Below are 141,819 nucleotides of genomic sequence, written 5' to 3' on the forward strand. Positions count from 1 at the left end.
ACAAGCTGCTGTGCTGACAGAGCAGCCCACAGGAGCAGGGCAGAGCAAAGCTGACAGCTAATGGACTTGTCCTCTTTTGTTTCTTCTTTGGCTCTCCAGCATGACTCGCCTTGGCCCCAGGGATAAGCCTGGTACTTGGATGGGAGCCTGAGAAGCAGCCATGTCAGGGATGGCAGCTGGAGTTAAATTTGCCACTGCTCTGTTCAGGAACTTTGTTCAGCTCCAGGAATGGTTTCCTGGTGTGTCCTAACAAAAAGGCAGCGTGACTCTGCAGCCTGCTTACTGATTCCTTGGACATTTTGTGGTTGCTCAGCTTCTGCCTGTCACCTCTCCTCGTTCTGTTTTCAGTTATTCCTGTCTTCATGTTTGCTGCTTTGGGCACTGCCTTGCCCAAAGTGAGTAAATAAGTCTCTGTTGAGAGTGTCCTTTCTGTCTGAGAAGCATGACTGTGAGGGCCAGTGCCAGTTTAAAGGCAAGCAGTGTCTCTTCTCACCTGCATTGGATTAACATCTGTGCTACCGATCTAATGATGTCTTTTGTGATTATGGTTTCTCTGTTTGACTGGGGACCTTTTCCTTTTTCTTCTCCTTCTTTCCAGACCCAAGTTCTTCTTTTCTTTCCAGAAGCATCCTTTAAATTAGGTAACTGTGCACCATATCTCTGCCATAACATGAGAGCTCTGTAACTGCAGAGGTTAAGGTCATCACCTCTGAGCAAATTTTTGATATTTTCAATTCCTTTGGCTGATGTAATAGAAAACAAAGAAAATATATGCTGAAGCCAAATTTGCTACAAACATCCGTGGGGATAAAACATATTTGCGGGTTGGCGGAGGTGTGTCTGGGTACGGAAAACTGCAACTTTGGATTTCTTGATCTGAGGAATTTAATCTTGTCTATCAATACGTTCTGACACGTATATTTCTGCTGGAATAAATCAGGTAAGTGCAGCCCTTCAACATCTCAAGACTGTCATTAATTCCTTGAATGAATTTCTCCTGGGAAATGTTTGCTGCCCGTTTTGCCCTGCCAGGGCCAGTTCGCGGTTGTGCTGCCGTGTGCCGGCCCATCCCCGCATCCCCCTCCCCGCATCCCCCTCCCCGCATCCCCCTCCCCGCATCCCCCTCCCCGCATCCCCCTCCCCGCATCCCCCTCCCCGCATCCCCCTCCCCGCATCCTCCTCCCCGCATCCTCCCCGCATCCAGCTGTTGCCATCTGGCGGCCACGGGGCCGAGAGCCGGGCTTCCAGCGGGGCATGTGTGCTATAGGGGTATCCAGGGAACAAACACACGGCAAGTTCACACATACCTGTCCAGCCATCTGCCTTAGTCAGAGCTGCCATAATCTACTGTGGCAAACAATGCCCTTTTCCTGACACAAAATTGTGTTTAAAAAGGTATATACTGCATTTGAAAACTAAGGCTGCTGGACAGTGCTATTATTTTTAACCTTTAGTTCCTTTAGTTTCCCTGATGAACTATCTAACCTTTCTCTGTTCTTTTTATTAGTTTTGCTTCTGCTTCTCACCACCTCCACCCTCCCACGGCCCTGTGGTCCTGTGTGTCTGTGGAGCCTCTGGCACCTGCTCTCTTCCATCGAGCATTGCCTCTCTGCACGCAACCCTGTGACAAAAATTTCAGCTAAAACTTTGTATTCCTCACTCTGTCAAGAGCATTAGGTATTCTGCTCACCTTCACCGTGTCTGGACAGTATCACTCTGCCAAAGAGGCTTACCTGCAGGAGTATTTGTTCACGGCCCGCTTCCTCTGGGCAGGAGCCCTTGCAGAGCTTGTTCTCGTACATGGATGGAAGGAGCAATGCCCTAAATTCAGCAAGCAGTGAGTTTGCTGCTTTCCAGTCAATCTGAATGGAGCTGATCTGCCACTGACACAGTGAGTAGTGGGTTTGTCTGAGGGATGGGGAGGGGGCTCATAAAAAAAAAAAGCCAAAAAGGTTGGAGTCAAGATACATGTAAAAAGGTGTTTTTATGTGGTAGTGAAACATTTGTCAAAAACTTCTCTAAATACTCAGAAGGAAGAAAGAAAAATACCCATCCTAGCAATGGATCAGATTCAGGCATTCAGTGCAACTCAGCCCCTTCCCTTGCTTTTTCACCTCTGTCATGATGGGTCACATTCCCCAGTTTAACAACAAGCAGCATTCACTTCTCTGTCCATATTTAACTGCAGTAGCTCAGGTTGCCCTGGGTTTTTTGCAAGGTTAAAGGCTTTGTGCCTCTGCCAGGGAACATTTCTGGCAGCCAGGCTGCTGCTCCCCGAAGGCCTTCTCCAAATACCTGCTCCTTCCTCTTCCAACACGAGCGCTGACTCCCAGCCAGCGCGGGGAGGCTGGCCCGGGCCGGGGCTCGGCTCAGCTGCAGGAGCAGTAACGCCCTGCTGGGGCTGCAGACCCTCTGGGGCCCCACACACCCTGCACCCTACAGCTCCAAGAGCCAGACCGTGTCAGGGGGACAGACACTTGTGTTACCCGAGAGCTGTCACCTGCCAGGCTGTGGGAACGCTTCTCCATCCATCTGGGAGCGAACCTGGCAGGCCTGCCTGGGGTGGGCAGGAATGGTTTGAGACCCTGAGAGGATCTCAGGGCCATGGTCAGCATTCCCCAGTGCCTCCATGCAATTGTATCTGCAGGGCAGCTGCCTGCCTGGGATAAAGGCTGGAAGCAGTCAGACACGGGTTTGAAACAAGATCACTGCAACAATGGGAGCTGCCGGCCACAAATAGGCCAGGAACGAGGCCAGGGTGATGGAGATGGAGAGTTCTTACTGGAGGATAAATGTAAATGCAGAGGCTGAATGCTGAGTGGAGGGAGGTGGGTGAGGGAGAGTGATTAAAAAATAATTAAAATAATAACAAAGGCATCCAGCATGAAACACCAAGCCAGCTGGCAGACAGCACAAAGGCTATCCAGCAGAAATAGAAAATACATCTGCTGTCACCCAGAGGCAAAGCTAAGAAAGGTTTTTGCGGGGAATGTTTTCTGAAAAAGGGAATTTGGAACGCTGTGTGGGAGTGGTTGTGGCAGGTCACCCAGTGCCATGTCCTATCTTCACATGGCAATTGCCTGGGAAAAATGTAAGAACACCATTAGTATTAGGCAATATATCACCAGGACACCACCCCAGAGTCCTGAGACTTGTGGCTCTGGGACTTCAGTGACAGGCTTCTTAGGGGGAGTGTGTGTGAGTACATATAATAGAATGAAATTATTTAGCAGACTATTTTTTCTGAATACAGGAAAACCTCTGCAAACAGACTCCTGTGGCACCAAACTCCACTGCAGACATGCTCTGCGAAGAAGTGTCCTGGTTAAGCCTGACAACTCTAAGTTTACCTCAGTGCCCTCTACTTTTTTGCATGGGGACCTGAGGTGAATCCAAAACTGCCTTCTCCAGACCATTTGGGATTTTACAGATCCTACCAAAGCTCTCTCTCTTGTTTTTCTTCAAGACTGACAGTTCATACTCTCTGTCTGTTCCAGGTACAGAAGCCAAGTTGCACTGTGGATGTTGTTGTCACTTCCTCCTGGGCCTCTTCGAAGTCTTCTGAAACCAGATGAGCTGAACTGCAAAGAACATTCACGGATTTATAGTGGTATTTTTCCTTTTTGCTTCATCTCCTGTCCTAGAAACTTATAGACCTGCTTTTCTTATGCTGCTGAACACTTCACAGGACTATCTCTCTCAAGGTTTTGTTCCTGAGTGATGTTATTGGGCTCAGAGTAGATAATTGTGTATATATGAGGTAGATAGGTGTATTTATATATGTATGTATAGGTATATATATAATTCTCCACTGTTTGTTTTCTTTGCTAGCCTGAACAACCAAGTGTTATTACCAAACACATCACTTTTCACTCCTTTCCAGGTGATTAAAGCAATAAAGAGCACTTGCCTACCCTACAGAAATCCACTGGATCTGCCCTGCCATAGAAACAAACCAGTCATGTTTCTACCTTGGCTTTCTCAGGTCACTAAGTGTAGAGGTGGTGGCAGCCAGGAGGGTAGGCTGTCTTCTCTCACTTAGTTAATAGCTTTAAAGGTGGGCACTCTACCAGGAGGTCCTGGTAGACTCAAGATGGATCTCTCTTAAGAATATCTGTTCACTTCCTCAGAGATTCCCCATCCCTCTGAAGCCAAGGGAGCAGCCTCCTCCCAGCATGCTGTACATATGCTGGTGGGGGTGTATCAGAAATAAGTGACTGTGCTCTGTTCTGTCTCTGGGGAACAAAACCTTAAACCTGGCAAGTTGCTCTGCTCACAAAAAAGTTTCTGAGATCTCACCAAGATGTTCAGTTACTTACAGATGATTCTCTCTTAGTTTATTTGTGTGTGTATGTGTTTAGTAAGTCACAGATCACACTGATACCTAGGAAAATAATGACCTTCTGTAAACTGCAGAAGATATTTGCTGGGTGAAACACACTGTGCTCCATTTCCAGCCCGGTGGTGCAGTGGCCCTCAGCTGTCATCCCCAGAACAGGTGCTGTAAATCCATACCCTGCTGGGTATATTTTGGCAGCACCCTGGCGAGACAGCACAGCCCCCTCTGAAGAGACCTCAGAGGTGCTTTGTGTGTGCCTCCATCCGTATGACTGCAGCAAGAGATGATGAAGGTCCATGGCGTACTCCTCCTCCTCATCTCCACAGGTAATTCCAGCCATTGCCTTGAAGGGGGGTTTTCTCCTTCCAGAGCCTGTGGGACCAGGGCTTTGCATATACATCAGCATGAGCGAGTGTGTGTTCCAAGAGCAGCCTGTCCTACTGGTAAGGCTTTATGAACACACCATATCATTTAAAGGAAAGCTTTGGAGTGCATTAGTAGCAGCTCAGATATTTGTAATTTCAGGCAACAGGTATTCTGAACTGAGAAGTTTTTGTTTAATTGGTTTTCTGTCTGCAATCTTTTTTTCATGCTCCTGTTTGCCCTAGTGCTACATGTATTTCAAAATACATGAAAGGATCTAGTAAGCATGGCTTGGAATGTGAAAAATCATTACAAGAATTTTCATTAAGTTGTGGGGTGACTGACAAGGAGGAAGAATTTATTTGCAGCTGCATGCGTTGTACTAAGATAATTCTTTTTAAAATGTTCCTTCAAAGAATAAATATTTTGTGATCCTGAAAGCTGTTCAAAAAATTCAAGCAGTATATTAAATTCCTACCAAGCCACACCAGAGGGGAGCAATGTGAAAGGATTTTAATTGGATTAGTAAAGTATAGAGCTTCAATTAGATATGATGCTGGGATCATAACTTAAAAATTGAAAGATATCTCCTGCCCACCCTTGCTCAGCCTCCTGGCAGGGGAAGCAAACAGTGCCTGTCTACAACAGACAGCTTTTCTCACTGGCATCCAAGTATTTTAATATAATCTCATGGCAGAACAAGGCCAAGGCAGAATCCTTGGCAATCTCATCTCAGCTATATAAAAGGAGTTGATGAAATGTCAGTTAGGAAACCAGGGGAAATCCTAGCTTAGGTTGGAGTCAGCAGCAAAATTCTTGTTGACTTCTGTGGCCCAGGATTCCACAGAGAGGGGGAGACAAGGGTGCAGTCTGCCAAAAATGCTTGCAGTGAGGCTCAACTGTTCTGTTCCCTCTCACTATCTTTAAGAGGGGAGACATACAAAAACATCCCCAAGCATCCCTTCCATTTGCTTTCCTCCCCTGTAACAGTGAAGCAGCTACAGTCTGAGGGCATTGTGTGCCTGCTTCTTCTGCCAGAGGCTCTCTGAAAACAGGGCCCATCTGTTTTCCAGTGCCCTTGCTTCTTGGCAATGCAGTGCCATGCACAGGCACCGTGAAGGCCCCACTGGAACAGGGTTGCTCCCTGCCATTTTCACTTGTGAAATGTTCCTTTCAAGACTCTTTGGCACAGCATGGCCAAGCCATGCTGGGCAGTCCCTGGGCCTACCCCACACAGTGAGTGGTTTCCTTCTCTCACCTCCTGCACAACCTGAGCAACTCCCATTGTGGAGAAGAGCTCTTGTTCCACTTAGATAGTGGATGCAGGGAGTCTGGGTGGTGATGCCCTCTCAATGGTGTGCGTGGCTCTCTCCTTTAATGTTACTGTCACAGGAAGGTCTGTGGAATTGAAGGTGGAAAAGGCAACACTACAAATCCCTGAGACTGGATATTTTCTGTGTTTAACTGTCCATAAGTAGTGCATGTTAGCACAGGTTCAGGGTGGAAGACTCCTGATGTTCAGTCTGATGCTCACGATCCTGCCTGTTTGGATTTGTTCATCTCCTGGTTGTCACAGGGAGGGCTTGGTGTTATCCCCACGCCAGCAGCTTGCCCGGCAGCCTTTCCCCCATGCCAGCCTCAGACTGACGGTGCTGTAGCTGCCCCCTGCCCTCTCTGACTGGTGCTGTTCTGCAGCTGGGCTGGGCCTGTGCTACGAGGATGAGACTCGCCTGGTGGAGCACCTGTTCAGTAACTACAACAAGGTGGTGCGGCCCGTGGAGGACCACCGCGACGCCGTCATCGTCACCGTGGGGCTGCAGCTCATCCAGCTCATCAGCGTGGTACGGCGTGAATGCGGCTCCTGCTGAGCCACTGGCTCACGGGACTGTGCCAAATGGCATCCTTCTTCTAAGGAAACAATTTATCCTTTAATCCTGGTGCTTGGTGATACTGTCTTATTTTTTTCCTTTTTTTTTTTAAGGATGAAGTAAATCAGATAGTGACAACCAACGTACGCCTGAAACAGGTAACTCTAAATATTCTTAACCATTTCATCTAATTCAAATAAATGCACTGGATACAGTCAGGAATTAACTACACTATCATTAACTACATTGTCATATCTTTGGAGGCAACTTGGACAGGTGGGTTGGATTGAAGAGCATTTCCTCTTACTGAGATCTTAAGAATAAAGTGCTCTAGATGCTAAGAGTCTTAAGAAAAGCATTTGGGGTTGTATTTCCAACAGTAGGTTTCTGATATATTTGCCTTTGTATTATTTTCTTTGGGGTTTTTTTTTTTTTGTTTTTTTTTAATAAGTTCCTAAACCAAAATTTAAGCTAATGTAAAAAATGATCTGGGGGTCCCACTCCCATCTGTTTATGCTTACCTGCATGTCCCAAAGCGAGGGAGGAGCTGTTTCTGGGAAGTGCTCAAATTAACCCCAGTGCTGGGAGAGGCTCTCACGGGCTGAAATCTTCTCTCTTCAGCAATGGACAGACGTCAACCTCAGATGGAATCCAGATGACTACGGTGGTGTAAAAAAAATCCGCATCCCCTCCGATGATATCTGGCGGCCAGACCTCGTTCTTTACAACAAGTAAGGGGTGCCAGCTGCCGAGGGAGGGAGGGAGGAGGAGGAGGAGCTCTGCCTTGTGGCACCACTCTGGTGGGACAGTTTTCCCATGGCATCTCCAGTGGGTACAATTCCTCAGAGTTCCTTCCCCAGGAGCAGGCACTGGGGAGTCATTTGACCCACAGCCAGAGAAATCCTTCTGTGACTGTGTTGATTATGCTGCTCACATTGCTTCTCATGTCCTTGTTCCTTCTGCAGTGCAGACGGTGATTTTGCCATTGTGAAATACACCAAAGTCCTTCTGGAGTACACGGGTCTGATCACCTGGACACCACCAGCTATTTTTAAGAGTTACTGTGAAATTATAGTCACACACTTCCCATTTGACCAGCAGAACTGCAGTATGAAGCTAGGAACTTGGACATATGATGGCACAGTGGTTGTTATTAACCCGGTAAGCAAGGAGTTTGTAATTGGGAACAGCAGCAAAGACCTGGATATGCTTTTAGAAAAATCTCAGATTTAGAATGGACTATGACCCAGTTTTTACTGGAAAAACAAGCAGACCCTACCTGTGAAATAGAAAATTCTCATTTGTAGATTTAGCACAAGATTTCCTCGTTTGGCTCCTAAATTCTGCATACAGATTATCCCTGTGCCCTAACAGTCTCCTGTCTGTCCTCTGGCAGCTTTGCACCACTTTTTATGGTGCTGCCTGTTCTGCTTCTGTTTGTTTTCTGGGTTTGGGGCTTTTATAAGGGGGTACATTTTCTCTGATCATGACTTTCCAATGCCAAGGACTCTTTCCCTGTCCCCTCAGGTATATCTCTGATCTGTAATATTTTTTTCAGTCTACTATCCCTAACTGTTTCTGTAACATATTTAGTTGAATGCTGTGCAGAGGCTGACATTCTAAGGCACAATAACATAGACAAGAGCTGTTTACTCACAAAAAAAACCAAAGAAGTGCATGAGTTATTTGGAATCCTGTTCCTGAGCCAAACCTGCCAAGTTTTTTTGGTTCAGAATACCTGGTATTAAGAATTTGTTTGGGTGTTTTGCTGCCAGGAGAGTGATCGCCCAGACCTGAGTAACTTCATGGAGAGTGGGGAGTGGGTGATGAAGGATTACCGTGGCTGGAAGCACTGGGTTTACTACGCCTGCTGCCCTGACACCCCCTACCTGGACATCACCTACCACTTCCTCATGCAGCGCCTGCCTCTCTACTTCATCGTCAACGTCATCATCCCCTGCCTGCTCTTCTCCTTTTTAACAGGGTTAGTTTTTTACTTACCCACAGATTCAGGTATGTAAATTTACTCATTCTACTTCCATAGAAATTGCTCATCTAAGAAGTTCCTGAGAAATTCCCAGTATTTGAAATCATCAGCCGACTTGAAGGCTAATGCATACTAAAACTGGGAATTTCCACTGAAAGTAATGGCTTTAAATATTCTGCAAAGAAAGGATAAGTGCTGAAAACTGAAACTGTTGATATAAATAAATTGGGATGCTTTCCCACTGAAATACCTGACTATCTATCCAGTCAGCTTCTGCAAACTAAAGATCTAGGTGGATAATTTTTATGTTTTGCTGTTGGTAGTCAGTGTGTTAATACATCCCACAGTAAATGAGCACACAGGGGTGACAGAGGCCCTTCTGCATTGTGTCAGAGTAGAGAGCTCATTACCTGCTCTCACACACATCACCTCATGTGATAAAGAGTAATCCTGACCTGTTCTGGCCTCCTTTGTCTCTGCTGAGCCACTCATGCTCCCTGCAACCATTTCCTATGCTCCATTCTTTTTGGATTTTGTCAGCTTTTCATAGCACTTAATTTCAATGTAAGCCTCTTTTTATTAAATACTTGATTTTTTTTTTTTGAATGGAAAACTTTCTACAGAGTTGAACTGGATAAAAAAAAATGTGTGAATAATGTTTTATAATTCCTTTTTGACACCCTCCACATACAAGGAGATCTCTCACAGCAGCTGACCTGATGTCAGATGTGATTTTAGTCTGCTCTTTCAGCCCAGAGACAGAGTAAGGGAAGCAAACCCTCAGGAGGCTGTGGAGCAAGCACTAATCAGGTGCATATGCTGCATTGTTTAAGACACAGAGCCCATGAAATGCTCCTAGCAAATAAAAATATCCACCACCCACACCTCAGCCCAGTCATTCTGGTAATTCCCACATCAGTGCTGGAGCTGATGCTGTTAGGCTCTCAGGTTTGCCCAGCCTGCTGACTGCTGTGGATGCTGGCAGAGATGATAGCACTGCAAATGCACCACAGGTATTTGTGTGAACAGCTCTCACCTACATCCTGGTTCTCAAATAAATGCTCTCTGTACTGAATGACAGGAGCAGCAATGATTTTGGGGGGCTTTTTAATGACAGGTGAGAAAATGACTCTCAGCATCTCCGTGCTGCTGTCTCTGACTGTGTTCCTGCTGGTCATCGTGGAGCTGATTCCCTCCACGTCCAGCGCAGTGCCTCTGATCGGCAAGTACATGCTGTTCACCATGGTGTTTGTCATCGCGTCCATCATCATCACCGTCATCGTCATCAACACCCACCACCGCTCCCCCAGCACGCACACCATGCCCCACTGGGTCAGGAAGGTGAGCTCTCTGGCCTGGCACTCCTGCTGGTTCCCACCAAATGCTCCATATGTCATTGGCAGGTCTTCTAATAAAAGTCAGAAACAATTGGGGAAGTAAATGCATCATGGTAAAGGTCTCCAGGCACAAGAGCCAGTGTTTACTACTTAGCTGTGCATAAAGTCAGCAAGATTGCTAAACTGCCCCTTTGAGTAACAAAGTTGTTCACTGGGGTAGAGTCTTGCAGGGAACAGATGAGACAAAATATGGGCAGCTAAAGGTACGGAGCAGGGAAAAGAGAATGTCCATCTGGACTCGAATTACGTATCCTGGTCTAATTCTCCATCTGACTGCAAGGGACTGCTGCCTGCCAGTGACCAAGTCCACCAGGCTGCATGAGTGCATAGCACAAAGGCCACTGGGAATACCTGAGTTCAGCATCCTGTTTTGCAAAGCATGGTTTAGCAAAAGCTAAAAAATCTTCTCTGCACTTTCCCAGTATACAGTTGCTCTGTGGCCCTTGGGAGTAAAGGAGACCCTTGCACAGGAGTCCAATGGTAACCATAACTTGTAGAAAAAATGGTTGTCTGTCATTTCAAGTTCTTTGCAAAGGAGGCAGTATCAAAGATCATCTGTTTTATTTAGTAATCCTTGCTGTTTTGAAGCCTGCCTGGGTTCTTACTAAACCATGACATGAAAGAAGGTTTTTCTGTGTATTTCTAATGATACTTTTAAGGTTACAGCTTATATCGGATTCCCTCTACAGCACAAACAATCCCTGCAGAAGGGAAATTTCATCAGGAAGTGCTGCATGCGCTTAACATTGTTCTGGCAGCAGGTCTCTGTCACTCCACAGGAATTTACTGTAAATCTTATATGCCTGTATAGCAAACACTCATAGCAGTGAAACCAAAGCCAAGTAGCCAAAGTAGTTTCTTTGTAGTCCATTCCTCAAGTCAGATTTGTAGGCAGTATGTCTCACGTTAGATGGGATGGCTAGAGCTCTGTCAGCTCATGCCAGCTGAGGCTGTGCCCTGCGGCATCGCTGCCCGCTCTGTGTGTGGATGTTGGGTGTAGAGCAGGGAAATGGCTTTCAGAAAACCTGTGGCAGGCCTGAGGGTGACTCCCCTGCCCCGGGACACGAGGCTGACAAAAGCCCCAGTGTAACCAAGGCGTGGGCTGTGACACAGGCGGGGAGGGAATCTGTAAAGCCCAGCACGGGAGGCGATCTGGGAGGGGAGAGGTTTGTCTTTGTTCAGCACACAGCTGCAGCTGTAATGCAGCCCACAGATCAGCAACTGCCATCTTCTCCCTCTGTTTTCAGATCTTTATTGACACAATCCCAAACGTCATGTTTTTCTCTACAATGAAACGACCAGCAAGAGACAGACAAGACAAAAATATTTTTGCGGAAGATATTGATATTTCTGACATTTCTGGGAAGTCAGGTTCTGTGCCTGTCAACTTCTACTCCCCGCTTACCAAAAATCCAGATGTGAAAAATGCTATAGAGGGAATCAAATACATTGCAGAAACTATGAAATCGGATCAAGAAGCCAGTAATGTAAGGCACTTTTTTGTGTATGATTCATTTCTAGCTTTCAAGTTGCTACATCTTACTTTTTTGGCAAAATATCCCTGCCTTACAAAAACACTCCAAGCCTTGGTTTGGCCCTAGCAGTGGACAGTCTTCTCCCCTTAATGGAGTCAACAAGGAGCAACAAATAATTGTCACAGATGTTAATTGAATATTGGCTTCCCAAAGTAATAGAAAAGGAAAAAAGTGTCAGTGCTAAGGTTTTCTTATGTGATATGGGAAGCCATGGAGACGGAGTGTCTATGAAGAAAAAGCAGTTTCAAGAACTGTAAGCAAGTTCCAAAACACATTTCTTCTGTCTCCCACTCAGGCATCTTGCCCCTGTGGTAAGATCCTACTGCTTTTGAAAACCCAGGAAGCAAGCCAAACTCCAAAAGACTAGTAGTGTTCACTGAGAAGTGTTAAATGTAACTCACAAATTACATTTCCAATTTTGATAAGATTTTGTTTTATTCCTGAATACTACAAGTAGTCTCTCCAAATGAAATATGTCATGAGCTACTCTGATTACCAACTTTTTCCACTTTGCAGGCCAAAGGAAGGATAAAAGCATATAGAGTCACACATGGCAATGTTCCCTAGGAAAACCTAACCCTGCCTCCTCCTAGCACAGTCAGTACAATTAACCCCTCTTTTATTTCAGCTTTCACAGCTCACACAGCTTTTGCAGGAGTAATTCAGTCCTGGTATTTCACCTTCCTAAATGGTCATAGACCTCTCCTGTTGAGCTGCAGGCTAGTCTGAAGACAGGGGGGGTTTCTGAGAAAATAATTTGGCCCACACTCTTGAAAAGGAGGTGCGTCCTTCCCAGGGACAGGATTTACACCACGGTGTTTGTTCCTGTGACCAAATTCCTGGAGCATGTGAAATGGCTCTGGCTGTAGTCTCATGTTCCCCGTGACTCCTTTGCCTCTCTGCAGACAAGTTGTTGTCTTCAGCAGGGCTGGCATGGCTTCAACATCTCTGGGCTTCACTTCCTCCTTGGCTTACAAGGAGGCTCTTCAGGTTACCAGCAAATGCCCCCTTCGGAAGTGGAGCCCAGCTGTTTGTATCATCTGGGCACTATTGATATATCACTTCCAGGGCGTTTCAAAAGTCAGGTTCCCTAAATAAACTGAAGGCTGTGGCTTCTGAAGGCTGTCACTTCATTGCATTCACTTCTGAACCACCTCTAGATAAATTACAGCAGTCTCTTCTACTTCTGGGAGACCCAAGGCACAAGCAGAAGGTGCTTTAGGTCAGCACATGTCACTCCTCAAGGTGGAGTTACAGGGTGGAAATCATGGGCCCTGCTGTACCTGGTGCCTTGCACTCTGCATGTTCTTACTGTTCTGGGTTCCCACCAAGTGCATCCAGTGAAAAGGTACAGAGCAAGTTGTTCATGGTGTCCACAACTGGAAAAAAAAAGACTAATGGAGCTACCAAGAAGCTTTTACAAGAGATTAGAATGTATGGAAAGCAGAGATTGGGGTTAAATTAATAGGAATTGCTAGATTTCCCATGAGAAAAAAAAAGCAATGGAAAAACAGAAGTCAATTGGGTCAGACTAAGCATTTTGCTTTCAAGATTTTAAGCTCTCTTTCAGAAGCAACAATTGGCCTAAAAATGAAGCTTTTCAACATTTTTTAAATATTAAACTGTTCAGCAAATTGCCAGGGTTTCTGGTTAGTTTAGTGTTGAAATTGTATTTCTAGGTTGCTTAGGCTTTCTTAACCACTGACCTGCTTTTCAGAAGAAAATAAGCATTATTTGCATAGCAATAATGGCTCTTATAGAAGAGCCTTCCCCTTGTTCAAGGCAGTAAATTACAAGAATGCTGTAACAAACAGGGCTCTGCAGAGATTTTACCATCTCCTTTGTTTCTTTCCCAGGCTGCAGAAGAATGGAAGTTTGTTGCAATGGTGCTTGATCATCTCCTCCTTGGCATATTTATGCTAGTTTGTTTTATAGGAACATTAGCTGTATTTGCCGGTCGCCTTATTGAATTAAATCAGCAAGGATGAGCATCAGCTGGAAACTATTTGCTACCCCGAACATCTGAAAGCATCATGACCATCAAAATCTGGCCAGCCTCTGAAAAGTTCACTGACAGGAATCAGTAACTGCTAGGAAAAGGCAGGGATAATAAAATGTAAAGATCCATACTTAGCACTTCTGAGCTGCTGCTCAGTAGCATTTAATTACCAAAAAGAAGCATGTGCATAACTGGTAAACTTGAATGGCTGTCAGCCAGGTTTTGATCCATTATACCCTTTATTAAAAATGTTAATGTATTAATACGAGTGTCTGACTTTGTAAGCAACAGATATTATTCCAGTGAAGTCAATAACAGTGTAATGAGCTTTAGCTGAGCTGTAAATCTGTATCCAACTTTAGCATTCAAGCTGGTTTTAATGTCTGCTCTGTGGCTTTTGTATTAGCAGGGTCACTCCTCTGATAACAGTAGATATAACCATCAGAAATATCTCCATCTCCATGCTTAAGCACTTGATTTTCATACACAAATCTGAACTGTCATGCTTAACTGCCTGTAGAAGCTCTTGCTGCAGCAAAGAGGAGATTCTGACTTCTTCTTTACTGTGGGAAGGATCCAACCTATTCCTAGGACAATCTCCATATCCAGCCAGCTCTGGTCTTGGAAGGTTGATTTCCACTCTGCATTTGGAGTGCTGACTAAAGTGGGGCACCCTCAAACTTGAGGGTGTTTATTTAAACACAATTCTCTCTGTTTCCTGAAAACTGTGCCCTGCCCTGCAGAAACAGACACTCTGTGAGCATCAGAGTCATCCCCAGGGTCACACCGCTCATTCCCCGGGAGGGTGCGGCTCTCGGGTGTCCCTGTGCGAGACGCGGTGACAGGAGCGCTCCTCCCGCGAGCAGCAGCAGCAGAGCCGCCCCAGCTCTGCTCAAACGTGGAGCAGCAGCTCTCTCTGGTGGCTGCAGCAATGCAGTGCTGCCGGCTCGCTCTGGTGGCTGCAGCAATGCAGTGCTGCCGGCTCGCTCTGGTGGCTGCAGGAAAGCAGTGCTGCCGGCTCGCTCTGGTGGCTGCAGCAAGGCAGTGCTGCCGGCTCTCTCTGGTGGCTGCAGCACAGCAGTGCTGCCGGCTCTCTCTGGTGGCTGCAGCACAGCAATACTGCCGGCTCTCTCTGGTGGCTGCAGCACAGCAGTGCTGCCGGCTCTCTCTGGTGGCTGCAGCACAGCAGTGCTGCCGGCTCGCTCTGGTGGCTGCAGCACAGCAGTGCTGCCGGCTCGCTCTGGTGGCTGCAGCACAGCAGTGCTGCCGGCTCGCTCTGGTGGCTGCAGCAATGCAGTGCTGCCGGCTCACTCTGGTGGCTGCAGCACAGCAATGCTGCCGGCTCTCTCTGGTGGCTGCAGGAAAGCAGTGCTGCCGGCTCTCTCTGGTGGCTGCAGCACAGCAATGCTGCCGGCTCTGACCAAACAGCGCCGCACTCGGGCCGCTCCCGATCCCACAATCAAGAAGCCTCTCTGCGCTTCTGTAGTGCGGTGTGGCAATACCAGCAGCGCTGCCTCTTCCTCTCAGAAAGAAATTAGGGTAGGTGGGGCAACTGCGACAAGTTACTCATCTTCTCCAGCTGGTTGTCCAAGCCAGGAGCGCTACTTTGGTAACAGCTGTAAACAATTGCCTGTGAGTTTAGTAAAATAATTTGTATTATGTGAATGCTCCACAGAGATGTGTCCTGCCTGCAGAGGACAGGCATTTGAAGCACTACAGGGAAAATGAGGCACTTGAGCTACGCTCCCAGCATTGCGTGGTGTTTGCTGGACGATGTTTTGGTGAGCTGCAGTCCTAAGCAAACAGTTTGTCTGGGGTAATGAATCACTTGTAGCACCCTGGTAATCTTTGTCTCCCTGGATGATCATTAACCCCGTAAGCGAAGGCCAAAGATGAATTGTTGGGTGACACCTCTGCTGACAGAGGGAATGTTCACTGCAGCTGGGTTTATCTCTGGTGGGAGTTCCCAGCTCCCAGCCCCTGGGGAGAGGCAGCAGCTCCCTGCTCATGGTGAGCTAAGCTGCAGCGTAATGGTGCCTGGAACTTAATTTGAGAGCCCGTGATTGGCACTAAAATTGACAGAACAATCCTCTTAGAGCAGTATGTGGTTGAATCTTAGCATTGAAAATAAACATCAAGTAACAAGATTCATGGTGAGTATGTATCCATTGTTCAACTTCCCCAAGGCAGATCTGAGTCTTGGCCTCCAAATTCCCCCTATTTGTGTGCCAGAGTGAGTGTGTGCACATGTGTGCCTGCCTGCCTACTTCTCCAGCTCTCCTTATGGACACCTAGGTACCAGTGTTTTCCTTCCACTTCCTCAGGAAAAGGTTTGAAACTATTTATTCAAAATTTTTCATTTGTGATGGTTTGACCTGTCTTATAGGCACAGCAAATCTTCTGCCTTGTTGTCACTTTGACTCTCGATGAACAAGTTGTGTCACAAAAGATGTGACAGCAGGCAAAAAGAAATGCTAACAACTTCCTTTCTTAGGTTGCATATTCCTAGCATTGTACTCTGCCTCTCAGCAATCAAATAAGTGCATATTTTTCTTTCTTTTTTTTTTTTTTCTTTCGCTTTGCTTTGAGTACTTGGGACTGTACCAGCCTCTATTTTCTCTTCCTAGATCACCTTTATGGTACAATTTTCTTGCATATCGCTTGTATACTGCTAAGATCCCTGCTACCAGTATCCATCTACTGACAGAATATCCTTACCTACCTGCAGACTATCTCTTCTCAACTGCTACTGTCCTTTTAGCAGCCCCTGCTAAAATAGTAGCTGTGGAGGTTGTAAATGTTCTGTCACAGTCACAGATAATCTGCTGTCAATGTGTAAGTATGTGTAGTCTAATGATTTCTCATTTACAGCTCTGTAGCCCTCCCTTGCAACCTTAACACTAAATTCTCCTCTCTCCTACATGGGTTGAATCAGCAGCCCCAGATCAGATTACCCTGGATAATACTCTGCAACCCACACATGCATCTCTGCTGCCTCATTGCCTTAAACAGGCATATTTCAGCCCTGAGCTTCACCCAACAAATCTCATGATAAGCAAAGCAAGAAACAGCTGTCATACACTTGTTAAATTTCTCTAAGTGTAAAAATAATGACATGCAAACACCGTGGTGCTGAAGTAAGCAGACATCATTTAAATGAAGGCAGACCAGGGGCACCTGGGTGAGAAGGGGTTGCTTTTATAGTGATAGTACCTGGAGCAGTTAACTTTTCCCTCTTTTCATTGCCATCTTCTTGCTACTAAAACTGTTTTTGTTCACTTTGAGCTTGTTGATAACACCCTATTTATGTCTTTAATAGAAAAGGTTTCTGAAATGTCTCCATCTTTTTCAGTTTGATTCTCTTTCCAGTTTTCAAACCATTTGGCAGTTAACTTTCCCCTTCCCATCCCTTTAGCTGACTGTAGCTACTCTCTACTGTGCCATGGATATGTTGCTCTCAGAGATGCAGCTGCTTCCAAATCTCTTTCCTCTTGGCACTTGTGCTCTTCAGGAGACCTGACTCTTCTGAGAGGGTTATTTGAATTTTTAAAGTCCCTTATCTTGTACCAGCTCCAAGGGAGCAGTTTCACCTCTGCATGAGCCTGTAATCAGAACAGGCTGCTGTTCTCCATTGCCAGCAGACAGCTGAGCTGAACTCCGTGTCCTTATTCTGTCTCTGCAGCCAGTTGCATCTTGGCTTTGTAAAATGCCGTTGAGCTGATCAAGAGAGAGAACAGAAAAATGACACCCGCTGAACTTCAAGCACCTAAGAACTTGTGTACACCAGGTGTGATCATTCATCTGCCACCAGTGCTTGGATCCCACAGCCTCCTTCAGTCTGAGAGTTTTTTTAAAAGTCAGATTATTGTCTCAGGCAATTGTAAGACAGTTTAAGTACTCTTTTTTTTTTTTTCCCCTCCAGGACATAAGTTGCTGCCAGCCCCCTTGCTGTGGCAGTCTCCCCTGAGAAGTGTGAAAACAGTGTGAGTTTCATCAGTGTGCTGACTCAGCAGTTCCTGTTGCCACAGCTGAGGCAAACCACAGCGGGTAAGGACAGCAGGGCAAGAGAGAATGTGCAACACAGGACCCACATAAGTGCATAAACACTGTGCTGCTGGTGGAGAAAGGGAGTACGTTACCTCCCTGAAAGGTTTGTTTTCTGGTATGGTGACAGGTGAGATATCAGCTTTAAAGTCACTGATGGTTTAGCACATCAGAAATGCTTTTGACTATGGATACTTTCCTTGGCTGTCCTTGGCTCCAGCGAGCAGACCTCACATTTTCATATGTTTACTAGTGCTAGTTAAATTCCAGCATGGCCTCCAGGCCCCAAGGCATGCTGCTGGCTATAAATTACCTCTCTCTTTCTTTTCTTAAAAATTGTGCAACTGATACAAAATCTCCCAAGTTTCTATCACCCGAAGGTTGCACAGACATGGACTTCTAACAAAGCTCTGGTGAGCTTGTCTCTTTCTGGAATTCAAATCCCAAATACAGAAAAGGCAATTTTGCACTGCTTTGCAAAATATTCTCTAAAATGATCATACTTCAATCCCTGATAAAGTGCAAGAGACTGACACGGCTATGGAAAAGAGCCAATCTGTAGGCAAGTATTTCCATGCTCACTGTGAGAGCCATGCTGCAGGTGGGTTATCTACAGCAAGGACAGGACAATTTCACTTGTTACCATGCAACAGGCCAGCCTGACCAGCAGGCAGAAGTCCAAAGGAGTTTGTAGGCTACTGCAGCACAGTGATGATGGATCACTCAGTGGATTCCCTATAAAGGGACAATTCTTTCCTACCAAGGGTTGTAACCATTTCCCGTCATCCCAGCACAGATCTCCCATTGCAGCACATCTTCCCAGCTTCTGAAAGCCGAGCAGATCTGAATCAGTGTTTGCTGTTTATCCCATATGCAGCCTGGAATAAACACACCCCATGGTATTTCCCCAGCATGTAGACAAGAGGAAGCTGTTTGCCTCTACGTGACTTTTCAGCTAACCAATGACCCAAATGCAGTTTGCCGTGCTTAGGAACCTCATGTGGATTTGTGACCCTCTTTAGAGAGCTTTGGGACTGTAAAGACAGTAAACACCAAGTACCTGCAGTTTTACTGTTTGTGAGCATAGAAATTTTTGCTTGCAAGCTAACCTACATTGTGTGTACGGATCAGAAGAGGGTACACATAAAAAATTGTACCAATTTTTGTGTTTGTCTTGTAATGCTCCAAGCATACAATGACACAGAAACAGAGAAATGACCTACATAAAAGCCTGGCAAGGTTTCCAGCCATCCACTGAAGACAGCACATTAATGCCACTGCTCTTATGACAGCATGTCTCACCATAATGCTCTACCTTCAGGCAACTGCTCATCTCCTAGTGAAAAGATGAAAATAAGTTGCAGCAGGTTAACTTAGCACACAGGTTACTCAGTCTTTGACCTTGCTAGGACATGTTGCTACAAGTGAATCAAGAGCATATTTCAGTTCTTCAGGACACCTGTCCCTAACATTTTAATTTTAGATAACAGTGTTATATAGCTGCTGGGCTGGACCATGTCTACACATGGAGTAAACAAAAACCATCTGAACACCTCAAAAATGTGAAATCCTACGGAGACAAAAGCATGTGAGATCAATGTTTGCTCAGATAGACCCTCAGGACACAATTCTTGCACTTCAAACTTTGCTTCTATCTGCACAAGCTACTCCATTATGTATACTTGGGCATTTTTCCATCCAAAACTTCAGTGTTGGACATAAAAACATTAACAGAAATTTTGTTTCTAAAAAATTTAGTCAAGCTGAGGGGGAAAAGGGAATAGAATTTATTGCTTGCCTGGTAAGCAATCTCTGCATGAGTTAATTGAGGTATGAAACACAAATACCTCTGGGGCATCCTGCAGAGAGGGGTAATTGACCTTCCCGCATCCCGGTATACTGCAAACCTTAACCGGGAAAAGCAAGCACCTCTTTCCCACTGTTTAATTACGTTTGTGCTCTACCGTGTGTGTCTCTGCCCGGTGCCTTTCTATTCCCCAGGCGCCGCTGTCCTTCCCCGCTGGCTGCCATCAAGGCCATCGCAGGCAGGTAGGGAAAACGAAGCGTGTTGAGAGCTCAGTGCCCAAGGGAGCCCCGGGAGCGGGGCCGAGGGGAGCGGGGCCGTGCCGGGGCCGGGCGCTGCGGGGCGGCACGGAAAGCAGGGCTGCTTGGGAACCGGGGAGGCTGGAACGGGATGTGTCCTCGGCTGAGCCACCACAGCCACAGCTCAGGCCGTTGGCACTCGGGGACCTGCACCATCCCGCAGTGAGGGGACTCTCCGTAACTCTGACTGGTGCGAACTCTCCCTGGGCAGCGGGCACACAGGGATGGGGCACGGCCATCACCGGCACTCCGCGCCACCTGGCACGGGCCACCCCGGGGAGCCCCGCTCCCCGGCCGGGCCGAGGGGCACAGCCCCGGGAGGCGGGGGCAGGGGCGGGCACCCACCGGCGGCGGCGCGGCCCGGCCCGGCGGGCTCTGCGGGCCCGGGGTGTGCGGCGGCGCGGGCGGCGGGGGAGCGGCGCCCCAGAGCCGCGCCGCGCCGCTTCCTGCCGCTATAAATAGCCGCCCGGCCCAACATGTCCCGGCCGCCGCAGCGGCTGCAGCGCCGGCGGGACCCGCCGTGCCCTCCCGCCGCCTCGCCCGCCCGGAGCGCGGTAAGGGGGCTGCGGGGGCCGCACCGGGGTCTGTGGGGCGGGCGGGGTCCCGCTGGGGCGGCTCGGCACCCTGGCCCCGCGGGACGAGCGCCCTGCGGGTGCAAGGGTCGGCAGCCGACTCTAGCCCCGTGCCTGTCTGCTCTTTCTCTCTTTTCTTCCAGACTGCTCTGTCTTGGGCTGGACGTTCCTCCTGCCTCCCGAAGCCGTGCTGGCAGGCTGGATCCCTCCCTGCTTCCCCTCGCATTCCCGCTTCCCCCGGGGTTGGGCGTGTGCCCGCGGTGGCGGCCGGCGCTGGCCTCTGGGGGCAGCCCCCGGCCCCTCTCGGCAGCTCCGACCGCGCCTCTGCCCCGGCCCCTGCCAGGGGGGTGCCTGGTGGGTGCTTGTCCATCTCTGCTGCTGTGCAGCCACGGCTGTGAAATCCTGGCTGGCACGGCAGGGTGGCGAGAGCCACGCTGGGGCCGTGGCACACAGCGCTGCCTGCCCGTGTGGCACCCACGCAGGGCATCCTTATGTTGGTCACACCCTAAGGTGTTCGTGTTGCAGCCTCCCTCAAGTGCTTTCATCAGCAGTGAATGTTGAGGTGGACCGTGTAGTTAGACTTTATGGCTGAGTCAGCCAAGCAGGTTTGTGCCTTCTGAGCTGGCTCTTGGGGGCTTTTTGGAAGGAATCAACTTAGTGAACCTGAAGTAACCAGTCTTCAAGTTTTAGCTTGTCTTGCACTTTGTTTGCCTCTGCTGCTCTAATGGCTGTGCTTCATCTTCTAAAGAACACCTTCTGGAGTGCAGGGCTGTGTGCCCTCTCAGAGATCCTGTGTTCCTCAGCTACTGTATGTAATGTGGCCTGTTGGAGCGGCCTCTCTAGAACAAACGCGATAGCAGCACTCGTCTGGCACCAAGGTGTGCATGTTCAGGAACCCACCATGAGGTAGTTCGGAATTGCTCCTCTACTCCTGAAGTACGTTCTCAAAGACAGGGCTGTGATAAGCAGCTGCTCTCAGTTTTCACCTCCAGAGGGTGGGCAGTGTGTTTTGCTTCTCATTCACACCCTTTTTAACTCTGTCAACCTTCCCCTCTGTTTCTTCTGTCCACTAGCATATCCAAACTTGGGAGGACATGCAGAGACCCAGGAGGCCACGTAAAAAAGAAAAGGTCTTCTCAGAGCCTTGCCTTCAGTGAAGGGGGGAGGCATGGCAGTGCTGCTCTGGCAGTGCACTTTTTCAAGTGCCGTGAACACGAGGCAAGCTGAGCTGGCATGTACTTTCCCCTCTGCTGTGAGGGGAAGGAGCAGATGAGGAGGAAATACAGCTGTTCCAGAGCACTTCTGCCCTCTGTCCAGCGGGAACTCGGAGGGGGGAGGACAGACGCAGGAACAGAGTATGGGGGAGGGACGAGGGGAAGAGAGGAAAGCTACAAATGGAGAGGAAAAGCTCTTTATGTATGCACAAATGTTATTGAAAGATCTGTTTAGCGAGAGCATATAGCCTACAATTATGAGATTCTATCTCTTGAGTCCCTGTTACTGTTCCTCCAGAAAGCACTGCTTTTCATTCCTCAAGTATTATGTTGTGTCTTTTTGCCTCATTCTTCTGGGCTCTTCAGCTTTTTCTGACCTCAAGCTGAGCAGGATGTTGCCCTTAGCATCTGCCTGTCAAATGTGTCGGTCTCCGTGTTGTACATGAAACGATTATTTCCATAGTTGGTTAAGGCAAGTTTCTAAAGGAATGTGAAGCAAGAGGCACGCCAGTTCCTGTGGCTGGCCTTGACTGGAGTGCAGGCATTTTGGGACAGGGGCTGTGCCTGGAGGCTGTGGTTACTCTCTGTGTTATCCTCGGCAGCTCAGGGATTCCTGCCTGTGCTCCTGTCCCTCCCACCCTTCTCTCCTGTCTTATTGCTGCTCACCTGCTCCTCTGCCTGTGCTGCAGCTGCTTCAGCCTCTCCCAGTTATCTGTGGGCTGTGCTGAAAAGCACACAAGTCTGAGTAAGGAGACAAGAGAGAGCAGTAGCTCCCTTGTCTGTAGAGAAGTCCCCTTCACCCTGTGCTGACTGTCCCCTGCATCCTGCTTTGAGATCCCTCACCCCAACAACTGGGAATTAAAGCAGTTGAAGCTCTCTAGCTGTGTCCTAATTACTGCTGCTGCCTTGCTATTTCTTCTGAAATTACACTTTTAACTTTCTCCAGGTTTAGTTTACTTTCTGAGTGGCATCAGGTAGTTGGTACTGTCTTTGGGGCCTGCATGGCGACAAGACCACTAAACCTTTTCTTTTTTTAATGGAAAACTCAGTTACCTACGCCAGCAGAGTTTCACTGCTTTTACCTGTGTAGTACAGTCAGAACTGAAAGTGTGCATCTAAGAAAAGGTATTGGCAGGTATTGGAAGGGGCAATTTCCCACCTGTGATAACAGGCATGACCTTTACATCTGATGATCTCCAGACCCTGAAAAAGCCACTGAGAAGCATGAGCAATGTTAATCCCTTTGAGAAGGGAGCATGCTGCAGTATTTCTCTCCATTACCTATACTGCATGAAGTTCTAAGAGATATATAGTTTTCTAGCCTGCTTGTATAAACACCCATCTGCTTTATGGGGAGAAAAGAGTGTATGTTGGTGTTGTCTGACAATTATGACATGATAGGAAGGCATAGGCTTCCTTTGGAGCACATGTATTGTTGATGGTGTGTACAATTACATGTACCAGTCAGTAAAATGTATTTATGCAGTAGCTTTGAGAAATGTTCTGTGCTTTTAAGTATCTTGAATCTTCATCTGGTTAATGGGCCTATGTATAGAAAACATAGGAAATAATGATGCAGCAGAGGGGTGGGTTTCTTTAAAGTTTATGCCTTTGCCAAGGTAAACATATCTTAATTATGGCTTCTTCACAATAATGAAGTGTTATCAAAATTCAAATCTAATTAAATACTTTCGCGCTCTTTCTACTGACTTCTTTTATTCTTGACTCCAACACTTTCTCATTTTCTTCATGTGGTGCACTCTAACATTTGGTCTGTGGGATCCCTTACAAAAAGGGACTGTTTATTGTCTCGGTTCAAAATCCATGGAGCTGCCTGTTTTTGAGCAGGAATGTGGAGACGCAGTATATGGGGAGATAATTAAATTCTGGGGTGGTAGAACAGATTTTGGTAGTACTGAACAAGTGAATACTGTAAGTAGCCACAAATCTTCAAGGCAGCTGTCTGTCTTGTGTGCAGTTAACACCTACTTGTTTAGCTCCTTACTTCAAAGAGGTACATGAATACCTGTTACTAAATAATAACTGCTGAACTGTTAGTTGGCAAATAGCCCAGAAAAGGCATTATTAAAAAGTAAATTTAATAAAGATGTCTATAATCATGCTTTAGTAGGAGGCTTCATTTTAAAGTAATTTGTGTGCTTGTGGTGACCAGTAGGATAGCGTATGCTCTCATGAAGCTCCAGGTACATGTATGCATATGTTTGAGTGTCTGAAGAGGGGGAAGGAGAAGTAACAAACTATTTACTATATTAGTGCTCTGTTATGATCCTCTGTGAGGACTGTGTCACTGCTGCTGAGCTGAGAGTGAAATCTGAAGAGTAGAAAGGTTATTTTTTTCAGTGGCAGTAACCCTGAACATCAAGGCCCCGAAAGGTGCTGGATTTGTCTTCATCCCTGCAGGCACACAAGTCTGCAAGTGCAGCTGTCCTTGGGCCTCATCCAACACAGTTCACAAAGATCAGTCAAGAGTGTCTCTAAGGCTGGAGGTGCAAGTGGCAGGGGAGCAGCTCTGTCTAAATCAGAGAGATCAAAGGAGTTCAGAATAGGAAGTTTTTCCTAATTCCTGGAAGGAGATAAATGGGAAGAACAAGGAGTAGTTTGAGAGTCTGTTTTGTAACACTTAACTCAGCCATAATTTCATTAGTGTTCTTCATTTGGATCCAATTACACGTAAGTATGCTTTGGAGTTAAAATGTATAGTTTTGTAATATCTTGAACTACTAATATTGCAGAAGCAGAAGTTTCTAAGTTTTAATGTGTTCATGTGATACCTTTCATCTTTAATCTCCTCAGTGTGTGTATGTATGTAGCTCCCATCATTTCCTGCTTGGGATAAAGCCCATGAGAAGGGCCCTCCTGTCTCTCCGTGCATGCTTTCATGAGAACCCTCTTTCAGTTTGTGCTGAGCTTGAGCACATAACTCCTGCTGAAGAAACTACAGGATATTCTTTAACGGGAAGTAGTACAGATGTTAAAATAAATGCTCTTAGCAGCTTCAGCGGGCCCAAAATAGCTTCTGCGTGTTTCTCTTATGATAAGTTAAGGAAATGGGGTGATTCCCTCTTCCTCCCTCTCCGTAATACTTTGAGTGCTGAAATCCTCTGGCTATGAGGAGCAGGCAGTGTGGAGCAGGCTTCTCTGTATTTCTCTGGGCCCTGACTTCACAGGGCCAGAAGTGAGCCCTAAACAGAAATTGCATTCCTTGGCACAGTGTTCTGCTTGCTACAAAAATTTCTGGTAAGGTCCTTGGTGGTAAGGGGGGCTAACCACTACAGTGGTTGTCCAGAGAGATTGTGGAGTCTGTTGTTGGAGATGGTCTAAAAACTAGATAAGGCCTGAGCAATCTGCTGGAAGCCAGGTTAGCCCTGCACTGAACTAGATGAGATCCAGCAGTTCCTTCCAGCTGGCTGTATGCCATGTTTTTGCATTAGGGGGGAAGCATGGCTGCCTTTGTCTGTCCCCAAAACCAGTGGGAATAAATGCAGTCTGAAAATATCTGAAAATGCCCTTGAGAATTCTGAATAAAGACTTCAAAACTTGAAGTATGCAGAGAATCATAGCGTAAGGAGGTAATTTTGCCCAAAGTCTCATAGCAGCAGGTCAGTAATAGTGCTGGGAGAAGATCATAAATCTCCTGGCTGGCAGACTAGTGCCTGGGTAGCTAAAAGATTTTGTCCTCACACATGAAACTATCTCCTTTCCCTACTCAACTATTTTCAGATAACTTGGCAACAGAGACTACACTTACCTGCTGAGAGATATCGTATTCCTTTTTTCTTATTATTATTTTTTTTGCCTTATCTCTCATGTTCATAGGGAGTTTTAGTACTGAAGAAAAATGTGGTGCATTGATTTTTTCAGAAACCTAGAAAATTTGATCAGGAAAAGAATTTGGTGAAATAAAGACTAGAGCTGCAAAGGAAATTTTTAGAAAGTGATGTTATTCCCAGTTAGTTGCACAACAATTAATCTCGTGTTTTTTAAGAGCAGAAAATAGCAGACAAAGCTGCATACTGAATCCAGGTTTGAATCGCTCTTTATTTAAAAAAGAAAAACCACTTGAAAACTTTTAAATATCAGGAAGCTAAGAAGATCACAGATCAGCATTTTAGAGACTATCATGGAAGGAGTTAAGCTGTGAGTTAACTGCATCTGTGTTTCAAATCCAAGTGCTGCAAACAAGGCACCATTCAGATCTTCAGTTATAAGTTATGCTGAATTCGTTATGCTGCGTTTTTTTGAATTCTGTTCGGGGGAGAAAAAGAAAACCATGTCAGATGAAAAAAAATCATTACTTTTGTTTTGGTAGCTTGTTTTTTAAGTGATGAAGTAAGATTCCTTTTTTTTGTTGTTGCTTTTTTGTTGTTTTTTTTTTTTTTTTGTCTAGCACTTACGCAGGTCATCTGCTAAGTATTAGCAGCTGTGGAACTGTGGAGTTGCATAAGCATAACTAAAAGTCAGTGGAGCCTTGCATCATTCTGCAGATCTATCCATTGCTTATTCTCCACAACAACAGATCACTTTTGTAGTTCAGTTGACACAAATCCCTAAATGTTAAGAGGGCATCAGCAAGCATGACAAGTTGGGAAATCCTTTAAGTCGTAGAAATCAGATAGGATAATGCATTGTTTTATTGTTGCCACAACCTGCTGTCCAATTAGACATGTGCCTTAGTGTTCTGTGAAGAGAGCTGTGTCAGGGTAATGCCCTGGAACAGCTGAGCCTGCCAGCTACATAAACGTGATTTGTCTGGGCAGCTTTGCTTGGAAGATGGGTGTGGGTGCTGTGCCTGGCTGCTATGGGAGCAAGACAAGTGTGAGTGCTCACAAATGTATCCCAGATTAGCCATGCTTAGTGATATGGCTGAATACAACAGTGTCTTTTAAGCGTTAGAAAAGGCATCTTTACATGTATGGAGCTGAGAGCCTGGAATGTCCTGGAAGGGAGGCAGCTGCAGTGCACATGTGAGTGTGTTGGCAGCAGCCTGAGGCTGGCAGCTCCAGCCTCTGCCCCCAGGTTTATGATACTTGCTCAGCACGCTGCAGGATTTGGTTAGCAGGATGCGTTTCTTCCCACTGAACCTGAGGTTACAGAGAACTTAATCTCCTGTGGTTCTGACTTTTAAGTCATAGAATATGTAATGAATTTTCTGATCCAGACTCTGGCTTTGTTTCCAGGGTTTTTTTACATCATTTCTTTTGCTGGTTTAAAGATCTCCACAGGCAAGAAAGACTCTGAAAGGGTGAGTACAGTGTTACCAAAATATGATCCTTACAATACTTGTTCTTGGAAATTAAGAAGATAAAATGCCTTTCAGCAGATAGTGTCCCTCTAGACTAGTCTATGCACCTGGTGGTTCAGAGCTAAGCCCTGTCCCCTCTTTCAAGACTGCAAGGGGAGTTTGCCTGAGCTCCCATTTCTTCCCCAACCCTTCTATTTTTTCTCTTTTTCCCTTCCTCCCCCCCTTTTCTCCCTACCATTTTTAAAGCAGTGATATGAACAGTTAAGTGAGGCTTCCCCAGATAAGTGATGTCTCTGCTGTTTCTGCTGAGAACAACAGGCAGTGCTTCATTGGCTCACCTCACCAGCAGGCTCTGAAAATGGTGGGACCTTTAGCTTCCCTCCAATTCCCCTGGTCCCTGAGGAAGGCTGTAGGTGCTTGGAGGCAGACTGCAGCTCCAGTTGAAGTAGCACTCCAGAGCTGCAAGTGTGGCATGAATCAGGAACCTTCCTTTGTGAGCAGTCTGAACAGGATGGGAGCTGTTTGTAGCTAGCACCAGCTAGGTAGCTGTTGAGCAGAAAGACGTGGAGGACAAAAAGTATATGGTGGTGAGGAGAAGGGAGGATTGCTTCTTCCCCCCCCCTTGCCTCCTACCTGAGGAAAGATTCCTCAGCTAGTAATTAAAGGGTATTATACTTGGATGCTCTTTTGGTTCAATTTGATTTGCAGTTTGGCAAACATGGGCAGTATCAGCCGTGTAGTACTGAGCTCTACAGTCCTGTCTTCAATTTACTCCAACTCCTCAGTCCTCCCATGAGCAGCATGTCAGGCATTGCTCTCTTCACGTCCTGATTACCCAGCACTGACTGACCTGCTTTGCCCAATATATTCCCAAAACTCTTTTTTTGGGGTAGAAATGCAAAATAGAGAATTTTCACTGTTACTGTCACATTTGAAGTTACTGAAGACAGTTTTCAAAGGAAGTCTTAAATGTAAACCATAAGGGCTGCTGTGTTGTGTGTGTTGTAAGTAAAGAAGCCATTTGCTTGCTGTAAATGAGTTTGCATGACTCAGTGTAGTGGTCTTTTTGTATGGATGTGTGTTTGGTCAGATGCTCCTTCAGGTATTTCATGTGATCCTATGCCTTGTCTTTGATTTTAAGACCCCTGAGATAGGGAATGCATTTGAGCAGGCCCCTGTAGAATACAAGGGGATGAAATGAAAAATCGAATGACACCCATGTGGTGGTATCCATGTGTGATTATTTCAGTTTTTGAGACAATGCTATTCAGCTGAGGCACACAAACAACACTTACTAGTATATCATTGTTTATGGCTACAGGTTACATTTAAACCATTCCAGACCATTACTACTTTGAAACAGAAAAAGATATTCCTTGAAAGTACAGCTTTTCCAGTCAATAGTCCTGATGGTATCTTGGAATCTGAAACCCTCAAATGGCAGCAGGCAGCCCCAAACCTTTGTTTTAATACTAGGCAGAAACAAACCACAGATAATTATCACTTGGAACTTCCTACTTTATTTTCAAATAAAAGTTCCTCATTTGATCTTAATAGGTGACTTAGGGAGGGACAAAATAATTGCTTCATGGCACAATGTACTTGAAATAGATTATTCTTAATTGACTTGACCAGTGTCTCTTGGGTATAAATGAATAACTCATGTTCTTATCTCATTTGAAATTAAAACTAAAGCAGATAATGCATTTCAAAGAGAAACATCTTACTCTGAGGAGTTGCTGCATACTTACATTTACTTGTACCCTTAGGTGGAACTACAGCAATATTTATTTTCTCATTTAGTGGTTATCCTTTTCCAAGCAGCTCTCTGCAGGATCAGTGTCTCCAAGTTTTATTATAGCTTTTCCTTTTTCTTTTCATTTGTGTGTCCTTAAAAAAAGAGTGCATGCTGACTGATGTCAAGATGAAGGCAAATTAACTTGAGCTGCTATGGGGAACTAGAAAATGAAGTGTTCCCTAACTGACAAACAGCTTGAGACGACTGGACAAGTTCCCTCTTTATTCATGTAAAATGTGCCAGTTGTTTAGCAGGACATCCCTGATAATGCGAGTGAAATGCAGGGTAAAACCCAGTTGGATGGCATCATGTGCAGTACTTAAATGAGAACACTGAGGGATTTTGTGTTTCCAAGGGAAAGAATTGTCATTGTTGTCTTCTGTTTTGTGTTACTTGAAGTTCCCCAAGAAAGTTCCTCCTAGGAGGAATAATGTAGTTTATAGTAAGAATGGTTTATGACTGCTCTTTTTTATTTGAAAGCTTTTGTACTTCTCAAAAAATGTTTGTTCACCATCCGCTCACTAATTGACCAGAGTGAGGAGGCACTAAAGAAACCACAGTAATTATACCACATGATATCCAACACCACAGCATTTACAGCTGCCAGGGCCTTTGCTCCAGGCCATCCACTGTGAGATATGGAAGAAGCAAATGAGAATATAATGGAGAAACTTGCAAGAAGGGAAAGTAAAAAAAAAAAATAAACCAGAAAACAACCCGAAACTGTATTTTCACTTTTTTCCTTTTAAACAGAAATAAAGAAATGTCCTGCTGCCATTTCTTAATGAGGCAAGGCTTTATGCCCTAGGAAGTGAGAACAAAGATACACAAAAAAGATCACTCTGAAGTAGCAGAGGCACTGACAGGTGTAACCTGGGCCCAGTCCTACCCTTGATGTGTGGTTGCTGTGGAAGATCCGTGCTGAGATGACACCAGTGGAACAGGATTGCTCCAGACAAGGTCACGACAGCATTTTCCAGGACTTTCCTCCAAGCTGTTTTCTCTTGGGCTCTGGAGTTGCTCCCTCTTGTCTGGTAGACACTGCTGGTTGTTTTTGGAAAACACCATTCTGAAGGTAGGATGATTCTTTCTTCTGCTCTAAAGCTGCAGTGCCCTTTATAACTTTGCTTTAAAGTTTTGCAGGGTCACTGTTACGTGATTGTGCTGGGGAAGAAAAAACCCAGATTATCTGCAAGCTTGTTTGGTGCATGAACCTGAGTTCTGTCAAGTGACACTGTCAAAAATTGCAGTTTAAATTTCTGTATTAAGTCTGGCATGTGCAGGTTCTGGTTTCTTCATTTCTCAATGGAGCATGTGACCCCTGGTGTCATTGTCATTTCCTCCAAAATGCATTGGATCAGGATTTCAGACCCTGCCACTAGCGAGTAATGTCTGGTATAGGATAAGTGTAAAAGGACTTCTAAATAGTTCTTTAGGGAATAATTATGGAAATAGCCTTTGGGACAGCCAAGGGTCTTCAAAATCCAAATTTCTCAAAGTGATGCAAAGTGCTGGCTTTGGCATTTGAGGATGAGAGAATAGTCCATTTACCAGCAAAAAGCCCGAAGTTAAATATGTCACAAAGTTCACTTAAATCCAAACTAGTAACATCAAGTAGGTACGTACAGCCTGTATCACAGCTGGTGCAGCCGAGCCCCTGCTGGCAGCAGGTAGTGACAGGGAACAGGTGAGGAAACACCTTTAGACTCCCACAGCGCATGGGGATGCTTTGAGGCAGTGCTGAGAGAGAGCCAGGAGTATCAGCTCACAATTCATCCTCCATTAGGAACTGTGCTGGGTCTGCTGGGACTTGGCCCACAGCCCAACTGGAACCACTGGGCTCTACCAAAATGCCTGTGACTAATCTCTGCTACCCAAAGGGAGCCATGCTGTAGTGTCCCACTTACTCTGGGGCAGCTCTAAGTTTTCAGGCCAAGCAGGAGGGTTTTTAGGAGGTCTTTGCTGCTTTTCTCTGTGATGTTCTCTCAGGTCACTGCTGTGGTACAGCCTCTCAGGAAAGCCAGCCAGCTTTGCTGAATAGTCTAGGAACTGGACTGTAAGACATTTATGCTCTCTTAGCAGCATTCTTTCAGACAGCTATGCTTCAAACTACAGTCTGGGGTTTCTGTTAAGTATAGGTAATGCCTTAGAGCCATAAGTAATAAACCTAGCTGTAAATTTAGTTTTTCAGTTCTCTACTGTATACTTGGCCTTTTGCTAGTGGGAAAGGAAGGAAGAAACAAATCAGGGGATGCAGAGAGATGATTGCATATTCAGTTATAGTTCTGTGTTAAACTTTTGCTGGTGAGGGAGACCAGGTACCAAGCTGTCTTGAGCCAGAACATCATACTACTGCCTCTGCTTTCAAGCTTAACCTTCACATTTGGGCTATCCTGACTGTCGGTTCCCAAGTGTGTTAAGGGAATTTGCATCAGAAGTCCAGCTCCTTTTATTTGTCTGGCTGTGGCAACAATAGGATATTCACATACCCTCTTGAGGTAGAGGTGCTGGTTTGTCTTGTGAGTGCAGTCTCCTGATAACTGATTCAGTTTCAGCAGCTGATGAAAGCAGGTTTTGATAAGTGGCAATATAGGATGGTTTATTTGTGAATCAGCAGTTTTCTCTCTATGCCAGGTGATCTGTGAGTGAACATTTATGTCAGATTAAGCATAGACAAGTCGGTGTGCAATGATTTGGTAACCCCAGGTCTGCAAGACAAAAGTTCCTGCTCAAAATAGCATTGCATGACTTGCATGCAGAAAGCCATCATGAAGTAGTCAGATTGTCAACAAGGACTGAGGCTGTTCCCTGGTGGCTAATGAGTGATCCCCAGGGCCAGCACTGGGCATAGTGGTGTGAGCAGTTCCACCTGGATGTGTCCCTCACGGGCAGGTGAGATGTAGGATTTCACAACAGGACTGAGTGTTTTTTCACTGTATAAGGAAACAGAATGTTAGTCTTCAAGGCTGTTACCTGGATACTTTTCATGGTCTCTGCAATTTTCTGTCACCTTAACTACTGCTCTGTGAAATCACAGTGGCAAAGTCTCCTAATTCAAAATAATTGCACAGATAATAAATGATAATATGATATGCAATGTATTTAGGTATTCATATACTGAGCCTCCTTTTCTCCTGTTTGTTTTTTTTTTTTTGGGAGAATATAATTGTCAATAAATATCAATGAAACACAAAGATGTGGTCTGATCTTGTGCATGACCTGATCTTGCTCACCATACTTGGATATAGCTCAAATCAGTATGGGATTGCTAGTACTTGTAGCTAAGCAAAGAACAAAATCTCATCTGTTACACTGCAGAGAAACTGATTCTGTTTTATAATTACCCAGCAACTATGCATAGACTCCCATCTGTGGCTATATTTGGCATCCAGTTATTCCTGATGTGGAATATACCACCCATGGGAAGAATGCAAGAAATGGACTAAAGTTCCCAAAGATTGGGACTTGCTTTCCCTTAAAAAAAAAAAAATTAGGAGGGTGTGAGCTTTGGCTAGGAGATTCAGAATGTAAAGGGGAAATGAACTAAGCATCAGTAACAGCTTGAAATTGTATGGCCTGTGTCAAAGGAAAAATTGCTCATATCAATGAATATTGTTTGTGTGGCTTTAAAATGTGTGATGTTCTGGGTAGATCATGATTTGTAAGATGTAGATTTGTCTAGCTTTATTTGCATGTACATATATATATCCATGTATATATATACACAGATGTTGAGGGGAAGTTTCAGTATAAATTATTACTCAGATTCAAGTGTGATCTTTTAAAACCAGTTGATGTTTTCCACTGAAATAACCAAGTATATAAAAATTTGTCATCAAATATTCAGTTGAATACTTTGGAAACTTTCTGACTCATGTGAATAGCTGAAGACAAGTTGCTCAATAATAAATATATTTTAACTTTGCCATCCTAGCAATGCTTATGTAATGAGAAAAGGTACTTGAAGCCTAGTCATGCCATTGGAAAAGTATAGCAGATAATACTCTAGAAAAACAGCTAGGAAGGTTTTACTGGATAAAGAGTGTTGAAAATACCTTTTGGAAAGATAGCACAGATTGTTTCTCTCTTGGTTGACCTGCTGAGTAAGTCCATATTCTTTGGTATTGTCAAGGAGCTTGTGTCCCAGGCTTACTGTATAAAAAAGCTACAAACTAAGAAATTAGGTTGTATGTGAAAATAAGTATTGGAAGCCACAACCAGCACTCTTAATTTTATGAACACTTCCTTTTTGGTTCCTGAGAACATACTAAGGCTTTTAGAAATATCTACAGTGATATGAAGGGACTTCCACACAAAGAGTTCTCATTTTAGAAATATATTTAATTACATAGATATGTATAAATAATACATATGCACTGCAGAACTCTTCTTCAGGAGGCTGTTAATGTCTGTGTTAAAGGAGCAGGGAGGACAAGTAACTTTGAGAGCAAGGTTTGTCAGTTCAGCAGTTTTTATTCAAGTCAAGAAATATATAGCATTTCTAGGCAAAAGCATGTTTTCTTAGGAATGGCTCTTATTTATGTGACTGTTCTCTGAAAGGAGAGCCGGTGGCTAAACTCAGGGATGATAGCCGAAAATGTAATCTCATATGCACATAGCTGTGTAAAGGGCTTTGGCCCACAATTTGTTGAGTTTGGGAGGGAAGGGGTTTACTGTTTTCAGACAGGACTGGAACAGTGTAAAACCTCTTCATTTTCCATAGACATAACTAGAGAGTGGCAATCTGCAAGAATGTTTTTGATCATAAGATTTTGTTCACATCCTGGATGAGGGACAAAATAGATTCCCTGTTTTATCTGGTATGATTCTCCCTACCCCCAAGGAATGTGTTAATGTTTCATCATTTTGAAGAAGTGTAGTGGGCAGCATTAAATATTTACGTCTCTCCGAAGCCACACGGATGCCACCAGGATACCTAGCTCTACATCACACATGCTCTAATTCACCCCAAACACCCACTGCTTACTAATCTGCAGCCCCCGTCTGTGCCGATAATGAGAAAGAGGAAATGGAAACAGCAGGGATTATCTGCTACTGAGGAGTCCCAGTTTCTGGTTGTAATTCTTTCAACAAACTCTTGCCGACTGTGCTCCTGCTTTGAAGTTGGAACACCTCTGCATTAGTGCTTGGCTCTGGTGATTTGGCTGACAGATCTGGGCTTGGTTGGTTTATTTGCGGTTGCACATTCACAGTTCCACATGATGGTTTACTCTTGCACTCATCTGTGTTATGCCTGCTCAAAGTCTAGGCAGTAGAGATTGTTTTGTCCAAGCACTGAGATGTTAGTTGCTCAAATTTGCTGATGACAGGTTCCAGACAGAACAGTCCCCACCATATCCACTGTTCTGTGTGTATAGTCATAGCCATATTGGTGAGTGGGGTGAGTTTCCATATAGTGAATAAATAGGTCCCATTTTTATAAGGCAGAAAGTATGTGCTGGTTTTGAATGTTGGGCTTCAGCATGCTCTGTTAGTCTGGATCATCATGTCCAGTATACTCAGATGTGTGGATAATGCAAGTTTCTAATCTAAACCAAAAACCTCAGAGCCCATGATTGCATTCTTATCCCCATTGGACAGGACAAGCAAATCATTTGTGTTAATAGCTTTACATCAGTGTCTATTAACATCCTTCTGTAGCTTATCTGTCAGGCCACTGTGCAACTTGTCACTGCTGCTAGGGTGGTCCTTTATTCATAAATCAAACACTGTTTGATCTCATGGCAAGTGAGGGGAAGTCAATTTCTGGCTTTAAAAACAACTTGTGCCATCTGTAGGGTAACTAACACATGCCTCTGTTAAGTACCCATGTGTACATAAAGGAGAGTTTAGGTACGCTTTCCACTCAGAAGCTAAAGAGATGGTTTTGTCTTGTGTGTGTATATATATATATATATATATATATGTAAGGTGAGATATAGCATTAGGTGCAAGTGGTTGGCTTACCCAAGATGACTGCTAAAAATCCCTGTTGGAGCTTTGCTCCTCTGAAAGGTGCCAGCCAACAGATTCCTCATGTGTGACAAGGATGGAGAAATAAATGGTTAGTTTACAGGGGTGGAATTTATCAGGCTTCAGATGTTTCCCTTCTTGTCTTAGTGGTCCCCCGTCAGAGCTGACAAATGCTCTGGTGTCCGTGGTGACCCAGCAGACCCCGCTGTGCAGGAGCCCCGTGGACACGGTGGGTGCCGCGGTGTCCCCCAGCTGCCCTGGCTGTCCCCGCAGTGCTCTCCACGGCCCTGCTGGAGGGCATGCAGCGCTCTGGGCTTGGCTGCAGCAGCACCCTGGGAGGCTGTTTGCTTTGGGCATGGATTAGAGGGGCTGTGAGCCTGCTGCGGGTTACCTGCTGGGTGAGCAAATTCCTCCCATCTTGAACAACCCCAAATGTCTGGGGGGGATATAAAAGTATATTTGCCCCACTAGCAACTCCAAGCACAGCTCTGGAACAGTCCATTATGTGTGACTGGATTCTCACAGAGAGGTTGACACATTAAAAGTGACTTTGTAAACATAGCCCCTTCTTAAGATGGAGAGAAATAACCCATCTCTTGTGAGGGATCCAGGCTGTGTGAAAGCTCCTGGGGGAGCAGCTGGGTGAGGACAAAGAGGCAGTGTGCTGAGAGCAAGCATGGCCACTTCCTGAACTCTTCAACTTCCCCTCAGCGCCTCTGAAGCTCGGGGTCCGGCGGATCGTGTCTCTGCACGCTTACCGAGGGGAAAATGCCTAAGCTGCATGAGCCTCACAGTGCTCTCAAGTGTCTTCCAGGGTAAATAATACCTTGGCCATTTGGCCCAAAACCTTCAGTGGGGGCAGAACAGGTGCATCTGCAGACATATGTTTGCACATGCTTTCCTACTACAGCTGCAGGAGCTCAGAGGTGCATGCCCAAGAGGGGTGTGTGTGTGAGTCTCATGGAAAAGCATCCATTTTATGGGCTGGTTTATTGGGGGTTTTTCAGTCATGCACGTATTTCCTTTTGCAAGGGTGTCCTATGCATGTTTACACATAAAATACTTACATCTTTTATTAGCTGGAGGTAATTGGTTTAACACTTAGCTGCTGCTCTGTAAATCCTGTTGTTGCTGCCTCTTTGCCAGAGGTTACTACTCTCACATCTCTGTGGATGGGAGAGATTCTCAAAACCATTGTTACTCCATTTCCAATTATTTTAACCCACTGATATAAATTACTGGAGCAAGTTTGGCTCATTTGATAGTAATGAACTAGTGAGCAGTGGTAAGAAGCCCTGAGGCAGCAGATGGGAATGTAATCCCTGGCTGGTGGTTACCAGGAGGCTGCTCACAACATTGATGTCTTCATCTGGCACAGCTTAATTATAAAGTTGACATCTGAGTGGAAACCTCTTAATTTATGTAGAAATTGCACAGAATTCGTCTACCCATGGGCGAAGAAGCAGCTCTGATTGGCTTGCTCTGGGTCTCTCACTGTAGCCATGGTTTTGTGTGACAGCCTAGGTAGTGGCAGAGCCAGCTCCCTACCAGGACTTGTCTGGTTTTGCCTGAAAGTGAGAAAAGGGGGGGAAAAAAATCTAGTGAGCTTTGGACTACTAGATCAGCTCCTCAGTGTGGTCCATGGCACAGGTTGTGGAACCACGGTGCCAACACACTTGAGGCAGCTGTGGGGTGCAGTGGGAGAACTGAATGGTGGAGGCAGGACACCATGAATGAGTGTTGCTGCCAAAAGATTTGCATCCCAAATTTGCAGCATCACTGTCTGTTCACCCTCTTCCTACCTTCAAGGTTTTCACATTCACACTTAGGTACAGCTACAGCAAATCTGTGCTCCAGCCCAGATCTTTGCAGTCAGTCTGTAAAGGAACCCCTCTGGGTTTGTAACCCACCACTTTCACACAGGCTTTGGCAGTCACTGTCTGTTGTTATTTCAGCTCTCACTAAATAAAGGAATGGGACATTTATCTTCACCCTCTTCTTTAGCTTGTTTGACAAGTGTTTAGTGTTTTCCACAAGGAGCATCTTCCAGCAGAGCAGTATCTCCTTGCTGACTCTGGTGTGACCATTTGGCCTCTCCTGTGATGTGGTAGTCTTCAAACTTTATCTCCAGACTGTCAATTTTCTGCTGGTGGTGTACTTAGGGTTAGATTGCCTTTCCAAAATTCATGTGCCTTTAAAAAAAGATTCTGATAAAGCACCACCTATTGACTAGTCCTGTAAACATGGTACTCTAATCCAGGACTTTACTGTCCTTCCTTTTGTGTCATATGATCAGACCTCTTTGTCCAGCGCTAGATAACAAAATGTGGATGCACACTGCTTTAGCTGAGAAAATCTCTGCTCTTCTGAAGACATAAACTACTTTTCATAGCACTCAAACTTCTGTTTACTGTATTTGAATGAAAGTATTTCTGAAAATTGCTAATGACTGCATCTGTTTGAATTTATCAGTTCACTACCACTCTGAACATTTGATAAACAAATACCCTTGAACTGAAATTTCCCACGCCTGCAGTGTAATTACATTCTCCACTACTGCATTTGTTTCCCCTTTAAAATAAGGGGGGGGACAAAAAGCATACTGTAGCAGAATCACGTTCAGCATTTGGTATTAATATATAGTACAAAAAGGTCCATTGAATCATGGAGTGACTCAGAGAGCATTAGAGGAGGGCTTTCTGGCTATGCAGAAATGTCAGTGGTTCAACATTAGATCAGAAATTTCTTTAACATGTTGTGAGGGACAGCTAGTCATTTCATTTGATGTTAAAATGAGGGCAAAGAGATCTAGCAAGGTGCGGTGAGGAAGTGTGTGTGTCACATGCTCCTCTGCAGGAAACGAGACTGGAGCTGCTGGGGAAGTTCAGAACCGAGTGACCTCCAACGGATTCAAATAGCACAGGTTAGTTCTCTTAAAACGTCTCTTTAGCTGTCCCACAGGGGTTCTGCACATGTGTTTTCACTGATTTTTGGCAGCAGTGGCTAAGGAGTGGTCTGTATGGCAGTTGTGGCAGCAGGTAGTAAGGGGCATGTGATTTCAGAGCAGAACTCTACAGGGCAAAAAAAGGAAGCTCATGTGTGGGTTGGCTCGGTTTGTGCGGAGCTTGGAGTACATCCTGCCTTGCAGTGCAGCAGCAATGTGGACCTGAGTCACACTGGAAATGTGAATGAAATCTTCTGCATCTTGTTAAGACTTTCGTAAAATAAGTTAACGATCTGGATTTTTAATTGACGTGTTCAGTGTTCTAACAAAAAGCACTTTTCCAAGTAGAGATTAAAATCATTGACTGTAGTGGAAACTTCATTTAGTTTGTTTTGGCTGTACCAAGTATGTAGCTCCTCTCTTTGATTTTACTGCTGTCATTTCTTGTTAAGGTATTCTCGCATTCCTGGTGATTTCTGTTGAGAAATTGCATCGTGACTTTTCTGTGCTGGAGGGTTTTGACTTGGGAGCACATTGCATCTGGAATGAAATGAAGCTAAGTTTGTGCTGGAGAATTTGGGAGCTCTCAGGGGGAGACTCTTTCATGGGATGTTTGTTTTGTACTCCAGCATAAAGATTGCTTTGTTACTTTGAAATTACTAGGCAAGTCTGATTAATTACAAATCTTAAATGCAAAGTTGGAGTGAAAGTTACAAAGAAAACCTTCAGGATGATAAAATGTATAATCCAGTAGTAAGCGCACAGAATCCCAACTAAAACTAAATCCCAGTGTGGGGCCCACATGGTGCTGGGTGAGTGTGGGGAAGAGGAGGTGCTGGCCCCACAGCCAGCTCCAGGCTCTGCACAGAGATGCCCCTGCTCACCCAGGGTCACGGCTTGTGAGGCAGAGGGGCTGGGACAGCGGCAGCAGTCTCACACGAAATGCAGCTGCTGGGGATGGCAGTGCTGTAACAGGGCACGCCAGGCATTGGAATCGAAGATTGGAGTGTCAGGGAAGAAGGCCTAAAGCTGCCCTCACTTCTTCCCAAATGTTTTTAAAAATATTTCCCTGGTCGTGTAGAACGCCAGACTAAGTTGCTCAGCTCCTTCAGCTCCTCGTACCGAGTAGTGCATTCATCCTGATCTCAGTGTGGAAACGCCTGCGTAAGGTGAGCATAGCGGCTCCCGGCCGGCCAGGCTGCTGCTGCTGCTGTGCTGCTGCTGCTGCACCTGGCCCTGCTGCAGGGCGCAGGGGGTCTTGGCAGGCTGGGAATAGCAGGGCCCTGTTCCTGGGCACTCAGACAGCTCCGTGGCTCAGCCTGCAGAGCTTTGCTCTCATATTTCGAGCTCTGGGGCTTTATATGCAGAGAAGGCTTTGGCCTTAGCTGGGCTCCTCTGCTTCTGTAAAACCAGCAAGTTGTCAGAGAGCCGGAGTTCTGCCCCAAATCAGCCTTTCTGATGTATTAGGGTTTATAGCCTTCGCTGGAGCACTGTTTAACTAGGAATGTGATTTAAAAGCAATTTAGTAAAATCCCACTGCAGACATTTTCATTTCAGCCTAATCCTGTCTTATAGCGGCTCATCTCAAATAGATTAGGAGTTGTTTTAAGCTAAATATAATGGCTCGTAAATAATATATTTGAGCCTCCATGCAGTGGCTTGTGCCAGGTATTTGAAATGGAATTAAAAAATAAACTGGTACAGGTTCCTAAATAAATAAACCCTAATGGTTCTACTCTGCTACCAGGAGTGAGCACAGGCAACCAGGATTGAAAGAGCAGGAGAGTTGTTAAAGAGGGGGGATTTCTGAATGGGCCTTTCCCATTAGCTTGTGTTATGAAAACCAGGGAAAGAATGTTTCTTCCTCTAACAAATTAAAAAGGAAATCTGCAAAAAGAGGAAAGGGAATAAAGAGTACAGACTAAACAAAATGAATTAAATATGCATTGGAATGAGAGAGAAGGAAACCAGAAAGAGAAAATAAGAAAAAATGGAACCAGATGGGGACAAATTCTGTGCTCAGGAAAAAAGGCTACTCTTCTGCTGCACTTTAGAAGGAGGAGAGACTTTGTACATGTGTTTGTGCATATATCATCTATGGAAAAAAATTTTTTTTTCTGTATCCTTTTTTAAATTGTGTGTTCATTTCTTTCCCTTCAACACTGCTAATATAGAAGTTTGATTAGAGGGAGCTTCAAAGTTAGATGAAAGCATCATTAAAGAATCTTTAATTCTGCAAATAAATAGAATAAACCACTCAATATCACCTTAATCACCGGCCGGTTTTACTCCTCAAAACCTATACGGCTGCATTGCACTATTGGACTTGTGTCCACTGTGCACTTGGACCCATAGCACGGGGTTATTCCGCTCTCTGCAAGGGAAGAAGTGGGAGTGTAAGATATGCATCAGCAGCTAAAGCAAACGGGAACTGCGTGCGCCAGCTTCGGGGGGTTTGTGGTAGAATCTCTTGGCTTTCATTTCATGACATAGTGTGTGCAAGGGTTGCGTGGCTGTGAGGGACTGCGGTCTTGAGACTGATTTCTAAATAGAGGCAAATCTGTACAATGCTGAATGGCTACTGTTCAAACATTTCATTTTAGAACTACTGGATTTTTAAAGATCTGATTTTGTTGGTTCTAATACTAAATACATCAAATGGTCAAGTGTATTTTTTGTGGGGACATTGTTTGCAGCCCATCTGTCACATCTTCCAGGCTGTTGCCTCACCTTTTCTTCCCCACACACATTTGTTTCAGCTCTTGCATGTGTTTTTCTCTAGCCTAAACTAGGAAATCTCCTAATTACAGAGCTAGCTGTTGAACCATGTCTCTTATGAGGAGCAGCTGTTTTAGTGGATAACTCTGTTCTGTTTTACCATCACATACATGGCTTTTTATGCCTTTTTCTTTTCCTTCCACCATTTATATTGGCTTTTACTATGTATGCTATGCTGAATTTGGAAGAATTGTCCTAAAACTGAGAACAAATTGGGTCCTTTGGCCGCAGGAGTGGTATGGAGAACCCAGCCAGTGTGTTTTCCTGTTCTGATTCCTCTTTAGAAGGAGGGGAGCTCTCTTCTTTACAATACACCACCACTTTCTCATGCAGAATTTCTGCTTATGCAAGGAAATATATGGACACATGCTCAGGCTCTGTGATCCCCAGTGGTCCACAATTAATAGTTCTTTTGCTTTCTCCCTTGCAGGACTGTGCAACCTGGGAAATGTTGTTGCAATTTAATTAACTTCAGAAAGTATTTTCTGGACTGAATAGACCAGACCTCCAATTCTATGCAAGGATCTCCTGCTGGTGACCAGGTAGGGAGCCTGTGGGGTTTGCACTGAGGGCTGGGAGGGGGTGGGAGCCGTGGTGTGAGCAGCAGCCTCTGCTGGGTGTCGTTCCTGGCCTGTGAGAGTTGGAAGCCACAGAGCCACCTCATGTCTTAGGCTGCAGTGTGACAATCCAGGAGTCATTCTACTCCAGGGCAGGATTAATGGCAGTGCTCTGATGTGCCACACCTTTCCTAATGTCAGATTTAGGTGCCTTAGGTCACGTCAGATTTTGTGCCAGATCCATACACTTTTAACATGTGCAGTGAGTTATTTTCTGTTTGGTTTTTCTTTTTTTTCCCATTCCAGTAGTACCAGGCTAACAGTGAAGGGATTTAAGGCTTGGCAAGTAGGTCAGGAGACCTAAGGTATGGTATGACCAGGCACAATGAATCTGTAGTTGTCCTGACTTAAAGCAGATGACACTACACTTGAAAACTGCACAGTGAAGCCTGCAATGCTTACAGCTTGGTGGTAATGAACAGGTATAGTATGAAAAGGTTCACTGAAACACATGGTTAGTAAGAAAAAAGAACAGTGAGTTTACTTTTTTTTAGTTGAATTATTTTTTAATTTAATGTTTAGTTTAATTTTTTTCTCGTTGCCACAGAGGCTCCATCAGAAAGCATGTGCTGTAGGTAGGCTGCAGTGTCCTGCTCTAGAGCTGGTACAGCCCAGCAGCTCAAGTATTTCCAATCTCAGATGCTCTGTGTTGTAAATCCCAACTGTGGCTTCCTTATGATTTGTGGGCTATGTAGAAACTGATGCTGGGAGGGTCCCAGACTCATCTGGGATTTTGGTTCTCTGTAGACATGAGCACAAAACCATTCAGGGTTTCTTCTAGATGAAGCCTATAGCTGTGGTCCGTGTGGGTTGATGCATTGGTGTAGTTCCAGCAGTGCACTTACTTTGGAAACCAGAGTCTGGAGAAATCTGGGTGCCAGGCTTGGGAGATGTGAGAGGGAAGAGCTAGCCCAAGGGACAGACAAATGTCTCACTTCATTTGTGGATCCACAGCTCTTATCAGGCATGATGGACTGCTGCTGGATGAGGGTTGGTGTAAAGACTATGATTTGGAGGGTTATTCCACAGGACCAAAAAAGATGCTACTACTGTGTGGTCAGTAATCAAACAAATCAGTTTGGGTAGGAAGAGATGGCCTGTTCAAAGAAGGGAGACATGCAGATAAGGAAAACATGAAGATTTTTAAGCTGACATTTATAAACTTACAATGCAATACTGAGATAAAGATGGTGTATTGTGTCATTCTCACCCATTTCACTTATGATATGGGATTATGGAAGGTCCCAGGAACAGCAGTAATGATGACAGCACAAATGCCACCTGTAAGGAAAGACTGGAGGAAATATGATTGCTTAGCCTAAAGAGAAGTTCAAAGAGACATGTAACCATTTTTCAAATAACCATGAAGAGGAAACAAATAAATTCTTATATGCATCACTTGCAAATAGTATAAAAAAAGTAAATGCAATCACAGCAAATGGAGTTCTAAATAAAGTACTGGGAAAAGCTTCATTAGCTGTTAGGATAACAAGATGACAGGGATATTGCATATTTTCCATCAGTGGAGATTTTCAGAGCAAAAAGAGATGAATACTGGCAGAAATTATATAATCTCTGGTGACTCAGGGGAAGGGTAGATGCCCTCTTCCAGCCCTGCTGTCTGTTGTATTTCAGTCTCCTTGTTGACAGTGACTTTGAATTTTTCTGGTTATTGATGAAAGCTAAATAGTTATTTTAAAGGCAGTAAACATTTCCATATGGATGGTACAGTATATTTCATAATCCACATTTCGGGGGGGAACAGAAAATGCTCTTTCAGAGTTTCCTGAGGAGATCTTTCTCTTGGAAGTAAACAGATAAATGAGTGCATTATACTCTGCACTGTGGGAAAGTGTTGAGTTATTATTAGCAGCTGGCAGGGTAAGGACCAGGTCTGCTCGTGGGACCTGAAAGGGCAGGCCCTGCTGCTTTCTCAGGTGAACAGTTGTGGGAAGCCAGAAAACTGCTCATTTGTACCCCAGATCTCAGCAGTCTGGTACTAGTGGCAGACTTTGAATTCATGCTGGCTGTGCAGAGCCAGCTCGGTTTCATTGAACAGCATTCCCTAACAGCAAGTTCTGATGGAGCAAGGCTCACCTGAAGAGGGGTCTGGCTGCAGGGTTGAGGCTTTGTTCCTGCGGCAGCCCTGGTGCTGCTGTTCCCTCTCTGTGCAGAAGCAGGGCTTGTTCTCTGTGGTGGTGCCTGGACTGGCACTCGCTGTGAGCCTGCCTGCTCACCTGGGCCTTGGCAGAGGTGGAAGAAAACAATGATCCCTGCACCAGCGGTTTTTGAGGACTGCAAGTCATCAGGGCTGCAGTTTAGAAGAGAAAGTAGACTTCATGAGAGTAATAATGTCTTATGACCTGATAAAACCAATACAAAGCTTCCTTTCAGCTGTGAGTTTTATCTGGATACTACAGCTCTCTGAGTTTAGAAAAAATTTGCTTTTTATCTGGAAGCTTGTGGCCTCAGATTTGAAGTGGCTCTTAACTCTACATCTAATTACAAAATCTGGTTTTGAAAGCAAAGATGTTAGGAGTTATAGGTCAGTCTGCCATATGCTAAATTTAGCCTTCAGGTTTACTTAAAATAAGGTTGGGTTTTACCCCTGCAAGCTAACCAAATCGTTCAGCCAGTTGGATCAAGGTTTTGGCCATATTTACAGGATTCTGCAGATGTGATGATAACTTTAGCTAGGGTTCAACAGCTGTGACAGCCACTCTCATTACAAATAAATTCAAGGGGAAATGGGTTGCCACCCTCCGATACCTGCTGTTTCAGGGCACCTGCACTGCAGCCTGCAGGGACCAGTTTGTTTTCTCTTCTGAGCTGCTGGTAGACTGGCACTAGCAAGGACAAATTACAGCACTTCTCTGGAGTAAGAGGATTTGTTGAATGTTCTAAAAAGGAAATGCAAGTGCTGAATGATGCTATGTGGCTGCTTTTGGTTTTGTGGGTATGTTTTCATGGCAGTGGTATGTCATACATACTTTTTTTTTTAGTTTGAACTACACTAAATTACTACTTTCATGCAATAAACATGCATTTAGAATACCAGCAGGAGCTCAGCTAGACCTGCTGTCTTGAATGGAGGCCAATAACCTCCCAACCCAGCTGTTCCCTGGGTCTCAGTAAGTTCCTGTGCCACCTGTGTGGGGTGGCAGGCTGCCTCAGAGCTGCCAGCTAACAGGGAGGTGCCATGCTGGCTGGGCACCACTTCCAAAACACTGGCAAGAGCCAGGAGCCACTGCTGACCCTGGAGCAGCTGGATGGGGCACCCTGTCTCTGCTCAGGCAATGGCTTGTGGCTCCCACTGAGTTCAGGCAAGATGTGGGTTTGTCCCTGCTGGCATATTCACCTTCCTGGGTCTGACCCATGCAGTCACTGTAGCCTCACATGGGGTCACTACAGTGGCCTGAGCCCCCTGGTAAACCCCTGCCCTCCAGGGCAGGCACCCACGTGGCACACTGCCTCTGGCTACACTTGCTCATGGAAACATTCTGTTGTTGAAGGTCATAGAAAACAGTTAGAGATGGAAATATTTAAAATTAAATTCAGGTAACTGCATGGAACCTCTTGGTTTTTACTCACCGTGACTTGGGAAACCCTGTCTTTAGCATGGGTTGATTAAGCCAGCTTTATAAGTATTAAGGGGAGGGGAGCTGCATGTTGTCAGCCCAGGGAGCTGCAGTAGGCAGTGCAGCTGTGCTGTTCTCCTCTCAGGAAGGCAGTCCAGACATGCCTCCTTCTTTGTGTAGGGGGAGATCGACTAGTTTGTCTCCTGAGCTGTGGAAGAGTTTGCCCTGACTATTTTTTGGCAGAATCCATTAATAATCATTCTTTCCAGCTTCTCCTCTTTGCCTCCTAGCTAAGTACTTGCCATGTGCAGCTGTAAAAAGCTGTTTCCAAAGTGAAATAAACTGGAGCAAAGACTTTTGTAATTGGAGATGGGGAGGAAAGCAGAAGGGTGTATTCAATTTGTTGTCCTTGGATGCTTTTTGTTTGATTTGTGCCATGCTTTCAACTAGAGCCCTTTACAGGACTGTGTGCCCTCTTGCTTGTCTGTGTCCTCCCAGACCTAGCAGGAGCAGCACCAATCTGCCTGTCCCTCGTGGGACCAGGGGATAATTGGGGCTGTCAGCATCAGTCAGAGAGCCCTGTGCTACATCAGCAGTGCCGTGTCAATACATTAAGACAGAAATCTCTTCAAGTCTCAAGCTCTGACAAGACAGTTTCTCTCCCTTTTCTTTTTTAACTCAAACCCCACATTATTAAACACAGAAATTTTAGTGCCTCTCCATGTAGATCAAGGAATTTAAATTCCTGCATTGTCTTTCATGTAACGTCAGAATTGCTTTGAGTTTGGAGGAACCATAGACTGATGAATAACAGAACTTGTACCTTGCCATCTATTAGATAATTGCCAAAACACTAAGAGAAGCCTATTTCATAAATGAAATCTTAAGAAGCTATCTTTACTTTACTTGGGCTTCCAACTGAAGGATGAAAGCTTAGGTTAGTCACAGACAGCTTAACTGTGTGCCCTTTCTGTAGGTATTTAAATTGGCATCACCTGCTGCAGATGTGTTCCGTGTACTTGGATGCATATGTGCAAATTTCATGGTCCCAGTATCATTTGAGTATTCAGCTAAAGGCCCAGGTGTATAACCTGAAACCTCCAATTCTGTTATCTCACCTGTATTTAATAAATGTATTGCATAAATATCAAGTCCTGCTGCAAAAACAGATGAAAGGATTTATGTAAAAATGGCTTTACAAGGCTATTGTGAGTAAAATTTTTATTGTAGTTCTATTCTAGTAAATGAAACAAAGTATAATTGTGGTTGCTCAATACTTTGCTCTCAGCTCGGCTTATAATGATATAAATATGAAGAATATTAGTATTGTCTAGATTTTGTTCTTTGCATTTTGGCAGCTTATTTATGAAATAATTGAAACGTCTCATGGCTGTACCTTTCTTTTCCAAGTGACTTTTGACATTTTTTTCTTGCCAAAAGGCAGCGTTGGAAATACTTAACAGAAAAATTCATCCTTGTATTACTCAGGATGTTTTCCAGATTGGATCAAATGGAAATTGCTGGTGATAGGAACAGCACATGAGTATTGCTGGTGATTGCACACATGCAAACTCAGATGCTGAAGGCTAAGGTCTCTTTTATAACCTATGGAGAGGTGTTCAGTGTGCTGTGGGTTAGATTTTGACTGCTTTGCAAAGTGACAAAGTAAATCCAAATGGAGAGGAAGAATTTCAGGTTTGTCCTTCCACTGCTTCAGCTGCAGATGGGAATCTGAGCGAGCAGCCACCAGGGCGTCAGACTCCTTGCCTGGGGATATCTCTAAACACCAGTCCACAGGTTCCAAAAGCCCCTGGGTTGGAGCTGACCTTCTGCAGGGCACTCAGCAGGCCCCGAATTTGCTTTGGAGCTGCCCTTCCCAAGGAGTGAATCTTGAGCAGGAGATCCTCTGCTGGGTTTCTGTACATATTTCCATTAGGTAACAGTTCTTTTTGTCTAGTAACTGGTGTTGGAGGTAGAAAAGTGCTGGTCAGCTCAGAATAAGACATATGATGGATTCAGCAGTCCAGCACTGAAGAGGAAAAGATGAATCTTTATTGTCCCTGCTGGTAGTCTGCTTTAGCCCTAGAACTTCAACTGGCAGCCCTCATCATTTATCATACAGATTCTCATTACTGTTTTTGGAGCATATCTTCCTCTAAGTCTAAGAAGATTTCTTAGATCTGGAATGAAACCAGAGCAGTTCCTATCAGCTAAGGACCGGTGGTACTATTTTTTTTTAATGAAAAAATCAGACTCTTAAAATTAAACTTTTCTTGTTGTAGTTCCAACACAATTAGTATCAATTAGTATCAGTATAAAATCTGTTTTTTACAAGAGAGAAAATCATGGTCAGATTTAGTAGATATTTATATATGATGCAAGAAACCAAACAATGCAGAGATAATGGCAACCTTCAGTCTGTTTTACTTAATGATTCCTTAATGCTTATCTGGTCTGTTAGTTTGGTACAACCCATCTAAAAGTGGTTTTGGAGTTGTTGTATTGAACATTTTTTAATAGCAGTAATATACTGCTTCTTCTATCTATGTCTCTAAAGTTGCTGTAGAAGTTTACTGCTGGATTCCAACCAGGCAGATAATTGGGTGGTGCAGGAACATAACATTTTGGCTTTGTTTTTAATATGGATTAGAACAAGGCATCATTTGCCAGTACTGCCAGGATATTAGGTGATCATGTAATTTCACATGTGCAATAATGTGTTTTTAGTAATATTCTTGCTTTTCTTTGTTGTTTTTACATTGATCCTTTTCAAACCAAAATGCGTATGGTAAGATATTTAAGACTGAAATAATCTCTTATCCTTGATTTACTTTCTGGTTAGGTTTTTTTATTGCTTTGGATGCAATTGGTAAAGTTTCATAGACCTTTTAGAACAGATTATGAACTTTTGGCCACAGTAGCTTGAGTAGTTTGGGATGAGCTGAGATTGGCTCCAATGTGAAGAAGGGGTGATTGAAGTCAGAGTTTGGGAAGGGGTTGTTTGCTCAAGAAAACTCTCTCTTTGCTTCAGATTACTTTTTGTCCCCTCTTTTCCCTCCCCTTTATTATTTCCATCCTGATTTTAAAGTCTCTTCCACAGATTTGTTTTTACGTTGCCCGGAACCTTTAAAAATAATTACTGAAACCATAGCAGCCCATCTGAAAGCTTTCCGAGACGCAGTATGAGCTGCAGAGCAGGCCAAACCTCAGAGGGCAGAGGCTCTTTTCCAAGCAGGGAGGAATGGATACTGAGAGTTTCTTTGGATGTTTGTGCAAATGGGTGCTTTGCTGTCCAGCTCCTGCGTGTGCAGATGCCCAGCATACATTGCCCAGCTTAACGTATATCAGCATTTTGGGGGGGTGAAAGTGATAGTAACTTATTACTGTAAGCTGTCATGTAAAAGTTATAAGAGAATTTTTCATTTTGCTGCTGTTCTCAGAGGAGGATCTAAGATAAAATACCTACCTTGGTAAAGACTAAAAGTTTGCAAAGTAATGGTATATTTTGCGTATATTCATTTGTAACTCAGTAAAGTGAACATTTTCAATTGCTTTATTGCAAACTTGTACTAATTCCTTAGGCAATGTGAATTGTAAAAAAGTAACTGTTTTGTAGTAGCCCAGCAGAGCCTACAAAGAACTTAATTTTTCCTGGCCAGGCTACTGAAATAAACCTTTAAATGGCAGATCAAATGCTGTTTTACAGCTTTTTGAAGTGGAGGTCAGAGAAGGTTTTGAACACAGGGGATACAAGTCATATGCAGAATGAGTTCTCATTTAGTACCTAGTCAGTTAGTAAGATATGGTGTGAGTTTCTGTTCAGTTTGTGGTTTGTGAACAGGGCACAGAGGGTAAGTTATGGGGAGTTTTTCAGTGGGTTGTGATCCTTTGACAGATGACAGAAATCTTGCTGGTTGGTCTCCCCAGGTTCATGGAGCAAGGTACCAGCAGTGCTGAACACGAGGCGTGGCATCTCTGTGGTCCTTGCTCCACCAGCCTTCCTGATCCAAAGGATGGTGTTGTGGGAGTCAGTGCCAGCCTTGCTTGCTGACTGTGACACTTTTCAAATTCATTACTTACATGCAAATATGATTCAGTGCCTCACAAATGATCTGGTTTAATGACTAACCCTGAGCTACAGTGCAAATCCCTGCTCAGGAGAAAACATAAAAGGACTTCATGGGATGCACTCCTCTTAATCTCTAAGTCTGATTTCAAAAAGTTCAAATGCTTCAGGAAAGTCAGAAGGTACAATGAGTCTCATCCAGTCTTCTCTGAAAACTGGCCTGAGCTTTTCCATGAACTCTGAAGAAAATAAATTCAGTCTCTCCATCTCTACCCAGTCTGGTGGAGGTTTCTCACCACTTTGCAGCCTCAAATCATTCAAAATTAACTTTAAGAATGGAAAATTGGAATTTTTTTTAATTTTATTTTTTTACAATTAAAATCTCTACCAGGCTTAGTTGCCTGTTTCTCCCAAAACTGATTTACGGATCTTGCTGTGCTGAACCGAGTTTTTTATTGACAGTAACCTGGCTCTGAGGTGGTGTTTTTTTCTGCACTGTCTATGGTGGAGCAGGCTCCCTTACATTATGGAGATCTGGGGCTGGCTATTGTTTTGTTTTTCCCACATTCCAGGCAGATCAGTCTTTGATTGTTGCTCTAATGATAGGTATTCAGGTTACTCTAATTTATGTCAACACCTGGGCTGTAAAAACTCTAATGCACTCTTGCTTGTGCAGTTGGTTTTTCCCTGATGACTGCCCGGGCCACTTAGCTTTTTGTTTGAGCTTTTGATGTGAAATCTGAGCTGATCTCTGTGCACTGTAGTTTTTCAACATTCTCGTAGGAATATTGGAATATTTATAAGAGACAGGCATTGGAAAACGGTGCTTTAAATTCATTCCACATGCCTTGCCCTTGTATGCCTCAGACTTCCCCTTTAGAGGCAATTACTATTTTAATATCATTTTATAGATGCTGCCTTTAGCAGACCAGCCACAGTTCACTGCATGTTTAGTGAGACTTAGTTGATTGTGATGAAGAAAATCCTTTATATTAAAAAAGCCTATCTGAATGCTGAAGCCAATTGAGTTCTAAACCTACACCTACTGACAAATAAAACAATCTGACTGTGGGAGATCCCTGATCCTTTTCTACAAGTATCCATTATTGTTAAATATTTTTGACCACAGCTTCGTGTCATCCTGTAGATAAGAGAAAGATGAATGAAGGTGCCCTCAGCAATGGTGTTGTTTAGGTCACAGCATTATTAATTTAGTGCCAGGCCATGGAGAGGATGTGCTGTGGGGTGTCCCATAGCTCCCACGATGTAATCTGTGGCTCCAGACTGGCTCTTTTCATCGCAGCCTTGGGACCAGCAGAGAGAAGCCCCTCTCATTGTAGCTGCTGCTCTGAAGAGGACTGCAGCACACCAGCTGGCAGCTGTGGGCAGCAGAAGTCCACCAGCAAAATCCCAGAGCTTGCTCTCCATATTTGATTGCTTTCTTGACTTTTCTCTGAGTGTAGTGAAAGTTCCAACAGCTCAAATGTCAAAAAGCCCCTACATTCGGACTTATTTATGGTACTTTTGGCCTATTAAGCAACAAAAAAGTGGATAGAAGGGAAAAAATGCTCCAGGTTTCTGGCAATTTGATTCAAATAGCAGAATTGCTGTCATGTTACACAAACCAAACAAGTGGTCAGAGCTGTAACAACCTAGAAATAAAAGTGGAGCAATCGGTAGAAAGGCAAAAGGTGAATATGCTTATGTAAACAAAAGCTGTTTTCTCATGGTAACAAGCTGGGGATTCCAAAGGCCAGGCCATGCCTTTCCACTTCTGGGTCACCAGGAATGGCTTGTGGGAAACACCCCTCCTGCCCCTCACTGTTCGCTCCCTGCCACTGCCAGGCCAGGAGTGACCCTGTCTGGTCAGAGGTGAGTGGTGCCATCTTGTGAGGATGAGATGGTGGAAAAAGTCCTGTTCGTAAGTGCAATTATTTTTGTTCTGATTTAGGACTGAATAATCTGGAGGCAATACCCAGAAATCCCTGATTTCTGAACTAGCCTGTTCACCCTACCAACAGCTCCTCGAGCGTAAGATGGTTTTGGGGAGAAGGCTGTGCAGTGCTGAGCAGCCACGTGACACTGAGTGATCACTACTGCAGGGATGAGACACTGGAAAAAGCAGCCCCATTGCAGAGAAGCTCTTGGGCTGTGTGTTAGGAGCACTATTTTGTGAACACAAAATGTTCACAAGTAGGAACAGATGAGGGGATCAGCTGGAGAAAGATAGCAGGTCCTTTCTTGCTGCAAGAGTGTTGTCCCTGTGTGGAGAGGTTGTCCCTGTGGCCTCTCCAGAGCACTGGGAGTCAAGTGTCCCTTTCAAGGTCACCTCCAGCCTGTGTGAATCCTCCTTGGCTGTGCTGGGGCTGTGCCTGGCTAACAGCCTCGTATGTTGGTTCCAACACTCTCTTTGACTAAAGGCTGTGGTGTGGTGTGTGGTAGATGGTGCCGTGTTGCAGGCAGCTCTGCTCTGGACAGCTGCAGGAGAGCTCACAAACAGCTCATCCTTAACCATCACTTCTGTCTGGGAGAGAGGGTGAAGCCTTTTGCCCTAGGGCTTTTTGCAGAGTGGTTGTGGGAAGGGCTCTTCATTTTTTTGGTATGGAGGCACCAGTGAGGATGGGGATGGAGCTGTTCAGAGATTCCAGTGTCTGAACATGAGTCCTGCTGTCCAGTAATTAGATTTTTCTGCTGGATTTGGCCCTGGCCTCCTGCTGAGGAATTACACACATGTACCTGTTCTAAAAGGCTGTGTGCACTCCCTGCTGAGGTGCCTGGTGCAGGGGCTTTGCTCCAGGTGTCCTTTGCAGAGCTGAGGTCCTGTTGTCCAGGACCAGGTTGCTGAGGTGGAGAATGTGACCTGACCCTTGTCTGAGCAGACAGGAATATTTTTGTACAACTCCTCTGAGCACACTGGCTGAAGGAAATGATAGGAGTATGGTTTAGATGTAAGCAGTTTCTGTTTTCAGTGAGTCAGATACTTTCCACTATTTGATCTTACATTATCAGCTTTTCTCAAGTCAACATCCAAACATTTAAACTGACAAAAGCTTAGCTGGTTTTTTTCCAAACTGGGACTATATTGATTACTAGAGGCTGTCCTCCAAAGTTAGCCATTGCCTGTGATCCTCTGCATATCTTGAAAAATATTTCACTGAAAAAAAATTCTTTTTAAAATACTTGGATTAGAACAACGTTCTGTCACCATAGCAGCCTGTTTCTTAGCTGTAATTTTCCATGGATGCAGCACCACTGGATTTTCTCCATAAAACTCTTGATTGTGTTTGACAGATGAGGTTTGCTGGATGCAACTGGCTGTGGACCATAGGTGCATCTGGCTGTTGCTGCTCTCAGCACCTGTGGTCATGTGCTGGCCCAGGGGTCTGTTGACTCACTTGTCACTGACACACATGATAGCCTGCTCTGGTACTGTATTCCCGTGGTGGTAGGAAGTAGATGCAAAGTGTTTAGGGGGTTTTAGGTCTCTGGGGAATTGCCCAGTGTGAGCTGCAGGTCATGCTGACTGGAGGATCACGGTGCTTGGCTGGATGCTCTGGGATGAGGGAGTGAGCGTGAGGAGTGTGGAGGAAGGTGGAGATGCTGTAGGGTTGACAGAGCACAGGGGCCTGGGATAACACACATAGAGATGTGAAAGCACCTGACAGCATCCTCACTTTTTTTTTTTCCTAGCTAGTCAAGTCTTTTGTTTGTTCTTGCTGTTATTTATCTTTACTGTTCCTCACTAGCTTCCTAATACCTGCACCTTTCACAAACCTCTTACAGCGGCGTAACTGAGCTAAACTCTGCAATTTATTGAAAAGGCTGTGTCCAAAACAAAACAAAAAATACATCCTCTTTCAGCAGCCTAAGTAGGGCAGGAAAAATGCTCACTATCCACTGTGATTCCAGCTTGACACCTGTTTCTTTCCCAAGAACTACCCCATGCATTTCTGCTAGAGCCCCTTCAGGTTCTTGCCTTTCACCTCTCCCCTTTTTGGTGTCCTTGCCTGGCATACCTCCTCTGCCCTGGCATTTCATGTAAGGGGTGGCATTTTTCAGTGTGGTGGAAAGTCACACTCAAACCACTCATTTCGGGTACTGCCGAGAGTTTCCTTGAAATGGCAAAAGTCCCCAATAAAATAGGCTTCCTCTCTGGCAGCAGCAGCTCCCCAGAATTTCCCTGGGTCTCAGACATCCAAAGTAACTTCTCTGTTAGTCTCTTTTGGCTGTCCAGATCTCTGCAAGTGGTTTTAAGGGTGAAAAGTTAGTGCCTCCTTTTGCTACCATAGCTTCCTCCAGACAGGATAGGACAACTTACGTTCTTACGCCCTTGTAATATCCTGTCTCAGGCCACAAAGTCTTGTAATCCCTGCACCCAAAGGATTGTCTTCTCAGACAAAAACTGTTCTTAAAAGATCATCCCTAGTGTTAAAGGACCCCAAAATATTGACAGTAACATTTTAGTTGTCACTTTGTTCCCCATGAACTCCTCAGCTTCAAAAGTTTTTTCCCAGTTAGGAGAAGGAAAATCCAGGCTCTCCTGCTGAGTATAGGCTTGTTATACAGCAGTCCCTGGTGTCTCAATTGAAACTTGTATCAGGTTACTTGAGTGCCAGACAGGCTTTGCGTTCCTCCATGTGTAAGTGATGGAGGCCAGAAAGTCTCCTAAATATTTTTTCTTCACCCTACAACGGAGTTCTTCTTCAGTATCTTCCGGAAACTTCATGCTCAACTGAATTTGGTTTGGTATCTTTGTTGAATTCTTTAGAGACTTAAACTCATCTATCTGTATATTTATTTATAGATTTCTATAGCTTTAGAAACTTTAAGAAAAAGAGAAGAAAAAAAACACCTGATTTTTTGGGGGGAGGTGTTCCTGGTGTGGTGTTGCACGCGAGGAGCACCTTCAGCATCCTCTCAAGTTCTCATTGATTCTGTGCCACACTCCTGGACTGACACGTGGCACAGGCAGCTCCTCTGGCCGTGGGAGATGGTGGTGGTGGAACGTGGGACATGTAGACTTCCTAATGACTCAGGTCTGCCAAGGAAAGTGGGAGCAGGGGGGCTCAAATTTCATGACATCACTCTTAACTATTTTTGGCAAAAAAGTTTAACAGCTCAGTACTCTGTTAAAAAATGATTAATGAAAAAATATTGTGGTCTGTATAAAAGTGATTGTGATTTTCCAACTACTTTGTAATATGTTTAGAGTTAGCCGTCCTTTTTTGTTTTGAGAGCTACCTCACTGAAGTACTAGGTAATGTAGCCCAATTTCCTGAAATTCAGATTTTAAAACAAAAAAAAAAATCCCTTCTTTCATTAGGAGAAAGTAATGGATTTTGAAAGAACCAAATCAACACTGGTTTGGAAGTTTGGTCCTCCCCTTTGCATAGGGGAGAAATCAGCATTTTAATTGGCAACTTCAGGGGCTTTTCCCCTTAAATTTTTAAATTCTGTTTTATTTCTATGGTTGTTTGTTCCTTCCTCTTTCTTTGCTTGGAAATTAATCACGCAGGAAATGATTAACCACAGTGAGCTGGTCTGTCTGACTCAATGTTTAAGAGGGAGGGCCTTCAAGCAGCTCAAAATGTCTGACCTGATATATGCTGTGGAAATCCTGCTCTCTTGCTGACAATCCAACCTCTGTGCTTGGGGCTCACTGGCTGATGCTGCAGTGTTACTGCAGTCCTTTCTGCACCACCAACACTCACCTAGACATAGCTTATCTATACAGCCTCTTAAAAGCTGTGATAATTTATACTGGTCCCCAGAAAATATGCTAGGATGTGTGTCCTGGGTTTTCGAGTACCAATCCACCTTCAGCCTTGGTCTTTTGGAACCATTTCCTTTTCAACACCCTGCAGCAGCAAGCTTTATAAGAAACTTGGTTGTTCACAGATTTGGTGGGTAAAATTTATTACTAGGTGGATTGGTTACTATTTCAGATATTTTATCATGTCAGTCATTAGCAATTTAACATAACAGCCTTTTCAAATTCAGCTCTTTCCCACTGACTAAGAGCAAATAATGATGTGAGTGCGTTGCAGAAGTATAGAACAGTAACCAAAGCTTTCCTCTAATTGCAGTTACATTTATCATCTCAGGACATTTCTATGCTCTGTGAGAAACAGTGATCCTGTGAATTGGTGATGAACAAAGCAGCTGCAGAGTTCGAGTTCAGCATTGTGCTGCCTCAGCTGCTTTGGTTCTGCAGCCCAAGAGGTGCTCTCATCCCTAGGGCTGCTCCCTGCTCTGCTCTGTGCTGTGGGAGCAAGTCAGCAGGTCACTGCATCTCTTCAGACCATTGTTGTTCTTTATACAGGCTTATAGTGATCAAATTTTAAAATCCCGAGAGCACCTCCTTTGTTTTTGCATCTTTTATTTTTGACAGTAAGTCAGACAAAGAAATAGATTGAACAAAATCTAAGAACTGAACAGCAAGGATGAGTTAGAGCTTCAAAGACAGGTGCTGTTTCTTCCTGCAAGGTTTCAGCTTGAGTTTCTAAAAATCTCTTTTTCATCAGCAGAAGCAGAGTCAGAGTGACAAGAGTGAAGCAGTATTGCAGCTTTAGTTTTGAGCCAAAATTTGACGATCTAGAGTGTTTTGTGGTTTCTGTAAGTGTGTGCATTGTACATTCTTGTGCGGGCACACAGGTTTCTCAGTCACACCGTGTGCTCTAGAGCACCACGAATAAACAACTGTGCAGGATGTTCATGTTAAACTTCAGGCTAGTTTTGCCAGGCTTTGGTTAATCGCAGCAGCTTGTCCTGTGCTTCCAAGAGGTTATATTCCAGCCTGTCTCTGAGGGCTACAGGGCTTGTTCAACAGCAGCAAAACACAAGCTCACCATTGTGTACCTAATTTCGATGGCTGTTCTGTTGAGAGAGTCCTCCAGTACCAGCAATACCAGCTAGTGTGCAGTGGTTTGAGGACAGGTACATGTAAGGTGGATAGAGGAGGGAACACCTAGTGCCTTTCTCTGCACTGCCTCCTTGCAAATCACGTGTGCAGAGAAGGGTTTAGAGAAGCTAGATATGTCTGTGGGCAGTGGCTTCCCCCTTAGAGAAGTCAAGCTTCAAGCATCTCCTTACTTCCTCTTTATGCCACCAATTCCTTAAGAACCTGATCTAAAACAATCCAGTTAAAATGAAAAAAAAAGTAGAACAGAGGAGCCCAAGCAGGAAACAATCTGTGACTGACAGGGAGGTAGACAAGGTACGGTATTTTATGGGAAGTGCTTCACATACCACCTGGCTCACTTGCTGCATTCAGGTCTGGGCTGCCTTAAGGGATTCATTTAAAAGTCTGATATCAAACCAAACTGTATTCTGCCTGCTCCAGAAACCTTCCTGTGACACATGGAGTGCCGAAGAGACTGATGGTACATCATCTAGACTGCTTTGACTTCTTAGCAAAGCAGTGCAGAGAGAAGAATCTCTCTTTTTAATACAGTGAAGCAGTTAAAAGCTTGCTGAAATACCCTCTTGGCACAGTTAAGCTAGAGACAACTGCAGCTGTGAAAGAGTGTGTGAAGAAACAGGATGGTTGTGGTCTACTGTAAGAAATAATTTTCCTGTTGACTATTTTTTTAAACAGGAAGCTGAAGAACAAAGCAGCATTAGTCTTGGTGCTTTTAATAGGTTTCAGATTTTCAATATTGCATTTAGAATATGCTGATTGGAAAAGGACAGGGCTTTGTGCTGAGTTTTATGTAACAACTGAGAGCTACAAATTTGGAAGATGGGAATACAACAAATTCAAGCAGAACCTCTGAATATGAAGCTGTTGTTTCTCTGGAGGAGCTTAAGATGCTCAGTAATGCAGCAGAGGACTGATGAGAGCAGGCTGGTCTGTTTGCAGGACTTTGTGAACGCATGCATTTGCACAGCGCTGTGTAGGCTTGGCTTCACACAGTTTCCTCTTTGTCAGTCAGTCTGTCTGTCTGCCAGCTTCCCCTCTGCTCTGCTGGCTCTTTCAGAGCAACTGGAAACAGTTTCTGCAGTATGGGAGGAGAAAACCTGCAGACACTCGAGACAGCACTAGTGCCTCACACCACTTTGAACTCCATGATTTTTCTAGATGGTCAGCCAGAGCTATGGGTGATGCATCTAACTCCTTCTTCCCTAAAGATTTGACACAAAATCCATTGAAGTCTTTTTTCAGAAAATATTTCTTCTGAGGAAGGTAACTCAGCAGTTTGAGGGGGGAGGGAAGGGAGATTACAGCGGTATTCCAGTTCTTGAGAGACATGAGCATCTGATGAGATAAATCTGTACTTCTAAACAGTTTTTTCTGACACACATATCATGGGTCACGTCAGAGCCATTACAGACTTCGTAGGTGGTGACTCACTGCAAATGCCATTTTGTTTCATTCAGCACATTTTCCTAATGTTCATTTTAAGTGTTCATTTCAACTGGTATGGTGTTGATTTGACAGATTCTGTGCTATTACTCTTCCCCTTGGTTTCATCTAAAACAATTAACTTACTTTAAAAAGTAAGAGCTGTGTATTCATGTAAATAACTGCCCTGGGGACTTCAGTCATCACCTGGGGTTGTCTGGAGAATTACCCTTGTTCCTATTCCCACTGTGTTTACCTGTCTTATGCAAACATTGTAAAAGTGGTGGCAAATCATTGTTACTAAAGGTGGCTCAGGTGAATGGCCAGCATGGGTGAAAGCTCAGATAAAAGAGTGTAAAGCACATGCTGAAATGCCACAGCTCTGTTACAAATGCTTCAAAGCCCCTGACAAGAACAGTTCCAGCAAGCTGTGTACCAAAACGCCACAAAAAGCCCTTGTGACTTGAAAATATAGTCCTTGACACTTGAGCCTTTTTTTTTTGGTTGTTGTTCCATAATTTTGTTGCAATGAATCTCTCTATCTCAGGTGTGACCCTCCTAGGATTGCCCGAGGCTGAAAGTTCAGCTTGGGGTGGGGAAAAATGGGAGCCTGGTCTCTGGCAGGGAAGCCTGTGAAAGGCTGAACTTTAGCATCAGGTCTTCTGTGTGCAGCAGCCTGCAGCTGAGAGGCCAGGCTGCCTGCTTGCTCTTCCTCCTCAGGGAGAATATCCAGAACAGGCCTGTGTGTGCTGCTTCTGAGGGGGAGGAAGGTGCATTCAGATAGGATGATGGAGCTTGGGATCTTCAGAGCAAGCAGGGAGGAGGAAGCATGAGTCCATTCCAGAGCTCTGCTGTTCCACTCTACTCATAACAGTGTAGGTGAAGGAATCTTTTAGCAACTAAAGGGATTTAACAAGTCAGTATCTCTTTCTGAGTATGATCTTGAAGTAAGATGCCCTCTTGAAAGCAGGGTTGATGGTATAGCTATGGGGCCATCCTGAAGCACTTCCATGGAAACAAGATTGTTGGATTTAACAGAGTTCGATTTGGTTACTGCATTTTGTGCAGTAAGTGTAAGTGTTCAAAACGGGATGTATGAGTTTGTATGGCAGTGGAGATCATGCAGGGAGCCCCTGTTTGAAGATGCAGCTGATTTCCATAGAATTAAATATAAAGGGCTTTTTACCAATTATTTGGGCTTCAAAAATGTAGAAGATAAACCTGTTAGCTGCAAGGATGTTTTTCAGCTGAGTAGAAATTTATTTATTAAGATGTATTAATCTCTGGATTTTGTGTGTTTGTGTTTTGCAGGTTTCTTAGCAAGAGCAGACAGAGCTCAGCCTTCCAACATGCCTGTGCCTCCCCCTCCAGCTCCTCCTCCACCACCAACACTGGCCTTGGTAAGTTTTACAGGAGGTAAATATATGCATTGTTCTCTGCTGCTGCTTGTCACTTGGAATAGGATGTCCAAAGATACTGAGGTGCAGATGAGGGTATCCGTGGTATTTGGGGAAAGCTCTCCAACATGTTGTTTATGGTTGACCATTGATCCTGCAAGAAGGTCCATCACTTCCACTGCCTTCCAGTTCCCATGTGGATGTCACTACCCACTCTAACTCTCCATGATTTTATTCCTCCCACACTGGTGGCTGATCTGGTGGAGAGACAACAGCTTGTCTAAGGGGATTTGAAGTCTTGCTGTCCCCTTGCCTTTCTCCAAGTGTGTTGTCCCACCTTCTCCCTTGTTCTACCTCAGTACTTCTGTGACTTGAGCTGGAAAAATAAATCCTATTGTTGAAATTTGGTAAGGATAGCTCTTAGCTGGCATAGCTCCATCAGCCAGCCTGTGGTATCAGAGCACAGGATCCACTGCTGGCACAACACAGTGGGTGAACCTAGATCAGACCTGAGTTAAACTGGAATAGAGCTTGTGCTGTGCTTGCCCTCCCAACAGTCAGTCACCTCACTGACAAAAAGGAGGAGGCTTCTTGAAATGCCATTTTGAAATACCTAAATATTTTCAGAGCAAAACCCTAGCTGATTACACAGAATGGGCTGTCTCTCAAGAGTCTTTCCCCCATTTTCTACCACAAGTGAGATACAGACTCTGCTTGGTCCCTCCATGACAACTCTCCCTACCATTCAGGAAATCTCCATAATACTGAGCTGATAAGTTAGAAAATTTTTCAGGAACCATTTCCTAGAAGAAAGAGCCATATATATGTGCATGTATGTGTGCATGTAAGTGTATTGTTTGAAGTTTTTTTGTTCTTTCTTGAAAAAATGTGTCACCAAAACTTAAAGTGAAAAGAGAGGACCATTGAGACAAACCTTGTACGTCCAAAGGTTTTATTTGGTCTATATGAAGAAGTCAATATTATTGAAGTGGTGATTGCCATTTTTAAGTATTTCTATCTAGGCTAAAATAGTAGACAAAGGTCCATTTTTGCTCTGATTTATCTAGAAATTGTATTTCACCACAACTTTCAAGAATGTCCGCCTTCTTGTATAATCAGGTTATATGTGTAGTCTGTTCTTGTTCAGTCTCCAAAATAGCAATTTGCCACAGACATGCCTTAGCTGTAAAAAATCAGAGATTCTAAATCATGAGTTCCAAAAAGGAGACTTCACGTAGAAGTGTTCTGTTTCTAATGAATAATGTGGGTTAGAAAGCAGTAGTGTTGGGGACTTTGAGTCAGTAACAAGGCCAGCTACCTGTAATATTATTCACAAAACTAGACGTGGCACGCTACCTACCCACTCCAATGCTGTTAAAACAGACACTGAAGTCTCAAGTAGCTACCATAATTGAGCAGAACTTCATATCTAGAAGTTTGGGTTTATTTTACCTCCTCATTTTTAATTTTTGTTCTGCAGGCAAATACTGAAAAGCCAACCCTAAGCAGGTCAGAACAAGCAGGGCGAAATGCTCTATTATCTGATATTACCAAAGGAAAAAAGCTCAAGAAGACTGTTACTAATGACAGAAGTGCTCCAATTCTAGACAGTAAGTATGATTCTACATGTTGGAATTTCTGTAGGCATGAATGGTTCTACAGATATGAAAGCAGAGAATTATTTCATATATCATCAGAATTGCCATAAGAGTAGATAAAAGAAAATGCCAGAAATTGGCATGCACAAAAATAAATTCTATTCATCATGAATGAACAGTCAGCTGAGAAATCAAGTACTGCTTATGAAATGTGAATGCCAATTTGTTTGCTGATTCTCATAAAGGGGTCTATTTTCCTGTGTGCTTACATCAGAAAAGTATGCAAGCCCTACCAGGAGTTCTCCTGAGGCCCCGAAGCAGCAGATCAGGCAAACAAAACCCCCATAAGGACTGAGGAGAGGACAGAGAGTAAAGTGGCATTTCAGACTCTACTTTTGCATAAACAATATAAGAATAAATGCATGCCTGGCATGACACCATTGGCTCCAGTACCACTTAGAGCAAAACCAGAGCCAGAAGCCACAGCTGTACCTGTGTGTCACTGCTGCAGCAGTTTTGCCACTCCTGGAGTGACTCAGGGGTGTTGTCCTTTTGGCTGAGCCTTGCTGCTCCGCCAGCCCAGCAGTACTGCACAAGGCAGTGACTCTATGTACCTGAATGGCAATAAGGTCTCTCTCCAGCTGTGCTGCTGTCTCACAGCAATCTTGGTAGGTGCCAAGAGGGGGCTGGAGAAGCCCATGTAGCAAAAGTATTGGGAAGGCAGGACAGAAGCAGGAGAAGAGGGAGGAACACAGGCCTGTGCTGACAGAATAGCATTCATTGCCTAAGGAGAAAAGACACTTCTACAGACTGATTAGCAAATTGATACACCTCAGTCTAGGTTTGGCCATGCAATTAAAGACTGGACTGTGATAGAAACGTGATGGTGAAAGAAGGAAATGCCCAGAGAAGTATGACCAAATAAAAAACAATTTTAAAAAAAATTAGATACAGTCCTGCAATCAGCCAGCTACAGTTTTTAAATATTATCCCTTCATGTGAAGTTACATATTCTAGCTATAGTAATGAGCTGGAGGGGATAAAAGGAAGAGGTAAACAGTATGATAAAAAATATGCAGCCTATTATCTTATTTACATGAATTAACAAATCATGATGAAAGACTAAACCATGGTAGCAGCATTTCTCCAGAGGTTCACACCCTATCTGAGTCAGAGCTGAACTGAGCTGACATGCTTAAGAAAGAGAAAGGTAATGTGAAACATTCCCCCATGGATATACTTCTTCCTTTTTTTTCTTAGGGAAATTTTACAAGTGCTTTTCATCCACAAGTTGTAATTACATTGAAGTCAGTGAAACTTCTACCCACCCAAGGTTGTGGAAATCAAGATTTCAAGAAATTAAGCAATTGCTCTTAGCCTATGTGGTCCAGTATCTGAGAGCTGATCTCCACAGATATCCCAGTCTGTACATCTGCTGATTTTGCAGTGATGCTCTGAATAAGGCTCTTCTCTGTATTGTAGTTGTGGAAACACTTTCATTTTACTTTGGGCAACTCAGTTGTCACTGCAGCAATACTGACATTACAGAGAAATAGGAAAGAAAAGGAGGGCTGATAAAATGATTCCTGCCTATTGGAAGCATTAACAGCTAATGATCCTGTCTCTGCACTTCTGAACCTTCAGAAATGACATCTCCTTTACTACTAGGCTTTCTTTAAATAAGTAGGTATGTTGCAATATCATCAATAATTCTGAGAGAATTCTGTGCATTCCCAGCAGTGATCCCCAGAGATCATACCTTCAAGGGGAAGGACCTTCTGCCTTCCTCCTTAGTTCCCTTTTTCCCATGAGATTGCCCTGTCTGCTTATGGAGAAGTGGAGGGGAAGGATAAGAGAGCAAAAGTACAAAGAAACAGGAAGAAGCACCTAAGGTGCTAACAGACTACATTATATTCTCAGAAGTCCCATCCATGCTCAGTTCCAAATTCTCTGCAGCAGTTTGCTCTGCTCTCCAGTCCAGAGCAGACTGAAGTGATGGCTCAATAAAACACAGAGGCTGTGTTATGGTTACTGCAGCAGCTCCTCCACGGTGCAGTGGTGGTGGGGATGATGGTAGCTGTGATGATCCAAACCTTGTGTGTTTTGAAAGTTCCTCCACTTTTCCCCAGCTACAAGCATCACTCTAATGGAAGAGGTGACTTTGCAGGATCAGCCTTGCTTCACTAATATGGGGGATCTTTTTTCCCAACAGAACCCAAAGGATCTGGTGGAGGTGGCAGCGGTGGCTTTGGAGGAGGTGGCAGTGGCAGCGGCGGGGGTTTTGGTGGCGGCAGTGGTGGTGGCTATGGTGGCGGGGGACCACCTAGTCTTGGAGGCCTCTTTCAAGCAGGAATGCCAAAGCTCAGATGTACTGGAAATCGAGATGCTGGTAAGAAAGACCTTGAATTTCCAGTGTGAAAAAATGATGTTGCTTAAAACCTTCATAGTACTGCAAAAAATTACCTGCTGGGATTGAGAAAGCCATCCAATATCATAGGCTCTTAGGGAATGTAATTTTCCGTTTGAATCTTGTTTTATTCTTAAAATTAGGTTTTATGAGGGAGAAGCCAGACTCCCTTTCCACCCATCCTCTTCGTATTGATGAAAACTAAAGACCTTGCCAGTGTTGAATGGCTACCTGCGAAGTACAGTCAGGCAGATTGTGTCCTGCCTTAGCTGTTAGGTGTGCAGGACCAGAGGGGAACAGTAGGATCCAAGCTAATTCTTGTGCACCAGGAAAAAGGATCTACTTTCCAAATGGAAAAGCTGACTTGTGTCAGCTCCACAACAGCATGATTTGCTGCTTAGGGGAGTGCATGAGGCATCCCAGCTGGCTGGTACACACGCTGCAGATGGAGGCTTGTCTGGAGTGCTTCTGGCTGACAAAACAGCTGCCCCAAGCCTCACACCCCTTTAAATGAAGGACATCTGGGGCCACTGAGTTTTTTAAGTGTAAGGACATAGGATTTTGTACTTCCTGAAGAGGTACTAGGCAATGGGGGTTGTAGAGTGTTACAAATATTGCCTGTTTTATAGCCTAACATAATTTTTCAGCAAATGTGTACAAAACAGTCTCTCAGAGCTGGTATTTTCTATTGTGTCAAAGTCTATTTTTGGGAACTTGTATTAATACAAAAGTTCCTGGCATCGCAGAACAGTACTTGTGAAGTGCAGGCCTGGCTGCCTTCTTCCTGATATGCACATATCCTTAGATCACAGCTACTAGAAATGGCCAAAAAGAGCCTTTCGTTTAACTTTTGTTGTTAAATGTAATTTAAAAGCTAAGATTTCTTTAGTCTCAGGTTAATGGTATTCAGTACTTGTTCCTCACCATTTCTTCCCTGCCTGTTTTCTTGCTCGCTGTATGATGGCTGCATCACTTGTGTTACTTTGCGGCCGAACTTAACTCGAGCCTCATAAGCAGGATGGCCGCTGGTACTCCGGAGTGGTTTCCCGATGGTACCGGGGTTGGGCTGAGCCCAAGGCAGGGGTGCTCCGTGCCGGGCTGCGCCCTGGCCGCTCGCAGAGCCTCGGGACCGTGGGGAACCCCGGTGCGGCGGTGCTGACGCTCTCTCTCTGTGTCCGCAGACGCCGGGGGAGGCCGGCCGCCCGTCCTGCCGCCCGGAGGCCGCTCCACCGCCGCCAAGCCCTTCTCCCCGCCGAGCGGCCCGCCGCGCTTCCCGGGGCCGCCCTCGGGGCCGCGCGGCGCCGCCCCGGACCCGCAGAGGAGCCGCGTGCCGCCGCCGAGGCCCGACGCCGGCTCGAAGCCCGAGGCGGCGCCGCCGCCGGTGCCCAGCACGCCCCGGCCCATCGCCTCCGGCCTGCACAACCGGGGGTCGCCGCCGGTGCCGGCGCTGAGCCGGCAGCCCAGCTTGGGGCCCTCGCCCCCGCCCTTCCCGGGCAGCCGGGGCGCGGGGCCGGCCGCGCCCCTCCGGCAGCCGGGCCCCGGCGCGGCGCTCTCCTTCTCGGGCCGGCCGCCGCTGCCGCCCACCCCGGGCCGGCCGGCGGAGGACAAGCCGCCGCCCCCGCCGCCGCCCCCGGCCGGGCACCGGCCGCCCTCCGTGCGGGAGGCGTCGCTGCCGCCGCCGCAGAACAGCAAACCGCCCGTGCCCGCCGCACCCCGGCCCGCCCTCGGCGCCCCGGCGCCCCCGCTGCCCCCCGGCAGGCCGGGGCCGCCCCCGGTCCCGCCCGCCCCCGCCGGCGGGGACGAGATGCCGCGGCTGCCGCAGAGGAACATCTCGCTGGGATCGTCCCCGGCGCCCGGCGGGGGCCGCTCCGGACCGCTGCCCCCGCCGCCCGGCGAGAGGCCGCCGCCGCCCGTCAGAGACCCGCCCGGCCGCTCAGGTAGGGAGCGGGGACAGGTGGAACGGGAGAGGGCGCCAAGGCCGGGACAGGTGGTGGAACGGGGAGAGGGCGCCAAGGCCGGGACAGGTGGAACGGGGAGAGGGCGCCAAGGCCGGGACAGGTGGAACGGGGAGAGGGCGCCAAGGCCGGGACAGGTGGAACGGGAGAGGGCGCCAAGGCCGGGACAGGTGGAACGGGGAGAGGGCTCTTTGGCCATGCCCGTGCCAGCTGCACGTGTACAACAAACACATCCCAAGATGACATCCCTGTTAGGCACTAGGGATTCTACAGCTGGAAGCAAGGGTTTATTGGTATCACGGTGGCTTAAGGAAAGTCAAAGTACATCACCAGTGTGCTCACGTGTACTTCTACAGGCCTTGATAACTTTCATTATAGTCACTGTAATTGAAAAGGGTTGCAAACGCGTTTCCCCATTATGTTCTTTGATGCAATGAGGCTTCTGGTAAAGTGACAGCATCTGCCTTCCTGAGTCATCAGCGTGAGTTAATGGTTGTGTTCTTGCAAGTGGAGGTTTGTGGAACCTGACCTGCTACGTGTTCGGAGACACACACAGTCAAACACAAATACCTTTAATAAAAGACCTAGCCAATAGTTGTAAAATGCAATAGCACTTGTTACAGCATGACTAAGTGTTGTTACTTACCATATGTAGATATCAAATTAGACGAAAAGTAGATTTGTCTCCCTTGAGCAATTTCATAATGCACTTTGTACTCTGTAACAACTATTGTTCATAACTTTTAAGAATTGCATACCATTACTCAGCTCTCTGATACCTGATAGTTGTCCCTGTGGAGATGAGAGAATTTAGGCACAATTGAGCCCTGTAACATCAGGTGGAGAAAAGCATTGCAGAGAAGATGCTGCTAGGAAACTCCAGAGTTGTCTTTCGTTTCATTCTTTGGAATAAACTCAGAAATCATCTCTAGCCTGCCCAGTCCTAGATAATAGAAATGAGTGTCATGGGAGCTCCCACAGAGCTAAGCTGCTTTCCTGCTCCTTGAACCAGCCGGGATCTCCCAACAGCTCCAGCAACTGTGCAGCTGCAGAGAATAGTGGCCCTGAAACTGTGCGTTGTGGAGCTGGTTCCCAGCCCAGAGGATGGCACAATGCTAGTGCAGCCTGCAATAAATAAAGCAGAGAAATCCCATTACAATTGATGGGGGATGGATCAAAGTTGCAGAGAGTGTCTGCAATTATTCAGTCACTTCCAAGAGTTTGTTCTGATGGCCTTGGCTTCCACTAGTGCTTTCCTAGTTGACCCTTTTCTGAGGCAGATGGTTTTAGTAAACCTGCACTAACTTTCTTCTGGCTCAAGTCTGGCTCAGTAAGTAGAAGGAAGTTGCAGTAATACCTTCTAAACATAAATACACCTATTCTGCAGCAGTTCAGTATAGACAACGGAGTTTAGCTACGTTTAGAGAGAGCAAGCAGAACTATTCTGAAAGTTGCTGAATGCTTCTCATTCTTTGAAACCATTCCCTGAAGGCATACTTTAGTAATTTGTAAAATAAGAAGCAGAGCAAAAATACACGAAGAACACCATGTTTCTTAAAATGTTTCAGTGCTTGTTGCTGGAGACACAATATCTACTGCTCTCTTTTTCAAAATGTGTGTCTGTAGATAGATTTCATCAAGACAGGGAAGCATTTATTGAAAATTAACATAATTGTCAGTTGCCCAACTACACCAAGCAGAGGTAGTGAGATTTGAACATGCATAACTCTCCACACCCTCTACTTCACCTTCTTGTGTCCTAACCATGGGCACTGCTGTCCCTGACAGAAGAAGCTTTTCTCTCTTTATATACTTTTCTTGTAGAAGCTCCCTTCCCCTGCCCTCAGGGCAGCCCTGGCTCTGTATTACGTAGGCTGTGCCGTCATATTTGACCTGTCATGTCCGTGCCAGTTCCAGATACACAAACACTGGAAATGCCAGTCTGTGTGAGGTCTGTTTACAGGGAGATGGATATGCTCCAACTACTGAAAAACCTGCCACGCAGCTCATTTGTTTATAAAGGAATGAGCTGATGAGCTGCTGCTTAACGCAGCCACTCCTGGGCAGAGCTGCCCTGTGCCACCACAGACCCTGGCTGTGACACCCAGAGGGGACCACCCCTATGGACAAGGAGCCTCTGAAGGCAGTGGGTGTCTTCTGCTACACGTCCTCTTGCCTTGCATTGGTACATAGAAAGGAAATGTGTTACGGTTCAGACCTCCACAGCACTCCAAATTCTACGTGTGACTTCTGCCTGTTGTGGCCACTGTTAATTCAGAGTGGTTTAAAAGTAGCTTTAAGGGCCAGGACCTCTCAGAGGCTTCTGTAGCTGAGGGGAATGGGAACGTGGACACTGCAGTGTATTTATTTTTAGGTACATCCTGCTCCTCTGAGCTGTACTCTGCAAATCAGCACCAAATCCCTAGAGAGCCCTGGGGAGCAGGGAAGTGGGTGCTGATGGCCCCAATTATCCCTTGGGACCAAGGGTCCTAAAACAGCCCTTTTTGTTAGCGGGAGGCCTTGGGATGCCAGCAGTGGCTTTCCACTGGCAGAGTAACCCTGGTGTTAACAGCGTTGTGTGCTTGCTTCTTGCCTTGCTCTAGGCCCGCTCCCTCCGCCTCCTCCCATAAGCAGGAATGGAAGCACTTCGAGGGCTTTGCCCAGCACTCCGCAGCTGCCTTCCCGGGCCGGGCTGGACGGCCAGAGAGGCGGGCCCCGACCTCCGCTTCCCCCGGACCGGCCGGGCTCGGCAGCGCCGCCGCCGCCGCCCCCAGCAGCGGTCAGGAACGGCTTCCAGGATGCAGGTGATGGTGAGCCGCCCTCCCAGCTGTGTGCCCTGCGGAGAGAAGGTGCAGGGGCTTTTGGCCCTGATACCTCAAAAGAGGTTTGGGATAGAGACTTTGTTTCTAGCGCCAGCCTTTGATTTCTGACCAACAGAGGTGGCACTTAGGTCTCAATTAACCCTGGCAAGTAAGAACAGAATAAATAATCCATACATAGGGCAGAATTGCAAAGTCATCAATACAATCTCCAAAATAACCCTTTGAAAAATACCCTGAAAAAAGGAAGGGAGTTGTATCAACTCTAATATGAATTCAAACCACAGCTACACTTTGGAAGTTGGAACAAGTTAGATGACTCAAAAGCTGAAAAACAGATGAGGGAAGAGAGTGTCAGAATACTGCTGAAAATGTCAAGTATCTATTTCTGTTAGTGTTTATTAAAAAGATGAGGTCCAAGATTGCTGTGTTTTAAAGATTCGTCATGCTTTTCTTTTAATTGTTTTCTAGTTGCATAGAACAGATAAATCCTTCAGCTAATTACGGGAGGCCAAAATTGGTATTCCTGACATGTATAAGGTTAGAAAAAAGCAAACAGAAAATGAAACTGTAACTCATACTTTTGAAACATCTTCACACATCAGGTAAGGCAGAGGGATCACAGGCATATTTCTTCCTACACAAGTCATTTGCAGGGTTCAGAACATGCAGCTCCTTTACACACTGGTTTCTGATTGTAACCATTGGGAGTAAACATAGAAAAACTGGATCCAGCAAATAACCACATGTACAAGTGCCAGGTAGAATTTTCGTAGCTGTTCGTTACATTATGCACTAAAATACAGCAATATTGCAAGAAAGTTATGGTTGCAAAGTCCTGAAGCAAGCAAGTGAAGAAATGACAAAATTTAAATTAGCTCACACTTTCTTTCTTAAGCTTTCAAAATCAGGTCTAGTGCTCTTGGAACATTTCCTATTATTTCAGTGAAGAAACTGGTCAGCTTGCTTTATTTAGCATTATATAGACTCAGTAAGTACAGCAAAAGGAGCCCTGTAATCTAAAGAGATATAGCTTCAAGTGATGTATTTTTCCATTTGTGACAATAGTTACATACAGGATTCTCTGTCATAAATTCTAGCATAGTGGTTATTTTTCTTCTTCTAGTATAAATATTGAGAGAAAAAACTGCTTATAGGAGTATGCTTTAAATGATGCTTTTGAGCTCAGTATATCAATGGCACATGAATATTGGTAAATTCTATACCAGGAACAAAATATTGTTCTGAAGTAGGAGAAAATAGGAAGTTGTAGTAGCACATATATGTGTGTGTGTGTGTGTGTGTGTAATTATGGCTGTTTGCTTGATCTGTGATTTTGCATTAAATTGGCAAAATGATCAGTTAAAGTTGATAAAAATTTTCATTCTCAAATTAACCTAAAGCATCATGTTCTCTGACTTTCTAAGAGAATGCTGGTTCAGTACTCAGCTGTGTAAGAATTTTGCAATATAAAACATGCATTAAACATGATGTCAATGTCAATTTACTTTCCTAAGCTATGTCAGAAAACTAATGAGTAAATTGCATGGGATTTTTTTCAGATGAATGGGAAAGCAGATTTTCTTTTCATCCAATATCTGATTTGCCACCTCCAGAGCCATATGTACCCATGAACAGAAGTTATCCCAGTAAACTAGCAAGAAATGACAGTAGAGGTAAGTTGGAATTTCAGTGTATTGTCCTAAAATCAATGTGCACGGGGAAGAGTCTGGACACTGAGGTTTCCAGACTTCTCAGACCAACAATCTGGTCATCATTCCTCACCACACAGGAAAAGCAGATTTACAGGTACAAGCCCTCTAAAACTTTTTGAGTGGGGAATTGTTTGTTTTTTAAGATGAAACATGTACTCTAAGTGACCAGCTCTGCCTTTATAGTCAGCCCTTCTGCTCTAGGCAGCCAGATCCACAAAACCCCTCAGGATTTTCTCATTTCCCATCTAGATCCATGCACAACTAATTTATTTTTGTGCCAGCATCATCGTTGAGTTTTCCTCTCTTCTTGTGTGTTAAACTCATGGTTTTTAAGACAACAGTCATATCCTCCTCTCAGTTTTTGTTTTGTTGGGCTGATTGAATCTGGATGTTATTACACTGTGCTTCCAAGCCATAGTCTCTGATCATCAGAGCTGCTTAGGTATACATTTCTGTTTGTTTTTGTCTTTTCCAATCAGTGTTACATACTGTTCCAGCTCAGGTTTCAAATATGTCTTCTACAGTAGCATGAATGTTTCGTGTCTTCTTTAGTGGTATTTTGGCTGATACACCCAAGGATCAATTACTTCTTTCACAATCAGTGACACATTGGTGGCTCCTAGTTATCCTGTGATCATCTGTATACTCAGATGTTTCTCTCCTGTTCCAGATGATGAAGTTTGGGTTTGAAACAGAGATTCCTGTTAGTCTCTGACTGTTCACTTTGCCCTGTTAGCTTTCATCCCATTGGTATTAGTCCATAAAAGAAGGCAAAGTAACATACGCATTTTTTTGTATTTCTTTTTATGAGTTTGCTATGATACCTTCATATAGGGAAAAATAATAGGAGCTTTGAAATTTTACTGTGTTTAGAGCTCACCACTTTTTGTTGAGATTTGGGCATACTGCAAGTGGCACTGAGAAGTTGTGTGTTCACATAAATTAGTGAGGCTCACAAGAACTATCAGGCTGTTCTGGGAAGGGGACAGTGGACCAAAATACATGTGCTTTCCAGGCATGAGGGATAGCATTAGTTAAAAACATTATTCTACAGTGTTTGAAGTTCTGATGTTGTATAATAAACTAACCAGAAACTCCACAAAGTTGTCTTTTTTTTTAATGGCCAGGCATGAAAATTAGTAGCTTTTCATCAGTTACTGAATTAATTGCTTGTATGTAAACTTGCCCTTCAAAAGAAGGGGTATTCCAGGAGCAGTAATACAAAAACCTTTCTTTCTCTTTTAGGTGGGTCTGTCCGAAAAGAAAGAGGTGTGCCCCCGCTCCCGCCTATACCAAGGTGAAATGGGTCCTGGCCCGTCACTGGGTGACATCTGTTCTCAAGTTTCCTTCGAGTCAGCTCTCGTGTCCCCATGACTGGAAAGTTGTCTGTCTTGATTGATTTCTACTTTTGGCTTGTCAGCTGGAACAAACTCTAGTCTCCATTACAGAAGCAATAGATGTGGCTCATGGGCTATATGCTCAAAGTTATGAATTTTACTCGCTTACGCTGCAGGCGTTTTGTGAACTCTACAGAACATACGTGCACCATGCTTACCATGTCCCAACCCGTCTCTTGGAGAGCACCGTGAGTGATCTGGCTTTGAATCTGATACACCTTGAACAAAGGTGTTCCATTCACTTTGTGTACAGTAGCTGTATTATTTTAATGATAAAATATTTGATGTTTAGAAAAACAGTTGCTGGGTAAAAAGTGTAGCCAAGAGTCCCCTGGATCCTTCTTTGCATGCCTAACTCAGCTTATCTGCTTCTGCAAGCCATAGACTACTATGTGGTGACAAAAAGTTCATCTTTAACTTTTTCACGTCAGCTTAAACTTAAATTTAAACAATGCACAGCACATCCTGCCTCAAGGATGGAGTGTTTCTGGCCTTGTTTTTATCTGCAGAGAATATTCCAAAGAAAAGTACCAGTGAAGAATTCATCAACATAAAAAATATTTATATTTTTTTAATCTTCTTTCCTATTTTTTAAGAAGTGTTGCGTTCTGTGACCTAATTCTCTCCTACTCTTATATGGACCAACCCACATTATGTCATCCGTGCCCTGGATTACTGTAATGCCCTCTGCCTGATACTGCATGCGAGGAGTCCTCAGAAAGCAGTCTGAGTGCTAACACAGCAGTTTCTGTAGCTGCAGGCTCCTCCTGTGAAACATCACTGCCAGTGCTCCACAGACTGCTTTGCAGTTGTTTCTTTGGTACAACTAAATGATGGGGTGACTTAAAAAGCTTCTTGGACTCAGGTCACAATTCTCAGAGAGCTTGTGTTTGACTTCCATTATAGTAGAGCAGCCAAGGTCAAAAACGTTCCTCAGTGAAAGTCCTTTGATGTTGTGAGGGGTGTCTGGTGTTTGTACATTCAAGTGGGAGCATCCAAAGTTTGCTGTCTGCACTGGTTCAAGAGAAGTGGAAAGATTTGGTCTTCTGAGTTGGCCATGAAGCCTCTCGCTTCAAACTTTGCTGAAAGGAATCTCTACAGAGAGCTGCAAGGCTTACGTTGATAGAAGAAAGAGTAAAGTGTGCTAACATTGTGGCAAGTGGTTAATATGTTTAATGGCTTTTAAATTCTGTGTATGAGAAAAGAGCTCATTGTGTGATTGAATTTTACAAGTGGATCTAAGTGTGTATAAAATGCCTTTGGAAATTAGAGGAAGATTATAATTTTAGATTTGAAATATTGGTGAATGATAGCTCTTTGTTAATTGGACCTCTGAAGTTTACCTCTGAAAAATGTCCCCTCAGTCTCATCAGCAGTACATTTCTTCAGTGTGTTCCTTGGGATCCCTATCAAGCCTGTGTCAGCAGCCATGCTTCACAGGGTGTTGCTCAGAAAAACCTAAAATAAAACATAGAAACTAGTCATGTAGGTTAAGAAAATGTTTCTCTAGCACAGGAGACATGATCCTAAGTACACTCTGTGGCTAGAATGAGGTCAGTCCTTGAAAATCTAGGGAATTTAGCCAAAGAGAGTCTGGACCCTGCTGAAGTGTCTGTGCATCATAGGGCTTTTTGCTCTGTCAGCAGGGAGGGGCAGATCTACTTTCTGCCTGGCAGTCTGGACATCACATTGAAGGTGATGAGACTAGAATTGGATTTGGCCAGATCAAATTTAATTTGGTCTTTTCAGTGTTTGTTTACAACATCTTGTTAGCTGTGATAGCATTTGATTGTTACCTGTTTTTTATATTTTTGTATCCAATGACCTAATCTGAGTTACTGTTTATGGTCTTGAACCTGCAATTAAATGCGCAGGCGCAGGGATGTATCTACATCCAGTTGCAGGATCGTGGCTGTAAGAGTTTCTTAAACAGATACTGGGTGGAACCTCCATGTGGCAGGTGCACCTTGGGATCAAACCTGGCACAGTGCTGAATTTGTATATGCATTTTGTGGATGTCATTTAAAGTGCCTGTCTCTGTATTTTGTGTATAGAAATCCAAATAAGATTTTTAGGATAATAACTTAAAGGATAGATTATTGTATTCATATTTTAAAACCGAAGCACTTAATACCTTTCTAAGGAGCAATATGTTGAATTTAAGGGTACAATATTTTCAGTACCTTGACCTGCCAAATCCTTGTTAATATTCAAATAGCTATGCAGCCAAAAGAATAACCCCCACCCTCCAGAAATGATTTTTTTTTTTATAACTTACCTGCTTCCAACATGACTGTTTTACTTTGGTAAATCAATTAAAAAGCTGCCCAGTGTCCTGCCAATTCTCTGTGTCATTCAAAATACCTTGTATTCGATTGTTTCAGCAAGGTTTTCTGACCAGAAGTTGGGACCACTACCAGAGACTTGGAAAACCAGCTTCAGTTTCACTTTAAAATGTGCCATGTAAAAGGCCCTCAGTTAACAAGCCAGGAATCCTGAACTGCTTAGGTTTTTGCTATTCTTTTTTACTCTAGAAACCTCTTCAGTATAGATGTTTGGCATACATGTAAAATATTTTAATATTGCACAAAGGGGAATTTTTGTTCACATAACAGTGTTTCCATTTATATGTTTTGCTGTAAACGTCCCTACATATATTCCAGAACAATGCAGCATTTTATCATTCAATATATTGCTTCATGTAGCAGTAGCTATTTACAATATGATCAATATTAAAGTATTTATTTCACTATGAAGTTAAAAAGGAATGATACAAAACAGGTTGAATCAATGGTGCCTTATGACTTTTTTAGTCAACTTTTCTGTGTCTCAGTAGAAGAATTAATAGACATTGCTCTTCCAGGTCCTAACTGAATCGTGCCGACAGTGGCATTTTACAGTGTTTGAGCCAAGCCCTGCTGTTGTTGTGTGCTCAATCTGCTAACTCCAGGTGGAGCCCAGTGTGTGGAGAAGCCGCTGGGTCAGCGTGTAGGTGAGGTGGATGTGGGCACTGATTTGCTTCACAGTCAGTCGCTGGTATTGCTCTCAAAATTTGGACCTGTCCCAAACCAGTGTCTGACACTGCTGTTCGTACAGCCCAGCTGACTTCAGTGTGGTTGCATAGGTTACAGAACTAAATCTGATTCGCTGCTTCCATGTAAGATATGCTGGATTTCTGTCATTTGCATTGTATTATAAACGTCATTTGATTTCTGTCATTTGCATTGTATTATAAACGCTCTGACCTCAACCCATCTTCCTGCATTATCACTGAGACTCACACTGCGTGACAACGGCCACGCAAGTTTATTTCTGTTTAATTCAACTCTATAAATACAATAACTTTTGTACTATATAAAAATAATTTCTCCTCTATATTTTTGGAAGAAAAGCACATGTTATGTTTGCTCTGACTTTCTGCACCAGCCGTTGGGAGAAGAGGTCACAGTGATGGAAGTTCAGAGTTGTTAAAGCAAACTCAGCTTGTGATTCAGGAAGTGTATATTTCTGTAAATGAAATAAATAATAATGCAAAGTTCTTGTTTAAAAGCCAGCATTTCCCAGCACTAAAAGAATCATAAGGCTGGTTTGTTTTTGGTTTTTTTTCTGCAAGACAGCACTGTGAAAGAAGTTCCTTATATTGTCACTTAAAGAAACGGGGTGGTAGTTTCTCCTTGCAGCATCAACTGTTTGCAGGACACTTGCAGAAGTAGATCTGTCTTGGAGCGAAGGATAAAGGAGGTAAACTGCTATCATGCGTCACGTGTATTGTAACACAACAATTTCCTGTACAGAAGTATAGAAAAATAGAAAGAGTGATTTTTGTCTTGGAGGTAAAGAATCGAGTGACCAAACTGAGATTATTTCAAGCAGAATGTCAAATGTTGAGAGACCTAGAGATGGCCCCTTGGCTATAGGACACTGGAAAAGAGGAGACTGTTCAAGGAAATAAAAACCAATTGTTTGTTGCTACCAGTACTAGATTAAAAATGACTGTATAAAGTGTGCATTTTGTAGTTCCACATTGCAGTGGTGTAAACACTTTCATCTCACAGCTGGGTGCAAACAACCTGTTACAGCGGTACATTGACTCCATGTAACATAGATTGTGTGAGCTTTAATCTTTTATAAACCACATTCACCTGAAAATTGGGAGAATCTCCCACCTGAGATATCCAGGAGCACTTTAAGTTCAAGTTCATGGAATGGTTCTTCATGTACATTGGAAGAAAACAGGGATCATGTAGCCTGTAAGATGGATGTGTTTGGACCATTCGGTTAAAATCTAAACTGCAGCATTGGCAAAGAGGGGAATATTGAAATAACTCGGGCAGAAGCAGCACATGTGTGTGGTCTCAGTATGCAGCAGATAGGTATGCAGATTAAAAAAGCAAAAATGGAAACCGCATGTCTTAAGGGAGTAACCATTTATGTATGTTGCCATTGAAACAGTTTGGTAAATATTCCTTGGTGTAAACTAATGCATGTAGAGGAAGACACCTAAATTTGGACTTCCAAAGCCACACAAGAGAGAGGAAAACATAAAACAGGCTGAGCAGAAAGTAACATTTCTATCAGATGTTTAAAGTTTGAGCTTTTTATAAAATATTAATCTATTTCTGTGATTTTTTTCCTGAACATGTATTTTGTAAATGATTTTGTTCTTATTTTTCTGTCCTACTTCAAATAAATTTTACTTTTATTTAATTGGTGGTGCAGACTGTTACATTGAGGACAAACAGGGTCACTTCTTTGACAGAAGCACGTGTTGGCTTCAGCAGGAGCGTCGCAGTGAGTCTGGCAGGAGCTGGGGTGAGCTGCTCCCCACCTCTGCTGTCTGCCATTGGACAGCAGCACAGCAGTAAAGCTCACAGGACTTCGGTCCTGCATACAAGGAAGGACACCTGCAGATAAGGGGAAATTATGAGTTTACTTTAGGATAAAGCGTGATTGAAAACCAGTGGTTTGTAATGCTGTACTTGTAGGTGGCTGTTGGGTGAGCTGTGGCCACTGGCTCTTGGCAGGGCAAGCTAGGCACTGGCCAGGGGAAGATGGCATGGGAAATCACTGTAGTTAAGTGTGGATTTTTGTTTGTTGTGTCTCCACTCACAAGGCAGAAAGCTGCCAGGGAATAAGAAACAAATGAAACCTTTCTTTTGACTTTGGAGCCCTCTTCTTTATCATGGATGTTAAGCTTTTTAGATAATTTGGACCAGGTTGATCAAAGAAAGACCCTTTGATAAAAGTCCATGGGAGGTTCAAATTCAGGCTGCACTTCCAGCTTCTCCTCAGAAGTTAGAAGGGTCATTAAAAAAGCTAAAAAGCTCTGTACCATAACTCATCTGTCTTGCAAAGATTTAAGCATCAGATTTACTGTTATGCAGGTTGTGGATCCTTTGACACCTCTGGGAACTGCTTGTTGATACCTTAATTTTACAGACTGAGACAAAGACCACTTTCTTAGAAAGCCACCAACCTTTGTGTAGCCTGGAGAGCCAGCAATCCTGGTGCCTGGGCTATAGAAACAGAGAAATCATGATGGAGAGTGGGGGGAAGCTGGTGAGCTGTAAAGGAGCTGGCTCAGCAGGCCATGAGACCTTTGTTTGCAGATCTCAGTGACAATAACCTTGAATGAGAACACAGAGGTGTGAATCTAATCATCAGCTAGTAGGACTGTCTATCCATCATGTGTTTTACCAAAGACAACATGGTTTTTTCTGGTTTTCAAGAAATCAGATCACTTGCTTGGATTCAGGAAGAGGAAACTGAGCTGAATATTCTGTGACCTTGTCATAACCACAATATAGTCCTTCCTTCCTTTAACTCAAAAAATGCTGTTGATTTAAAAGAAGCCCATGGGCTGTCCTGTAAAACAGTTCTGACTGCTCCCTGCAGTTGCAGGAAGGTTCATGTGTTGCACACAGCACACACAGAAATATGCAGCTCCTTTGATCGTGGTTCAGCAATTTCCAATGACCTTCCTGCCTCCTGTGTACAGGCTGCTCCCCTCTGCCCTCTCGTCCAGTCTGACTCGATTTTACACTGAACATAGTAACTTAGTCCCAGCCAATTCATGATTTCAGAACTAAATATTGGCCCATACATCTCTGTAAAACAGTTAATATATTATTTAGGTTAACTAATGAAATAGATTGTTTGCAATCGAGCTCTTAACCTATCTAAAGATTTCAACAGCAGTCCAAATACAGAAACAATCCCAAAGAAAGGATGTCTGACAGAAATATTTTGATTAAACATAGAGAATAAATTGGGTAGTTGCTGCTAACATTACCTGGTGTCCAATATCTATCTGTCTACTGAACAACATCATCAGATAATCTCTCCTTTAATCCTAAAACATATTTTTGGCTTAAGATAGATGACTTCAGCAAAAGCTACATTCAAAATGTAAAATAGCAATCTATCATGAAAGCTGTCTATGTGATACTGCAATAAGGCTCTTCTCATCCCCATCATTTTTCCTCTTTGTTATTACCACTCTTTTTCCTGCAGATAAAAGTTTCTTTTCTTTGAGAATGCTGAAATTTAGTCTACATAAATACATTTCTCATTTTCAAAATGGAATTCTTCTTGGGTTTGGGCGGTTTTTTTGTTGTTTGTTTGTTTTTCTAGAATACAGGAGATAGCTCTGCATAAGCACCTGTAAGTTAAAGGTGCACAGTGGGTGCTGTTGGTTGCTGTCCATCCTTTCTCTCTCCAAAACAGGAACTGGTGATCTCTCCCTGCAGCTGGGGCAGGGCTTTATCACTGTGCAATGCCCTTCCCAAAGGGGATCACTTTGGCTACCTTTTGCATGTGCCTGTGCGCAGAAAAAAATTTTTTGCTCTAACCTGGTGTGAGCACTGTACGTGATAAGGCCTGTAACCAGTTCCCTTCTGAAAATGTTCTTGCATTCATGCAAAACTGGCTGTTTAAGCAGTGGGTGTTGGGTGTTACCCAACTTGAAGGAAGCATTCATCTATATACAGGGATGTGAAAATGAGTCATTCCTGTCCTTCTCCCTTCTAGCAGAGATTTTAGTAAATTCAGAGTTACTGTTGAGCCCTCGTGTGCCCTGTGGAGCAGCAGAGCTCCTGCATCTGAAGGCTGAGCACTACCAAGCCACGAGAGCAAAAGGCAGCTGAAGCAATCGGAGCACTGTGAAGAGAACAAGGTAAGGGCTGTGGGTTAAAGTCCAGGCTGAAACCCCAGCCTCTGTCACAGGTATTGTGCTCCTGGAACTAGTGTACCTTTAGGTAACATCATTGTGCTCTTTGTCAGACTGCAGAGCCTGTCAGTACTTTCTGGGCTGTCTCAAAACCAGCCCTCACTGCAAACTGCTGCAATGCTTCTGCTGAAGTTTTATCCTCTCCTTACTTAGAACAGAAAATTTCACTTCTGCTATTTGAGCAGGGGCTTGAGTGCCGTATGAAACCTGGGAACCTTTCTTTGAAAACATACAGATACATGATCTTTTCCTCTAAATATATACTTTCATCTCCTGAACTCTGCCTGCAGGACTGCTGCTGTGCTTTCGTCCAAGTGCCAGTCAGCTGTGGGGCTGGGGTGTTTGCTCCAGCTTATTGCTAATTGAAAACCAATACCCTGCTGTGTGCTATAAGAGAATTACCCTCTGTGCCAGACCCTTCACCCCTCCCTCTCTTATACGTATGGCCACTTGTGAGCAAGGGGAGGAATTGTAAATATACGTATTTTAACTGGGAACGTGTCTAATCTAAGTCCAAGCCCAAGCGTGCATCAGAAAATGAGAAGCGGTGTGTGTGTGTTTGTTTTTAGCAAGCAGGTGGAAGCGGAGTGATGCCCGCCGGGGCCGGCCGCTCTCCCCGTGCTGCCGCTGCTGTTCCTGCGGCCGCGCGGGGTCGCCGTGGCCGTGCGGTGCCTCCGCCCGGTGCCTCTGCCCGCCCCACGGCAGCGGCTCCGGGCCCTGGCGGTGCCTGTGCCCGCCCCACTGCGGCGGCTCCGGGCCCTGGCCCTGCCTCCTGCCCGCCCCACGGCAGCGGCTCCGGGCCCTGGCGGTGCCTCCCTCCTGCCCGCCCCACGGCAGCGGCTCCGGGCCCTGGCGGTGCCTGTGCCCGCCCCACTGCGGCGGCTCCGGGCCCTGGCGGTGCCTGTGCCCGCCCCACTGCGGCGGCTCCGGGCCCTGGCCGTGCCTCTGCCCGCCCCACGGCAGCGGCTCCGGGCCCGGCCGCGGGGTGAGCGGCGGCGTTCCACGGCCTGCATGAGCCGCGGCTCCCGGCCCTGCTCCTCATGCCCACTGCTGAGCCAGCCGCTCTGACGGAAGGTGGCCCTGCCCATGGCGGGGAGAGTGGATTAAAGATGATCTGTAGGGTCCCTTCCAACCCAACCGTTCTGTGAGGCATTTCAGCATTTCAGGAATACTACGCGCAGTTTCACCACAGCCCTTTCACTCCAGATGCATCCGGGCTGACTCTTCCTGCAGTTACGCAGTTCTTAGGCAAGTCAAATTCCAGTATTGGCATTCAAATGATGCAACAGAATAACTCACCTGACTACTCCTTTTCAGTTCAACAGAAAGCAGCACGCTATTAGACCTAAATAAATCGAGTCTTTAGCTGATAAAGTTTAACTGCAGCTGGAGGAGGAGCTAAGAATTAAAACAAAATACCTTATTTAATGGAAAATGCCAGGTGGAAGTAGCAGAGAGCTGTAAGAAAGTTCCTCTGTCAATATTGCAGTCCTAAAATCAGTACTTGCTCAAATAGTTAGGAAAGAAAGTTCTTCGTATGGTTGTTGGCCATTAATTTAAATGTAGTGACAAACTGCTGAACATCATGAGGAAAAGGTACAGTAGCTTCCTGCTGGAGACTTCAGGAAGAAGAGGGTTTGTTAATCCAGTGCTGTGACACAGTAGCAAGAAGGATTTAGTGGGGCAGTAGTGGTGAAATGAATATGAAATAAATAAACAAAGCTACCACAAAAGGCAATACACTACAATCTATACATTCGATGGACAACATTTAAATTTATGTATTTATGTAAGCAATAAATAGTGGGTTGCAAAATGGTGGGATATGGTGTGACTACACATGGAAACTTAGTATGTGGAGAGATTTTATGGGGACATGGGTTACATTCTGAAAATATTTCCGAAGCTTTTAATTTGTGATACCAAAATTGCTTTTGTGGGTTGTTTGGGTTGGTTTTCTGGGGTTTTTTAAGGGGGGTGGTATATTTGGTGGGATTTCTTTACTAATCAGTTTCTTGCTGAATAAGCAACAGCTGCAGCAGGTCACAGCAGAAGTATCTTATTTAAGCACTGCAGCTTGTTTAAGATGGTTTTTGTGAGCAAAGCATCATCTCCTAACTTGTGTGTAGCACTGATAGCTCTCCTGGTTTTGTTCGGTTGTTTTGGTTGGGGCTTTGGGTTTTTGGGTTTCTTGAGGATTCAGGCCAAATTTGAGTAGTCTTGCAGTGACTGAGCACTCAGAGTGCTGCCAACATGTAAGTAATAAGCTGCCTGTGCCAAAATGAGTGAATAAGTTTTCTTAGGTCGAGGAAGAACTGTAACTCATATGCCCTGTTCTTAATAGTTTTACCATATACTGTTAGTCTGTTAGTATGTGAAAATACTATAAATATTATTAAAGTACTTAATATTTAAGTGTCTACATACAGTAGATACAGCTGTAACCACAATATGAGGCAAACGGACAAAACTTAATAATGATTTTCCAGATAAAGCATTTGTAATCTAATTTGTAAGTTAAAATAGTGATTTTTAATTTTTTTTTTAACTTCTGCATATTTTTCCCCAGTTGGATTGGTTAACTATGTAACTAATTTTTGAGAACTTGCATTTGAGTTTAGCACTCTTACCTTGTTGCTGAGCCAAGTAAAATGTTGATGCCCAAGCACTAAGGATGGATGTTTAGGAGGTCTCTTCAACATTGTTTTGTCTCCTCTGAAAGCAAATTCAGAAAAAACTTCTGGTATTGAAATCACATGGGATTATTCTGAACTTCAATTAATTCTGTGTAATTTAATTTGAACTTTTCTTTATTTTTTGCTTTAGAGAGGTGAATTTCACCATGGACAATGTTTACTGGGCCTAATTTCTAGAGCAGTCTATTTCAACACACCTGAACATACATAATTATTGCTGAAGTCTTAGTTTGACTTTCTGCAATCTGTGTGTACTAGCTTCATGTATTTTCTTTTGGCAGATACGGTATTTTGAAGACTATAATTGCACCTTCAGTTCTGTGGAATTGTCTCAGCCACAGAACAAAGTGGAAGTGAATGAGTGCAGTAAACACGGTTTCAAAACCAGATTGAACGTACACACTGTTTTACAAAAGATGCCGTATGAAAAATACCAATTAAGTTCCCGTAACCAACGCAGATAATGAGGTGGACTACTGCGAAATGATAGATGAGCTGATAAATTGCTTTCTTAAGAAGGAAGATCTTTTACAAAGTGTTCCAATGTAACTGAGGTGAATGTAAACATCCAGTGCATCCCTCATCATTTCTGTGTTAACAAGCTTCAAGCTTATGGGTAACAATATCTGGCATTCTCCTGATCTCTGTGTTGTATTGCTTTCAGGACGCTCAGAATTTCTCTCAGGTGTTGGATTTTTTTATGGTATTTAAGCCTCAAAAGTTTTAGAAATTCATTCATGGGACAAATGCTTTTAATTTGACACCACACTCCAGAGACACAATCCAGGAGCCTTTTTCCTGTTTCCAGAGTAATTTTCCCCACGTTTCCCTTGTTGCATAGCTGCCTCATCAAACATCTGTGTATTGTCCACTATAGTTTATTTGGCAGTAACCATGTGAGTCAGTGTAAGTGACCAGACACCTCTAGGTGTAGATAAGCACTTCATGTTCTTCCTGAATGCCCTACGCACAAATGCAAGAGAGCAGACATCACAAACCAACAAACTTTCTGAACCCTAAGCTGCAGTTTTAGATAACCTAAGTTAGACATGCATTTTTGGATGGAGTCAAAATTAGACATGCATTTTTGGATCGAGTCAAAATTTAATAGTGGTCGAGCACGAGTCCCTGCCTTATGCATTATATAATCCATTTACTTGTTAAGTAAGGAGCAATATGAAAAGAGTATTATTTCCAGGACTGGAGTTAAAAAGCCAACATTGTCTCTAGGTATAAATCCAATGTTCATATAAAGTTTGGCTCATTGTCAATAACCAAGGAGCACTGAGGAAGTATTTTTCCTGTGATTGATATGGAGATTACCTAAGAAGTGCTAATGTCTCTACCCATGGTTGCAATTACTGTGTTGGTAAGATACTTGGGTTTTTCCATGCTGTTGAAAACTAGGAGTGCAGCAGTCTGGAAATTGCACTGAGATTATACCTGTAAATTTCCAGATACATTTCATCCTAGTGCATTTGCTGACATTCTTCCTGTCATCTCTTATTCCTTATTCTTTTTTTGGTCTATTCTTGGAAAAGGTATGCTTTCCTAATACCCTACTGAGAGGTTATTTAGAGAAATTTTGCACATTTTTAATTAATAATGCTGCTTTGAAGCTCACCTGACACTTCCTACTGTAAGGTAGTGTTTTCTTTCAGGTATCACCACACCTTAACAATTTGACTACAACTTCCATGCTAGTTCTCTAGAAAAAAAAAAAATCCAGTTTTAGTATTTTCAGAAATAAACTGGAGAAATGTACTTGCTTACAGTAAATTCTTGAGTGCTTTCTTCAGGATACTGCAGCATTTCAGGTTTTGCAACAAGTGCTTGAGTTTACAGGTCAAGTAACCTTCACACCAAGTATAAAGATACATTTGTGACTTCCCAGAAAACCTTTCCGAACTGGCTCAGTTGTACACCTTTGTTAAATGTTTTATGTGGTCAGTGTCAGTTCTTAAAAGTGTCATTGTCTGAAACCTGCTCTCAGTGAGTGAACCTCTGGCAGTTCCTGTGTGGGCCCAGCCTGCGTACGTGTGATTGTTGCAGGTAGATGAGTGTGAGGAAAGTACAGGATGACTCATGTAATGGTTGCTCCAGCTGCTTTTCGTTGGTGAAGCTGCTGCCCAAATCAAAAAGCAGAAATTGTCTCCCATATAATCTGTTGACTACTTTGGTGGCACATAAGCGGCTGGGAACATCCAATTTGAGTGAAAAACAGAACAAAAATCAAGGGAGAGAGTAGTTCATGGTTATACAATGTTATGTCGTGGTAAGGGAATGCCCAAGAGGATTGAATTAAAATTTTGGCACAACTTTCAGTTTTGTGTTTGTTTAGCAGCTGTAGGAAAGCTTGGCTTTGCAATGGCAATAACTGTGTTTTCTGTGATCTACAATTCGACTGTCAAAGCTGAGTTGCCAGTGGTAGAGGGTAGCTGTGACCAAGAGCTGATGGACTCTATAAACCTGTCCTCCCAGGAGACTGTATACAAAAGCCTTGCCTTTCCCCTTCACACTGTTATAGCTGTGGGCATTGTTATGTTTGGGGGTTTAATTAATGCATGTGGGCCTTTTTGATACTTCTGTGGGCTGGGTGAAACTCCTTAAGAATTGTTGTCCATGGCTGTCACCCTTAGTTTACAGAGCTCTTAGGAGGAAAAAGAAATTAAACCCTGCTATAAAGGCAGGATATTGGAACACAAAGGTGCTCCATGGAACAAAGGGGAAGTTCAAGGCCAGAGAACATGTGGCTCAAAGAAAGTGCCTATGGAGCTTTGATTAAATGTTGAGGGAGCAGAGAGGAGGTGTGAAACAGTGAGAAAACACTGTCATTTGCTGTTCAGGCAAGCAGGGCTTTGTATGGTCTTTGGAAATGGTCAGGAGTATCCTGTATATCGAATGCTGCATTACAAAGATTTCTTGACTCCAACCTTAAGTTATCATTGCTAATTATCCCAACTGAAAATGCCAGAAGACTGTGTTCCTAATATTTCCCAGCCAAGTGGAGAACTGGTACTGCAATCCAGTGCTTGAGTTACTCACACTGCTGTTCTGGTGGTACTGTCTAGTTATTAATAATTTCATGTTTCTTAATAGGGCAAGGGGTCAGACCCTAGTGTTCTTCTCTGTTCATCTCAGAAGAGGCTGCATGTCAATGAGAGATAGCTGCTAGGCTGCTTATAATATGTTAAAAAGATTAAAATCTGCAAAAGGAAATATACTATATCAAGTCCTATTTATATACTTTTGCTTCATTTCTTTAGACAGTGGCTATAATAATTTAATTATACTTTTTTCACATGCCTTTGATACTACATTTTCATACTTTTGAGTATTTTACTTTTTCAGGGTTTCGAGGTTCTTTACTATTTCCTTTATTGAGTGTTACACTTTTAATTTGTTTGTGTTCCCCAAAAAAAGACACTAGACTCAGGTCAAGTGTGTTTATCTGATTTAGCACACTGTATGCTAGAGCTGAGATGGAAACACAGCCCTGTGCTGTTACTGCTGATCCCTGGGAAATCAGGCTGGTGGTAGTCAATGAGCAGCCTAGCCAGCCAAATGTGTATGCTCTTTTAAAACACCTGGAGGATTCTTGTATTTTAAATACTTCATTAAATGCTAAATCACTAGTGATCTTTTCAAAGGGAAAAATGCATTCAAGAGCAGGGAAAGCATACATTTATTACCAAGAGCTCTTAGTATGGTCTGGTATACCTCCCTTGCTATTCCCCGGAGCATGTCCCTCTAAGATGTCATTTCTGTGGGAAAGAATGAACGACAGAAAGCCAAAAAGTCTGAAAGGCCTTAGTATACTGTATTTCAAAACCAAATCAGTGTGAAAGTGGTCTTTGTCAGGTGCCAAACAGAAAAACTTCAACAGTGAAAAAATTAGCACAATAGTCTTCTTTATTAGTGTTTGCATCAAAACAAAGTCTCACCCTAACGTTACAGTGGGTGAGTGTTACTCAACAGGCTGCACCACCTTCCAGCAGTAAACATACATAATAAACCTTGGCACAGCTTTGGAACCATCCCTTGCTGATCTTGTGCTTGGGCTATGCTGGCCCAGAGTTGGGACAGGAATGAGAGGCAGTGAGGAGTCAAGCACTGACACTGCTGCTTCATGTCAGTTGAGGGTCTATTAAATGTATGCTCTTCTAGCACAGAAACATAAAGTTTAAGCATCAGTATCTTTAAATTAAATTTAAAGCAGACATATGATATCAGCAATGTAATACCTTCTAAAAGTTTCTAACAACTATGTTTATCCCCACAAGTTTCTGTCTCTGTCTGCATTCTTTACAGGATTTTCTTAACTTGACTTCCAGTTAATTCCCTTAAGTGTTATTTCTGTTATATTGGCTGTTCTTACTATATAGTATCAGTTTTGTTTCTGGTAAGCATTTCAACAGTAGACCTTGTGAACAGAACTGACTATGGAAAAAATTAATATCTGAAACAATGCTTGTCAATCACATACATCCTTTTTGGTTGAGATAATTCTCTGTTCTGCTCTGTTTTGGTCTTTTTGGAGTGTTACCTGAAAGGGAAAGAGGTGGGTGGTGGGGGGTTTTTGAGGTGGGTTTTTGTTTGTGTGTTGTTTTTTGTTTGCGTTTTTTTTCCCCTGGAAGTTCCTTGTATTTTATTATTATTATTATTATTATTTTTAATTTTTTTTTTAGGTATTTTGCTAGATTTTAGAGTGGGAAGTTACTGAGCACACGGACTGGTCGACGTTCCGCCGGTCGGGAAAGCTGCCTTACTCTCACTGGGACACCTTTTGGCACGTGTTGGCACACTTGCCAAGTACGGCAGGCTGGTTTGAGTCTGCTCAGGAGGGGAGAGTAAGGTACACTGAATTCACGCTTGCTCTCTCCGCAGCAGCAGTGTCTGTCTTGGTTCTAAGGGGACGGGCAGCTGGAACTGCTGTGCTCTCAATCGCATTGCAAAGGGAGAGCCTTGAGAAAGCTGTGTCCTCATCTTCTGCACGAGAATCTTTGGTCGTTACCAGTTTTTAGTTTTTACTGGGGGAATTACTGACTGGCCCAATCTGTGGAACAGATGGCACGTGGAAAACACGGGCGTTTGTTTCTAAGCGCTCTGACAGCTAGGAAGTTGGAATGAGCGCAGGCGGTTCAGGGACGGGCTGCTGCCGGCAGCCAGCGCCGCTATCGGCCCCGCCGAGCTGCAGGTGACGCTGCTCGGGCCGATAACGGGGCCTGACCGCGGCCAGCCCTGCCGAGCTGCGGGGGCTCTGCCCGGCCTCCCGCCCCGCGGGGCGCAGCGCCGGCTGCGGGCAGGAGGCGGCAGTACCAGGGGCGGCCCGGGAGCGGTTCCGCTCTGCTGCTCCAGGGGAGGCGGCTCCCGAGCGCGGGGGAAACCCCCGGGGCCGCGTTGGCGGCGGAGCCCCGCAGTGCCCGGGCCGCCCTCGGCGCGGCGGCAGCACAGCCGCCATCTTGCGGCTGCTCCCCGCCCCGCCCGCAGCCCCGGCCTGCCCGGGGCCTGCCCGGGGCCCGCCCGCCGCCGGGTCCGCCCGGGCCCGCGCCCGGGCGCGGGGCCGGCGCTGGCGGGGCGGGCCGGGGCGGGCCAGACCTCCCTCCCTGGCCTTGGTACCGGCGGCTGCGGCCTTGGAGGGGCTCTCAGTTTGGCAGAGCACAAACCCCGCACCCCTGTGCGGAGGCGCCTAGCGAAAGCTAAGTAGGTAAGCTGCCCGCTCCTTTCCCCGGCATGTGCATGAGGCAGCTGTCACACGGGGCAGTGCTGCTGGTTTTTTATCTTTGACTGAAATGCTGTGTGCTCGCAGCTGGGGTGACCATGGGAAGGAGAGCATTGATGAGCCGGGACGGGGCAGGCGAGAGGCTTGGTTTTGTTGGAGCTTTCTAGCTGCGGGTCAAAGGATTTCACATCCCAAATTGGCAAGTGGTGCACGTGAGGTGCTTTTTAAAGGGTGCTGACAAGAAAGCGTTGTCTGCCTTTTGAAAATTGTTTTGCTGTTTGCTTCAGAAGTCTGTATCTGTTTGTTGACAAACCCAAAGATCAGCCTAAGTGAAAATTAAGGGGAGGTATGTTTTTCATTCATTTCCCGAGTTGACATTCGGTGCCTCTGGCAACTGTTGCTTGGTCTGGTCTTGTCTGAGCTGCTGCAGTGCCCAAGTTTAGTGGAGCTCACAGCGCTGCTACGGGAGCCGTGCCGGTGCTGTGTGAGCCGTGCCGGTGCTGTGTGAGCCGTGCCGGTGCTGTGTGAGCCGTGCCGGTGCCGGTGCCATGCCGGTGCCGGTGCTGTGTGAGCCGTGCCGGTGCCGTGTGAGCCGGGCCGGGCCGGTGCCGGTGCCGTGCTCGGGGCAGGCCTCGGCTGCTCCACAGCCAGGGCCTGGCTCGGAATGGCATCGCGGGAGAAGGATGGCAAAGGAAATGTCATCTTGAAAAACAACTGCTCAGAGACACAAAAGGTGTGTGATGTTTCTTGTGGCATTGTCAAGGTTTCCAGATATAGGTGGCCCATTTCTTGTGCTAATTTCTGTTCCAATATTGTTCCCTCTCTGTTTTCTTAGCCCAATAAAGAGAAAAGTAAAAATTGCGGTTAACTTGCAAGAATAGGAACTGCAATAATCACTTCTTCCCACTTGCTTTTATCATTGTATCTCTCTAAAGTTGCTTCCTCTTTGACTTATTTCACAAATTTTTACACGAAAACGCATATAGTACATGCTTATCTTAGCTGAGAATGGGGTGGTAGAGCTGCCACGAGTGGTAACTCTTCCTACCCCAATTCCATTTTAATGTTCCAGAGTAAAATCGTGTGTCATCCTTACATTAAAGTGGGAGAGATTCTACATTGCAATTAAGTAGGTCATGTTGTGGGATATAATTTGTGACCAATGTGCACGGTCTTGCCAGTGTCACCATATTATCCTGAGAGTGATTATCAGTTGAAAGCTTAAGAGTGAGAGACGAGAGGGGAGATACACATTATTTCTTTTATTCACTCATGCTGTCTTTGACTTTCATTAGAAAAAGAAAATGAAAGAGATTTTTGCCTTTCTTTGGTGGAGGAGACAATTTCTCTATTTCTGTATTTGGAGAGGAACCTGATTTAACTCACAGCTGCTGGAGAATTGAGTTTCTGGTCCAGTGAATTTTAAGACTTTACAAATATTGACAACCTACAAGAGAAATGTTTCATGGGAAGTTTAAACTGCACTTGTTACTTGCTCTGTGTCTATTGTTGTTCATCACACAAGGCTTCATCTCGTGCTAACAGTTTGGCTGCAAACAGCTAAGCTTTGTACAGTTGACAGCAGATAAGGGAGCATGATTCCTAAAAGCTGTGTCTGTATTGGCCTGCAGTTCCCAAAAATGCACTCAGCTGTGGCTGAGTTCTCAAGGATTCAAATCTCAAACCTCAGTCCCTGAAGGGATAACTACAAATGGTATGTTCTTTGGAGTCAAAGCTAAGTGCTTTCCTTTGCAACTGTATTACATTTCCTTACTTTAGTGTACTTTGTCTGGTTAGTTTGCTACATCTACTATAAGAACAAACTAATTTCTGTGTAGAATATATGAGGTTTGGGGTTTGCCTGAGATCATTATCTTTGATTTCATTAAGAACTGTGAACTGAAAATCATTTCACTCCTGTGGGACGCTACTTTGGGATAAGCCTGAGGTGTAACAAGGCTGTATATTAAATCTGTGATTAGTCATTACATAATCTCACAACAGTTATATAAATGTCTGTATCCTATAGAGCAAAAGGTGCTGAGATGTGTTCATTGTGTTAAGCGGAATGCAAAAGCTTGCATTTTTAGAAAACACTGCTTGGCAATGGACACTCGGTGTTAAATATGAAGGGTCTGGGATGCACATGTCTCTTCAGCTGAAGAGATAATTTACTCTCAAATCTCTTTGAGGAGTGCCAGTAGCAGCTTTTACTGTGATGGAGTTCTTCTCTTTGAAACTCTTGTGGTTTACCAAAAATTTGTACTGTATGACTTGACAGGGTCCCTTGTAGAGAAGTTGAAGGTAGGCTGAAGGAAGGTTGCAGGAATCTATCAATCAATCAATCTATCTGTCTATCTATCTATCTGTCTATCTATCTATTTATCTGTCTTTTACAAAAGATGGTTTGGGATGTGTGGGTGTGTATCCACGTCAGTTTTGATCTAGTGAGGAGGATATAGGATTTAGTATGTGCTGTTGACTGATACAACACAGGAATCAGTTGGAATTGTTTGTCCTGAATTGTGAAATGGGGACAAGGGTGCTTCTGTATTTCGTGGCACTTTTGTGAGAAGAAATAATGATTTTAATACAGAAGGAAGAGAGCCTTGTCATTAGCCTTGAAGAGGAAGGCACAGGATAAGGAATGCTAGAATTTAGGGATAGATATGGCTGGAACACCTTTCCACTACAGATCAAATGTTGCATTTGATTTAAAAAGTTCCAGCTGTATCTTATTCCTGAAACAAAATGCCTTGAGAGAGCAGTGAGTAGGTTGAACATGTTGCACTGCTGGGAGCCTTACCTCTAAGCAGTGCTGTAAGCTTGGAGAACTTGACATGGAGTTGTGCTGAAAGCCTGCTTTTTACCTCGCAGCTAGTGTAGAATGTGGCTGATTTCTTTCAAGAATTCAGTGTTGGAAATCTGTCTCTGATCCTCTTTAGGACATTCTGCAAATTTCAACAACATCCTTAAGTTTTTTAATAGAAAAAATGGTTTGTTGTTTGCTTCGCTTAGTGCAAGTTTTCCCACTGTTCTATAGCAAATAATACTTCGAGCTCCTGGTCCAAATACATCTAAGCTAATGTAGCATCTATAATATAAGAAAAGTACAGCCTTTAAAATAAGTCCTGCTTGGAGTAAGACTCATTTTCCTTGGGAGAAGGGATAGCCAAGGCTACTGGACAGATTTGGATGATGCAGCATCTTAGTACAGATGATTAAAACAGCATCATAGAAGTGCTTACCAAGAGCCTCAGGCATACATAAAAGTAATGAGTCAAAGAGTTGATGCTGGTGAATATGTATATGCTGGATGCCAGGGTGTGAAACAGATCTTACAAGACCTCACCTTTGCACTCACTTGATTTACTTGCTTATTTACCTAGCTGCTGTGTTGTGTGTTCCTTGTGGATAGGATACAAAGAGGCTGGGAAGACTCTTAAACCAGTTGTTAATTTGCACAGATTGTGCCGTACAAAGCACTGTTTAGGACTTTGCAATCTTCACCACTTATAGCTTAGGGAAATCACCTAAGTTCACCTTTGCCTTAGTTTCTGTTCCTACAAAGTGGGGTAAGTCGTCCTGACTTCCTAAACAGAGTACTTCAGGATTTAGTCATGTCAGAATTTTATGTGCAGTTGGCTGGTGGACTGCACAGGTTTCAGAGCTATATTACCAAAGCTGTATCTTTCTGACCGGACCTTGCTATTGACCAATGAATATTTGTGTTTGATGTCCACTCTCTTCATCTGATTTGCAGATTTTACATGTCTGCTTGCTTATAGAACCTGGGGTGTTGTAATCAGCCCTTTCAAAGGGAGTCGCTGCTAACAAGTGAGGAAAGGGGGTCAGCAGGTATTTCTGCTGTACATAAATACTTCATGCATACTTAAATTTCACTGCTACAGACCTAAAGAATTGTATGTAGAAATACGGGTCGGCTCTAGTGCAACGAATTAGATCACTGGCTGCTGTGTCATATGTGGATTCTTTGCTAATTGAAAAGTGTATCATTAACACATGATATTGAAATGTTGGGAGAGGTCAAAATTGCACAAAGCAAGGTACAAACTTCAAGGGTGATATGATGATTTAAACTCTAAATCTTTCTGGAAGGTAGAGAGGACTTTGCCAAATGTTTTTGTACCAGAGTGGAGAAGCTTTGATTCTTCATCAAATTTATCTTCCTTTTCTGGTGCTCAGTTCTTCTAAGGGCTATTCCTATTGTCTAGTCTGTAATAATTTAAGAGGGCAGAGGCTTGTACTTAAAGGAATAAAGTTAACAAACATACTTTTGTTCCTTTTACAGATGAGATCATTTCACACTCTTCTTTTGGAAGAGGTGATCAGAGGAAATGGATAGCTATTCAGACTTCACTGCAAAGAACCTCTCATCTTCAGCTAATATGTCTCTTTCCTTGCCTGGACAAGCTGGACTCAATACCACCGGTGGTCCTCCTTCTATGTCCATAAGCAGGCTTTTCCCAGCCCTGTTGGAATGCTTTGGAATAATTCTTTGCGGCTACATAGCTGGAAGAGCCAACATTATCACATCAACTCAGGCCAAAGGATTGGGAAATTTTGTGTCCCGTTTTGCACTCCCGGCTTTACTGTTCAAAAACATGGTGGTACTAAATTTTTCTAATGTGAATTGGTCCTTCCTGTACAGTGTTTTAGTTGCCAAAGCTGCTGTGTTTTTTTTAGTCTGTGTTTTAACATTGTTAGTAGCCAGTCCTGAGAATCGATTTAGCAAAGCAGGTTTGTTCCCTATTTTTGCTACACAAAGCAATGACTTTGCACTGGGATATCCAATAGGTAAGTATGTTTTCTTCTTTAAATTTAATTGTCACTGTTCTAGACATGTTTGCTTTTATTTTTCCATGATTTGAAACTAACTTCTGAATTGAAGTTCCATGCAACTGAAATAACTTCTGAAGTGCCTCTCAAATTCTCTCTGATACTGTACTTTGATACTACTCATCATCTAGGAAAGGTTAAAACTGAAAAAAGAGAACAAGTTGGTTCTAGCAAAACAAAAAGCAAGATGTTTGATTATAGAAATGAAAATGCAATTACAAAGGAAAGGTCAAATATGCAATTCCAGACTATATATAACAAGTAAGAGTTTCTCCTTATTCCAGGCCAGCATGCTCAGCTGAATCCTCAGTCTTTCTTATTCTCTTTAAATTTACTTGATATGTATAAACATATCATTAGACATTATCATATGTATAAACATTGCATTAGACAAATGCAATTGCATACATTTTTTTTGAAAATACCATGTTTCTCTCAGTTGTATCTCCTGGGATTTAGTCCTCTTGAAAGAAATCAGAAATATGCCACAAATGGGGCTGTGAGGTTTATATCTTTATTTGTTCATATGCATTTTAGATGCCAATTAGAGTTTCTCTTTTTTTAATATATGTATTTTTGGGGTCTCTGAATGTATTTTCATTGTATCCTGGTTAAAACATTCTTTCTACTTTTACTTTTTTGTAAGACTGCATATTTCTTCAGGTACTTCATGATTTGTAAGATATGATTTATATTTTTTCTATGTATGATCTTGCCAAAATATGCACCTTTTAGAGCTTTACTGGAGTAGTTACTGCAACAGAAATATTGTAGGCTCCTGAGGTTTATTTCCTCTTGTCCTTTCCCTTCTCCCATCACCAAACTTTCACTGGTGTTTGGTTCATGATGTCACCTGTGCAAACTTTTTGCTATTTGTGAAATACTACACAAGCTTCTCTGAAGTGTTTGCAGGAGTGGCCAACAAAGAATGCCTTGCTGGTTTTTATGTAACAGAGGTAGTCTTTTGAACAAAGCCTGATCTTTTAATGAGAAAATATTTTTAAATGTTGTAGCAATGGAAATTTGTACAGGAAAAAAAAATATTGACAAATTGTGCTCTTAACCTATGCTATTTAAAAAGGCAGTTTGAACTCTTGATCCTTTCTGAGTCTTCATCCCATGTAATTTCTTTAATACATTACTTTTATTATTTCTTTGCTGTGCTATTTTTTTGCTGTTTGAAAAGGTTTGCACATAAGGAAATCGAAATGCAGGTCAAATTTTTGAAACTTATCACTGTTTTTCTATTATCATGATTATGACCATTCTAGATTACAAAGTGATGTTGGGGTGAGAAAGAACCAACTGGCAGAGAGGTTTGTTTGCACACCCCTGACGTGGACAGAATTGCTATGATAGAAAGCTTAGGGTGTTTTTTTTTATTACTGGTTAATAATGATACAACTCTGACAAACAGAGTCTCTAGAGCTTTATGTTAAAGCACAGGGTAGCAGAGGTGTGTGTGGGTGACAGTCACTGTGACTTTAATCATATTCGTTGTATTAAGCATGGCCAGCTAGTGTGGGATTTACATGTACTTTTGAGCAGCTGGCACGTGGAGAATTGATTTTTTTAAAAATTAAAATATCTTTCATTTCAGTGTTTTGTTATGATCAGCAAGCAGGCACTGTGATTTAAATAAAAAGAAAACTTTTCATCAGTGATAGAAGTTGTGGATTATTTTTGCTGTCTTAACAATTGAGTGATTTTTTTCACCCACTCAGTGATCTAATTCCGCTTTTTGTACCCAGTAAAATGCATTCTGATGTCATACATGATTTAAAGTACTTATAGACCTTAATTTATTGTCTTAAGTATGCAACTTGACTTTGCCACAGAGTAAAGATTTATTAAATTTTTCACTCAGACATTACTTACTTGTGACTTGTGTGGAGTTGTGTTTGAGTGACATGGGCATTCTGCATAAAACAACATAAAACATGAGTCTCAGGTTTGAGGTTTTAGGAGAAAAAATATTTACATAAAAAGCGTCCAGCATATTTAAAGTGGTTTTGATTACCAGGATGTATTTAGTGGTTAAAACAGGCTTGTTAAATGCAGTAACTAACCCCAAACTTGGTACTTCTGTTCAGCAGTCCGTTTAGGATTGTAGTACAGGTAGTTCTTGTACATGTACTTTAATAGTGGCCTGTAAAAGTAAAAACACCTTTAGTGCCTTTTTTAATATATGTAAGAAATCAGCTAGTTGAGAATGTCAGTTTATTTGGTCTAAAGAGCAGACTGTTCAAAGTGGGCACTGATTTAGGACTTGGAAGTTCCTGTCATTCCAGAGGCTTAAATAATATAAAGGTAAAACTCTCTTGGATTTTGAAAAATGTAGTCACAAGGAAAACCTTTTTCAGAAAAGGTTAATAATGTTATTAATCATTATGAATTGTATGCATAATATTTCTCTAATACACAGAAGTTATAATAAATATGATACAAATAACTATATATTCATAAATTACATCTGACATACTATTAATACCTATAGCATATTATTGATAATTACTAGTAGCAAGAAAATTATTAAATATAACAATTATAAATCAGGTAAAAGAGCACATTCTACTTTTAAAGCATCGGGGGAGTAGGGATGTGGTTATTCACATTAGAATTGAATCTTGTATATGTTTCCAAAATATTTTCATTATTTTTTAAGTGCCTTTAGTACAAACTTGAAATAAGAAGCAATTCTACTTCGACTCAGATATAGTATTAATGAAAACAACAGCTCATGATTTAGAGTTCCTTGAAGGACCATAACTACAGCAATAACTCTTGTCCTAAGTCCCAGAGAATGAACCAATAATTATGTGATAAACATTTTCTTTTCCAGTTGTTGCTTTGTTGTGTTGTATTGAATCAATGTAGAAAGTTCGCACTTTGCTGTGTTGTATTGAGTCAATGGGAAAGATCCACTTAGCTGTGGAAAAATGGTTAAATTCCAGAGAAGTGAGACACCCTTAAGATGGGAGGCAACTTGTATCCTGCAAAGGTGCATTTAATTCTCCACAACTGTCATGTTTCTGGGGAGGAAAAGCAAGTCAGAAGTAAAGCCAAAATTCTTCCAGCATTTGGGATGACTCGAAGAAAACATAGAATTGTTATATTTTTCTTTTTCTGTAAATGTTGACTAATTGTGCAGATGATTAAATAGTATTGGATAGTTAATCTTTGGTCTTTAATGTGTCCATTAGATAACTGTGGCCTAATACGGTTGGACATACTTCTCTTCCTGCATTATCTTATATTGATTGTTAATTAAATGGATTCCTTCAGTCCCTTCTGGAGGACACTTAAATAATTTTCTTTAGTTTTCAGAGGGCAAAATTTTATTTTAGTATTTCAATGTATTTTTCTGCTGATATGTTATCACTCTAACTCTTCATTTCCTGTCTTCTAGTTGAAGCTTTATATCAAACCACTTACCCAGAGTATCTCCAGTACATTTACCTAGTGGCTCCAATATCTCTTATGATGCTAAACCCCTTGGGGTTTATCTTCTGTGAAATCCAGAAGTGGAGGAATAATCGCACTGTGTCACAGAGCAAAATCAAAATAGTGGGCCTAGCACTCCTTCGAGTTTTGCAGAACCCAATTGTGTTCATGGTCTTCATAGGAATTGCCTCAAACTTTATTCTTGGCCAGAAAATTCCTGAATACCTTGAAAACTTCCTTGATGGACTGGGCAGTTCATTTTCTGGCTCTGCACTTTTTTATCTTGGACTGACTATGGTGGGACAAACAAAAAAACTGACAAAGGGTATGTTTGTTGCACTGATCCTTCTCATCACAGCTAAACTGTAAGTCCAGTTTATGTATTCTTTTAACTTTGTTCTCTACATGTTTTAAGCTCTGAATACCCTGGTCAGATGGCTTTTCTCTCAAAAACATTATAATCAGTACATTTTGCTTCCAGTATTTTGAGTGAGTGCTTCCCAAACTCTTTGATAGCATACAATTGTTAATTTTTAAAGGAAATGTAATAGACTGAAAACCTGTTGTCAGGCTCTGCAGAGAAAGAAATTCAGGGGTGCTGTGCCTTCATGGACTGCCTTCAAGCCATCTGTCCTGAATTGGGTGTTTGGTGAATTAGTAGCTTAAATTAAAATCTACTAAATAAATAGTTAGATTGTAGTGGGTTTAAGTAAATTTCATTAGTATTTGTATTTTATTTGGCTTAAACAGTACCTCTCCAAATTAGTTGTTTTTCCTTGCTTTATCTACAAGTCTTTGAAGCTGCTATATTCGAAGGGCATAAAAATGGTCCTTTATGCTCTAAAACTGACTTCTAAGCATGAATAAGTGCCAAGTTCTATTTAGGACTTACATTAGCATTATCTTCCCTTGAATAGATCTCAGGGAATATTTATTTATTTAATAGTAAATATTTTATTTCCTACAGAACTACAATTGAGATAATAGAATGTTTGTTTCGTTTTTAAGTTTATATTGTAAAATTTCAATGTGCATTTGAGTATCAAGTACTAACTAACCAGCAAAGTTAAAAAACTATGACAAAGGTCTTTAACTTAATGACAAATTTTATAATGAAAAAACATGAAAAACATTGGGTTTTAATGTCCCCACTTTGCTGCACTGTAAAGCTGTGTGAGGCTTACACTGAGTCTGTGGGAGATCCGGGCTATTGCAGAAATAGCCTTGATGCCAGTGGTTTGCTGGCCAGAACCTTTGGCATGGGATACTTAAGCTGGAGCCCTTATTATATTTCAGACAGCTTGCAGAAAGGTGGACTGAATTTCAGAGCTGCTGACTGCTTATAGCCACTATTACTGGAACAGTTGATAAATGAGAGGGGGTTTAATGTTTTGCCATTCTAAATTTGAAGTTTGTACAAAGAATGTGTCTGCACAATCAGGGAAGCTGCTTCTCTACCTGAGTTTATTGTCATGTTTGTCCTTTTTATTTTAATGTAATTTGTCATGCAAGATTTTGAAGCAGCTGGTAAATATTTTGATAACAATAAGAGCAATCATTCAAAGTGATGTCAGTATTTTTTGCTTTTTCATAAGTAGTATTCAAACAAGCCTTAAATTTCCTTTTTATTAATATTCTGGGTAAAGAAGATCTATTGTTATAGGTTGAGTAATAAAATTTTTAATTATTTTTTCCCCCTCTCTTTCAGGCTCATGATGCCATTTCTCTGTAGAGAGATGGTGGAGCTCTTGGACAAGAGTGACAGCGTGGTCAATCACACCAGTTTATCAAACTATGCATTTCTTTATGGAGTTTTTCCAGCAGCACCTGGTGTCGCAATATTTGCAAGTCAATTTAATATGGAAGTAGGAATTGTATGTAGTTAAACTTTTCCAAATATGTCCTAACTTTGAACTTAACTTTGTTAATGAAATAAGTAAATAAGTGGGCTTGAAGAATTTGCTTTTCTGTAGCATAGGTATCTTAGTATTATTGTACTGCCAGGATCTTTCCTGATGTCTGAAGTGTCTTGATAGTCCTTATTTTTTTTTAAATTTTAATTCTAGTAGAAAGAGCTAGGATAAATTGAGATGTAAGGAACTTGTATCTTGGTTGGTTTTTGGGGTTGTGGTTTTTGTCTGTTTTTTTCCAAAGACCTTATCTTTGAGATGTTTTTGTGGGGGAAAAAAAGAAATTATGTTACTGACTTCAATAAGGACAGTGTCAGTATAAAGCTGAAAATTTTTGAAAGATCTTAAGTCTTAACTGATTCAGTTGTGCTGCCCTTCAGTTAAATCTTGTGATAAAAAGCATTTCACTTTTTATATGTATATAGTAGAGGCTATCAACTATTTTTCAATTTAAAATAGAAATCTTAGAATGGTTTCTTTCACTTGAAGTGACATTAAGACATATTTGTTGATTTTAATTGTTTTTAGTGGTTTCTACTTTGGAGTTTTATAGATGTATTTGCTTTAAAAATATATATATATAATAAAAGCAAATCTTGCAAAGTAGAATTTTATGCCCTACAAACTTAGGAAATCTCTTTAAAGCAGAGTCTTTAGTATGAGTAAAAGCTCACACTTCCATCACTATGCAAATTCTAGAAAGTAGAAAGACAATGAGAAGCCAAACCAGAAATCACTTGCAAATATATATGGTTTCCTCTCATGAATTGGTGCATGTTAATATTTGCATAGCTGCATGGGGTTTTTTAGTTATTTATGGTGTGAATATTTATATCCAAAGCAAATTGTGGCAGTGTAAATTCACCCCTAGACTGCAGTCATTAGTATATTTGACATCCATGAAGAAACTGTAGAAATCTGCAGTAGGAAACTACTCCTACAATTTCAGAAAATTGTTAAAATTTTCAGTTTAGCTGCGTGTATAGATCAGATCCTTTCTGGCTCAAATTCTAGATAATCTGTTATAGAAACAACTCATTTTTTGTTAAAGGTCTGGATATGTTTAATTCAAAGGTCCAATTTAGCCAGTGACTGTGTTCCTGAAAGTGGATTATTTGGCTGGAGATGTGATTAACTCGCTGTGGTTGCTGTCTGACTCTTGGCAGATCACCTCGGGCATGGTGATAAGCACGTTTGTGTCTGCCCCCATAATGTACGTGTCTGCGTGGCTGCTCACCATCCCCTCCATGGACCCCAACCCGCTGGCAGCCGCGCTGCAGAACGTCAGCTTCGACATCAGCATCGTCAGCCTCATCTCCCTGGTGCGTGCTGCGGGGCGGACACAGGCTCTGCCGGCCAGGGCGGCCCCGGTGCGTCAGCACCGCACCGAGTCACAGCAGGGCATTTCCTCATCCTATCCTCAGGCAGAAGGATGAGGAAGGAGTTAAAAGTCTTGGTTAAGCAGTGGGTCTGCGGGAAGGCTGCACTGGAGAGAAGGATGAGTGACTGAATTAGAGCATTTAGTGCAGAGCGTTTTTTGTTAGGTTTGTTTTCTGTTTTTAATAACAGGGTGTGAGGGAATTAAAGTACTAGCTTACACCACAGGGGCTAGTTACACCAAGCCAAGTGAGGTGCTTGGATATCACAGTAATGAGGGCTGTGTGCAAACTTCAGCTCCAGAAATGTCAGTGCATATTTGTTTAATGAAGTCTTAATGAGCATTAATGAAATAGTTTAACCTGGAAAATTTGTGTTTATCAAATTCCTTTACTAGAAATTATTTTTTTAAATCTGAATTGATAATCCTGAAGTCCAAAGTGATTTTTTTTGGTTGTATAGAAGGTACAGATAGTATGATTATTTTATTTAATTTTAAAAATAAAAACATCCCTGTTGGAAGGAATTGGAATTTTCTGAAGTTGTCTCACTGAAGTCTTCTTATCTTGAAACTGTGCCTGAAGGGAAGCCAGAAGTGAATGCTACCTCTTGCTGTCAGATAATTTTGAGAGATCCAGGGGAGGTGGGTGTGGATTTTAAATTCTACATTATCAGGCTACACTGTGGTCATTTGAGTCCTGAAGAACTAACAGGCTTCTGTGTGCTCCAAGCAAGTTCTTGATCTCTCCTGGAAATACTTTACCAACATGAGAAAGCAAAGGGGTTTGCAGCATACTGCAGCAGTCATGTTGCTGAGATCTGTTGTATATTTAATTTCACCACCATCTGCCAGAATATTACTTTTGTTCTTTTGGGTTTTGTTTTATTCTTAAATTAATTTTTCTTCTTGTATGTTACAGACCTGGTCTCTTACTGTTGTTGTTCTGAGTAAGAAATACAAACAGCTTCCTCATATGATTACAACAAATCTACTCGTTGCTCAGGTCAGTAGTAAGGAGAATGCTGTTGTGTGAGTTTTATGGTTTAAGTATTTTTTAACAATTTTGGAAGTTTGGTTTCTACAGTGAGATTTTTATAGGCAAATGTGGAGGGCCGGTGAATCTAAGATGTGAATTGTCTAAACAACTTCTGTGCCTTGAAATACACCCTTGAAAAAATGGTAGTTAATGTGGGCACCATGATTCCTGAACAGAACTATAAACAATCAGAACGGAGAGTGGCTTCTGAAATGTTTTCTGAGTTATTGCCCAATACTGTTGAGTGCACTTCTGTTTCAATTTATACCCATCTGAAGCTGGCAATACCAGGAGCAGCAGCAGCCTGTGTTTGACTCTCTAGTGACCCAATTCAAGGAGTTGAATAGAAAAATAATCCCTGTACTGGTTTATGTCCCTGAAGTTCTTGCTGAGAGATCAGCTGGTGCAAAGATCTGGGGGAATGCATGGCTGGTGGCTATGGAAGGCCAAAGCCAAGTGGTTCTGGATTAATTTTAATTATTTAGTCTGAGAGGGAACCACAGAGTACATGCTCCTTATTCCCTTGAAGTCAACTGCACAACTGGAACAGCCTGTGCTTGTAACACATCTGTGTGGCAGTGCTTTCTGAAGTGTTCTGTAGTTTCTTTTTTAATCTCTCTCTCTATAAACTCTCTGAGCTCTGATCGTGGAGTCACATTTGAAAAATGTCATGTATGAGAACTGCAGGTGCTTCTGTTCTGTAACAGCAAAGCTGGCTTTCATCTTAAAAAAAAAGTGAAATACTGTGTTACTGTTTCCACAACACTTCAGCCTATCTTTTCAGATTCCTTCAGTGCTAAAATTGTCATATATGCAATATCACTGGGTGACAACTGGTGTAATTCTTGGCTGAACAAATATCTGTTAATCTCAGTTTCATGTACCACTAAATGGTTTGTACTTGCCAAAAACATCATCTTTTACTTACTGGGGGGTTTACCTGATTTGCCTTACTCCTAGTTTGTATGAGTTGTATACTTGCTATCAAAAAAACCCTCCAGAAAATAAGGTAGCACAGTCAAGTGACACAACTGTAATACTGAATTTACTCTGGCAATGCTTTGCTGCTAAATGAAGTATCCAGTTCATAAAATCACCCTCTGGTGCCTCTGGGGGTGGAGTTTAAAGCTTACTGCAGGTTTGTTGCTCTCTTCAGTTTTTCTTGTCATTCTGCTTTCCCAGTTTAAATGATGGTATCTTACTTTTCTTTCCAGTTTATTGCTTGCATTGGAATGGTGGCATGGAATTTCACTGTTAAAGAGAAAGACATCACCATACAGATCCTCGTATTTATATTCCTCTACAGCTCACTTTATAGCACCTACCTATGGACAGGTATGACTTTTCTAGGCAGAGCCCAGGTACTGTAACGAAAGATTAATGTCTCAAAATAATGTCATTATATTCTTCAGAGTACTGGTTCCTTTCACTTGTTTGTGGTTCTCCAAATGGGGAAACCTGTAAGTTGTGCTGAGGTTTGGTGTCAGGCACTGCTGCTGCTGTTGGAAGCTTCTGCCTGGGCAGGAGTTTACTTGCATTTGCTGGATGCAGCAGCCTGGCTGGTGTGTGACAGGAGACAAGAGCCTGCTCTCAAGGCACAAGCAACTACAGATAGAGTGCTTATAGCAACTACAAATAGAGTGGTGAATATAGTGAGCTGCCCTTCAGCTAGTCAAAGTCTTAATGAGGATTTTTAATTAATGCAGGGTTTAAGATTTTAATTATTCAGCATTAAGTAGGTTTAAAAGCCTGGTGCATCGAAAAGTAGAAAATGCAGAATGATGGGAAATAGCCAAGTAGCTTTCCCCTGGAAATTGTAATTTCTAAAGACAATATGTGTGCATAAGATATGCAGGAATTGAAATAGAAAGAATTGAAAAATGCCTCAAGAAGCTTGAAGAACCTTACAGATATGATTTGAAAAAAAAAGACTTTGAATAGTCAAGACATTTTTGTCCAGAATCTACAGGTTTAATTTCTGGATTTCTGGTGTTTTTCTGTAGTGAGTTATATTTGTTTAGCTGAAGTATGTAGCTCGTGATTGGTGGGGCCTAACATGAATACTACTTTTCCTTCCACATGAGAATGTTGTGAGCTGCTGAGGAGTGAGTAGGATAGGCAGTTCCAGAAGATACTCCCATAAAGAGTTATATACATAAAAATATGCAAAACTTTTTACTTAAATTTATCATTGACTTTACAAGGGACTAGTCAGTTTTTAAAGAAATGTTGTAGCTGAATACAACACTATTTGTTGATTACTAAAGAGTGTTGGGATAGAAAACTTCTTTTAATACCTAAACAAATTAGTTACTTGTATCTTAAATGTTCTTATGACATCTTTTTTACTCTTGTGAACCTTTCTTAGCATTTAGAAGTGAATATTTAATACAAAATATCCTGGATTTTTTTTTGATGTTTCATTATTAACATGATTTTTGAGGCAATGGGTATTTCTAATTTAATCTCTCAGAATACAGTCAGACAAATGTCTGTTCAAGGTCTAAGAACAATATTTTAAGCTATTGAGCAGGTAGCATCATAGAGTTTCTAGGCTTTGTACTTACTAGTTCTCTTTTTAATAATAAACAAGGCTTTTTTTGGGATTTTGTTTTGGTTTTTTTTTTTAGGTTTTCTATCTTTTTCTTTGTTTCTGTTGAAGAAGAGAGAAACAGTAAAGATTCCCATTGGGTTTATCATCGTAGCTGGATGGGGGTAAGTTAATTCAAATGCTTCCCTACTGAATTACTGGGAGCATGCTAAATATGTTATGCACTGCCTATTTTGTTCTTTCAGAGTCCCAACAGTTCTGGTAGGAATCTTACTAATTGTTGGTGAACGTAACAGCACTAGTATTGACTCTGCCTTTTTCTATGGAAAACACCAGGTATGAATGTGTTCTGCCCTCATCACTTCAGACTTCTGCCAGTTACATGTGCAGGTAGCTTTCAGTCAAAGTACAGGCTACTACAATAAAAGTATCTTTATAGAATGCATATAGATTGATCCAAAAATGTTTTTCTGTAATGAACCACTAGAAACATTTGTTTGGAGAAGGATCTTCATGTTTAGGCAGCTATGATTAAGGAAAAAAGGGAGTAGACTTCTCAAAGAAAAAACTTGGGAGTGGTAATAAATTGCAGAGCCCTTTTCCTGGTGACTAATTTGTATTCTGGCATGATAATTATCTGAAACTGTTATTATCCAATATCTAATTAATGGCTTTTGGTCTGTAATAAGATAGATAGGATATACATCACCTGTGTAGCAGTAACTGCTTGCACTAAGGTAGGTTTCTCAGCACAGTCATAGGTTGAAAGACCCTGAACTACCAAACTTCCATTTTTACCAGTAAATAGTTCCTCTTGTCAGAGGATATGAAGTGTACTAGCATAGGTATATGTTATGTTTTCTCCCTCTCTTTCTTACGGACACAGAGTCCATGAGTCATTCAGGATTGTTCATGTGGCACTTTCACAAGTACTAAATAGCCTCAGAGTGGATTCTGGGTATCAGTGGCAGATGATTAGAAGGAAAAGCTAATTAATAGGGTGCTCCCCATTGGCTAAAGCATGTAAATTAGAGTACATTCCTCTTTGGAATTAAGGGGTACCTGTGCAGAACTTAACCCAGAACCCTGGTGATCCTGAGGGGAAAGGGGTGGACAGTGAGGGGATGTTTTTGGATTAGTGGGAAACAGAGGTCCACACTTAAACAAACAAATATCTGAGTTACTCAGGCAAGGAAAATTGGTCTCTTTCAGTGCCATATAGAAAACATTGTCTTGTTCAGATGCATTTGCAAGTGTATTTAGAAAGTACAGAAGTTACAAAGGCAGATGTATGCAACCACTTTGCTATATTTAAGTGCATTTTCTTTGCTTTCTTAACAGATAATTACCACAGCAGTGATACTGTTTGTCAGTATATTGATGTCAGGCATCTCCCTGATGTGCATGAACAGAAGCAGGCAAGGGTCCAGCTATGGGGTGTTGAACCCATACTCACCACGTAGTTCAGTGGGGGAGGTTGAAGTGGAAGGGAATGGGCAGAACCACACTTCAGCCACTACGACTCAGTCTTCTCCAGAATCTTCTGCAGAGTCTTCTCCAGAATCTTCTGCACAGCCTTCTCCAAGGTCTTCTGCACAGACATCTGCAGAAAGAGGTAGACAAAGTATATTTGTACAAAGAACAATTAGCTTAGGGCGCTATAAACTAATATTCCAAATGTAATTCTGACCTGGGAAGAACAGTTTACAGCTTCAGGTGTTAGATTAGGACAGAAGAAAATCTAGATATAACTGCCCAAGTATATAGGTTTGTGTTTCTAAGAAAAGTAAGTTTGTTACCCTTGTAAGAGTTGTGTAAGTGGAAACAAGAAAAGCCTGTGGATAATTTTTATCTAAGTAGTGATACCTTGATACCTTGATAAAGATGTGATAAATGCAGGCCATTAGGCATCTTAGATTATTTACCCACTAATTTGTCTCTCTGAGAATGAATTAAATGCTAACAGAAGCACTCAATGTGTTTCTAATCCTTTTTTGTATGTAGCCTTTTTGATCTTTTGAACTTCCTGTTTTTTTGCCTATAACTGAAAGTAGTTCTGTTACTTCAGTGGTGGTAGTGTTATGTTAAACTTTTAGTATTGTGACCCATTTACCCTCTCAAAAAATGGAAAAATTGAGTCTGTCTTCTCATTTTGGGTTATTTTTGAGCGTAATAGTTAAAGCTGCGTAGAATATATAGTTACACTTGGAAAATAAATTATAGTAGTGAAGGAAGCTAACTGTCCTATTACTGTGTGTACTTAATAGGTTGCTGTTCTTGTCAAACAACCAATGGTGAATTATCCTGTGCTAAAGACAGCAAAGCAGTGTCAAATGCTAGTGAAAGCAAGGTTCCTGCAATTGAGACAGGTAAAGCAGTAGTGTCTCTTTTAATAATACAGGCTCTTCCCCAACATCTGTGTGTTATTCTCACAAAGAAACTGTTGGAGCTATTGTTTTCTCAACTCCACCTGGATAACTGACATTTTGTATTAAATTCAATTATTAGGCAATACTATGGGTGTTTGTTCTCTTCTGCTGATAGTTGTTTGTAGTCTTTTAGTGCTCAAGATGAGCAGTTGTTTTGGATGTCACTTTTTTACCACAAAGCTACTTTGATGTGTTCTGAGCATTCAGACTTTCCCTCTCCATCGTTGTCTTGTTTGGATGCTGGGAAGTTGAATGCATAATCCTACTTTGCATGAAGCTTTTAACATAAACTACTTTTTCACATTCTCATATTCAGATCTTGCATCTTTTAAAAAAACCTTTGTTGTAATCAGGCACAGGTTTTGAACACTAAATGAGATCTAGAGGAGCAAGTGCTTACTGCAAATTAGATTAAATGTCTATGCTGCTGTGGACTATTTATGTCTAGAGAAGAGAGATGAAGAAAATCGACTAAGAGGGCCTTAGGAGTTACTAAAATAAAAAAAATTATTTGAACTGACCAATGCCTGTCTGAAAACTGCACACCCAGTGCATTCTCACTGTAGATCACAGTCAGGAATCTAAGCTAGCTGCCACTACAACTTAGCTCTTTTTCCAGTTTTTTTCATTGCTTTCATGCATTCTTAACAAGAAGTTCATATCTTTATGCTTTGTTTGCATGAAACATAATTTTCAATAAATATAAATATTTCACACTGGAGTGTACTTGAGTTATGTCTCTTCCCAAAAAATGCTGCCTTTCTGCCTATTGCCAACTATTTTATCTATTAAGTAATTCAGACAAACACCATAAGAATGTCTTCAAGAACAGAGGAAGACAAATTCAATTTTCTTATCCTAAAAGATAAGGTAGAAAATACCTTATGGTTGAGTGGAAATTATTTCGACCTCCTGAGTAAACACTTCAGAACTATAAATCAGTAAAAACAAATTGTAATGCATACACTTGTGTAACTTTGGCTGCAATAATTACTAATTCTTCTGCTATCTCACTGAACTTCGAGTTCTCTGGTGCAAATTCTTGGGTATGGCCCTGCCAGGAAGTTTTTCACTGCCATCTAGAGGAAGATGATCAGAATTTCTTAGAACTGGTAGCTGGAAGACAAGCATCCATTCTCTCTGTGTTTGGCTCTTTCATTGATAGAAGTATGATCATGTTCTGATACACTGTGTTAAAAATACAGTCACAGGCCTGAAATAAATATGGTTGTCTGTCTGAGGCAGACCTGAACAACACTGAGATGCAGAGTAAAAACATGAGAGCTGAGAGTATATTTCATGTTTTTCAGAAATAAATTTAAAAACTGTTCGGAGAAATCCTTTTCGTTGTTCATTGTTATTTCATTACTTTTATTATTTCTAATAGTGTTCCCTCAATGTTAACCACAAATTCAGATTGAATTAAATCTTGGAAAGAAAAATCCTGTTGCAAAAACTTTTTTCATTTTAAGAGCACATGTAAACTTAAATTGTTTCATTTGAGGGTAGATGTCTGAACAGTTGTCAAAGCCAATATTAAATTTTGTGCATGTCACTTCAGTGGAGATACTTACAATGTAATTTGACTCAGCAAATCACATTAGCAAGTTTGTTCATGGAGTTCTCAAGGTAGAAGCCTAATGACAAATTTCTGATCTGTTTTTCAGTGGATCAATGTGTGAGTCACTGCAGTGCTCAGACGTGTGTATTGGCTCAGGAAGAACAGCTTCTACAGACTGGAGACAAACAGCTGGCCAGACATGTGCTACTCTGCTTACTTCTTGTTGTTGGCCTATTTGCTGTAAATATTTTTTCTCCCCATGTTAACTCATTGAGGTAGAATGATTTTTAGGAAAGCTATGTAGACAATCCAGTAAGAAATCTTCCAGTTGCTTAAGTAACAATTCATTAAATAAAATTGGGGCTATATTTTGTTTTCTTACTGGAAGAGGGATGTCATAAAATTAATTTTTCTGTGACACATCATGAATTAAATGCAAGTTAAGATTGATGATAGTGGGCAAGATACTGGAGAACCCTAAAAGGAAAAAAAAAAGTGAAATTAAACCATTGTGTCATTCATCACTATCATCCCTCTTCCCAGATTTCTCAAGAATTAGTCTTCTTCCCTAGACAATTAGCAATTAAAAATATAAACTAAATTCTGCTTCTGAGGAAGACAACAAAAATTGTTCCATCTGATCAGGCTTATATTGGAACTTGGATTTCTCTGAAGTGTTAAGAATAATCTTATTTTAAGTGAAAAAATGCAATTTTGTTGTTTTTAGTGGTGTTTGAAGCAACATTGCTAAGTTAGTGTTGCTACTCATCATTACTGACTCCAAGATGGGTTGGTGGTTGCTCCTGTGTGCAAGTGTGAACTACCAGAATGTAATGTGTTGGGGATATAATTTTAAACTGTGACAAAGGCAAGAAACTGCTCTCTGAATGTCGTGCTCAAAGTTGAGTTTCTTGTGGGGAAAGCATTTTTATTTGAAATGGAAAATACTGTGTACAGATATATAATACTACAAAGCAGGACAGTGCAGCACAACGATGTGAGTTAATAGTTACTGCTATTAACTTGCTTTTCAGGTTCTGTTAAATTACAAAATGAAATGTTTCCCTCTCAAATTTCCTGTAACAAGTATTCCATGCTAGTATTTTTTTTACATCTTTTATATTTAAGGGGTACCCCAATTAGCCTAAATATAAAATATAGCCTGTTAGCCTGTATTTTAGCTGTATCTGAATGATTACATAGATATTATGAAATAAGATCAGTTTCTTTAAAGAATTAGCCTTTACACCCACATGGGTTAACTTTGGAGGTTTCCTCCTTCTGTCAGGCATCTCAAATAGCTGAAGTGGTATGTGCTTCAGCTGAACATAATCCTAACTCTGCAAGAAATATGTAGAAAGCACTGGTCTCAGCTAAGCGGCCTAAAGACAAACACTGCAAATCTGTCTGGGCTAATACTATCTGTGTTATGTTGAAAAACAAAGTTCCCCCTCCTACCAAGCTATTAAGCCTAACTGAGATGATGTTTTAAAGTGTTTATTCCCTCTTACTTGTCTTTATCTGAATCATTTGTTAAATAGAGACCATGGAGATTGTGCAAGAATTAATAGCATGTGGTGAAGAAAAGAAAGCTTTTGTTTTTTAACAATCAGGTTATGTTTGTGGGTTTTGTTGTTTTTCTATTTCTTTACAGAATCTCTCCAGTTGCTTGTGGTGGCTGTTCAACCAAGAGCCCGGAAGGCTCTATGTGGAGCTGCAGTTCTTCTGTGCTGTGTTTAATTTTGGTCAGGTACTTACCAGTGTTTGCTCTGGAAATGACCTTGTTGGTGGGTGTTGCAGCAGCTGATGCACATCTTCTATGGCCATGAACACTTCCAGAAGTGCAAACGACAGCTGAATGCCAAATGCTCATGGAAACTAAATCGGAATTTAGCCTAATTTGTACCAAAGCTTCACTGGTGTCTGTTCTGTGGAGTTACATCAGTTGCAGGGTGGCTCCATGGATGCTTTCTCTGTATGTTTAAATGACTGTCTCTGGTTTCAGTGGCAGCAGCATAGTGAAGAGCTGAGGGTGGATGCTGGTTGTGGCTGCACGTGGCCTATTTCAGTGCCCCTGACACGGGGCAGCTTTGTCCCCATGAAGTGAAATGCCAGGCAGTGTTCATACACACTCTGGAGGAACATTTTACAATCCATGGCACATGTGCCTACAAGATGAACTGCAGTATCATGTAATGATAGTTTAATAAAAAAGCTACCCAGAAAAATTAATTAAGTAGAGAGCATTCTAGCACTCAAATTACAGTAAGTCTGTTCTTTCCTTGGCATTAACAAAGACAGGTTTAATACCTGGCTATGTAAGGTTGCCAGTTATCCCAGTGTCAAGTGGCATGTCACAGCATTAGTTTTACTAATTCTTTACTATTTCTTGAAGGTTTTATATGATGGACTGTTAGGTATTGCTACATCTTTTTAAAGTTTTTTTAAATGAAAAAGCAGAAACAAAACACATTTTGAATGGCATATAGAGAAGAGGAATACTTTCCATGTATACATGAAATATATTTGACACTGAGTTTTTAATTTCTGTGCTATAGAAACCAAAGCTTTTGCTTAATGTTGTTTTTTCTATATTTTTTTCCTCCAGGGCTTCATTTGCTTTGGTATTTTTGGCTTAGATAAGCATTTAATCATTCTGCCATTCAAGCGAAGGTAAATAGAATCTTTACACCTATAAATTTAATTATTACTAATAATCATTTTTGAAGGGTGTTGAGTTTTCAGTGCTATAGTATTCTGTTTCCTATTTAGTTAATCTTCCATTTTTTTTTTCTCTCCCACTTGTAAAGAGGTGATTGCAGTTCACTGTGTGTGAGGTTTTTCTGCCACCCTAATGACACTTTCAATGACACAAGTCCTGCAGGCTCCCTTTCTATGCAGGTGAAATTTTTGCTAAGTGATGGATCTTCAGAAATCATTTCAGCTGATAAACTAAAACTTAGATATGGATGCTGAATCAGAATGTATCATCACTGCTTTAAAGCCCTGTGTTCATAACCCCGTGCCAGTACTTTGTGTGGATGGGCCCTTCCACAATGGGGGAGTGAGTTGTACAAAGCTGCTGTACAAAGTTGTACAAACCTTTGAGCTAACTGGCTGCTGTGTGACTGCAGCAGCTAGAGCTGGCTCCCAGCTACTCTTTCCTTCTGCCCAAGCCTAGAATAACACCTCTGTGTTTAAAAGCCATACAAATGTATTAGGAAGGTTATATGTAAAGTAGAGGTGGTGATAAGAGGCGGTGATAAGCTTCCCAGGAGGTCCATTCTGTTATTTGCAGTTCCCAAGAAAATGCCCCTGCGTGATTTGCTGCCTTGAATTTTTCTTTGTTTTTTCTAGACTTGAGTTTTTCTGGGGTGGAAGAGAAGCAGCAGGGCATACAGATGCCTCTGTACCTGAGGAAATCAGGATGACCTGTCAACAGTTTGTTCGTTATCACAGAGATCACTGTGTCAAAAGTATTGTCAAAGGAAGAAGGTAAGGTTCTTTCCTGCACGTATAATCTGTTTCAAAGCACATAGCTCACCTTTTGAAAATGATGAAATGCAGTTAATTTTGTGGGTGATTCCTGTTGTGGTATATTTATTCAAACCTCAAAATAAGGATTAAAAATTTGACTGTAACAGAGAAATGTTTCTAGCCTCACACTGAAACATTGAGGCACAGGTTATCATATTATCCCACCTAGGTTTTAAATAGATTATTAGAAGTTTTATATCATGGAGGCATTTCTCCGGGTTTTGCATTTAACTGGAGTTCAGAGGATAAAATCTTTCAAAAAAATTAATATATTCCTGTAGTAATGCCTTGAGACCCTTTGTTTTGTTTTTAGAGTAAGACACTGTCCTTACTAGATGTTTACTAAACATCCTAAACTAGATGTTTACTAATTGTACCTTTTATAGGAGGCAGAACTGTTGCAACTGATTTTAGTGTGTACTCAGAGGCCACTCAAGGTGTGGGATTATAGTGAGGTTAGGACTTCGACAGCTTCCGAGTTTATATAATTTCTTTTACTCATACCTCTAATGAGGCCTGAACTTCAATTTATGAAACCAGTAAAGATATCAGAGGCAAATTATGTTACCTAAATCAAGGATTATGCCTTCAGATATGTGTAGGTGGATGAGAAATGCGACAGAAGCAGCAGGAACACGAAAAAGAGTCTGCCTTTATTTCAATATATGAAATGGAGATATGAAGAATTGTTCTAAAAGCACACTTAGACTATTCTTGTCATGTAACCTTTTAAGTAGGACTAGTTTGGCTGGGTGGGGTGGTCTTTTGATGGTCAGGTAATCCAAAACCATATTGCAAAACTGTTTTAGACAGCATCGTGATTTTGTTCAGTCTCTTCAGAAGTCAGTAATGTTCCATAAGAAAGATATATCAGAAGTTGTCTGTTGTGAAATAGAACAGGTTTTACAGCTATTTTTCCCGTGCTTCTGCTGTTGTGGTTTCTTGGGCTTTGGGCTGTTCATTTAGTTGTACTTTGTGGTTTTTATTAATCATATCCACCAGAGAATACATGAAATTATGACATTTGTTGCTTTATTGTTGTAATATTATGTTTGTACATAATTTGGTTCATGTCTTATTTCTCCTTGCGAATTAAAACAATACATTTATCTTCTCGTTTTAAATATTCATCTAACTTGATCCTATCCTCTTTTATTTAAATGTGCTGTAACTGAGATGTTGTAAACATGGATTTTAATTTATTTTCATTTTTGTGTCTGCTAATAGATGTTAACACTTGCTCTGTGTTACCGCTTCCTTTAACTTCAAAAAAAATAGGGAAAAAATTTGGCTTATGCTGTCTTTTAGCTCTTAATCACCTTTAGAAACCCTGTGCTGGGTTCCACAGAGTAGATTTTAGATAACCAGAAACATTTATTGCTGCAGGTAAATTTTTGCATGGTATGTCTGCTGAAAATACGCAGATGATAGCATCATTGCCTCATAATGCCATATGGAAAAAATAGTCTTGTTGGAAAGGTTTTGTTTATTCTTAGTACCATATGTGTGGTCAGTATTTAACAGGATACGCAAGTTATAAATGGGCTTTGTTTACAATGTGTGTAAGCAGTTAGTGCCTGTTTAAAAGCATTCAGAAATTATAAAAAGAATTAAAATTCAAACAGAATCCCTGTTGCTGGGGACAGGTTGCTCTCAGGCCAGATATTTTGTTGCAGAAAGGGTCATGGTAAGAAGTACATGGGAAGTAATGATCCAAGAAATAGAATTACATTGTGTGAATTTTTAGGAAAAATGCTACTGATGCCCACTGAATTTTATTTGCAATTTCAATTTAATTTAGAAGCCTGAAACAACTTTGTATATCCATATTGCTTCTCATTGAAATGTCTGTAGGAGCAGATAGTGAACATTGGCATGTCCCTAATATACAAAACTTGCAAATTCTCTTCTAACATGCTCTTAACTATCATGATGTCTTTCCTTGTTTCCTGCTGTTTTTCCTTGCCTTTGCCCACCGTGCAGTGGTGATACCAGGTTTACAGAACATGTGGGTGAATCATTCCTTTGACATACAGGTGTGGTGCAAAGACCTCCACCGGCATCTTCTTCGGCTGCGACCTGGTGAACTGGCTGCTGCAGGTTGGCCTTGCCTCGGACCGTGGCGAAGCGGTGGTATACGGGGACAGGCTGCTGAAAGGAGGCATCGTGCAGCACATAACAAACGAGTTCGAGTTTCGGGATGAATACCTCTATTACCGCTTCATTCCCAAGAAATCAGGGCCACTTGAGAGCCATTGACCCCAGCAGCAGGCAAAGGAGGGGTGGTGGGGTGGCCACCTCCTCTGCCCTCACTACTGAAACTGGAAGCAATTCTTTCTCAGAGAACTGTGTTACTCTCCCTTGTAAAATTAAGAGATGTGCTTCTACTTGTGTCTATTCTGGAGAAAATGGTAGAAAGTTATATTTAGTCAGCATTCCAACCAGAATGCTACTAAATAAAGCCAGATGCTCTAGATTTAGAACATTTTTTCCATTTTGAGCAAAACAAATACTAAAATGGTATGTGTCACTGTTGTATTTTAGAGGCATTATAACTGCAGCTTTAATACTGATGCCACAATGAGGAAAAAAAAAACCCATGAAAGATATTTTTCATGTTGCTGGATGTTCTCCATATTTTAGTGTGATGAAGTATTGATGCCTGTTTACAGTCAGGCTTCCTCCTGACTTCACAGAAGTAGGATTCCTTCTGTCATACCTCAGTTTTTACTACTCTGCTCTTGTCTAACACCAGGAACTTTAGCTGCTTACACCTGAGATCAGGTGGGGTTTTTCTCCCTTAAAAACAAAATACTCCAATTAAAAAGATAGAGTTGCTATGACAATGTTTCCAGTTTTAGGGATTAAAGATGAGCAAATACTGAGTGGAATAAGTAATGGTTTTGTACAAATCTACCAAATCTAAAACCATAGAAATATTCAGCACTCTCCCAAAATAGGAAATTATATAATGGGATAAATAATTTGTTCTGAAATTTTGTCTTATGGTGGTAGTAACAGCTTTATCAAGAGCAGATTTTTACATTCTGGAATTAGCCTTTACAGTTTAAATCAGAAGTGCCAGCCTCAAGTAAAGATTTTATGGAAGCCTTGGGTACATGTGCAAGTCAAGACAAAATTCTTTTTCAAATCATAAAACTTTTTAAATTAAATTAATGACTTTTAAATCTATTATATAAAGAATCCTAAATGAACATCCAGATTAGGGTTTAGAGTAATAGCCTAGATTTAGCTGACTGCCTAACACAGGTTTCTAATAAACCTCAGGTATCTTCCTTCTAGTTACTTTAGTGTCACTCAGATTCTTGTGCACTAAAAGCAGAATCTGAGGACCTGTGTGTCTTCTGCAATATTTTGAAAAGGTTAAAGACAAAGTGTTCTATCTGATAGCCATTATGCTGCCCTTTTAAAACTGCAAGAACAGCATTTATATGTCTATATAAAAAATTTATGTTGTGAGGGAAAGGAATCCAGGTATTAAAAATTATTTGCTCAAGTATGAATAACTCTTCTCATCCTTTTTTTAAAAAGTCTTTCCCTTCTTTTTTTTTCTCCCTTTTATTTAGTACACAGATTTTTACTACAGCTACTTTTGCATCTATTTTGTATTAAGAACAGAAAATTATTTCAGCAGCATAAGCTACTATTCAACAAGCAGTTGTTTTATGGTTGCTATAATTTCCTGCAAGACTTAAATTGAAAAAATAATTCCTTTTATTGTCAGTCTGATTGCTGTGTGCACACAAACATAACATCCTGCTGCTTATGTATGCTGTACAACCTGGTATATTCTAATGTTTTCCATCAACAATATAATTGATATTTGTATCAGGCTGTGGCCACAAAGGAAAACATTAGTGTGTTTCTATTATGAATGTTGAGGACAGCTGCATCAAATATTTTGGAATAATTAGACATATGTGACTTAAGAGCAGAAACTGCAAGTATGTCTGTCTTCTAAATACTGCAACTTGTCAATAAATCTGTTACTTGATTCCAGAGTTCTGATCTGTGGTGTGTGTGAGGGTTATGCGTGCGTGTCACGGTTTGCGGCAAATGGATTTTTCGGAGAGATGTGTTAATGTGGCCCTTGGGTTTCAGTCCTGGTAATTATTAAATCCACCTCGGATCCTTTACACTTCTTAATAGGTGTGCACCCAAAGATACCTCCACGCTAGAAGTGTGTCACATTGTCATCTGCTTACCAAATGCAATTTTTTTTATTATTTCTTCAAACATTCAAGGAATTGCTCTTAGGGCAGTTTTACAGTTCTGTTTTTAGTCATTGTTCTTGCACTCTTGTCTTTCTCATTTTCATCATAGAAGTCCTGTTTCTTTTTTATAATGGCTCTGCTTTCCCCTAGATTTGAACACAACATACCTGTTGTAAATAAGAAATTACTCAAACTTTCTCTGTAGAAAGGACTCTGTTACAAATCTAATACAGAGAACACCTTTAATTATCAACCAACACCAAATTCTCTTGGATTTACTGCTACAACATTGTGACTGCAGGTATCATACCCATTAGTCCGGTAAATCTGTGATAAATAGATAATAAATAGACTAAACAAGCTAGGAATGAAATACAGGATATAATATTTTGTTTCTAAATCACTGAGTACTTCTGGAAGCCAGTAATATACTTTGAATTGCTTTACAAAATTAAGTAACCCTTCTATCTGGTAAATATTTGCTTCTACCAAGGAGCACTGACAAGTTTTGAATAATGGACAAGCTGACGTTCTGTCAACAGTTGATATACTGTTATGTGAATTTCTGGTAGTTAGAAACAGCTTTTCTGTAAAGAAGTGGTCAGTGGTGCAATGACTTCCTTTATTTTGAGGGTGCATTAGTTTGGGATAAATCTCTTGGAAACTAAGTTCCATGAAAACATCTATTGAACAAGTTTAGAGGAATGTCCAGTGAAAAAACAGATCTTTTTTCTAGGACTAATCTCAAAATAATTGTCATAATGAACAGGGAAGGATATAGCACTTAGTTTTCTAGTACTAAATTTTAGTATTTTTTTATTTCAATAATAATTCTTTATAAAACTCTAGGTCTTTTAAAGTCAGTAAGAAGCCTTCCTAGGTGAAAACCCATGCGAAGATTGCCCTCTAGGGGACATTCTGATTTTTAATTTTTTTTAGATATATATATATAAGGTTGTGGGAGGGAAAATTGTTTCTCCTGCTCCCATCTTTATTTTCTGTTTTTACATTGCGTGTCTTCTAGGAGGATGAAATCCCAAGGAAAAAAGTAGTGAAATATCCTGTATTCTGCTGGCCATCACTTGAACTGTCTCCACACATTACATTGTTTTCACTCTGTATCCTGTAGACCAGTAAGGAAAAATCAACACATAAATAAGAGGCACGGTTGGACTGTATCTGCCTAAATTGTGACTGGACCCATGTGCTTTACCTTGTTAATTGCTACCCCATGGTTCAGTGGCCAAGTTTGCATAAAGGCCTGCTCCAACTTCACTACTGTTCTTTCAATATAACTTCAATCTTTGCACTGTGGCATAAAACTTCCACTTGGTTTGCTACACTGCCTGAAAACTTGATTCATACCTTGGTTTCCAGCAGTTTCACCTGGCATTTACTGATGCCTGGAAGTTATGAAAGAATCACTGTAGAACAGCTCATGATCAAAAACAGGAAAAGATACATAATTGTTACAGACTTCCCATAAAAAAAACCATAAATACAGCAAATTTTTATTAAATCTATCTTCCAGTTAACAAGCTGGACTATTGAACTTCTGTATTGAACCACTGTGCTACTGAACTTCTGAGAAATTTTGTTGCCAACAGACGCTCAGAATGTTCAGTCAATTCAAACATAGTTTGTCTTACCTCCCAGTCTTGCTTGCTGCTGCCTCGTGGTACACCTTAGGTCACTAGAAACAGAAAGTTCATGAACCTTTCCTAACTCAGGAGTTTCTTGTTGTGAATCTGAACACAACATCCCTAATTAACTTCTACTCTTATTGTAGGATCAGAAAGAATAAATTCTATCAAGCTCTTAATTTTCGTATTATTTCTGCAAACTTTATTGACTATCTATTCTCTATATTTAATTTTTTTTTTTACCAGGGGGTATTGAACAGTTTACAGAATGAGAAAACTGCACAGGAAAAATCATCAAAGAATAATCTTTCTGTGGTTTGCTGTGTCTGTGGGCATGCAGTGTCATGTCTCACATTGCTGCTGCAGCTCTAGTGCACCATTTCATATTTTCTTCTGAAGGTTTGCAGAAGTGCTGCATTTTGAGTGCCTTTTTTTTACTGCTTTTCCTTGCAGTCATGCTTGTTATCCTCATGACTTATTGATCATGAGGTAAAATCAGAACCTTCTTTGTTGTTTGTTTAGTTTGACCCCTGCCCCAGATAATAAAAGTGGTGTCATATATTGATCATTACTTTTAAACAGGATCAGGAAGGAAGAGTTGCTGGCAGGGCAAAAAGCTTGATTAAATTAAATCCATAGACTATTCACTCTGGCAAGACAAGTCATGGTTTAAAAGGCTTTATATGAAATGAAAAAAAAAAAAAGTACTTTTAAGTGTCCTGCTGAGTACATGTATATACTTGTGTAGCCCAAACTCTTCCTTTCTAGTTGCCCAGTTTTAAAAAGTAACAATTCAAGAAACATTTTAGAACTCCCCCATGATGTTATAAAGTGCACAGCAGAGTTAATTCGACAATAATCATTTTGTATATAAATAAGTTTATTTTTCAGTATCAGGGTGGGAAAAATAGACAGGAAAGTGAAATGTGCAGGTTACTTACAGACTGCTTGCATTCCATGTAATAAAATTTCACAATCACTCACAGTAAAATAATATTATTGTAACTGTGATTTGTTTTAATATACCTTGAACTCTTAGTCTTGTTTTACAATGAAGGAGTAGAAGGTTCATATATGAAATCTAAAAATCTAAAATAAATATCTAAAAATGGTTTTATCAAACAATTGAGTATCAATCTTACTTGGTTTGTGTGTCACTTTCTTTTTTCTTCAGTGTTCATCATAGCTTCTACATTTTAGAAAGTCTTCAGCATGGCCATTTTAATTCAGGTAGTCTGAAATTCTGCTGCAATTCTCTTGACTACAAAAGCTACATGTATGTACGCTAGAACAGAGTTCTCCAGAACTGAGTTAGTGTTCTTCATTCAGAGATGGGGTGGTTCCCTACTTCAGTCAAGCTATTGCATTCTAATTGCATCTATTTGTTAGCAAAATCAGTCTCTGCTGACAGCTTTGTGCCATGTACAAAGCCACTGCCTGGCTCTTAGGAGCCTTTCCAGCATTCTTACCATCAAAAGCCATTTGTCCTGAATGTGAATCTGCATCTTTAAAACTGTCCACGCTATATGGTATACTGAAAACAGCATGTTAATCTATATAGCTTCCTCATTAGAAAACCCAATTATGATCCAAATTTTACCACATTCAAATATTATTCTTAGCTATATATTTTGAGTTCTTCTTCTACACACTGTGAAAAAAGATTAACTACTTGATTAGTATCAAGGCATCCATTTTGCAGGATTGATTCCATTTGACTTATCTTCTGTTTCTCCAACTCCTGTATCCCTTGGAGCATTTTTTTACCTTTGTCCTGCAAAAAGAAACATTTATTTCTCTAAAAACTATACAGAGCATGTAGAAATTCTGTTCTACTGTCCTTATTATAATCTTTTAAGAGTTTCTAGGGTACACAGTTATGTTGGTAGAAATCAGTATCATGACAGGTTTTCTTAGATATCTTTCACTTCATCTCCCCTGTCTGATAGGTTGAAGAAATATTAAAGCTCCTTCAGGTATTAGTAATCACAAGTTAAGTAGGTACATGACTTTGAAGATGTATCTGTAAATAGGAGAGATTTTAATGCTAAAAGTCAGCAGCTACCTTCCTGCTTAACGTCTGCGTTCAGCTATCTTTGTCATCTCGTTTCCTTTCCTGTCCATACCAAGCAATGAACAAAGGCAAGCTCTCCTTTCCACCTGAGACCAGGGGCCAGAATAGCTTTGAGAACCCTGAGCAGGAGTTATGTATTTGCCTGTGGCTGCTTGAGCATTTCCCCATTCTCTGACTGGTGTGGGAGTCTGTGGGGGCTGCTGTGCAAGGTGAGCAACACAGATGCTCACCTGGGGCTCGGGCTGCCGGTGCAGCACAGCGCTGGTCGCAATTTCCAGCGTTAGAAACACGTGCCTGCCACATGCCAACACACTGGGGCACTGCACTGTTCTCTGCAGCCCTTCAAAGGGCATTAACTGGTATCACATTAACAAAATGTGAGCAAGGACCTGATATAAACCACCTGCTTGCACTGAAATCTAATTTCATCAACGTACCTTGATAGTTTCCATAACTACAGCAGCACTTTGATGTTTTTTATAGAGCTCATGTCTTCGATCTGGCTTGCTCTGAAAACGTGGTTGCTTCTTAACTGGATCATCATGACCAAATGTAGGGGATGCAGTTTTTATTAACTGAGTAATACCGGGCACAAAAATGAAAGGCTTGAATACAGATCTAGAAAGAAAAAAATAGAACAGAGCTCCTTTACTGACACCATTTTGTTAAAATTGTTGAGTCACTAAATTGCTGTATTTTTTCCCATTCTTCTACTTGCTCCTTTTAAGAAAGAAGTATTAAAAACCTATCTAACTGGTGTTAAAGTCATTGTCACAGCAGTGTTCCGTTAAGTAGGTTGGTAGATACCATTAATATACATAATGTGCATTTATGTTCCTCCTACATCTTGATTGTGCTTTTTCAGGGGAAAAAAGAAAACCAACCCAAAGCAAAAAGGAATATAATTAGGCAAACTGCAAGACTTTTTCATTTAGCTATTTACAATTTCTTATCCAATTTGCTTGCTGCTACATCACCTGGCAGGATCTGGAGTTCCAGTAAAGAAGTGAATACAGGGCAGATTAGGCTGCTCAGGCAGTACAGACACCATGCTGCCAGTTGTCATAAATCCACCTTCCATGTTAATGCCACTCTCTTTGTCACGAAGAATTTCCATCATTATTTCAGCAGTGATAGATCCTATTCAAGATACAAAACAATTATTTAGCCACAGAACTAATATAATACCAACTGAATGACACATTCCCTACAGCTGGTTGCTTTTTCCTTTAACAGGCAATGCCAGTTTTAGTTTGTCTGTTGTTGGCAGGGGATAAAAATCATCCTAAGGGCAAACCTTAATATGGAATACACTTTTATTGCTTTCCCCAAAGTATTTATTTCAAAGAGAGGTGATAAGAACATGCCTTAAAAAAGGGGAAGTAGAAAGACAAATGATATTTCCCAGAAAGGTGAATTTCATAGGGCTAGCAATGGTAATTCACAAAGTAACATTTCAGATGAAAACTGAAAAATGCTGAACTTTGAGCACCCTGTGGAAGTTAAGATAAATGATTATAATGCTGGTTGGTATTTGAACAGAGTTAATACCACTGTGTTGCTTTGAAATTATAAAAATAATAACAGCCATGCATGGATTTTGTGTGAAACTTTGAAGATTAAACACCAAGACTGTCACTTGGTTGTTTTTTGTTTTTTTTTTTGGGGGGGGGGGGGGGTGCTTTTTTTATTTTCATCCTTTTCAAGGATGCACTGGAGGGACATTACAGTCTATGCTCAGAAGCTACAGTAGTACATCCATTTGTAGAAGAGTCTTTATCAGCAACCTGTGTGAGGTTTAGTGCCAAGTAGCTATGAAAATATCTCCTGGAGGAGGAACAAAACCCTTTCCACATCTGCCTGTTCAGCTGACATCACTGTTGCTGTGTAGTGTACACTGAAGCTCACATACTGGCATGGTATCACCAAACCATCCAATATTCTAACAGACAGCTCTTGCAGAATGGTTTTCTTTTCACATTTGGTGTACCAGTAGAGGTATGAAAACCTTATGGCAGAAAAACATTAGTTCACTCACTCTATTATTTACTGGAAGGTGTTATCTACCACTTTCATATTTTAGTATTTCCCTAACTGAGTTCTAACTGTGTAAAAATTATTTTTGAACTGCCTTGCTGTTTCCTTTCAAGAGTTACTCCGTTGCTAAGTCACATGTCTCCAATACTGTTTTTCATACATGACCCAGGTTCCCTGTAGACAGGCATGCAGTACTACATTTCAGCAAGATAACCTCACTTAAGTATTCCTACAGTTGCCTGGGAAAGTCAGAGAACTAAAGAAATCAGCAAGCTAGATGAACCAAAGAAATTAAGAGAAGCAATGGTCATTTTCACAGCTACAGCTTGGCAACCTGTCCAGCAGGGAAGAAGGTACTGCATGTTTTCCATTAGACTCGATTTTGTATGCCTGAAAGACGTTCCCTATTTTTTGAAATATGAATAATGTTTCTCTAAAAATGGCCCTCACATAGTAGGCAGCCTAGAAAAACCCCACAAATGTAATGCCACTGAGTGAAAGAGCAGGGAAGGATAGATGAAGAAACCAGTGATTTTACTGATGCTGTAAACCAAATAGCTTTTAGTTAGGGCATCTATTTAAAATAAATCTAAACAAAATGAACCATATGAAGCTGATAACCTGAACACCTAGTGGGATTTTTAAAATGGCTCAGGTAAATGCCTGAAAATGGGGATTTAGAATGAAAACGCAGAAACAATCTCAGCATTGTTATAATACAAGTAAATACAGGTATTATGAAAATGCTTTCAGTATTCAGAACCTGCAATTCCCAAAATGAATGCAGGATTTACATGATCACTAGAGCAAGATAGCAAAAGTAATTCACTCTGATGCATTAACTCAATGCTAAACCTGGTCTGGCAGAGTTCAGCCAAATAAATAAAAGAAACAAAGGGGTGCAATGTAATCTTGATTCAGATTAATTACTTCAAATGAGCACATGAATACAGCTACAGTAAAAACTTGCTAGATGGATGCAGTTAGAAGAGAAGTAATAGGTTCTTTCTTTAGAAGTCAGGAAAGTAAGTATATGAGTTAGTGACTGCTTAGAGTACAGAAAATTATTTTGTTCTGCTCTTGGTATGTTTTAGTAGACTATACAAGTTTAGAGTAGTCATTACAGTGAAACTACAAAGATTTAAAAATTAATGTAAAAATAAATGCAAGATATGTATCTAAATGCCGTGCTGTTGCCTTACATAAATGGTACCTGACTGAAGCTGCTCATAAGGATCTTTGTGGCTGCAAACAGCTGGGAATCTGTTTTAGCCTCTAGTTTTTTTCCTTAGCAGTACAGTAATAATATGTAGCCTATCAAAATGTTTCAGAACAGGTCTTACAGGGCATTTAGTGGTATGGTCATAATGTGACCTCTCAGGGTTGTTACTGTAGCTCTGTATGTTTGATATTTGACCCTTGTTGTAATTTTTCCTCCTCAACAAATTAGCAGAAAATGGATAGAAACTTCCAGGTTCGGTGCTTCTCTTTTAGGCAAAAAATTATTGTAGTAAGTTCTGGTTCACCAAGTCATGTGAATGATTGCCTGCATCAGATGTATAATCATTTATGATTTAAATTAATGTAGCTCACAAATACTTCCTATATCTTGAAAAAAAAAATTAAAAATACCTTTATGTTTATTCAGAAGTTTATAGCCTTCACAATATCGGCCTCCAGATGTGGTCATTCTGGCAGTATTGACATAAGAATACGTGGCAGCAAAATCAAATTCCTTTTCTCCATCCCACCAGCCATTGCTTTTGGCATATTCCTTCAATTCTGGGTGTTCTCTGTCAATCTTGGTTGTGATGGAGAGCTGGTTGGAAATATTCCGTATGCTTCCTGTTTATAAGTTGCAGAAAGAATTGCTTAATACACTGAATGATTTTTCTTGGTATTTTGTTTATAATTAGCTTAGTAAAGCAAATTAGCCCTGAAGAGTTTCCTACAAGATCAGTGAGTCCGGTGGTTTATTTTTGGTGGCCCTCTCTCCCCAGCTACATGTATTTTTGATTGAATTTTCACCGCCACTCATTTGCTTCTATTGCCAACACTTATTTCAGGTTCTGTCCTGGTTATTCCCACCTTTGCATTCTTCTTATGAGACATCCAAAGATCGAGCTTGTCCTCCTAAGTCTACTGGAAGAATCAGCCACTTCAGGTCCCAGTACATCAGGTCCTGTCCCCAGATGAAATTGTCCTGGATTGCTCCCATCCTTAAGACCACACATACTGCTGTCATTCTCACGCTGATTTTCTTGCTGTCCTGTTTTCCACGAGCAGGAGTGGTTATCTCTGCTCTGAAAAGGCCCCTGTCACTCAGCTCCTCTGATTAACTGCCAGCTACTGCATATTCATGCCCCAGGAAGCAATGCCTGTTGTTTACAGGCACATGTATGCAGCTCGAGGTTAGTTTGATGCCTTAATGAAATGGTAAATGAAAACCAGGGAACTCCAAGTGATCACTGCACTTGAAATGTTTAGAACAAAGACCATCATCCATACCTTCTACTTTTTCTGCTGCCCAGTATTTTCCTGATGTCTCCAGCACCCACGCTTCCTTTCTGTCAGCTATCAGAAAACTGTTGTGGTATGTAAATGCCATGTTGCTCTCCATACAGTTTCCTCCCTGTCCATATTTTTCCAGCAAATCAACTATGACACTAAGAGCCTTTTCAGCTGTGTCTGCTCTCTCAAGTCCAAGCCTAAAACAAAAGGAAAATGTTATTTTTGGAACCATGAACTCCACATAGAACTAATCAGCCTGAGTTTTCAAATTGACCTGGAATGATATTTCTATATGTAGCTGCCATTTGTACGATCTGGTAAGGGAAACACAAATCAGGTAAAGGGCTTGTTTGAAGTGGGGCCTCTATGAGCTTGACATGGAGAAAAACACCGAATGGAAATACAGGGAGAGGAATCCTACAAAATGCTTACAAGTTCTGTGCAGGTATTGGAGTAAACTACCAAAAGAATTTACTGACTGCTGTAGGCTAGTGAGAGTCACACTGGCACCTATAGGTAACGGAACATGAACTTGTTATTTACGTGGAAATAGGCACCTGAGACTGAAACTTAAAAATATGTATGTGAAAGATGGGGGAATAGGAAAGGAGGTATAGACCCTAGGAAAAGGTCCAAACAGCAGTGCCGAAGTCCACCTGTACTCTTGAAAAACTCTTGTTTCGGTTCAGTATAAATTTTATAAAAAGAAAAACGTTTGCTAATTTCTTTGACAAATTTTGGTTTAATGCCTGATACTTCTTATGGGCTCCTGGCAGAAATCTAGCGCTTGTGCCAAGAAACACTTATTTTTAACCGCGGCTAGAACAGTGGAAGAAGTGAAAGTGAAAGTACTATTTCCCCATATGACTCAAACCACATGTTTCCACGTAAATTCCAAATCCGGTACCATTTACCAAAAAGAAAAAGAGAGAAAAGGCCTGTGCACACCTTACGAGGTCCATGCCGAGGAGAGCTTCCCCATCGCAGATCTCCTCCCTGCCCCACACCGCCTCGTTGCCGATGCACACGCCGTGCTCGTTGGCGCCCATCTCGGCGCCCCAGAGCCAGGAGGGGCGGCTCAGGACCACGGCGTGCGTCCTCTCCACTTGCTCGATGCTGATGTAGGTGCACTGCAAGAGGTCAGAGCACACACCGAGTCACCGTCCCCGACCCGCCGGCCGAACCGCGGGCTAAGCGCGCAGATAAGGGCTGACAGCGGCGTTCTCGCCGCCTCCCGCAGGAGCGCTCCTGCCCCGCGCCCTCACCTCCAGCGCGGCGCCGGGCGGGTGCGCGGCGGCCGGGAAGTGCACGACCTCCTGCACCTCGTCCGCCGGCCGGTCCGAGTTCTTCCCGAACACCACGCGGCCCCCGGGCGCGGCGGGCGGCAGCGCCACGAAGGTGTCGCAGGAGAGGGGCGGCGGCCGGGGGAACATGCTGAGGGCTGGGGGGCCCGGCGCTGCGCGGGCCCGGCGCGGACAGCGGCGGCGGCGCTGCGGGGCGGGGCCGGCGGCGCCCGCGGAAGGCCCGCCCGCCGACCCGGAAGGCCCGGCCGAGGCCGGCCCGGAGCGCCGCCGGCCCCGCCGCCGTCACTGTCACTGTCCCTGGGCCGGGCCGTGCCGGGGCCCGCGGCTCCCGCTCCGCCGCCGCCATGGGGAAATCGTTCGCCAACTTCATGTGCAAGAAGGATTTTCACCCCGCCTCCAAGTCCAACATCAAAAAGGTGAGGGGGTCTGGGGGTCTGGGGGTGCCCCGGGGGGGACGGGCTGCCGGCACCGCAGCGGCCCGAGCAGTGCCCCTCACCTTCCTGGGGTGGACCGGGCCTGGGGCTAAGAGGATGGAGGAGGCAGGGAAAAGAGTTAAGAAATACCTGAAGCTTCGGGTTTTCTTGTTCCCAGGTGTGTATGACTGTCGCATTTTCCTGGCTCAGGCTTTTCAGCACCCGATTCTCAGGACAAACAGGCACTGTCCGCCGTCCAGGAAACCCCCGGCTGTGACGATGTGCCCGTGTATCCGCAGTATTTCATTCCTGCTCACCTGGAGCTGGTGGCACCTGTCCTCTCCGGGACTGTGCCCCGTGCCGGGAACACCCCGGGACCTGGGGTCTGTCCAGACCTCGCCGAGCAAGGGTCACTGCAGGGCGACAGCGAGTGGCACCCACAGGGGATCTTCTGAGCCTATTTGTCCTTTTGAGCTGCCAGATTTTCTCCTGTCTTTTCAGTGTGTAAATGTTGTTGGAACTTGGAGTTTCTCAAAATTATTGCTGTGGGAAATTAATTTTTATTGAAATGCTGGATGAAAATAATGTATTTTATGCGATTAGAATGGTGATCATCTCTTGTCAAGCATTTTCAATTAAGTAAGCCAGTTATTTATACACTAATATATTTTGCAATAAGTTTTGTGTTTAAGTAGAAGCTTAATTATTTTTCCTAGGTATGGATGGCAGAACAGAAAATCTCATATGATAAGAAGAAACAAGAAGAATTAATGCAACAGTACCTGAAAGAGCAAGAATCCTATGATAATAGGTGAGAATTGGCTTAAGATCACACACTTCTTCCTCCTGTGTTGTTTTCATATTGCAGTGAGCAGTTTGAATTAGTCTCCCATAGTAGGAGAGAGCAGTGATTCATTAAATGATGTCTGATTAAGCAGAAGTCACAAGTACTTACTTAAAGTGGTTTGTGCCCGTTTTCTAATTAATTTCAAAATATGCTACGTTTCACAGAACAGTCAATAACCTGGTGTAATAATACATTTGTATCACACAGAAATCTGATTTTCATAGCTCTGGACATACTGCTTTTCAGCTGAGATTGAAATGTGTGATTTTTGGTACACATGGATCATGCAAAAGCACTGATTCATTTTGCAGGTTTTTTGGTACTCAGACTTTGTTACTTGTATTAACAAATGAAAAAATGCTAGTTATCACAACAATTTCATACTGGTTGGGGGTTTTTTTGTGAGTGTTACCTATATGACTGTTTTGTGTGTAACACCCCAAACTGCCCTTTTTGTGTAGGTTGCTTATGGGTGATGAGCGTGTGAAGAATGGTCTTAATTTCATGTATGAGGCCCCACCTGGAGCAAAGAAAGGTATTGCAATTTCCTGATTTGGGGTAGATACTAGTGCAAAGCTAAAAACCTCCTGAAGAAATAAGCACAACGTGTTTTATTTTAAAATAGCATGTTCACAGTGAGGTAATGAAAGGAGGTGTGATATTTAATTCTTTCTGTGGGAATATGCAGACATAGATATATCTAGATATATGTAGATATATATATGTAGTGGGCAATAATTTTGATCTCACAAAACTTTAATTTCTTTCAAAGAGAATGATTTGGTTTTTTTAAATAACAGTTCAATGTGAAGGGAAAAACCAGATAAAATATCTTTCCGGGAAACAGCATAAATTCTGTCCTGAACCAAGGGTGTTTCTTTAGCCAACTTTAAAGCCATTGGATGAGGAGGACTAGACCTTACCAAGGCAACGACTCAGACCACACAAACCTGTATTTTGGTCTGCCCTCCGTTACAGAAATAGCAGGTTGCTTTTGTTTAAAAGCTGTGCCCGTAATTCAACTTGATGCTTGTCAAACATAGGAAATACCAGAGAAAGAAATTAATTATCAGAAGTTATGAAAATAATAAATGCTGAAATTCAGTAGTCAGAAGTGCTGTCTGACCTGTGTCTGGTGAATCTATGACTGTTTAGTAGTGTCATAAATGGAATTTTCTAAATACCTGGTGGACATTCATATCAATCACTTAATTTTAGCAAGATCTTAATATAAGTGAAGGACTAAGAAAATATATTCCCTCTAAGAGAAAACATTCTCCCTTTAAAATGCATCTTGTCCATTTACATGAAATCACTTGGAAATGCTTGGATGGACTCATTCTTGTAGAACAAGTTTTGGAATTATTTTACTTTAGAGTTTCTAGTAGTAATCTCTTAAGCTTAGAAGAAATGCAATTTCAAAGTAGCAATTAGTGTTAAACTTTCTTGTTTTAATATCTTAAAAGTAAATATTGTTGCTACTCTTGCAAAAATGTTTGAAGTTCTTATTCATGTAACAAATCAGCATAGTTTTAGAAAGTGATTCTGGATTTACAGTATTTATAGTTATATACTAGAGGCTGTTTATTTGTAAGTGCACTCTATTTAAACAAAGCCACTTCCTGAATATTTGCACTGTTGATTAGTATAAATCATAAAATGTTTTGTCTTTAGTTAATGGTTAGTTAATCTTTATTTTACATATATAATTAATGCATAATTTCTTTTCTTTGCATGATTTCTGGAAATTCAAAGAGGAGACAAAAGAGGTATTTCATTACATTATTTCTTTATGTTTTCTTCTTGCTTACTTAAATTGTGTTCTGAAAAGTTCAAACTTAGCATATTTTCTGTTTTATAGCAAGAAGGAGAGACAGAATACAAATTTGAATGGCAAAAAGTTGCTCCTCGAGAAAAGTAAGATATTTGGGGTTTTTTCATATACTTTTCTTTTTGTCCCTTCCCCCCCCCCCCTTTTTTTTGCCCTGTTATATTTTTAAGCAGGTCAAAAATATATTTTGTGTGATCTTGTCATGTCCTGACACTTAATTAGTAAAACATGTTAACCTAGAACTCTTTATTTTTTAATAAAGCTCAGCTTTATTTTCTTTTGATTTTTACATCCATATTTGAAAACGCATTGAAAACACTGTTTACAGGAATTATACCTCTGAAATGGGTGTACACTTATCAACAAAAGGTAGTTTTGTGTATGATGTCTTTTAAAAAGTAGTAGTGAACTGAGTATTGTTTTCTTTTGTGTTTGTGTAACAGGTATGCTAAGGATGATATGAATATCAGAGATCAGCCGTTTGGTATCCAGGCAAGTTACATAAATTTCACTCTGTGCATGGCTGGGCTGTGTCTCAAATGTTGTCTAAGTGCAGAACATTCACCTGGACTCCCTTAGCAGTGGGTTTGGAAGCTGTTGTAGTGCCCCCTGACACAGACCTTTCTGTGAATGTTTGGCTGTACTGGTGACTGAATGGTGTCCACTGGCTTTGTCCCTGTAGGTGCGGAACGTGAGGTGTATTAAATGCCACAAGTGGGGCCATATAAACACTGATCGAGAGTGTCCCTTGTTTGGCCTGTCTGGAATCAATGCCAGCTCAGTCTCCAGTGATGGCTCAGGTAGGCAGTGAATGGTTGTTAAAGGTTCTGTTTGGACATGTCGGGGGAGCTCATTGTTTTTAATTTTAATAGGTTTAAATTTATCATATTTCCGAGAGTTGATGAAATCTGGAAAACAGTAAATTCCAAGTGTAGGATCCACAATTTTGAGTTACTTATTTCAAATTGCAGGGACCTAATTTTCTAATTAGTAGCTCACTTAAAAAAGATTCCATATTCATTTGACCCTATCTGTGCCTAAAACTGAGAAGCTGCAATGAGACTTCAGATCAGAGTTACAAAATCTGTGTCACCAAGAAAATGAGTGGATTGTCAAAGACCGTCCCAGTTCAAATTTAAGCAAAGTGCTCAGATAAGATGGATTATATCATTAAATCACTTGGTGAAAAGGAGAGATTTGTGGGCTTTTTAAAAATATGTAAGTGGACAAGCAACTGAAACCTAGATTTCCAAATGTTTGGTTTCCTTTCATCTGACTTCTTTCTGCTTCTTGAACTACAATTTTTTTTTTCCTTCTGTTGGCTCTTCTATTACTTGAAGTCACACAGCATTTAGTGCTAGATTATCTTTGAAGAAGTGGGTACAAACATTCAAATTAAGTATTTCTTTTGCCTACAGTACTTTTTTTCCATGAGTTAACCCAAGTTGTAATGCTTTAAAGTTTCTGAAAACTGGGGCACGTTCAAGAAACATCAGGCAGCGTGGATGAGTCTTCAGCCTTGCTGTACCGTGCTTTAAAGTTCCGTGTTGCATCTTGGATTTTGCAGGGATACCATTACAGTTGCACACTTGACGGTTTCTTCTTTTCTTCTGTCTTCCTTCAGGTTTTATGTATTTCATCTATTTTATGTAGCAGCTCCTAGTTTTGTTACATATTTAGCCTACCAACAGTCTTGTTTTTCAGAATTAGGTCACATAGATACCTAGTTTCTTTGGGATGAGCCCTGAAGGAGCTGAGTCAAAGGAAATGCTGCCTCTTACTCTTCTGTCTTTTTAGGCATTGTCTGATGCTTATTCCATTGTATTACCCATACTGTAGTGGACTTGCTCAGCCTTTCTGTTCAGCTGGTTGTAAAATGAAATAATTTTCTTGCATAATTCTTATCTTAGAAAAAAACTGCTTAGAGCGTTTGTTTATGGTAGAATTATATTGTGCAGCTCTTGGATGTCAGAGATGCTTTTGTGCCACAGGACTCACTGTCCACACCTCAGTTCAAGTGATGTGGGTAAATTTTAGGGGTGTTTGGTTGAGAAAGCTGAAAATATTTGTATGTGCTTGCACAAACCTGAATATGCATTCCTCATTATTCATTACAGTGTAATACAGTCACTGCAGTGTCAGTAGAAGAATAACTCCTTGTTTCAAATCTTACTGAGCTATCTATATAGGTGTGGGCAACGTTTGACTGCTGTGGGTGTTTCCTCACCTGAAGAGATGCCCCCAAATGGCTTTTGAAACCATCTTTTTAAGCCTAAAGAGACCATTTAACATATATGATGAATTTTACGTGAAGAAAAATAGTGTAAAAGTACATAGATGTTCTCAGACTGTGCCAGTGCCCTTTAATTTTCAACTCTGGCACTTAGAAGACATTGTGCTATGCTGAGCTTAGATTCTTGTAGGCTGAGGAAGGATTTTTAGGGAGTAGGGGTGGGCGACAGATCAGGATTTGTATATATAATTTGTGAGACGCTGTTCTTGAATTTGAATAGTCAGCTGTAATGATACTGCTACTTTCTCTTTCTTCCAGGGAAACTATGTAAAAACACTGTAGGTAAAGCTTAAAGTTCTTGATTTAATAGCAAATACAAGGCTTAGAGAAAGTAGTAATATTAATTACAACATCATATAAAAGGTTGTCTGCTTTTTCTAGCCGCAGGAATACACACCTTTCTAAAAGTTCATCTGATTTAATAACAAGTTAAGTTACACTCCTTTGATGACTTCTGGAAATGTGTGTAAATGAAGCACCACAGTTAAGGGACAACACAAATTCTTGAATTCACTGCTTCTCCTAAGACTCATAATTCATCCACATGGTATGTTAAAGCATATGCCATCTATTTTTAAAAAAGAGTGTGTGTTTTTTGTTGTTGTTGTTGAAACCCTGACAGCAGTCCTGTGTTGGCTGGGATGGGAGTAATTTCTTTGCATTGCTGAGAGTTCAGCCCAGTTGTTGCAGTGCTGCAGATCCACAGTTAGCTCTGCTGCATCTGTTTCCACCTCCAAGAGCCTTCTGCTGTTGCTCTGTGCAATACACTTCCTCAGGCTCTGTTCTTCCTGCTTCTCTTTATCAGTAATTGCATGCACTCCTAAGTTGCTTTCTAGACTAAATTCGTGATTATCTTTTGTTGCTTTATAGTACTGCAAAAATGTTCATTGCCATACGGTTTAGACTGGCTAGAACTCCAGTAAATGCTGCTTTGGAAGGGGCAGAGACTTTTTATGAGATCATCTTTTTATGAAACTGTTCTGTGTTTTGTGAACTGATGATTAGGTTTAAAAAAATCCCTTGCACTTGAAACAAGTTGAATTGCACATGAATTGCTTCCCAAGCACCTCCTCCTCCACACGTCACAAGTGTCTCCTCATGCTTAGAAGACTGGTAAAAAACACACAGTTTTCATTTATTGTGGTTGTCAGCACCAGGAAAAGAAAAAAGTGCAAAACTACTTGGTGTCTAAGGGCAGGTGAAGTTCATTCAATTTTTCTGAAGCTGTTTGTTCATTTCTAAAATGTAGAGGTCAAAACAGATGTCTCTGAACAGAGCAATGAATAGGGATTTCAGGGATTGGCAGTGATTACTGGTAGTATACAGCAGCTCTGCAATGTGTACTAAATTTATTTGACCAGGCTTTTTAATAACCCAATGTGTAAAAATACATTTGCAGTGAACTCTCAAAGAGTTGAAAAATGTTCAGCTAAATTATTAGAGCATATAGTACTTTCAAAGGCTCAGAAGTATTGCCATATTTAGAAAGTAGTTGAAAACTTCTTTCTAGCTGGTGTTTCAGGTAATTGAAATATAAATATTGTCTCATAAATGAAAGGGTACAGCTGAGAAATAAAGATATAATGAGGAAGAAAGGTGAAACCAGAGTAAAATTTTAGTGCAGTACTCAATGTACAAGGATTCCAATTAGTTTATGAAATTAATTGTATTAGAAGGACCAAATTTAAGTTCTAAATAGCTAAAGTTTTTTTTTTAAAGATCAAATCTTTGGAATTTTTCAATATTCTTTGGAAAGAGCTCTATTGCCTTGAAGTTACTTACTTGGTAGTGCTTTATTTCTTCTTACTTATAATCTTTTCATCCTAATAGAAGTCGATCTTACATCCTTTTCATGCAAGTTGAATGGAATAGTTTTTTTAGGCAGTGCGTGGTAGTTACCCTAGCTAAATTTAGGTTGGAACTCTTCAAACTTTGCAAATCCACTCCCTTGCTGGAGCACACCATGCACCAGCACAGTGTTGGGAGGCTCTGGTCCACGTGCTGCTGGGCATCCTGACCAGTGATAAATCTCTGCCCACTCAATGCATGGGAGCATCGGGCTTCACGGTTCTTAATCCGCTGTGCTGAGGACACTGGCATCACTCATTTCTGCAGAAGTGGGTTTTAAGAAATGGTCTGGCTTCCCTGTCAAAGATTTGTAGCAGGCCTTGATACAAGTTCAGTTTGTGTTTTGTTCTAATTTTTTCCTGCTTCAGAAAGAGTGAAACAGAATGTCTTGTTTGGACTCATTTTTTTTTCAGTGTCAGAGGAAATGTTTGACTGCAACTAAATGAAAGTGAAATTAATGTCTGATTTAGCTGATTCACCTAAAGTTCCTGCTCTGTTTCTCCATAATGAAAAAGAAGAATTATTAACTGAGATTTTTTTTTTTCCTCCCACGTCATGTCCAATATAGGCTTTTTCTTTCCCATAAATTTTATAAGCTGTGATTCTGTCATTTCAGCAGAATAGCTGGCTTTAGTCTGATGTGAAGACTGCACTGTAATGTTCCTCTTGACACATAAAACTGGTTGGCAATTGCCACGTTGGATTTGGTGAATGTTTTGTGTGCAAGGACCAGTCACAGCCTTCAGTTTCCTCCAGTGAAACCACTGCAGGCCAGAGGGGGTCTGTGGCACAGAGCTGTGTTCTGCTGTCCTTCAAGAGCTGACATACATTGCAGTGCTTCAGCAAACAAAAAGAGTTACAATCAGTACCTTAACTTGGGCATGGTGGTTTGGTTATTTTGCTTCTGGGACCATTTTACTAATCTAGCTGGTAATTCATACAAAAAAATCTTAACATTAAAAAAGCACCTATTGAATAATATCTCACCAGTGAATAGAGATTATTTTTGCAATAAGGCAATTTCAGTGGATGTGGCTATCATGGGATAATCACACCCCTGGGGTTCAGCCTTGTCTGTAATCTCTCAGGATTGTAATTATTGCATGATAACTGCACCCCCTGGTGTTGCATTATTTCTATTATGAAATTCTTAGTTTTAGATATAAAGTAACTCTACTTTGATCACTGGAAACTGCAAAGTAGTGTTAGAACGTTCCAGCTGTGAGGCTTACAGAGAGCAACTTAGAAGATTTAGTTCTCCTTTACAAAGGTAAATTAGGCAATCAAAATGCTTCTTTGGGCTAAACTGATTTACAGAGTGTTTTAGTGATAAAATCCTAACTTTCAAAGTTCACACAAGATGAAAATATCAGTTGTGCTTCTGACTTTATGTGCCACTGTGTATATATGCGTGTAGAAAATATGGATTGCATACCAGCAAAAAACTCAGCTCACTAGCATCTCAAAGTTTGCCTGTTTTTACAGTTGTTTTTTATCATTAACCAGCAGCCATAAACCTGTTGGGGTTTGTGAGGTTTTGTTGTGAATCCTCAAAAGCCATCAATATGACTGGAACAGAGGTCATTGGCTGTCCTGTGCAAAATGTTTTGAAATAATACTGTTATTTCACTTCAGAATTGCCTGTGGCTTTCTTAGGCTTGAAGTTAGGACAAACTGAATATTACTTTTTCCTTTCCCTTCTTTCCTGCAAACAATGTATCCTGTTCAATGATGGTTTGGGCAGATGGTGGGGAGGGATTACTAAAACGTTATGAAAGCTTGAGTGCTTACAACTTTTATTATATGGTTTTTAGAACACAGAACCCACTAAGGATCTGTTCCTTTCATATGAAGAAAGGTATTACTATTGTAGGAAGTGAGTCTAGTGCCTCAGATTGTATGAACAGCATAGTTAGAAGTGGGATGGTAAGGTTAAAAGATATTCTTGCACTCTTGGCCTATGGAAGCTAAGTTTGGATTGTGCTGAGCATCCTCCTCTGCTGTGGACTACTCTGCATATTATACAGGTGACTGGTTCCATATGAGATCCATGCTGTGGAATTACTAAGGAAAATGTACTGTTAAGTGCTTAGCATGTTGTGGAAAATTCAGGCAAATAAAGGTAAAACTCTAATGGAGCAACGTGTATGTGTACCTAGTGTCTTATGGTCTACCAGGGTAAAACCACTCCAGGTATGGCTGTGCAGGGCCAGCCTTCTAAAGTTGGAGTTGGCACTCTCTCTTTTCATCTCCTGAGTGCCCTGAACTAACTGTGGGTGTTGTTTCCATCTGTCTGTCTATGACTTCCACTGCTCTTAAGCTTTTAGGTGAAATACCTTTCAAGAATAATCATTGAAATGATCAGTAACATGGAGACAGCAAATAATGAAATCTATGTTTATGTTATATCATGTTTATATCTCACTGCCATTTCCGAGTGACAAATGCAGTACGTTTTTTCCAAAAGAGAAAAGTCTGCATTGTAGTGGGAATGCAAGAATTTTTTTAAAATGTTCTCTTGAATTTGTTCCCTTGAATAATAACCAAGAAAAGGTATCTGAATATGTTAACTGTGAATATTTGTATAAATGGTCATCTGCAGAAACATACAGTGTGTGAAACCTTCCTTTATGATCTGCAGCTGAGACCTTTGATTGTGAACAGTAGGAACCTTAACTTAATCTTCACATAGTTTAAGAATTGTTACATTTTAGAATAATCCTCCATTTATGTTTCAGAACCCTTGGTATTTGTTGTGAATGCATAAAATACAGATTCTTTTAGAAATCTCATGCTTAGCATTTAAGCAATAAATATGGATTCCAATAGCAGTTTGATAATGTTAAATGGTTTTTACTGCTCCAGAAAAGTAAAGAGGAAACTCAGGTTTCTCTGAAATACCATGTCACAAAAGCATGGCAAATTACACCAAAATTCTGTGCTATGTTAAATACAGTTAAACTGCAGGCCCTCTGAAGAAGAGCTAATTAAAAGCCAGAGGTTTTAGTCATTGATTTCTCTCAGTGCCAACTGCAGCAGTTGCTTTGAAGTGTAAATATGGTCTAAATGCACTCATCTCTGAAATAGATGAAAAAATTATCAGTAAAAGATGATTGATTCTGAATGAGTGGAGGCAGCCTAAATTTACTGTGTGTCATGATCACATAATTTTGATAATAGTTCCTTGTCCTTTAGATAAAATAAGTGCCTACTCTCATCTCTGTCACAACCTCAGTAAAAGTTCACAGACTATGAAGTGTGATTAAGCTCAGTCTGTAATTTTTTTCCTTTTTTTTTCAATTTCCTTTTAAGTCATATTAACAAAAGCCATAGAAAACTTGGTGGACAGAACAAGAAAGTATATGGATGTATTGACACAACTGTCTATTATAATTTTAAAGTTAGTTTCTCTTTTAAAGCAAAACCTGAAAAGCATTGTATCATATGTCTTTGCTACCACCCAGAAAAGGCACCATTCTCCATTCGTAATATATTTATCCTTCATGTGGTTGTGTGCTAGACTGAAATCCACCAGCAGAATGTTTTCTAAAGCCTAGTTAATTCAAAAGAGGGTTTTTTGTACTTGCTAGGTATTTGTTTGTCTACTTTTCCACAGCAAAGCATGGCTTTAGTACCAGTGTTGTGCAGAAAACCAAATAAATTTCAGTTTGGAGGAGTTACAGCCTCTTGTGGTCCAAGCTGCCTGTAAGAAAGGATGATGACAGCATGCTTTAGGCCTGCTGTGTTAGCCAAAAGATATGTAGCAATAGAAGAGAAGCCTTGAGAATATCTTGATTCATAAATTTTAAGCATGATAACATGGAGTTTACTGACCATGACATATACTGGCGAATTGATAGCAGAGGCACCGGTTTGCAATGTTTATATTTTCATGTAAATTATCCATCTTAGTAAGTTGGGAGAAGTGTGATGGTAGTGATGTTTTTAGATTAAAATGATTACATTTGCAAACTGAAAGATATCCCATGCCAGAACACATTTTCAGAAAGGGAGAAAAGCCTGTTCTAAAAGCCATATTCTAAATACTCTGTTTTGATGATGTGCAAAATGAGCAGTAATTAAAATAAAGGTGAATAGTTGCAATTAAAATTACTCCATGAAGAATCTACTTTTTCTAGTATTTTCTACGATTTTCCAGTAACTTCTATATAGTGTATTCTACTTAATTCCATAAAGATCCATAGAATACAAAACAAGACATGCATACAGCCTTAAAGATCAGATAGATCTGTAACTGCAGCCACAATATAAGTACAATTGGTTACTGTCATTTCCCCTGCCAAAGATGGCAGTAATGTTTACATTATTATTGTTTCTTATGTCTTTGCTTTCCATTTATATTCCATAATATAATCCATTTAAAACTTGATTGATTGTAAAGAATAATTCAGATTGTTTCTCTGCACTGGTGACAGTAGTGAGAGCTTTTATCAGTAAATTGGGCAAATACTGTCAAGACTGTGCATCATGAGCAGGTGGAAGTAAAAATGCTATTTTTGGTGTTACTGGCAAACGTAACATGATGGTCTGTCCTCACTGCCACTGAAGCTATTGCAGCAAAAGTGATATTTAATCACAGTTGTTATGAAAAGGTATTTTATCATGCTGTTCTCTCATACTGAATAATCAGAAAAATGTGCTTTACACGTTGTAATGGAGGCCTGCTAGATGGTGTGGTACAGCTCTCCTAAGGGTGCCCATGCCTCCTAGAGAAAACATTCTGGAAACAACAGTGTTACATGCACTCTGCATTTGTAGCATCAAGAGAAGTACAGACAGAACAGAAAATTAATTGCAGCTATAGGTTTCTCTGGTTTCTGGGACAGATGTGGGGTAGTAATGTGAGGTGGGAGAGCTTGCTTGTAAGGCAGGCACTTAATTGAAATCCAGAACTGTATCCCCCTCCTGATGGCTTAATAGAAGCAGAACTGATTCTGTTAAATTCATCTCAGTTGTGTGATGAGAAGTTGGAGTGCTCCTTGTTCTAAAAAAGCAAATTTGCAATATGTTATAGAAATCCTAATATGACATTCTTCTGCAATCCAGTGTAATTGATGCTCATATATGCCTGAGGGAAAAAAACCCACTATTTACATCTCTTCTGTTTATTTAGTTGTACAGATGCACCAAAAGCTGTCAAGCTGAGATTGTACTCGGGTAGTGCTTTGTGAAGACTCAAATCCTTCTTTTCACATTTCCTTGTGTGTTTTGAGTTTCTAGATTTTGTGCCCCAACTCTCTGAGTCAACTGAGCCATCTGAATTGTATCCTTAAATAGTATCTTAAACAGAAGATAACAGAGAGAATTAGTGCAGCAAGAGCAACTGGAAAGTAAGCAGGAAGAAACTGTAACCTCTTTGCATGACATTATTTCTTGAGATTTACAATAGCCAAAAAAAAAGCCCCTTTAAAAATCTTTTGGAACTATGGAGACTTTTTTGTGCAAGCCCTTAGTATAATTTTAAGTAGCTGTAACTACAGAAAGTGTAAGTTGTCAGTTGTCTTAATGCATAAAAATGAAGTCATATTCACAAGCAGTTAATTACACTCTATGACAAGAAGTTTTTCCAAGACTGTGAATTAGTTCTAAAGCAGACAAATGGTTTTGTTTTAGCCAAGTGACACCTGGGAAAATTTTAAAGATTTTTTTTATTTCTTTTTTTTTTTTCTATCAAAATGCAAATTTCAGAACATAACCTTGACAGTCACAGTCAAAAATAGCAAGGTGCTGTATTTGACTTGTTTCAGGAAGAATAAGAAACAGATGAGAAACGTTGTAACTTTGAACTTATTTTTAGTTTGCTGATGAAAGAATGCTGAGAGCCTAGTTGTCAGAAGTTGTAGCAATCAGCTATTTTTATAGGATTTCTGTATCTGAAGTCCTGCCAGCTCATTGTATATCTCTAGGTGTTTTCACCTGCATGAGGTCACAGAGGTAGCTTCTTCACAGGCTTACAAGTCTGTAAGAAATGCCTGTATGAAGAGCTTGATTTTCATAGCATGTAAAGGATTTTTGTGCCTGATGTAGAGTGACTCTGCAAGTTAATGGGTGCTGTTCAGGACTAATAAGCTATCATTATAGCCAAAGATTTTAGCCAACTGAGAGCCTCTCAGCTCAGTCTTACCATCTGCTTTCCAGCCAATGACCCAGCTGGAGCACAGGGCTGCCAGGTGTACCTGGTACTGCTTTCTCTGGCAGTCTTGGAGTGTGGTCATAAGCCAAAGGCAGGCTGAAAAGATTTACCACTTTGGGTTACCAGGCAACATGGTGGCAGCAAGATTTAAATTCTAACTGCTTAATAGGGAAGCCATGGTGGCAGCAAGATTTAAATTCTAACTGCTTAATAGGGAAGCCAAGGACACATCTGAGAAATTGCTTTTTTCAAGTCTCTGTTAAGTGAGGTTCAGTTTTTAGGGTTTCTTTTACAGGCTTTGTCTCTCTCATTTACATTAGCCAGAGAAATCCCCTATTAAATTTACAGTGTGGAAATCAGAATGTGGTCATTTACTCACAGATTTAGGCATCTTTTAGGACTCTTTGAAAAAGCATCTCAAAAGGGAGTGTTACACACCTCTATGCTGTCATGTAAAATAGCTGTGCCCAAGAACCCTGAGAGACCTCAACCTGTCAGTGATATTTCAAAGAAAATCAGATCTACTTAACAACATCATTAAAATATAAATCAGAAGCAATCTGTTGAGGTGGGAGAAAAAAGTCACCAAGCATTTGATTCCTTTGATTCCAAGCAAAGGAGTTTAATTAAGAGAGTAAACATTTTTTTGATTGTTGTTCTATTGCATAAAGTAGGTAGTAACAGAGGTTTTCAGTTCAGCTGTGCAACCATTGTCAAATATGATGTCTTAACTGAACTTATCAGCCTTGTTGGAGATTCTTGCATCTCCTCACAAGCTAGGCTGAACGTAAATTACTGTTTCCCTCACAATTGTAGGGAGACCAAAACAAGAATAATTTATTTCATAAACAACTTTAGTCTCAAGTTTCTGTGGATACATTTGATGCAGCTTGTATATGTCCACCAAACAGGAATAGCAGTAGTTTGGGAGCTGTCCTTATTGTGGTAATACTGGGTTGCAATTAAATACTGTAGGTGGAGCTATGAATTTCTCTTTGATGCTATTAATACACAAGGAAACAGATGCACAAAAATCAGTAGCGTTGGCCATTCATTACAAGCCTTTTCTTAAAACAGAAGAAATTATTTTGTTTGCCGTTTTCCAGTGTTACACACAAAGAATGCCAAAAGGTTTTATTTCTGGAAAATAATTTTGAATTATTCTTTTGAAGGCCAGTATGCCTTCATGTCTCCCTGGTCTCAATTCTGACCATAGTCCTCATAGGGAACCACAAGGTTAGGGCTGCTGTCTTGGGTCTTTAGCAAGTCTGCTGTATAGATTTGGACAAGCTGCATTTCTCTATTGATATAATCACACTAATGAGGATAATTAGATATTGGATACACACCAAAATGTGTACAGTGCTGTAACACTGAAGAGGAATACCTAAGAGGTTAGTTAAGTTACTTTGTTAGGCAGTGGCTCTTTGAATAATAGGGAGGAACTGCCTTTGAATACCAGAGGTATTCTAGGCTTGAACTGGTGAAGTGTTTTGGTTTCTTTGGTGTGGAGAAATCTTTCATGACTCTATGCTTTGTCTCTGTTTGTTGTCCTCATACTGGATTTTTGACTGAATTGTATGGCTGTTTTATAGGGACTTTTCAAACCAAGGCCTTTTCTGGTACCAAATTCTGTCATTAGGTGTCTGTCTAATATTAGTTTCTATTCCAGCCAGAGTAGATTTCAGCAAGCAGACCAAGGTGTGAAATTTGAAATATGCAAAGATATAGACACTGGAGCCTATACACATTCATTAATTGTGAGTTTACAATTACAGTATAACACATAAAAAGAAAAAGCACTTTCAGTAAAGTACAGGGAGGATAGGAAATAACCCCCTACTTAAGAAAAATGTAAACTCAAGGGTAGACTAAAAGGTATCTGATTTGAAAATTCTTTTGCCCAGCAAAATAAGGAACTTGTGGAAAGAAAGTCATTAATGCAGGGGCTCCTTAAACCATTTTCAAAGTTTTGTTTTATTCCTTCCTGCTTTACATGTAGGCCTGTTTGTTTCTGCAAGGTAATATATTATACAGGAAAACTAAGAAAAAGATTACTTTTTCTGAGAAAGTGTTATAGTACTTTCCATATATTTTCTATAGAAAAATCTCACTTTATTTTTCCATACTTGTCTGTGTTAAATATCTATGAGTTTTGTCAGTCTTCACAACTAAGAAAGTCTTAAACCACAGAGCAGGATCAGTACATTTCATAAAGCTAATTAATCTTTTCATTTACAGTAGTTTACTGAAGTCATAGTAAATGTGTGCTCCATGCCCTGTTTTTGTATTCCTTCTAATTTGGATTTACCTTACACAGTTCATTGACAGTAAAGTTAGTGAAGGAACTGGGAAGGAAATTTACTGAAAATGACCTCACTAGAGAGTCAATATTTAAGGTGAAGAAAAAGTTCCTAATCAGACAAGTACTGGACATTATGATCACAGGGATTCAATGAAAGCAGAAGAGTGAGTTACGGTTTAAGGTTTGTAAATTATGCAGTCAAGTCTGAATGATACATAATACATCCTGTATTTTTCTCCTTGTTAGAGTCTTGCAAAGCAAGAAATCGTGTGCCTAATGCCAACACGTACTCTAATGAAAAATATAGCATGGTTTTTAAACTAATAAAACCAGAAATCTCTGAGGAGATAACAGTCTAGAGACATATATTTGGCAATCTCTCGAATAAGTAAGAACATAGATATTTTTCATGTGTTTTATATTCCATATGCATTCTTCTAATGCTACTTTTTACATTAAAGTTCAAAAATTTGTGTCATTGTGAAAAATGAGTTATTAGTGACATACTAGAGGTGCATTTTCTCATTGTTTTAAAGGAGAGGAGGCACCTGAGTCTTATTTAATGTGCTTTATTTAGATCTACTGTGCTTTTTTACTACAATAAAAATATATTACTAGACTTATCTAATATATTGTTTTCAACATGACAAAGTTACATAAGAGATTCCCCTTGTACTTAAAGAAAAATGCAATTATTTTCCATTCTGAATCTTCAGACTGCTGTTTTAGAAAATCATATCTGATTATTTGCTCAGCAGAAGATTATTGAGTTGATTTAGCTGTGATTTTACTTAACAAAGCTTCAACTGAATTCCTACTGTGGAGTCCAAAAAAGGTAGAGAGATCTAAATGATATATTCAAACTGTGATTTTTGTGAACAGGGCCATCAATGCACCCCTCGGAGCTAATAGTGGAGATGAGAAACAGTGGGTTTGCACTGAAACAAAATGTGCTGGGGAGAAACTTGACCGCAAATGATCCGTCACAGGTAATATCTTTTTAGCAGTAAGCTGAAAATGTCTGTAAATCTAAATGTGATTGCTTGTGAATTGTTACTTAATGTTTTCAAATATGCATATCCATAGGAAAGCTGAATAGCTATGCCAGTAGAAAAATGTCCAAAAACTTAGTTTTTCAGCTTTGTTTCATACAGAATGGTGAATCATAAATTACTTATTTTAAAACCATATATATAATAAATTAAATCCCTCTTCTGGGCGACTAGAAATTGAATTTTTCATGAAGGGGTAGTTAGGGCTTCTGCTGCATACTTGTAATGCAGTGCTACCCTTTGGATGAAGTTTGAGGCAGTATGCACAAATAATTACTGCCAGGAATGCTGTATCTGAAAGGGTTTTTTTACTTGATTCACTATTGTTCCAGGTATTATTTCTGGGAATGAAAATGGTTCAATTGCCTTTACTTAGCTCGAAGTATATTACTAATTGAGGTACTTTAATAAAAGTGTAAAATGGAAGATAAATATGCACTGCTTGAAGTAACCTTTGTTCATATGGCAGAATTTTCAAGCCACTAGTAAATAGGGGATGACTACACGCTGGTCTTGAAATCTTCAGTAAATCAACAGCTCATTGTGTCTCCACAGATGGATGTACCTTTGCCTTTAAAAAAGCTATGTACCCAAAAAATGTGGCATATGGGCACTGTTAAATGAATCATGTTGATATCAGTATATTTGCTTTATGTTAGGTGTGCTGGGGTTTCTTTGTAAGAGCTTTTTAATCTTTATTTATTCTTTCGTCTTCCGTGTGTGGCTAAAATGAAAAACATCACTGTGGAGAACTGTGGTGTACCAGATGTGCATAATTTGAGGAATTCAGGGTCTTCAAAGTAGTTTTGCTTTGCTGATTGCGTTACTGTATGTAGATTATATGATTACAGTATTTTGCATTGCTAGAAGACTTTGTGCACATTTAAAGACTAATAACACAACAGTGAAGTAGATGTGTTACCCATTTTCCTAATGACTAAACCGAGACAGAAACGTAATTTGCTTAAATTACTCTGAGTTCAAGCAGGACTGGTGTCTTACCTATTCATCCAAGCGTGATAACAATGAGGTGACTTATCCTAGAGAATCGTGGGCTTCAAACCTGGCTCATTTTTATTAACTATTTCAGAAATGTTTCTTTTCCTAGCAGTGATTTTTTCATATGTTAGTAATAATTCCTGTTGTATAACCCCCACGTTATAACACCTACTCAGCTCTGAGAGAGAATGTCAGGGTTTTTCATTTGGTAGTGGGTATTCTGTTCTAACCAGTGTCTTAGGCTGACTTAGTAATACAAATATATTTGTGTCTGTGCAAAAATAAGGTATATAGAGGCACCACTTTAAAAACAGAAATCTGAATGAAGATATTATTTTTATCTATAAGCACCTTACTGCATTTTTCTAGGAGTTTGTTACAAGTGAAGGAGATGACGATCCGGAAGTTGAATTTTTAAAATCACTGTCAACCAAACAAAAACAGAAACTTCTAAGGTATGTCTGGTACCTAGGGGAGGGGATTTGTGTCACCAGTAGTTCTGACTATATCCATGATTGCCACTGTAACTCTTTGGTGCCGTTCAGCACCATCAATGCAGAAGAAAATCAGCTTAGTTTAACATACACTTGACTACAAATGGCATTATGTAGCATGATTTTTAATCAACTTGTTTTATTTTAATCTAATTTTGATGCCTTTGACTGGAGCTTATTTCCAGTTTGACTGGAATACTGAAATACTAATTGGCTCACTAGAGATGCTGTGCTGCTGTTTTAAAATACTATTCTGCACTCCACTGTTTACAGTATCTTCTTCTGTGACTAAAAATTCTGTGTTCTTGATCACTGGTTTACGACTTGACAAAGTTTATATTCTCCCTGTGGCTGACCTGAACCTGACCCTGTACCCCAAGGCCAAGGTTGGCCCAGGGTTTGCAGCTCAGTGCTCCCTGAGGCTCTGAGTTAATGAGGTTCCTGTGCTTTGCTTTTATCCAACTGATGTTGTGTGCCAGTTGACTTACGGGTTCTTTTCTCTCTTAATTTGCAATGTTATCCTGAAATAACCTCAAAATGTTTAAAATCAAAAATACTAACTACTGACCAGTAGATCCCATAGAGGCATGCAGATAAAACAAGCTTTTAGGATAAAAGATGTCGCATATGTGGGAAGTGGGAGGAGGGGGGGAAGATGAATTGCTAAGCAGGTACATGAGTAGGTAGGTACATATGGTATTCACATATGTAATAAATAATTCTCTGAAAATGGTGGACATGTTTTATGTTCCTTTTAAGTAAGGAATGTGTATGTAGTTAGTAATTTAAAATGTTATTTTTGTTTGAACTTATGCTGGCCCAACACATTGAAATTTTTATAATCCTTTATATTTTAGAAGTTGAAGTTTAGTAAATATTTGGGTCCTTTGGGCTTTATTAGTCTGAAGGGATTTTTTTTAATACACTGGAAGCAGTTTCACTATTCACTCACTGATTTGTGAGTGTGTGATGGAATATTGTATATTTACAGATGGAAAATGTAAGATTCTAGTTGTGTAAAAAGAGGCTTCTGGAAATAGCTGTATTATTTGCTGAAAGAACTCAAAGATGTATGTTTTAGTGTCAGTTTTTCATCATTAATAGAAAGTGAATACTAATTGGATTGATTTTCACTTTCAAAATACCTTTTTAAAATGCACAAACAAAAGCAGCAATGATTTTTAAAGTCTCCAGAGCAGCCTGACAAGGGGAAATAAAGCACTACTGAATGTATTTATTCCTAGTTAGGAGGCCCAAATTGGCATCTCTTACTTAATTTTTGAAAATGAAAGAATTTTAAAAATCATATTACTCCTGTTTTGAGGGAGCAGCTGTGGATTACATACTACAGGTAATG

General features: G+C 41.7%; 5 protein-coding genes across 12 annotated transcripts in view; 4 read left to right on the plus strand and 1 right to left on the minus strand.

Annotated features, from left to right (window-relative positions):
- Window positions 1–4,559: 4,559 nt before the first annotated feature.
- CHRNA1 (cholinergic receptor nicotinic alpha 1 subunit) lies at window positions 4,560–13,667 on the plus strand. The gene is made up of 9 exons (XM_063399810.1): window positions 4,560–4,665; window positions 6,398–6,543; window positions 6,684–6,728; window positions 7,192–7,301; window positions 7,536–7,742; window positions 8,351–8,583; window positions 9,675–9,898; window positions 11,202–11,441; window positions 13,346–13,667. The coding sequence occupies exons 1-9, from the start codon at window positions 4,623–4,625 to the stop codon at window positions 13,475–13,477; spliced, it is 1,380 nt and encodes a 459-aa protein (XP_063255880.1). The 5' UTR covers window positions 4,560–4,622; the 3' UTR covers window positions 13,478–13,667.
- Window positions 13,668–19,699: 6,032 nt separating this feature from the next.
- Window positions 19,700–74,777, plus strand: WIPF1 (WAS/WASL interacting protein family member 1). 6 transcript variants are annotated; one of them, XM_063400487.1, is made up of 11 exons: window positions 19,985–20,189; window positions 26,620–26,684; window positions 29,236–29,557; window positions 40,608–40,719; window positions 58,094–58,182; window positions 59,660–59,789; window positions 61,990–62,166; window positions 63,366–64,121; window positions 66,743–66,949; window positions 68,521–68,634; window positions 69,919–74,777. In XM_063400487.1, the coding sequence occupies exons 5-11, from the start codon at window positions 58,132–58,134 to the stop codon at window positions 69,972–69,974; spliced, it is 1,491 nt and encodes a 496-aa protein (XP_063256557.1). In that variant the 5' UTR covers window positions 19,985–20,189; window positions 26,620–26,684; window positions 29,236–29,557; window positions 40,608–40,719; window positions 58,094–58,131; the 3' UTR covers window positions 69,975–74,777. The 6 variants fall into 6 exon arrangements, with proteins under 6 accessions (XP_063256560.1, XP_063256557.1, XP_063256558.1 ...); XM_063400488.1 differs by lacking the exon at window positions 26,620–26,684; XM_063400490.1 differs by lacking the exons at window positions 19,985–20,189; window positions 26,620–26,684; window positions 29,236–29,557 and adding an exon at window positions 19,700–19,825.
- A 2,349-nt stretch (window positions 74,778–77,126) lies between these two features.
- Window positions 77,127–112,437, plus strand: GPR155 (G protein-coupled receptor 155). 3 transcript variants are annotated; one of them, XM_063400495.1, is made up of 16 exons: window positions 77,127–77,244; window positions 90,029–90,534; window positions 93,986–94,385; window positions 95,729–95,894; window positions 97,097–97,252; window positions 98,228–98,311; window positions 99,559–99,679; window positions 100,975–101,059; window positions 101,141–101,231; window positions 102,237–102,510; window positions 103,163–103,264; window positions 104,992–105,125; window positions 106,540–106,635; window positions 107,494–107,558; window positions 108,243–108,380; window positions 110,459–112,437. In XM_063400495.1, exons 2-16 carry the CDS (start codon window positions 90,075–90,077, stop codon window positions 110,679–110,681), a joined length of 2,595 nt encoding a protein of 864 aa, XP_063256565.1. In that variant the 5' UTR covers window positions 77,127–77,244; window positions 90,029–90,074; the 3' UTR covers window positions 110,682–112,437. The 3 variants fall into 3 exon arrangements, with proteins under 3 accessions (XP_063256565.1, XP_063256566.1, XP_063256564.1); XM_063400496.1 differs by lacking the exon at window positions 77,127–77,244 and adding an exon at window positions 85,545–85,701 and having other exon boundaries at window positions 110,406–110,540; XM_063400494.1 differs by lacking the exon at window positions 77,127–77,244 and adding an exon at window positions 85,546–85,701.
- A 524-nt stretch (window positions 112,438–112,961) lies between these two features.
- SCRN3 (secernin 3) lies at window positions 112,962–122,449 on the minus strand. Its single transcript, XM_063400500.1, has 7 exons — window positions 122,188–122,449; window positions 121,871–122,052; window positions 120,920–121,119; window positions 120,044–120,256; window positions 117,352–117,514; window positions 116,812–116,992; window positions 112,962–116,074 (listed from the first exon to the last, which is right to left on the minus strand). Exons 1-7 carry the CDS (start codon window positions 122,353–122,355, stop codon window positions 115,919–115,921), a joined length of 1,263 nt encoding a protein of 420 aa, XP_063256570.1. The 5' UTR covers window positions 122,356–122,449; the 3' UTR covers window positions 112,962–115,918.
- The window catches only part of CIR1 (corepressor interacting with RBPJ, CIR1), a 21,091-nt gene continuing 1,720 nt past the window's right edge, over window positions 122,449–141,819 (plus strand). The window contains exons 1-9 of the mRNA XM_063400499.1: window positions 122,449–122,642; window positions 123,356–123,450; window positions 123,948–124,021; window positions 125,242–125,255; window positions 125,348–125,403; window positions 125,761–125,809; window positions 126,000–126,117; window positions 138,800–138,906; window positions 140,338–140,423. Of these exons, the coding sequence (XP_063256569.1) occupies window positions 122,571–122,642; window positions 123,356–123,450; window positions 123,948–124,021; window positions 125,242–125,255; window positions 125,348–125,403; window positions 125,761–125,809; window positions 126,000–126,117; window positions 138,800–138,906; window positions 140,338–140,423 (671 nt within the window). The 5' untranslated portion in view covers window positions 122,449–122,570. The remainder of the gene's footprint in view (window positions 122,643–123,355; window positions 123,451–123,947; window positions 124,022–125,241; window positions 125,256–125,347; window positions 125,404–125,760; window positions 125,810–125,999; window positions 126,118–138,799; window positions 138,907–140,337; window positions 140,424–141,819) is intronic.

This window comes from Prinia subflava, chromosome 6 (genome assembly GCF_021018805.1).
Source record: "Prinia subflava isolate CZ2003 ecotype Zambia chromosome 6, Cam_Psub_1.2, whole genome shotgun sequence".
Classification (NCBI taxonomy): Eukaryota; Metazoa; Chordata; class Aves; order Passeriformes; family Cisticolidae; genus Prinia; species Prinia subflava.

What these genes read in the sequence shown, in the direction of transcription:
- CHRNA1 (XM_063399810.1), top strand. Translation starts at nt 4,623, where the DNA reads ATGATGAAGGTCCATGGCGTACTCCTCCTCCTCATCTCCACAG. An exon ending in GACCTCGTTCTTTACAACAA is followed by an intron (nt 7,302 to 7,535) that starts GTAAGGGGTGCC and finishes TTCCTTCTGCAG; the next exon opens with TGCAGACGGTGATTTTGCCA. An exon ending in TGCCCCACTGGGTCAGGAAG is followed by an intron (nt 9,899 to 11,201) that starts GTGAGCTCTCTG and finishes CTCTGTTTTCAG; the next exon opens with ATCTTTATTGACACAATCCC.
- WIPF1 (XM_063400490.1), top strand. Translation starts at nt 58,132, where the DNA reads ATGCCTGTGCCTCCCCCTCCAGCTCCTCCTCCACCACCAACACTGGCC. An exon ending in AGACCCGCCCGGCCGCTCAG is followed by an intron (nt 64,122 to 66,742) that starts GTAGGGAGCGGG and finishes GCCTTGCTCTAG; the next exon opens with GCCCGCTCCCTCCGCCTCCT. An exon ending in AGCAAGAAATGACAGTAGAG is followed by an intron (nt 68,635 to 69,918) that starts GTAAGTTGGAAT and finishes TTTCTCTTTTAG; the next exon opens with GTGGGTCTGTCCGAAAAGAA.
- GPR155 (XM_063400495.1), top strand. Translation starts at nt 90,075, where the DNA reads ATGGATAGCTATTCAGACTTCACTGCAAAGAACCTCTCATCTTCAGCT. An exon ending in GGTTCCTGCAATTGAGACAG is followed by an intron (nt 103,265 to 104,991) that starts GTAAAGCAGTAG and finishes TCTGTTTTTCAG; the next exon opens with TGGATCAATGTGTGAGTCAC. An exon ending in ATTCTGCCATTCAAGCGAAG is followed by an intron (nt 107,559 to 108,242) that starts GTAAATAGAATC and finishes TGTTTTTTCTAG; the next exon opens with ACTTGAGTTTTTCTGGGGTG.
- SCRN3 (XM_063400500.1), bottom strand. Translation starts at nt 122,355, where the DNA reads ATGTTCCCCCGGCCGCCGCCCCTCTCCTGCGACACCTTCGTGGCGCTG. An exon ending in CTCGGCATGGACCTCGTAAG is followed by an intron (nt 121,120 to 121,870) that starts GTGTGCACAGGC and finishes CTTTTGTTTTAG; the next exon opens with GCTTGGACTTGAGAGAGCAG. An exon ending in GGAACTCCAGATCCTGCCAG is followed by an intron (nt 116,993 to 117,351) that starts GTGATGTAGCAG and finishes TTTTCTTTCTAG; the next exon opens with ATCTGTATTCAAGCCTTTCA.